This window comes from Heptranchias perlo, chromosome 10 (assembly GCF_035084215.1).
Source record: "Heptranchias perlo isolate sHepPer1 chromosome 10, sHepPer1.hap1, whole genome shotgun sequence".
Lineage (NCBI taxonomy): Eukaryota > Metazoa > Chordata > Chondrichthyes > Hexanchiformes > Hexanchidae > Heptranchias > Heptranchias perlo.
In genome coordinates, this window is record NC_090334.1 from 48,432,828 (window position 1) to 48,577,006 (window position 144,179).

A 144,179-nucleotide genomic window follows, 5' to 3' on the forward strand; every position below is an offset into this window, starting at 1 on the left:
CTTCCAGGGTGCAGCCGGCTACACCGCCGATGTCTCTCAGTCGTCTGCGCGGAAGAGCCCTGCAAATACACCTGCACCTACTCTGCAGTAACACGATGGGTGGCATCAGTGGTGGGTCCTCATAGTGATACCCAGGAGCGGGCATTATTGGACACAACAGACAGGATTCGCGGAGACATGGCAGTGGTGGTGCCAATATAATGTGTGCTGTTTGTTGCTCTGAAATTCAATATAGGTAACACCCATGGCAAACCCTCCGACACCCTTGTGCACCCCCTTCATGCTCACGAAACATTTGCCTTATGCTGCCTACTGCACATATGTGATGCATGCCCTGTGGCTACAGCACAGGTGGTGGCAGGTTGAGTGAGGCTGGCCGTGAGGGAGATGCACGAGAGGGTGAGCATGGGATAGAGCCATGAGATTGTATGAGGATTGGGTCGCGTGTTAGTGGCAGGATGAGTACTGGCGAGGTGAGTAGGTGGAGGTAAGATGAGGATGGGGTTTGAGTGGGTATGAGGGGTGATGTGACAGAGTAGTGTTGGCGGTGCCGAAGGAGATGTGGGGTTGGGGCAGTGTTGTGGCAGATGGAGTGTAGGGGAAAGACTTTGTGTTCTCACTGTGGCTGACCTACTGCGGTCATTGGAGCGCCTCCTGCACTGTATGCAGGTGGGCGATATGTTGGTTGTGCAGGTGACCCCCTCTGCCACCTCGAGCCAGGCCTTCTTGGTGGCAGAGGCTGGCCGCTTCCTCCCGCCCACCGGGTGCAAGATCTCTGTCTTCGCCCTCCTCCTCACCCCATCTGATGATACCTGGGGTGAGGCATCATTAAACTGGGAGCAGCCTTCCCCCTGGGCTGCTCCATGCTGTAATTTGTTCCATTGGTTGCAGCATCTGTCAGTGGAGGACTGCCCCTTTAAATAGAGCGCCTCCAGCTGACAGATCGTACTGCGCATGCGCAGCCCGCCCGACGCGCAGACCAGCATCGTGGACCCCAGAGGAGCAGGTAATTGATTCCTATTAGTGTGTTGCCTGCTACGATCGCGCGGGCAACCCACTAATTTCACCGAGCGTGTTGACCACGCTCCCGAAACCCAACCCGCCGGAATCCCGCAGGCCTGGTAAAATCGAGCCCATTGTGTTCATTCCAGGTACCATACTTATGAGTTAAATATAAAATAGAGATACTGGAAAGGATTCAAAGAAAGGCAACAAAGATGCCTCCTGGCTTTGGATCATTAATCTATGAAGAGAAACTAAGGGAATTTGATTAATTTTCCTAGGTGTGAATATGATTAAAAGATAAAATGGTCCAAATTTTTAAAATAGTTTATCTCCGATCGCATTGTAGACAAAAAATAAAAATTGCATCTCTCGCTGTAATTATGTCCCACTCTCAATCTTTCTGTCTTTCTGTTTGTCTTCCATGTTTTCTCTCACACTTTTATGTTGCCATCTCTATATTCCTGACAGGTGTTAGCTTGGATCAGTTGGTAGCATTCTCAACTCTGAGTCATAGATTGCTTGGCTCAGTTACTAGCATGGCCTAGTTGGTATCATTCTTATTTCTGAGTCAGAAAATTCAAACCTCACTGGATTTCAGCACATAATCTAAACTGATGCTTCCGTGCAGTGCTGTGGAAGTGCTGTACTGTCAGAGGTGCCATCTTTTGGATGAGGTGTTAGACTTTGGCACTATTGTCTACACTGGTGGATGTAATAGATCGAATGCCGCAATTTTAAGAAGAGCAGGGAGTTTTCCCAGTGTCTTGGCCAACACTCCTCCCTCAGCCAACACCAGCAAATAAAGCTGAAATTGACTTTAAATGTATGATGGCAATACACATTGGATAATCATAAGTACCAGAGTGTTACCATATAGGTCCCGAGCCATCATGTAATCAGCACTTAGTTGTTTCTGTACATTTTTGTTGCCACATCTGTATTTTTCTGACTAAGACACAATGTACATCGTTATGTGAGACTCCTAGTGGCCTACAAGGTTCCTTGGGTTTTGTTGAATCTTGTTGCATTGTTCATTGTGGCTCATGAACTGGGAGTGGGAAAAAATGCTGCCTAAATGTAACATTTGCAGAGGTGATAGAACAAACCTTATAGAAGTTTCACAGAAGTGATTCAGCAGCAGTGATTATGCTTTGAATTGACTAGTTGCTTAATTGCATATCAAATCAAGGATGTTTACTATATCAGTGCCACAAATCAAATATTAAATAATAGCAACTGACAATAGGAGCTAATAATAAATTTACATGAACAAAAGTTACACTCTAACTATAGCTGTGTAGTCCTGCTGACTGCGCTTTCCCCACTTCCTTGATCTTGTCTATTCTGATAACCACTCCCAGTTGCAGTGGTAAGATGTGAGTGACCTTATGTACTAGTTAAATGTGGAGGAAGTCTCCTTGGTTCACTGTGCCCTGCTTAGACTGGCCAGACTCAGTACACTGCCCTGGCCAGATTGCAATAGCCTGTGTCCTACCCACAGACCACAATTCCACACAAACAGGAAAATAAAATCCATGATCATTTTACAGGAATACATAGACAGCTCACATACACTCTCTTCGTGTCTTGTTTGGTCATTCACACACTCTTCCTGTTTCTCTGCTCACTCAATCACAGCGTCATTTGTGCATTCGGAGAAAAACAGAGAAAGAGAGGGACACTTAAAGCCCCAATTTTGATTCGGAGAAGGGGTTGGGGGGGGATTTGTGCAGGCGGGGCCAGAGGCGGGAGGCAAACTGTCCCAACCTTGGCAGCTTGAGGCCTGGGAGATTTTAACTCCCTTGCCTCATCTCCATAGAATTAGCCAGTCTCCCACTTGTAAGCGGAATGTCAGGCAGCAGGAGGCCACTGTCAGGGACTGAGGGAACGGTCCTCAGCACTCAGGCAAGTCGTGATGGTGGGTGGGCGGTGGGTTCGGGATCAATGTGGGGGGGGAGAGGTGAAGCATATGGCAGAGGAGGCCTAAACTTTCCTTGTGGGGCCTGAAGGTGTACTTTCATTTTATTTTTATTTTTATCCTGTCATATTGGTTATTTTTGTTTTTTGTGTCACTTTTTGGGGGTTAATTTTGACTTTTGGCGATAGTGTAAATTGCCTGATATCAGCTCAGTCGCCCGTTAAATACCTCTCCGTTTCCATTTCCATTGAAGTCAATGTTTAATGGACGGCCGAGTCGATAACACACGTTTTATACTATCGGCAAAAGTCAAAATCACCCCCTTTATCTTAAAGCTCTTTTTTTATTCAATATCTGTCTTCACTTTTGATGTCCTTGTACTGGGTGCAGAAAAAAGAGAAAAGCACAAAATACATTTTTTTAAAGTTTATGTTCTCCTTCCCACTGAATGGGATCCGCCCACACTGAAAAATAAGAATAGATTATTTTCTGTTGGTTGGTATGACTCATATTTCAAATATCTAAATTTACCACTAGCAGGAATAAAGTGCTGGACACATAAAATTAGGGTTCTCACCAGTGGTGATGACTGGTACGGACATCTAGCCCAGGGCAGGGTCTATTTAAAATAAACCTTGCACCTAATTAAGAGACAAATGAATGACTGGGCCCCTGTCACACCAGAGTGCCATTAAAATCAATCCCAAATCTATCAGAACACTTTTCCATTAATTTGTCCTGGAACTCAGGAACAAGTGGTGATTGCCACCAACCTGTCTGGATTTATCTGAAATGCCCATAGGAACATTAATCCTTGTCCGCATTCAGAATTGGCATTTGGGCAGTGGCCTGTTTCTGTTAAGCTCATCGCCACTCCAAGTGTAGACCTCTATTTTTTAACTTTTTTAAAGCAAGGAGGTAAGATAGACACCATTGCTGCCCAATGTTATCACTGACTTGTGATTATTTGCAGTAGCAACAGGAGCTGATACTTGGGAACCTACACATGGGGGGGGGGGCAGGTGACTAACCAGCTCTCCAGGGGCGGGTCCATAGTTTAAATATTTTAATGAGGCTGCGTGCCTCACATTTTAGCAGGCTTTTAGATTTAACGCCTGTGAAACTACTGAATTGCAGCATCCATGGAAATCAAGAATCTAAAGTCTTCAAAAACACACAGAGCATTTTAGTTTATTTGGTGATTTGATATCTGCAATGCCTGGTTAAATCCAAGGCTACATAACTAGACTTTCAAGGTTTTGCTCTGACCCATGACTAGATAAGCAGAGATCACACCCATACTCCAACCGCTCGCTGTCAGTGACTTGTATGCATAACAAGCATCATGAATCAAATGCCTACTTGGTCACCAAATTGTTAAAACATTCCTAAAATAACTGCTGGAAATCATGTGCTATTTCCCAGGATAAAAGCAAAGAAAAAGTGGGATTGGAGATAAACTGCATTGCAAGACTACCAGCGATAAGAAGCATATAACAAGATAACAAGACTAAAACCAGAATTGCCTTACCTCCCAGCAACAGTACCAGCAATGAAAAAAAATCATAGAGTCATAGAGTTATACAGCACGGATAGAGGCCCTTCGGCCCATCGTGTCCGCGCCGGCCATCAAGCCCAGTCTAATCTAATCCCATATTCCAGCAGTTGGTCCGTAGCCTTGTATGCTATGGCATTTCAAGTGCTCATCCAAATGCTTCTTGAATGTTGTGAGGGTTCCTGCCTCCACAACCCTCTCAGGCAGTGAGTTCCAGACTCCAACCACCCTCTGGGTGAAAAAGTTCTTTCTCAAATCCCCTCTAAACCTCCCGCCTTTTACCTTGAATCTATGCCCCCTTGTTATAGAACCCTCAACGAAGGGAAAAAGCTCCTTAGTATCCATCCTATCTATGCCCCTCATAATTTTGTACACCTCAATCATGTCCCCCCTCAGCCTCCTCTGCTCCAAGGAAAACAAACCCAATCTTCCCAGTCTCTCTTCATAGCTGAAGCGCTCCAGCCCTGGTAACATCCTGGTGAATCTCCTCTGCACCCTCTCCAAAGCGATCACATCCTTCCTGTAGTGCGGCGACCAAAACTGCACACAGTACTCCAGCTGTGGCCTAACCAGTGTTTTATACAGCTCCATCATAACCTCCTTGCTCTTATATTCTATGCCTTGGCTAATAAAGGCAAGTATCCCATATGCCTTCTTTACCACCTTATCTACCTGTTCCGCCGCCTTCAGGGATCTGTGAACTTGCACACCAAGATCCCTCTGACCCTCTGTCTTGCCTAGGGTCTTCCCATTCATTGTGTATTCCCTTGCCTTGTTAGTCCCTCCAAAGTGCATCACCTCGCACTTTTCCGGGTTAAATTCCATTTGCCACTGTTCCGCCCATCTGACCAACCCATCTATATCGTCCTGCAGACTGAGGCTATCCTCCTCGCTATTTACCACCCTACCAATTTTTGTATCATCAGCGAACTTACTGATCATACCTTTTACATTCATATCCAAGTCGTTAATGTAGACCACAAACAGCAAGGGCCCCAGCACAGATCCCTGTGGTACCCCACTGGCCACAGGCTTCCAGTCACAAAAACAACCTTCGACCATCACCCTCTGCCTTCTGCCACTAAGCCAGTTTTGTATCCAAAGTGCCAAGGCACGCTGGACTCCATGGGCTCGTACCTTCTTGACCAGTCTCCTGTGTGGGACTTTATCGAAGGCCTTACTGAAATCCATGTATACCACATCCACTGCGTTACCCTCATCCACACGCCTAGTCACCCCCTCAAAAAATTCAATCAAATTAGTCAGACATGATCTTCCCTTGACAAAGCCATGTTGACTATCCCTGATTAATCCTTGCTTCTCCAAGTGGAGACTAATTTTGTCCTTCAGAATTTTTTCCAATAATTTTCCTACCACTGATGTTAGGCTCACTGGCCTGTAGTTCCCCGGTTTTTCCCTACTCCCCTTCTTGAATAATGGTACTACATTAGCGGTTCTCCAGTCCTCTGGCACATCCCCTGTGGCCAGAGAGGTTCTGAATATATGTGTTAGAGCCCCCGCAATCTCCTCCTTTGCCTCACACAGTAGCCTGGGATACATTTCGTCCGGGCCTGGGGATTTATCCATTTTTAGGCCTGCTAAAACCGCCAATACCTCCTCCCGCTCGATGTTAATATGTTCGAGTATATCACAGTCCCCCTGTCGTATTTCTATGTCTACGTCGTCCTTCTCCATAGTGAAAACAGATGCAAAAAATTAATTTAGAACCCCTCCTACATCTTCCGGCTCCACACACAGATTGCCATTTTTGTCCCTAATGGGCCCTATTTTTTCCCTAGTTATCCTCTTACCCTTAATATACTTATAAAACATCTTAGGATTTTCCTTTATTTTGCTCGCCAGTGTTTTTTCATGGCCCCTCCTTGATCTCCTAATTTCCTTTTTAAGTATCCCCCTGCACTTTTTGTACTCCTCTAGGGCTTCCTCCGTCCTTAGCCTTTTGTATCTGCCAAAAGCCCTCCTTTTTTTCCTAATCCATTCTCGTATATCCCCTGACATCCAAGGTTCCCTGGAGTTCTTGGAACCACCCTTGACCTTTACGGGAACATGTTGCCATTGTATGGTCTCAATCTCCCTTCTGAAAGACTCCCATTGCTCCGATGCGGATTTTCCTACAAGCAGCTGATCCCAGTCCGTTTTGGCCAGATCCTGCCTTATCCTATTAAAATCGGCCTTCCCCCAATTTAGAACCTTTATTTCTGGCCCCTCCCTGTCCTTTTCCATGACCACCTTAAATCTCACTGAATTATGGTCACTGTCACCAAAGTGCTCACCTACGAGCACTTCTTCCACTTGGCCGGCCACATTCCCTAGAATTAGGTCCAGTACCGCCCCCTCTCTTGTAGGACTTTCTGCATGCTGGCTCAAAAAGCTCTCCTGGATGCACGTTAAGAATTTTGTACCCTCTAAGCATTTTACACTCTGAGTATCCCAGTTAATATTGGGGAAGTTGAAATCCCCCACTATTATTACCCTATTATTTGCACAATTTTCTGAGATTTGCCTACATATTTGTTCCTCTATCTCCCCCTGTCTGTTTGGGGGTCTATAGTACACTCCCATCAAAGTGCTTGCCCCCTTTTTGTTTTTAAGCTCCACCCATATGGCCTCATTTGAGGAACCTGCTAATATATCATCCCTCCTTATGGCAGTAATTGATTCTTTAATTAATATTGCGACCCCCCCCTCCTCTTATACCTCCCCCTCTGTCTCGCCTGAAGATTCTGTACCCCGGAATATTGAGCTGCCAGTCTTGCCCCTCCCTCAACCATGTCTCTGTGACAGCAACAATATCATACTCCCATGTGTTTATCAACACCTTCAGTTCATCCACCTTATTTGCAAGACTCCTTGCATTAAAATAGATGCCATCCAGCCTTGCTCTTACATATTTGCCCTGTCTTCCAAGCTGACTTGTTTTTTTCTCAATATTTGGCTGCACATCACCCCCTATTGTAGCTCCACTCTGTATCCCATCCCCCTGCCAAGTTAGTTTAAACCCCCCCCAACAGTGCTAGCAAACCTCCCCGCAAGGATATTTGTCCCGCTCTGGTTCAGATGCAACCCGTCCGACTTGTACAAGTCCCACCTTCTCCAGAAGCAGGCCCAGTGATCCAGGAAACTGAAACCCTCCCTCCTGCACCAACTCTTTAGCCACGCATTCATCTGTTCTATCCTCCTATTTCTATACTCACTAGCCCGTGGCACTGGGAGTAATCCAGAGATTACAACCTTTGAGGTCCTGCTCTTTAATCTGCTACCTTGCTCCCTAAATTCTTGATGCAGGACCTCATCTCCCTTCCTACCTATGTCGTTGGTCCCAATGTGGACCACGACCTTTGCCTGCTCACCCTCCCCCTTGAGAATGCCCTGAAGCCGCTCAGTGACATTCATAACCCTGGCACCAGGGAGGCAACAAACCATCCTGAAGTCACGTTTACGGCCACAGAAACACCTGTCTGTTCTCCTTACGATAGAATCCCCTACCACTATAGCTCTTCCACTCTTTTTCCTCCCAGCCTGTGCAGCAGAGCTACCCCTGGTGCCAGGAAGTTGGCTGCTGCTGCCTTCCCCTGATAAGTCATCCCCCTCAACAATATCCAAAGCGGTATATTTGTTTGAGAGGGGGATGGCCACAGAGGACCCCTGCACTGCCTGCCTGCTCCTCTTACTCTGCCTGGAGGTCACCCACTTACTTCCTGCCTGTACAACCTTTACCTGCGGTGTGACCATCTCACTAAACGTGCTATCCACGACGTTTTCAGCATCGCGAATGCTCCATAATGAATTCATCCGCCGCTCCAGTGCCGCAATGCGGATTGTCAGTCGCTGCAGCTGGATACATTTCCCGCACACGTGGTCGTCAGGGACACCGGAAGGGTCCCTGATTTCCCACATAGAGCAGGAAGAGCATAACACGAGGCTGGGCTGTCCTGACATGACTTACCCTTTAACTAATTAATTCAAATTAAATGAATCCCACCAATTTTTGTGCTTTGTGCTTTGGCACCAGCCATGAATCATAACTACTGCCCTTAACATTGTTGGAAAATAATGATAAAACATTGAATATGATGATACACAAATGGATTTTGTCCCCTACACTTGGGTGTCTATGATAATATAAAGAAGATCCATTTGTGCAAGAGGGATATTTTTATCTTGCTTCACATCTGTAATAGCATTTTTTTTTCTTAAAAGAATATGGACACCCAAAACGTGTAGTGGTCCACATTTGATATTTGGTTATGAACCAAAATGCCTTAATTAGGGTCACAAATTCAGTTTGATGCTCATTCCTATTTGATAGTTTAGAATTCTTAATAAATAACTGGTACAACATGATGATCTATCTCAAAGAAGATATACTGAGACTATTTAGTGGAGTATATGTTGACTTAGGCTTAAGTAACATCACAAAAGTTTTAATTTAAGGCTGCATTTTTTCCCCCAGAGGATTGGGAGATGCAGTAGGTTGCCTCTTACATTTCATACCTGGATTCAAATTCAGCCCACACTGGTGAACTCAAACTATCCAGAATATAATAAGGGCTTGTATTTATATAGCTCCTTATCACAGTCTCTCAGAAATGCCTCAAAGTGCTTCAGATAGAATGAATGTAAATGAAAATTTTACTATTTGCTAGATCCCACAAACAGCAGTGAGATGAATGATTAGTTAATCTATGAGGAAGAAATGTTGGCCCCTATGAGAACATCCTACTCTTTGAATAGTGTTGCAGAATATTTAATGTCCATCTTAACCACTGTAAACAATTTTACAACACCAAGTTATAGTCCAACAATTTTATTTGAAATTCACAAGCTTTCGGAGGCTTCCTCCTTCCTCAGGTGAATGTTGTGGAACCTGAGGAAGGAGGAAGCCTCCGAAAGCTTGTGAATTTCAAATAAAATTGTTGGACTATAACTTGGTGTTGTAAAATTGTTTACAATTGTCAACCCCAGTCCATCACCGGCATCTCCACATCATCTTAACCACTAGAAGAGGCAGACAGGGTCTCAGCTTAACACCTCAGTTGAAGGACTGCACCCCTGAAAAAATTTAGCAGCACTTTGTACTTTAACGGAAACATCAGCCTAGATTATGTGCTCAAATCCTGGAATGGGGCTTGAAATCACAGCTTTCTGGCAGGCAGATGTGCTATTAACTGAGCCAAGCTGACACATATACCATAATTAGACAATAAAATGCCATAATTAGACAATAATATGCCATAATTAGTCAATAATATGCCATAATTAGACAATGTTACTCAGAAAGACAAGGAGATGAAAATTATTCTGTCATGATACAGTAAGTTCTACATATCTGCTGTGACTGGTTTTAAGGCATAGAGATAATTTAATTTAGGGTACACTCACCACTGCATCTGCCCACATTGTACATTGCTTTTGGAGTGCATGATATTGGCACTAGATGCAAAAAATCCTCTATTCCCAGGTATTGTTATTCCTAAATGTTGACCAGTACAAATATTTTGTGTAAAATAATTTAAAGCTTGGTGGAATGAGGGAGATGGAAAAATTTGTTTAGGTTTTTTTTGTATTTTATAATGTTTAGGTAAGATATAAGGCTCTGATATTCGATTGATAGCTATTTTGAAAACTTGTTTCAAATCAGTCTTACAAGCTAATTGGCATGTCACATTTAATTTTATTCAGCGTTATCTCTAAAATGACATGCATGTGGATTGCAAAAGAAGCAGAGGGACATGATATCCCTGTGTGTGTGGCAGAAGCTATTTTGAGCCTGCTGTCATGAGTTTCTAACCAGGCTGGTATTTGGTGAGTCAGCAGCTGACTTCAGTAGCTGCAGCCACACCAACAAAGATTTTATTTTCTGTAAAATATTTTAATTGTGTCTTTTTAATTTTAATATTCGCTGTCCTGAGTTTTTAAAAAAAGATTCATTCTTGGGATGTGGGTGTAACTGGTAAGGCCGGCATTTATTGCCCATCCCTAAAAGCAGCTTGATACAACTGAGTGGCTTGCTAGGCCACTTCAGAGGGCAGTTAAGAGTTAACCACTTTGGTGTGGGACTGGAGTAACATATTGGCCAAGCCGGGTAAGGACGGCAGGTTTCCTTCCCTAAAGGCTAGTTGAGTTTTTACCAGCAGCTTCATGGTGACTTTTACAGATACCAGCTTTTAATTTAAATTGAATTCAAATTCTCAAATGGTCATAGTGGGATTTGAACTCACATTCTCGTTTCCAATGGGCTGAATAAGTGTCTCTTCCTTATAAAAAGGAAGCATTGTCTTATAATTCCCTGGTGATTTGTAGGGGAGAGCATTCCTAATGCAGTATATGTTTGGTTTGGTGACACAGTATGCCTCCATGCTCGTTGCCAGTCTGAGTGGAAGTGGTAAATATGCATCTAATTTCTAGTAGTGTAATGGTGGGCATAGCTTCATTCTTTCATTTTCATTAGTGGTCTTGCCATTATAGTTGGAGTGGTGGGGTTAGCTTTATTTAAGATTTGTGGTCATTTTCAAATTTTAGGGTCTTCAAAATTAAAACACTGGAGAAAATGCTGAAAGCTGCAGTTATTATTGGATGATTAAGGTTAATTAAACTATGCCTCTATTATCATTCTTTTTTTTAATGTTTGTTCTTTTGTCCTGAGTCTGTAGGCAGAGCAAATATACAATTTTGTCTGGCAGCATTACAATTTAATGACACGTGAATTCCTTCTGGTCTGTGTGACATTTGATGCCATGCACAATGTTTCAGGGTTGGGGTGGGGGGTTGGTGGTGAAGGGAAGGAATGGAATGCCCGACATAATAAGCAATTCCCCTGATGGAAGGAGAGCTGTTGGTTTTCACTTCTTATGTTCTCAGGTGATGAAAATAATTAATATTGATTACATTAATTGGCTGCATGAGAAAAAAGTATATAGTTTACCGGCATTTGTCTATCGTGAAAGGCCTACTTTGATCTGAAGGGGTAAAAGTTGCTGTGTGTTTTTGTGTGCAGAATGAGCGCCACGCTGGGAGTGCATGCCCGATCACGTGACTGCAAAGCAGACACCAAATTTGCCCCCTCATTAATTTAAATAAAATAGGTAGCCGGCCAGAGCTATTTACACTGTTTGTTGGCAGCTCGCTAGTCAGGGGCATCAATTTTGCGGGTTGCTGGCACCATTTAAAGACAGCCTGCATCTTTTAAAGGGGAGGTGCACTTTGGCTGCAGGCGACTGTCACTGAAGATTCTATACAATGGCAGGCGCAGCAGCACCTGCAAGGCCCCCCCCACCCCGCCTCACTTCCGGTTTTCTGATGCTTCATTGATTTGTTTTGGTGAAGGAGGTTAGCAGGAGGAGAGACATCATCAATCCACCAGGAGCAGGAAAATATCCAGGCAAGCTGCCCAGGCATGGGTGGCAGAGTGGATGACAGCCAGAAGTAGCATGATTGCAATGCCAAAAAAGTATAATGGCCTCATAAGCATAGCTAAAATAAGCTCCCTAACTCACCTCTCATTACCCCCTGCACTACCTATTGCCCCTGCACTCACAACCCTTCCTTTGATTACCAGCGCTCTCGTCCAATCGCTGCAGCACACTTCACTCCACCTCTTTCTGTTCCTACTGCAGCACTCTGCACCTGCTACTCTCCTCACTGACTTCCGTCACCTCCTCACACCTCTGCCACCTTTTGCACACCAGCAACACTATTCTACCCTGACATGCATGTCTTCAAAAATTCTCACTACTCTTAACACTGACACACTCCCTTCTTACTTGCAGGCCAAGCTCGCACACAGTAACAAGGTGCAGGCAGCCACAAGAGGAGGGACACCATTCATCCATGTGCTGTCCTCACTTGAAGAGCAGGTGATGGACATCAGAGGCAGGGGGCATGTCAGGGGTGTGGGGTCTGGCGAAACTGGAGGTCTCCATCCTTCCCTTCCCACTTAAATTTCACCAGTACACGTGATGCATGTCGAATTGCTGCTGCATTCAGAAGCCAATCACCTGTCTCTACTCACCCATGCCACTAAATGCTAACTCTTGTTCCTTTCTTCTGTTCAGGTCCAGAAGCTCCTCACACCGCTCAGGGAGCAGAAGAAGAAGTAGAAGCGGGCAGCTCGTAGGATTAAAAGGATTAAATTATGAGGAAAGGTTGCATAAACCTGGGTTTAGAGTTGAACTAATTGAGGTGTTTAAAATAATAAAAAGGATTCAGTAGAATAGATACAAAGAAGCTATTTCCTCTGGTTGGGGAATCCAGAAGAAGGGAGCACAATCTGTGGATGCTGGGTCTATTGAAATTTTCAAGACTGAGGTCGACAGATTTTTATTAGGTAAGTATATCAAGGGACATGGATCAAGGGCTGGTAAAAGGAATTGATGTACAATTCCAGCCATGATCTGATAGAATGGTGGTACAGGCTTGAGGGGCTGAATGGTCTACTCCTGCTCCTTTGCAGAACAGGAGCCATCTCTACACCCTACACTTGCAGACACCAGCTCAGAAACTAGCACCACGTGTAGTTCAGACGGTAGGCTAGAGGTGTCAGCACATGGAGATGCACCCAGCACGAGTGTGCAGGAACAAAGGCAGGGGGATAGGATGGCCCAGGAAGCAGTTCACATCCCAGCCCTGCTGCACAGGGTACAGAGGGCCCGCCATGCATAAGAAAACTGATGGTAATCTGCATGGAACTTCTAAGTGCCCTGGGCTGCCTGCCAATGAGCTTGTGCACAACGTCGGAGAGCTTGGAGGAGTCCAGCTCCAACTTGTGTGCTGTCTTAGCGCATGGCATCAAGATCATGCTGTCAAATTTGGAGTGAGTGGTCAGCTCTATGAGCACTGCAGGGGGCCCCACAGTGGCGGGGCCTCTGGTAACATCTCTGACTGCTGCCATCTTGACTCTGGGGTCCAGCATCTCCTCTAGTTTACAAAGCCTGAAGGAGACTGTGAATAGGGACTCCAAGAGTCTCCCAACATGCCTGCATTCGGTTTTTGTGCAGAGTAGTGGTGAGGCTGAGCCCCCTGAGAGTGGCATTGGCTCCATTAGCGAGGCACTTGCTGTCCTCTTTCAGAATGACAGCACACCTGCTCCCCTGCCAGCCTCTCTCCTTAATAAATTGCTGCCTAACAACTCTGGGAGCTTGCTGCACCCTTGGGTGGCAAGATTGTGGAGCATGCAGCAAATAATGGCAAATCTTGAGATTCACTCTGGGTTATACTGAAGGATCCTTCCCTTGTCCCCTAGCAGCCAACCAACCACCCAATGGTTTGGGTGGAACAGAGTGGGGTATTGAGGACTAGTGCAGTAAGAAAGCATCGTGACCATTGCCAAGAAACTGGGCACAGACCTGCATGACTCGCTGTCTGTGGTCACAAACAAGTTACACATTGAGCGAATGGAAGCTCTTCCTGTTGAGAAACAGAAGTGGTTCCTGATGGGGAGCACGCAAGGTTAAATGCGTGCAGTCTATGATGCCTTGCACCTGCAGCAATTCAGCAATGTGGGCATATCCCAGTGCTCTTTCTTTCTGCTTGTCAGCCTCCATGGGGAAGCTAATGAACTGTTGAAGCAAACAGTGCATCAATAACCTGCCGGATGGCCATGTGCAGAGCGAACTGACTGATGTTGCTGAGGTCACCAGAAGCAGATTAAAAGGAGCCAGAGGCATAAAAGTTTAGGGCCACGGTGACCTTCACTGCCACAGGAAGTTCAGGGCATGCCCTGGTGTGGGGTTCCAATTCTCACTCCAACAGGTGGCACAGGAAAGTGACTGTCTTGAAACACAGCCCATCTCTTGCACACTTGTTCGTGATTCCTCTCAGAAACAACACATTGGATGAGAACCTTTAACCAGATGATGAAGATGACACAGATGACATTGAGGATGGTGAAGAAGCAGGACAGCACAAACATCGGCCTGCAACAAGAGCTCCTTTAAGAGGTGCAGGCTGGCTTTAAGAAGTCAGGCCCACTAGATTTCCTGCCCCCGCAAACGGCGAGCTACCTATAAGCAGCGCAATTAGCACAAGCAGCTCGTCAATCAAATTCAAATGAAGTCTGATCACGATAATCCACACACTGACATCACTGAGTGGGTGGAGTGAATGCTCGACCAATATGCACCTCAATAAAATTGACCAGTTTGTGTTCTTCACAGGTGCGTTCTGCAAATTCAAAAATATAATTTTTAACAGTCTTGTTGCAACATTTCATTAACACAAATGGACACAGCAATGAGAGATACTGTGACGGATGTGACTGGGAACCTTAGTTCAGCTAGCTTTTTTGATAAGACGACAGTACGGTTTTGAACTCTTCCTATCGTGAAATAAAGCCATTTTGAAAACTCCTTGCAATTATCTCCCTTGTGCTGACTTCAGATGTTCTTTGTAGATAGGAGCACTCCTGATATAGGTTTGAATGTAATCAAATAATGTATTGGAATTGGTGCTATCCAGTTGCTATAGATCAAGTATCACACAATATTTTCCCCAGAAATGTAGAAAGAAATTGGCCTATTTTACTTTTGGCAGAATATGTGAAGGCAAAGAGTTTGCTAACTTAACCAATTAGTAACAGAGAGGGTTGATGAGGGCAATATGGTCGATGTGGTGTATATGGACTTCCAAAAGGCATTTGATAAAGTGCCACATAATAGGCTTGTCAGCAAAATTGAAGCCCATGGAATAAAAGGGGCAGTGGCAGCATGGATACGAAATTGACTAAGTGACAGGAAACAGAGTGGTGAACAGTTGTTTTTTGGACTGGAGGAAGGTGTGCAGTGGTGCTCCCCAGGGGTCGGTGCTGGGACCACTGCTTTTCTTGATATATATTAACGACTTGGACTTGGGTGTACAGGGCACAATTTCAAAATTTGCAGATGACACAAAACTTGGAAGTGTAGTGAACAGTGAGGAGGATAGTGATAGACTTCAAGAGGACATAGACAGGCTGGTGGAATGGGCAGACATGTGGCAGATGGAATTTAACACAGAGAAGTGCAAAGTGACACATTTTGGTAGGAAGAACGAGGAGAGGCAATATAAACTAAAAGATACAATTCTAAAGGGGGTGCAGGAACAGAGACCTGAGGGTATATGTGCTCAAATCGTTGAAGGTGGCAGGACTAAGAAAGTGGTTAAAAAAACATACGGGATCCTGGGCTTTATAAACACAGGCATAGAGTACAAAAGCAAGGAGGTTATGATGAACCTTTATAAAACACTGCTTTGGCCACAACTGGAGTATTGTGTCTAATTCTGGGCACTGCACTTTAGGAAGGATGTGAAGGCCTTAGAGAGGGTGCAGAAAAGATTTACTAGAATGGTTGAGGGATGAAGGACTTCAGTTACGTGGATAGACTGAAGAAGCTGGGGTTGATCTCCTTAGAGCAGAGAAGATGGAGAGGAGATTTGATAGAGGTGTTCAAAATCATGAGGGGTCTACACAGAGTAGATAGAGAGAAGCTGTTCCCATTAGTGGAAGGGTTGAGAACCAGAGGACACAGATTTAAGGTGATTGGCAAAAGAACCAAAGGCAACAGGAGGAAAAACCATTTTACGCAGCGAGTGGTTATGATCTGGAATGCACTGCCTGAAAGGGTGGTGGAGGCAGATTCAATCGTGGCTTTCAAAAGGGAATTGGATAAGTGCTCGAAGGGAAAAAATTTGCAGGGCTACACGAAAGGGCGGGGGAGTGGGATTAGCTGGATTGCTCTTGCAGAGAGCCGGCATGGGCTCGATGGGCCAAATGGCCTCCTGTGCTGTAACCATTTTATTATTCTACGATTCTATTAACTTTAGTTTGCAATGCAAATTAACAAGTATTTTGAATGTGCCTATCTAAATATTTGCACTGGCTAAAGCAGTTGATTACAAATAACCTCAAGAACTACAAAGATGAATAATAGCTTTCTTTCCCTTCTACCCAGAAGGCACTGGCGTTAGCTGGGGTTCAGCAGCTGTTTGGTCCTTCGTTCAAATGACTATTCGTCATTTATGACTCTAAACAGACTAGTCAACTATGAAAGACATCATAACTGAGCCTTATCTTGCCCTTACTCATCATCCATTTTTGAACACTTTCCAGCACAGGTCATTGAAGTAATCGGATGGGGGAACCCTGGATGATTTTTCTTCTCCCTATCCAAGATTGCTGAGAAAAGTTAAGGCAGCCCAATTGCTGCCTCAGTTGAGATTGGCTAACTCAGCAAAGACCAGTAATCAAACCTGGAGCCGTCTGATCTGTATGGCTTAGTTATACACTGGGCTATTGACCATTGGGGAAGCCAGAAGAGTAGGTTTATCACATTTCTGATAAGATTGACTGATCTTCCTTGACATTACTTATGGGTAGTTTGAGTTTTGGAGCACAGATGTGATTGCCCACAGATGTGTTTAATCTAGCCTGTTCTTTTAAGGCCACTACTCAGATACATCCTGTGGGGAAATGGTTTAAACCCGAAGATCAATTAAAGATTAATTGCTGAGGGAAGTTTCTGTACATTGGCACCTGCTTGTAAATCTTGGCGAGAGGCCAGATTATTAAGGTCAGAAAAAACAGTAAGAAATGATTGGCTTTTTTTTAAAAAAGTGTTAAATTTGACACACGAGGTGTTTTGGATGCATGATACATTATACTTATATTGCATAATTAAGGATATAAGAAAACAAATAGGTTTATTTTGTTCTCTTCATTTCCCCACTAATAAGCAAGTTACTCAGCATCGCACCATCTCTCACAATGAGAGAGGTGGGTGTCTGCGGACTTCTGATTAATTGGTATTAAAGCTCCATAAGAATTCAAATAGTGTCAGTGGCAGATAATGGCAAACTATATCTCCGTTCTTCGCCGTCCTGAGCTACAGCATGACACTACTGCACAGTGTTTCATCTAATGGGTTGGCTGAGAGCTAATAAACTCAACTAATTGAGGCATGCAAGTTTGAGTCACAGGCAACCTGCAGCTTAAAGTCACAAACTTCACAGATATCAGGTAAACTTGAAAATGAACTGTTCTCAAATTAACATACAAACAAGGTCTCATTCACAATGATAAATGTGACATGGTACTGCTGCTGTGTCTTTAAAGATGCAGACATTGAACTCAGTGTATACAATGAGGTAATAATCACTGATAAAACTTGCTCAAGTGCAATCACAAAAATTGTGCTGTTGTGAAGTCAAAGTAACACCAAAGAATTCTCCACTTATTAAAAATGGTAAGAGTCGACCACAATTCAATTCCATTCAGTTTGTCTGATGCTCTTGCAGGAAACACGGAGGCTGCCTCTTTCTTTGCCAGCTGCCATTTTTATGATTCTTGGTTAGTATCTGTGGTAAGCCTGTACTTCCTCAGACAGGAACACATTTGTTCAGCAACACTTCTAATTTCCTCTTCAACCTTTCGTAAGTTTTAGTTGCCTCTGAAATTTCTGGTAGTTTATTTTATTTTAAATATTGACATTTCAATTATTCTCATAAAATAAAAATCTTTAATTTCTATTACCATTTTCTGTACTATATACATAAGTCAGATTTAATGTAGAAAATCTTGATAAACATACAAAACTGTGGATGGGTGGTGCATATTGTTGCTACTCGATTTTCTTGTAACCAACAGAAGGGGGGAGCAAATTTCTCAGTGCCTACAACACTAACTGCTTTTTGTACTTGACAGCGTGTATACGAAGATGGCGGAAGACAACTTTGCGGCAAGATCATTAATTGAATTCGCACTGTTCCTAGCTAGGACTACACTTGGAGTTCCACAGGCTATTTCTTCAAGGAGACATGTTTAACCCCAGATATGCTCTGCGCTAGAATACAACTACTTAATTGTAAGAACCTTTGCATTGGTCAGAAAGCCACAGGAATGTGAATTTTATATGTTAGCATAGTTTTTAGTTTTGTTTGATTCTCAAGCCTATGGGGCAGGTTTACCATATTTTCTTTACATACATTTTTAAATATAAGGATTAGCTTAATATTTGCACCATGTGTACAATGAATTATTTAGTTTTCCCTTGTAAGACATTTTTGTACTACTTGCCAGTTTGGCTCAATTGGTAACACTCTTGTCTCTGAACCAGATGGTTGAGAATTCAGATCCCACCACAGTACTTGAGTCCACAATCTAGGCTGACACTCCAGTGTGGCACTGAGGGAGTGTTGCCTTGTTGAGGATGGAGTCCTTCAGATAAAATATTATGCTGATGCCCTCTTTACTGATTCAATGCATGAGCTCTCTGTTTCCTGACCAACATTCCTTCCTCAACCAAATAGAGATTAACTGGTCATAGTCATAATCAGAAATGGCTGTTGCATTTGCCCCACATAAAAGCAATCACTACAATTCAAAATATTGTGTTTGACATTTCTGGAAGATGTGATAAGGTGTGATAGAAATGCATGTCCTTTCTTATTTTATGCTATTTCACAGTGAGTTGTGAATTTGATAGAAATGAGAAATTGTCCTGATACAAATTATCAAATATTTTCATGTTATATATTTTTATTTAAATTGTACTGTGGACACGGAATTGGGATTTTTTTTAAATGGAGGCCATGGCTGCTGTTTCTGTTAAGTTATTTTTGTCCTTTTAGCTTGAAAGCCTGGAAGCAATGCAATGGAGGTTGGGGTGGGGAGAGGGGTGTGTAAGAGGCTCTGTCAAGAGTTTTGGTGCTAGCTTTAGAGGATGGTCTGTCTATTTATATCAATGACTTGCAGGCATATGTTTATCAAGTCAAAATTGGTTTAATTAATTCCTCAGACAATGTATGCAAGTTTGCCACAGCGAGAAAGAGACTGCCATTGGGGGTGAAATTGGTCACCACCAGTGGTACAAAACAGGCTGATAATGAATCGATAGCCAGTTTTACACCGCCCTCAATTTTCTTTTCCATGTGTAACATGGGCTGCCGATTCACTAACAGCCTGATTTGCACCATTGGCGGTGACCAGTTTCACACCCATTATGTGTAATGGTTGTTCCTTTATTTGTATCCTGTTAGGGAAGCCATTGTTGTCTCAAAATTAGCACTTGTGATATGTTCCATTCTCCCAGTTTCTCCGTCTCCATCACGTCTGCTCTGACGATGCCACCTTCCACACCAATGCTTCCGATACGTCTTCCTTTTTCCTCGACAGAGGATTCCCCTCCACTGTAGTTGACAGGGCCCATGACCGTGTCCATCCTATTCCCCGCACTTCTGCCCTCACCCCTTCCCCTCCCTCCCAGAACCACGATAGGGTCTCCCTTGTCCTCACCTTCCACCCCACCAGCCTCCACATTCAACGTATCATCCTTTGCCATTTCTGCCACCTCCAGCGTGATGCCACCAAACACATCTTCCCCTCCCCTCTCGTGTCAGCATTCCGAAGGGACCGTTCCCTCCGAGACACTCTGGCCCACCCTTCTATCACCCCCAACACCCACTCTCCTTCCCACGGCACCTTCCCATGCGAGTGCAGGAGTTGCAACACCTGCCCTTTCACCTCCTCCCTCCCACCGTCCAGGGCCCCAAACACTCCTTCCAGGTGAAACAGCAATTTACTTGTACATCTTTCAATTTAGTATACTGTACTCGTTGCTCACAATGCGGTCTCCCCTATATTGGGGAGACCAAACACAGATTGGATGATGGCTTTGCTAAACACCTCCACTCAGTCCGCAAGTATAACCCTGACCTTCTGGTCGCTTGCCATTTTAATTCTCCATCCCACTCAATGGAAGCTCGAGGAACAGCACCTCATCTTTCGTTTAGGCACTTTACAACCTTCCGGACTCAACATTGAGTTCAATAACTTCAAATCATAACCACTGCTCTCATTTTTTCGGACAGCAGGTGCTGGTAATGGTTCTGTTGTTGCCATTTCCAGCTCCTCTAGACCCATCTTTTGTTTCTTTACTTGTCCCATTAGCATTCTCCTTGCCTTGCACCATCATCCATTTTGTCCTTAATCACTCTTTTCCCCCAACCTATCATAGACCTTCCCTTTTGTTCTTTCCTCCCCTCCCCTCCCCTCCCCCCTTCCCTGGCTCTGTACTTGCTTAAAAACTATTAAATCTTCTACTTCTTCCAGTTCTGACGAAAGGTCATCGACCTGAAACGTTAACTCTGTTTGTTTTTCCACAGATGCTGCCTGACTTGCTGAGTATTTCCAGCATTTTCTGTTTTTATTTGTGATATGAAAGGTTTCTTTTTAGCATAAAAGCCTTACGATCTCTTCTCATCTTTAGTTCACTCAGTCCCATGTGTTTCCAAGATACTTTGATGAGGCAAACCTCTGAGGCAAAGGTGTGTATTTAAATTTCAAAAACTCATCAAAAGACTTCATTTAAAGGACTCTGAGAATTTGAAATGCTTTGTTATTTTGGTCACAGAAAATGGTTTAAAATATCAGGAACGTATAAGCACTGGATTGCTATTTTATTTGCTGCTTTATTTTGCTTTGGTATAAGTTTGAGTCTTGCAATAAGTTTGATGAGTAGTTTTACCTTAAACGATATGATTTGTTAGCAAGGTGTTTTTCTGTCTATTGGGAGATCAGGGTATGTATGTTGGGCATTCCATATGACTTCTAGAATACAGGAGTATAGGCAGCAAATGTAAATTGTACACAGCCCTTCCAAATCGAGATTCCCCCCCACCCAGATGACCACAGTACATACTATTATGGATATTCCTGGGTGGGAGAGGGGGAGGGAAATCAGGCAGCATTCCCTCCAGAAAATGATTGAATTTTATATTAAAAATAATGGCTCCAAAAGTCCATGGCTATTCTGAGTGGACTCTTGCCCTAAAGTTTGGCAGAACTCCACTGGAATGGCTGCAAACTTCCATCAATTTTTAATGCGGGAATTTATCGCTCTTTACTGTGAGACAACATTTTTTTTAAATCATTTTTAGTGACTAGTTCCAGCATTAGGCAATTACTGAGTACCATGTGGTCTGCATGCATCTGGCACATGCCATTTCTGACAACATGCCATTTATATTTGGTGTATTTTTTGCAGTAAAAATATGGTACATCACTGGCATCTCCCACGCAGAACAGCCATTTTTATAATTCTTCAAAGTGGCCTTTCCCCAGCATCACTGCATCTTGTACACATCATGCTAAACTATTGTAATTTTGTGCCTATAATGTACAAAATTTTTTTTGGATTATAGAATTTAGAGATTTTCTGCTACAAAATTCTACCTTGTGCATCCATAAAGTTTATTCAGAGATTGTACTACCACTTGCACTAAATGTATGTTAAGCAGTAAGTTCATGAGTTTGCATACATTGGCCTAGACATTGGATTAAGCCAGAATTGGACTGCGATCCAGGTGCTGCACACGTTGCCTAATGAGGCCGGCAACAGCACCACGGCAAATTGGTCATCTGGCCTCATTTATTTAGCACGAGCAGCCCCCTCACCTACTGTCTTCTAACAGGCCCATCTGCTGCTTATCCTGGTTCTAGAAGCTGCTGCTGCTCCTCTTCCTCCACCCAAAGCAATGAAGAAGAAATGGCACTCATGAGACGCTTTGAGAGCTTAATCAGTGTGAGTAAAGCAACAAAAAAACACAGAAACAGGCAATTTCCAAACTCAAAAATCCCTTGGAAATCCGCTAGGCACAATAGTACACAAATCACTATAATGCTGAGTGCGTTTTTAAATAGGGCTCTCAGCCAGTCAGTCAGTGCTGAAGCCAGTCCCATGAGGTTTTACTCAGCAGTCGAGACTTCCGTCCCATCCAGTTAAAATCGTATCAGGGTCCTAAATACATCATAGGACCCCGATTTGAATGTATTCATGAGGCACCCGCCTGCTTCCAGCAGGCACTTCAGCCACCTAAATGAAATCAGGAGTTAAAATGGGTGCCAGTGGGATTATAGCTGGAATGGGGCGGTAAGTCAAACTGATTGATTTTAGTGGGCCCACTGCCCTGTTTCTGCAGAGTGGGTTTAAATCAACCCCACCAATTTGACCCTAGTGATGATTGATTCCAGTGTCTGCTGAACTTCCTGTGTATTTGTTGGATTCCTTTCAAACCTATAAGGAACAATCTTTTTTACTTCCTTATGCTGTCAACTATAATCAATTACAGGGCATCATAAGTAAACCTGGGCTTTCTGCACCTTGCTTATTCCACAGCTGTAGTTTACTCACTGTAACCCCTACATACCAAATGTGCTGGTTAAAGAGTGATTAAACTTCACAGCAAGTGTAATTTTGTTAGCTTCTCTGTTCTGCATTAGTACTAATGCATCAGATCTTAAAGATATTGCACTGAGTCAAGCTTTGTGGAAATGATGGTGCACCAAAAAAATAGGAATTATAGTTAACTCACATTTGACTCACCTGCAGTGCACTAATATTAACTAGATGCTTATAGGTGCTTATCGAGTCATGAATATTTCACTTAAAATTGTAAATGTTTTTAAAATGGAATATACCATCTTGCAAGACAGCTCTTTGGCATTCTGTAATCCCTGTGTCATTTTGGAGACATATCAGATGAATCAGAAAGTGGAAGATGCTGGCAAGTGTACAGCACAGCAGAGAGTCTGCAAAACAATATGGAACTGCTTTACTTGCTGCAAGATGAACTTCTCTTCACTAGGAAGTACGGCAGCCTATCAGCACAGGCTGATATCTCAAGGCAAGATAACCCATTAAATAAACAAAAGCAAGGTTATTCCCCCAAATTTAATAGCCTCTCTCCAAACAGTTTCCCTCTATATATGTCAGTTTACGCCCATAAGTATTGCAACTACACTCTTTCCCTTGAGGATGATATAAATATATATTTTCATATAACCTCATGACTAAAACCCCTTTATGCATACAACCGTTACAGGAAATAAGAACTGCATGACTTAACAGTGGAGCGGAGTCTATCTGATAGAGGATGTGGTGAATCTGTACACATTGCTCTTATTATTCAGGCCTTGCATGATGAACTACTAGTCACTGATCACATACAGAGTTTGCTGTGTTCAATGAGTATGCAAAGTTATAAAAAGTCATTGTGCTTATCATGAAATCTAAGGTTTACTGCTATGATGCGTAGAAGCCTGAAAGAGTATTTCACACAATGACAAATTTACATCAATGTAGACAATAAAACTCAGTTAGATTTTAGAGTTATCAGTCAGCCTATCTCAATCATCAGTAAAGTGATGGAAGGAGTCGTCAACAGTGCAATCAAGCAACATTTACTCACCAATAACTACCTCACTGATGCTCAGTTGGGTTCAGCCAGGACCACTCTGCTTCATTACAACCCTGGTCCAAACACAGACACAAGACCTGGTATTCCAGAGTTGAGGTGAGAGTGTCCACCCTCGACATCAAGGCAATATTCGACCTGAGTGAGGTACTCAGGAGCCCTAATGAAACTGGAGTCAACGGGGATCAGGGGGAAAACTATCCAGTGTCTTAAGTCACTCTTGGCACAAAGGAAGATTGGACTTGTAGTGTTTCTGATCCGTATGCAACTTTGCGTTCTGTCCCTTAGAGACCTAGGCTGTGTTCTGCTCTATAGTGCAATGCAAAGGTTTAAAATGACAAGATCATGGTAAGTCTTTTTGTTTGGCTCACGCATAGTTTATCTATGGCAATGTAGGATGTTTATCCCACTTTGTGTGATCTATCAGCCCACATTATTTGTAAGTGTTACTGCGTTCCTCCCTGCCCGATTGTGATGGCTCTTGACCATCCTGACAGACCTTCTTTCGTGCAAGAATCTTCCAGCAAAGCAGCTAGTCAGCCATTTATATCTTGTAGTGATGCCACAGGAGTCTGCTGGCATAGCCTCCTTGGGGATGTGGAGTCTCCACCAGCAGAACTTGATGCTCAACCCCCGATTCTGTGGGAGAAGTTTTTTCAAGCTTTCGATGCCACGCCGCAAGTGTATGCTGGCTTCAGCCTCAGCCCCAGCCCCAATGATGTGAGTTCATTATAATTGATCCTGCGATGAAGTCCCCTGGTCTGCTGCAGCACAGCTCATCATTCGCCGAGGCCTCCACCGCTTAAAGCTAGGTTCCCAAATTGTTGAAACTACATTTTTCCTGCAGTTTCTGAGGTGCTAAACATATTTTTGTACTTCACGGCTCGTGCATTTATTTTTTCCCTTCTGCTTGCTGGTGTTTTACAGCAATTCAGCTCTCCTTTGGTGCAGAGCTCGAAAAGCAGCATTTCTGCTGTCTCCAGTTGCCAACTGAAGCTGCAAGCACAATGATCAGCATGGGCATTCCATTGGGCCTGCCAATGGCCGCCCTTGATAGGAGGAGTAGTTCCTGAGGAGAAAGAAAGGTGCCCCTTACCAACATAATGGCCTAAATGCCCCTCTCTTCATTACAATCCCTATACATTAGCCCCCAAAACATCAATGTCTTCTGCCAAAATATATCATCCTCAAACATGGTGCAACCATTTTATTATTACTTCACGTGTCCCTCTGTTAATATATTCTTCCACCATGCTTGCCCTCAGTGGCATGTAGGATGTGAGTCCCTGATCTCCTACTCCTTCCAAGTGCCATCTCAGTGGGAGCAGCAAGTGTGATGGTGCGAGGCCTGTCATCAAGGTCCTCCTAAACCAATCCCCAATAGTTATAGACCAGAAGTCACATCCTCAGTAAATTGGAGCCCAAGGTCTCAATAGTGGCAGACACAGTGTTGCCCAGCAAAACTGCTTATGAGTTTGAGCCCTGTGTCCTCAGAGAGTTCTCCACAGGAACCTATGGAATTGCCACTTGCTCCATGGTATGGCGCAGGTCCCCGAAGCGCTCCCACATGCCTTCAGTGATGTCAGAGCAGCCCTTTGAGAGCTGCTGCTCTTTGGATCACCTCCTCCCCACACCTCGCCGCAGGTTCAGCAACACTCCCTGCAGATGTGAAAAACATGAAAGGAGCGTATTTAAATTATTTAAATGACTCAATGCCACGGACTCCAGTGGGTTCAGGCTGCCATGCAACCAATGCGCTGAGAATGCGACTATTTTTATTAACCACAAACGGAAGACTAGCCCAATTATTCCATACTTTTCTTTTATTCGTTCACGGGATGTGGGCGTCGCTGGCGAGGCCAGCATTTATTGCCCATCCCTAATTGCCCTCGAGAAGGTGGTGGTGAGCCACCTTCTTGAACCACTGTAGTTCGTGTGGTGAAGGTTCTCCCACAGTGCTGTTAGGAAGGGAGTTCCAGGATTTTGACCCAGCGACAATGAAGGAACGGCGATATATTTCCAAGTCGGGATGGTGTGTGACTTGGAGGGGAACGTGCAGGTGGTGTTGTTCCCATGTGCCTGCTGCTCTTGTCCTTCTAGGTGGTAGAGGTCGCGGGTTTGGGAGGTGCTGTCGAAGAAGCCTTGGCGAGTTGCTGCAGTGCATCCTGTGGATGGTACACACTGCAGCCACAGTGCGCCGGTGGTGAAGGGAGTGAATGTTTAGGGTGGTGGATGGGGTGCCAATCAAGCGGGCTGCTTTATCTTGGATGGTGTCGAGCTTCTTGAGTGTTGTTGGAGCTGCACTCATCCAAGCAAGTGGAGAGTATTCCATCACACTCCTGACTTGTGCCTTGTAGATGGTGGAAAGGCTTTGGGGAGTCAGGAGGTGAGTCACTCGCCGCAGAATACCCAGCCTCTGACCTGCTCTCGTAGCCACTGTATTTATATGGCTGGTCCAGTTAAGTTTCTGGTCAATGGCGACCCCCAGGATGTTGATGGTGGGGGATTCGGCGATGGTAATGCCGTTGAATGTCAGGGGGAGGTGGTCATTGCCTGGCACTTATCTTGCGTGAATGTTACTTGCCACTTATGAGCCCAAGCCTGGATGTTGTCCAGGTCTTGCTGCATGCGGGCTCGGACTGCTTCATTATTTGAGGGGTTGCGAATGGAACTGAACACTGTGCAGTCATCAGCGAACATCCCCATTTCTGACCTTATGATGGAGGGAAGGTCATTGCTGAAGCAGCTGAAGATGGTTGGGCCTAGGACACTGCCCTGAGGAACTCCTGCAGCAATGTCCTGGGGCTGAAATGATTGGCCTCCAACAACCAATACCATCTTCCTTTGTGCTAGGTATGACTCCAGCCACTGGAGAGTTTTCCCCCTGATTCCCATTGACTTCAATTTTATTAGGGCTCCTTGGTGCCACACTCGGTCAAATGCTGCCTTGATGTCAAGGGCAGTCACTCTCACCTCACCTCTGGAATTCAGCTCTTTTGTCCATGTTTGGACCAAGGCTGTAATGAGGTCTGGAGCCGAGTGGTCCTGGCGGAACCCAAACTGAGCATCGGTGAGCAGGTTATTGGTCAGTAAGTGCCGCTTGATAGCACTGTCGATGACACCTTCCATCACTTTGCTGATGATTGAGAGTAGACTGATGGGGCGGTAATTGGCTGGATTGGATTTGTCCTGCGTTTTGTGGACAGGACATACCTGGGCAATTTTCCACATTGTCGGGTAGATGCCAGTGTTGTAGCTGTACTGGAACAGCTTGGCTAGAGGCGCAGCTAGTTCTGGAGCACAAGACTTCAGCACTACAGCTGGGATGTTGTCGGGGCCCATAGCCTTTGCTGTATCCAGTGCACTCAGCCGTTTCTTGATATCACGTGGAGTGAATCGAATTGGCCGAAGACTGGCTTCCGTGATGGTGGGGATATCGGGAGGAGGCTGAGATGGATCATCCACTCAGCACTTCTGGCTGAAGATGGTTGCAAACGCTTCAGCCTTGTCTTTTGCAATTACGTGCTGGACTCCGCCATCATTGAGGATGGGGATGTTTGCAGAGCATCCTCCTCCCGTTAGTTGTTTAATTGTCCACCACCATTCACGACTGGATGTGGCAGGACTGCAGAGCTTTGATCTGATCCGTTGGTTGTGGAATCGCTTAGCTCTGTCTATAGCATGTTGCTTCCGCTGTTTAGCATGCATGTAGTCCTGAGTTGTAGCTTCACCAGGTTGGCACCTCATTTTTAGGTACGCCTGGTGCTGCTCCTGGCATGCTCTTCTGCACTCCTCATTGAACCAGGGTTGATCCCCTGGCTTGTTGGTAATGGTAGAGTGAGCAATATGCCAGCCCATGAGGTTACCGATTGTGCTGGAATACAATTCTGCTGCTGCTGATGGCCCACAGCGCCTCATGGATGCCCAGTTTCAATTTATATTCATAGCGAATTAAACGTCCTGATAGGATTTAGTCCAACCATTCCTGGTTGAACCAAAATAAATCCACTTTCATGAACTAATTAGAATTTGAATTCCACTTTTTAAATATTGATTGAAGATTGTCTCTGGGGAACTTCCTTTATGAGACACTGTCAAATTCTGACTTTTACAAAATCACTGTAATTCAGTAACTGGAACAATGATTCATCGGATTAACCAATCACATTGTCATGGTAACCTTTGCACTCCCCTTTGCACACTTGCTGTAACAATATTGTTAGTATCAGCACATACAACACGGAAAGTGAATAGTAACTGAAGAAACAAAACCAGATCTAATGAGAAAAAGGTGCTTTGAAAATACAGCTTATGTGTTCTGTAGTTAAGGTTAGACATTAAAACCATGAAAGGTTAAATGCAGGGATTCTGTTAAATGAGGGAAAAAGTTGTAGTAAATTACTGACTATCAACAGCCAAATGAAACAATGGCCACATTCTCTTTGTAGAGAGCCGAGTGCTAATGACATTTGAGATGAGGCCAAAAAGACTGGAAGCAGACTCCTCCATGCTTTCAGCCATTGAGCGGAAACTCCCTGGTAGGACTTCCAATACCTGTTATAACTGCTTGTGAGGCAAGCAGTTTTCTCTTCATGCTGGGCCCCTGAATTCCTCATCTCTTTCCTCCTCCGCAGAGCTTGGAGAGGACCTTGCCCTCTAGCAAGCTGTCTCCTGGGCTGTCCCTGCCACCAGTACCTGAAGCTGCTCACTCGTGCTGGGTAGTTCACTGCCTAACCCGAGCGGAGTTCCAATGCTGGGCTGGTGCTTGGGAGGGATGGAGCGTGTGGTGGTGCATTCTCAGGAGGATTGTCCTTCTCCGAGGTGTCTTCTTCAGCTCTTGCTGCTGAGAAGGACCTAGAGGAAAGAAAAGAGAACAAGTATTAGGATGGCACTGAGAGACATTAGTAAGTCCTCTTAGAGGTCTTGAGAATGCAGATTGAAGTTGTGAAGCTAGCTGAATATCTGCTGATGTGAAAGGTTACAAGTAATATGCAGGCAACCTGCTCAGAGAAGCTGGCAGCCTCGCTTTCCCCGATGCTCATGGCTTCGCCCAGGCAACTAATCTCCAAGGCTTCGTCTTCCGCTTGGCTGATGTCTACAATGTTAGGTGCTTATTCCCCAGTCTCTGTCCTCTCCCTCGCATTATGTGCTGTCTTGTCCTGCAGAAAGAAAGGAGGAGGGTTAATGAGTGGGTGTTGAAAAGATAAGTGGAGATGTGTAGGACTTGTGCATATCGTGCATGTGCTGAGAGCTGGAGAAGAGCCAAAATAGAATGAGGATGGACAGGTGATGAATGTAACGCCAAGGGTGTTGAATGTGAATGTGAAGTGCTTGGAAGAGAGGCTGGTTGTTCAAGTGCTAGGATGTGAGAAGAGAATGCTGTTAGTGTCTGGTGTGAAGAGAGCAAAGGAAGAGGTGAGTGTGTTTGGAATGAGAAAGAGAGGTGTTGCAGTGTGCCCATGTGATTGTACACTAAAGGATGTGATGAGGGGAGGGAATTATTAAGAGTTGTGTGGGAAAGGATGAAAGGAGTGTTGGCAGGTGTTGTTGAGAGAGGTGGAGAAATGAAGAGCTGTACTCACCCTTGCTTCTCTTGTCAGGTCATTGAACGTCTTCCTACACTGAACCCAGGTCCTGGGGGTGATGCTGCTGACACTGACCCTGTCAGCCACTTCTGTCCAGGCCTGCTGGATACTGGCCCTAGCAATGCCCTGCAGGTGCTGGTGAACAGTACCTCCCCCCTTGCCCTGATCTTCTCTATGAGGACTTCCAGGGAACCACCTGAAAACTTGGGACTCATCATTGTGAAGATAATTCTTTACACACAGTGTCAGAGAATACAGCCTTACTTTAAGAGGTGCATTCTCACGTTAAGCCTTGGGAGGCCTGCTGGAAATTGCGCTGCAAAAATCGGCAAGCTGCCCATTTCCCAACGCGATCCTGATGGATGGACAGCCTGTCAATCATATTAAAATGAGGTCCAGGAGTTAAAATCGGCCAGCCCTCACACTGGCGATGTCATAGATTCATTACAGCACAGAAGGAGGCCATTCGGCCCGTGCTGGCGCTTTGTAAGAGCAATCCAGTTAGTCCCATTCCCCCGCTCTTTCCCTGTAGCCTTGCAAATTTTTTCCCTTCAAGTATTTATCCAATTCCTTTTTGAAAGCCACGATTGAATCTGCTTCTACCACCCTTTCAGGCAGCGCATTCCAGATTATAACTACTTGCTGTGTATCAAAGTTTTTCCTCATGTCGCCTTTGATTCTTTTGCCAATCACCTTAAATCTGTGTCCTCTGGTTCTCGACCCTTCCACCAATGGGAACAGTTTCTCTCTATTTACTTGATCTAAACCCTTCATGAGTTTGAACACTTCTATCAAATCTCCTCTCAATCTTCTCTGCTCTGAGGAGAACGCCCCAGCTTCTCCAGTCTATCCACGTAACTGAAGTCCTTCATCCCTGGAACCATTCTAGGAAATCTTTTCTGCACCCTCTCTAAGGCCTTCATATCCTTCCTAAAGTGCGGTGCCCAGAATTGGACACAATACTCCAGTTGTGGCCGAGCCAGTGTTTTATAAGTATTCAACATAACTTCCTTGCTTTTGTACTCTATGCCTCTATTATAAAGCCCAGGATCCCATATGCTTTTTTAACCACTTTCTCAACCTGCCCTGTCACCTTTAAAGATTTGTGCACGTATACCCCCAGGTTACTCTGTTCCTGCACCCCCTATAGAATTGTACCATTTAGTTTATATTGTCTCTCCTCGTTCTTCCTGCCAAATTTATCACTTTGCACTTCCCCGTGTTAAATTTCATCTGCCATGTGTCCGGCCATTCCACCAGTCTGTCTATGTCCTGTTGAAGTCTATGACTATCCTCCTCATTGTTTGCTACACTTCCAAGTTTTGTGGCATCTGCAAATTTTGAAACTGTGCCCTGTACACCCAAGTCCATGACATTAATTTATATCAAAAAAAGCAATGGTCCTAGTACTGACCCCTGGGAACACCACTGTAAATCTCCCTCCAGTCCAAAAAACAACCATTCACCACTACTCTCTGCTTCCTGTCAATTAGCCAATTTTGTATCCATGCTGCCACTGCCCCTTTTATTCCATGGGCTTCATGGGGGCTTCTCGCTCACTCCGCGCCCCACCCACCCGATTTCCCCCACCCGATTTCCCAACCCCGAGCTAAAACTGGGGCGACAGTTTTAGGATGAGAAGAAGTTTACTTTGTTCCATCTAGAAACCCTATAAAATATCAAATGTTTCGATGACTAGAAGAGAATCTATTCATTTTTAATGTGTGTGCTGTAAGGTTTTATTCTGATTTATATTTGTGGCTTTTGTTATTGTGAAACATACAACCACTTGTGTATAATGTTTTCCTGTGCTACATTTGCTGAGCCTTTTCTTCTTTTAGTCTTGCCTCACTTTACATTCAGTCACCATGGTGCTCGATCCATTGTTTCTAACGTCAATAACAAGGCTCAGCTGGAAGGGTGCACATTTTAATGGAATAAGGCAGATGGAATGTTAGTTCTTTCAACATTGTAAGTGTGCCGCAGCTGGGCACAGTGGGCTCCTCACTTATATGCAGATTAATGGTTTATACTGTTGACTATGACTAGATTTTATAAATAGTGGCCGTTGGTTGTGGCTGGTGTGAGGCCCGACCCATTTTGATGCCTGGGCCTCATTTACACGCTGCCTATAAACTGCAGGTGCCAAGCGGCCATACCCACTGCAGCTCGCCATTGGTGGGAGTGTGGGAAATTGGCTGGGTCCCATGCTGAGTTTCTTGGCAGTTTGCATCTGGGCGGAGATGAGGTAATCCGGGGTGAAGGCGGGAATGGGGGTGGGGAAGGATCTCAAACAGGCCAGCAAAGGATCTGGTCCCTTTAATTCTTTTTTTAATGAAATGTTCTCTGGGCTATCACACAAACGGTCTCCAGCAGTCCCTTTAAGGACCACTGGTTAGGTTGCTTAATGCCTGGTGTAAACTAGGTGGAGTGTGCATGGGCATGCTCATTTGTACCTCAAAATTGTAATTGAGATCATTCAACTGGCATTGGACCCTGATTTGCATATTTAAGTAGTCTCCTGGCTATTTCAGGTAGGCGGGCTGCTCGCCCATTTACAGACCCACCTTAAAATTGCATCAGGTGGGCCTTGGACGTCAATGGGATGGCCAATGTGCCTGCCAATTTTCAATTCCTGCCCACTCATTTTTCAGGCAAGAAACAGGCAGTTGAAAATTGCCCCCATAGATTACAAAAGTGAAGAAGTAATAATAAAGTTGTACGGGTGCTCCTTATACAAAGTTCATTAAAGCCATAGAGATCGTATGACATAGATTCATCAGGACGCCATCAAGGATAAGAGACTAGAGATGCTGCGGGGGCAAAATTGGACCTTGCTTCACCCGTTTTTCCAGCGCAAAACAGGTCCAAAACCTACTAAACTGTTCCCGATTGCACTTGGTCGAAACATATAGGGTGTGCAGCGGTCGGCATATTGATTAGGGCATTCGTTAGTCATCCTGGGGGCCTGCCTGATAAGAGTGTTCAGCCCATTGCCTATGCAAATGGAGGGCCCTACCATCCATTTCAGACCCCTTTGTTAAATTGCATCGCGTCTGACTGCACACGCACGGCCCATGTTGCGATCAGTTTTCTCAGGCCTTGACACGGCCAAACCAGCAGTCCTTAAAGGAGCCACTGGAGTCTACTACCAAAAAAATAAGTAAAAATTGTTTTACTTACCTGAACGTGGAGCTAGAAGGACCAGGAGTACGCCTCCTTGCTGTACACTGAATTTGCAGGCTGCAGTCTGCCTCTTCTTGCTCCCCCCCTCCCACCTTCCGCACTTACCATGGGCCAATCTTCATCTTCATCAGGAACGGTGCATTGCCTCTTGGGGCGTGACTAGCACACCTAGTATGCTGGTCGCGTCCTCATGATGCAAGAGGACTGATTTGGCATTGTTCTCTTGTATCATGAGTTTCGGTGCAGCGGTGTCACAATCTCTACCCCAGGGACTATTTCGAATGGAGCAGTGAAGGCTGGGAGGATATTTAATAGAGATTTTTTAAATTGCAAAGGATTGTGATTGGATGAATAGAGACAAATTATTTTCTCTGGTTGGGGGAGGGGTCAGTGATGAGGGTTCATCGATTTAAAATGTCATTAAGAAAGTGAGAAGAGAGATTAGGAGAAGTTTCTTTACACAGAGTTGATAGAGCATGGAATGCTTTGCTATCGAGAATGGTTAAGGCAGAGACCATTGCATCTTTTAAGGGAAGAATAGGACAATATAAGGCTATGAGGAGAGAGCAAAGGCAGTGGGATTAGTCTTGGATTGCTCTTGAAAGAAAAAAGTTGTCAGTTAGGGGATGAAATCTAAGGTAGGACAGGAATGGTTCTTATTAATTCTATATATAGGGCACAAGCTTAATTATTTTTAGAAGTGCCATTTGATCTATATTTTTGTGTCAAATCTGTTTGAACATGCACACTAGAATTTACAATCTTTTAATGTACAGCTTCAGAGACACCTTGTTATTAAAATAAATCCTAGATTCTAAACTCAGAGTTAAAGTATGCTTTACAATGCTCACAAAGAAGCAAAAAGATAAGACAGGCCAAAACAGAGCTGAAGTGTGTTCAGTCAGACAAAACTTAAACCAATTGATGATTTAAAAAAACCCTCTGGAATTAACCCCAAAAAATTGGTTAAGCTTGAGGATCATACAAAGGGGAATTTTAAACATTTAAGAGCTTTGGTTCAGTCAGAATTAACTTTATACTGCCCTAAAATTACTTGATTCAAACTATTTACTTGTTTCTTTTTGCTCATCATAAATCTTTGAGTATATTTATGCATCTTTTTTCACTTTAAAAAAATATCCAAAATTGGGAGTGTGTGTATTATACACAGAGTGTTAAAATGAAAGCCATTTTTGCAAAGGTCCCAGAAACAGAATGCTCTCCTTTTCTTTCCTGAATCTCACCAAAAGTCACACTTAAGCTTCGATCACCTAGAACATTTCCCCAGCAGCTCCATTGACCACACAGCTCATTGTAATCAACTATCTTAAGCTTTTCTGCTGTGCTGTAGCTTTTGCATGGGCACACGGCCAAATACTTCATGTGACAGTTCGAAAGCCAAAAGCAATGTGGGGGTGGGGTGGAGAGAACATATTACACATCGATATTATGTTTTTCCTACAATTCACAGCTTTGTCATCAAAGATTTACAGTAAGGATTCAGAGTTTTAAAAAAACATTTCAAGAAAAAAAATCAGTCTTTCTGAAAAATATATTTCGGTTCAGTTTTTTAAAAATGAATGCTTTCATGTATGAAAGATTGTTAAAGGGACTCCTCCCCACCCCAGCCTGCCTGGCTGTAGTTCAACAAAACAGCAAATCAAATCCATACATCACTTGATTTTACTGACCTAGAGATTTCATGATACATTCCATGTGGCTATTTAAATCTATTTAAATCTATTTTCAATGAGCCATTAAAAACCACCTTTTTGAATTTTGTACAATCCTGAAATGTTCTCAGCTAGAAATTTATTTTAAAAACCCTTGAACTTTGAAAAACATTTGTAGAAAGCTTGAAACATCAAGGGGATGAAATTGGTCTTGGCGGTAGTGCAAAATAGGCAATAGCGCATTGGCAGCTCGTTTTAAACCCCGCCCATTTTACACCCCGTCCGATTTACACTCCAACTGAAATAGATTTTTCAGAAATACTGATTCTTTTTCTTGGAATTTTTTTTTTAGAAAATTCTGACTCCTTACTGTAAATCTTTGATGACAATACTCCCCGTATATAACACACACTCACACTTTGGACTGTGAATTGTAGGAAAAACATAATATCCACTTGTAATATGTTCTCTCCACTCTAACTAAAGGAAAGTTAAAAATAACTGAGTTTCTTGCCTTTCACACTTTTTGCTGTTCAGGATGCTCCACCAGCTGTACAAACAGAACAGTCAAAACCACTGGTTTCTCCAGAACTGCTGTTAATGATACTGCAAAGGGACTGAGTAAGGAATATTGGGGGTTGATTTTCTGCAGAGGTTTTCCTTCTTGTATGTTATAACTTAGTTTTTCCAGCGTTTCCGTCTCTCTTCTGCCAAAGTTATGATGGAGGAGCTAAAGAATCTTAGCAGAGATTCACCCCTAGTGAGTTACAACACTATCCTTTGGGACATGCACTGAAATCTATCCCAGATGTGCTAAAAGACTTCTCTCTGACAGATCTTATGGGCCTTAAATGAAAGTAACTTAGACATTATCAACTCATTCCTCATGGACACAAGGACACACACAAAAACCGTCCAATATTTCACATTAATTGGCAGGATGTTTTGTATGAAAAATGGAAAATCACACTTATGTAGAACAGGACATTGTTCTTAGTTGAAGGTTGATGCACATTGTTAAAGCAGGCTAGATGATGCCGTGAACTGCATCTAACCCGGGACTCATTAAATCTGGCAGTGTTTGCTACAGACAGTGGATGCGAAATGTGGAAAATATTACCTTCAGCAGCATTGCCATCCTTCATCCTGACAAGCAAAAAAAATTAATGTCATTTTTATATTGTTCCGTGATTAACTGGCAGTATATACAATAAAAAGGACAGTAAATGTCTGTTATCCCCGAGGTGAAACACCTTGTATCTACTTCATACTCTAACAGGAGGTTTGGTGAGAAGTGATGAAATTCACTCCACTGAGTCAAACGAATTGTAATGACTAGGACAGGACTTCACAATCAAGATTTATGGAGGTGAGTTTCCATGTGGGTTGTCCCACTCATCAGCTATATCTTCAGTGGAAGATACCCGGGAAAAGCAGCATAAACGGTGTTGATGCTGTTTTTCTGGGGAATCTGTGGCTCTTCCACTGAAGTTATGGAAGACGAGTGGGAGAACCCCCTCGTAAATTCACCCCACCCAAATATTTGGCCACTTAGTTACTCAGCTAACTTGACACTACTTGTGCCTGTGGACCTGTTGGGATTTCAGAGTGGCTTCTTACTGTTCCATGAGCGGAGGAAGGTGCAGGCCAATCTGGTTGAAGTCAGTGTAAGGCCAGAAATAACCTCAAAGGTTCTTCCTTACTGGTCAGCTTGTCTCCAAATGGCAATCGACCTCTCTAGGAACAATTGTCTTTTGGAAATGGCATCGTGGGGCCCACATATGGTCCTGCTTCATGCAGATGTACTTACCACTGGCTGTACAGCAGATATAACTGGCTGGATTGCTCTCAGACATGCCCCCAAAATTGACATTGGACTGGAGGGGATGCGTGTGGAAGTGGTGCCTCACTCTTTGGAATGAGTAAGGGCAGAAACAGATTTGACCCTTGCGCTCCCAATCTGCTGGATTTCTGGCCCAGAAGTATCAGAATTTCTAGGCCTATTTTTTTAAATTAAGTATTTGGGTAATTTCCTCCTGTTTTTAATTTTATTTGTTTTCCTTGCCTGATGCCTGAAAGTATGGGGAAACGATTTGCTCTCCATTATTGCCTCCATATTTGGCAGCCACGAAATGTCAGAGATTACTCAAGCGTAACTCCCGTCCAATTTCCCCTCCCATTCAGCTGGGAGATGCTGCAGCTTCAATCAACATCTGTCTGCTGTACGTGTCCCAGACTAGTAATTTGGTGGAGTAGATCTCGACCCTGTTACTGTTTTTTAAAAAGTATCCGACCTGTGTGGACTAGCAAAGAGGGCAAACAATTATGTAAATTTTGACAACGTTTAAAAGAAAAATGCTCTTTCTCCTGATCCCTATGAGCGGATCAAGCTTCTAACTCTGGATTTGCAGGTGGAACAATCAAACATGCTGACTATGGTCTTGATGTCTGTGTTGCTTCAGGAAACATAAACTGAACTGAGGCCCGATAAAGCCAGGAATTTGCTAAGGCAAAAAGCAAAATTCTAATGGAAAAATAATTATACATTTTATAATTGTAATACATTGTTATATAATTAGATACAGAGACGAAAATGACAGATTGAACATGGTTCAGACGAAACAGATTTTAGCAATAAAGCAGGTTGGAATGCAAGGTTGCAGAAAAACATTTATTGCACACTTTTGAAAGTTATCTCCCATTTTCATCTCCTTCCTTGTTATGAACATAAGATACCTCATGTGTACGTGTTCCTACAACAGCTGAATTATATCTGGTTCAGGGTGAAATAGTTGGAGGATTGCAATAAACACTACTTTAAAAATAAATGAACATTTATAAATGAAAATTATGTTGGAGGTTTTAGAAAATTGTAAAAATTCTTCAGTTAGTTAAAGTATTATACCAGAAATGTAATTTGAATTACATGTTATTTCTGGTGAAGTTAGTTTATATCTTTATTATTTCACTACCTGAAAGAATGAACAAGTTACCTTCCCTCAGGCCTCTGCAGCTCTAATCTATAACCTACTACATGCTACCTGCTGGCGTATGCAAGTGTCTAGCCTCCACTTGGCACTTCTCCCAACGGCAGCATTACCCAGCCGAGAGGGAGGGAAAATTAGAAGGGATTTATGCTTGAGCAATTTCTGGGGCCTTCTGGCTGCCAAATATAGAGGCAGTGATGGCGGTCTTGGAGCAGATCGTGTCCCTATAGATTGCAATGTGGGGAACAGCAGGCATGAACCTGTATCCTACATGGTGCAGCACAATAGTTTTTCTGGTGAGCTCTGAAAGCATAGTTGGGGTAACCATTGGAGTGAGTGTGGGAAGTTGTGGGAGTTTTTGGGAAGGGTTATGTCCTCTTCAACTCCCTGATCCCTGGTGTCTTCTCTCCACCCCAAAACATACACAAACCATTTACTTGCAGTTGCAGTCCTGGCTGAAACTACACCAGAGCTCTCCCCGTGTTTTCTGATTCTGGTAATAGGCAAATAAAATCAACAATTATATAACTGACATTTTTTTTCCCTGTATTAACAGTGTAATAACAAGAAATAATAAAATGATGACACCGTGATCTTACTAAAAAATAAAATAATGGTCTATTATCTACTCAGCAACAAGGAATAATCCAGTACATATAGGACAGGGTTACACAAGGGATTAGTTCAAATCCAGCCCAAACTCGATTAAAAAAGCTCCTTTCTCTGCCAATCACAAGCATGCTAAGTGAAATGCATTTGAGCAGTCTCTCTAACTCTGCTGTAGTTACAGCTTTGGTTTATGTACAAAATGGGGAAACCTTCTATTCCTTGCACTAACACGATCAACTGGATAAGCTTAAAAATTCACCAAAATAAAATGATTATGCTTATTAATGATCCAGCTGACATAACCAGTTTAGCAAAAGGACATACAATAGAATACATCAATCAGCAATGTATTTCTTATTCTCAACCTCTATGGATATACAAATCTTATGTTATAGGTCACATCCATGGGGAATAAGACCAAAAAGGTTTTACTTAGATTTTTCTGACTGTCAGTGCCTCAGGAGGCTACATTTCCACTACTCTCACCTCCCATCCCCAAGGTTATTGGGAAAATATGTCAACTGCTAGCTGAAGACTTGCAGCTCACCAGGAGAACTGTAATTCCTTGAATTTCTTTGCTCCTGCATCCTTCCAGGCAGCAGCAAGTGATATTTGCCACATTAGTCAGGCAGTTGATCATCATTGCATCAAGAAGGTCACTGGTATTCAGGAGGGTTGTGCATGTCATATCCTTCCCAATGGAAGCAGATAGAGAGATTTCCAGTTCTACAGACTGGCAGGTTCCCACTAGTGTAAGGAGACATTGATGGAACGCATGAGTCACTCAAATCCCCATATGACAACACCATTTATCTTATGAATAGGATAGACTTTCATTCTATTAATGTCCAGCTAATGTTTGATGCCAATCACCTTATCCTGCACGTAAATGGCAGTTAGCCAGGAAGCTGGTATCATGCTTTCATCATATAGCAATCTACCACTCCAGCCCTCATGACTTACAGCCATGTATCCTAATGGTTGATTGGTGATCAGAGCTTTCCCTTGTAGTGATGTTTCTACAAACAGAGAGGGACAACAGATAAAATAAGGTCAATGTCACTACAAGAAATGTCATTGAACAAACTGGATCAGTCACATAAATGCCATGGCTACTAGAGCGTGTCAGAGGCTGGGTATTCTGCGGCAAGTGGCTCACCTCCTGATTCCCCAAAGCCGCTCCACAAGTGGAATACTCTCCACTTGCCTGGATGGGTGCAGCTGCAACAACACTCAAGATGCTCGACACCATCCAGGACAGAGCAGTCCGCTTGATCGACAGCTCATCCACCACCTTACATATCCACTCCCTCCACCACTGGCGCACCGTGACTGCAGTGTGTGTCATCTACAGGATGCACTGCTGCAACTCCCAAACCCGTGACCTCCACCACCTAGAAGGACAAGGGCAGCAGGAGCATGAGAACACCACCACCCCCAAGTTCCCCTCCAAGTCATACACCCATCCCAACTTGGACATATTTCGCCGTTCCTTCATCATTGCTAGGTCAAAATCCTGGAACTCCCTATCTAACAGCACTGTGGGAGTACCTTCACCACGTGGACTGCAGCGGTTCAAGGAGAAAGCTCACCGCCTTCTCAAGGACGTGGAACAGGACAGCCTGCAGCCAGGGACAAGAGGCAACTGATAGCATCGTGCTTTCAATAAATAAAGGTTCAATCACCAAAAAAAGGTCACTTCAAACCTGCCTGTTCACCACCCACCCACCCCCCAGCCAACTGTTACAAAGTCCCTCACTGATAAAGACTACTGCCAAGTTCCTTCATAAGACAGAAGTTTATATTCCCGCTGCCATCATCCTGACGATCAAAAGCTGAAAGTATACTCAGAAATAAACTAAAAACTGCACAAGCTGTGTTTGCTCTACACAAAAAAAAAATTTAAAACTTACCTCTTTGGGCCTCCTTTGATCCCGGATCCTCTTCCCACTACGTTCACCTGGCAGGAAAGCCACAGTGCTTTCCGCTCAAGCCACCAGTTAAAATTGCAGTCAGGGCCTGATGATGTCATCGGACCCCAATCTGCATATTTAAAGAATTTAAAGAAGCCCTGCCAGCTTCAGGCGAGCATCCTTGCCGCCTGCTGGTTCAAATAGAAGACAGTGGGATTGGTGTGGGATGTCAGCGGGTAAATCCCCCAGACGATTTTAACTGCCCGCTCAGTTTCCGCCGGTGAGTAGTGTTAAAATCTTCCTTTTAGTTTTTGGCTGTCACTCGCTTTCCAAACCAGAAATACCTCCTGACCATTTGCATTTCAATAGTTTCAAAGGCATTTCACGCAGACAGTATAATCAGTTATTAAAGTTTGGTGATGGACCAGTAAGACTAAAAGATCAAAGCAATCAATTCAAAGGACTTGTCTCCTAATCCAACCAAGTCAAATTGTTGCAGTTTAGATTATGTCAATATTCCTTTTGGCTAGATGAACACTCTTTTCTTTTGCATATAGCAGAATCGTTTTGTTAATATATTACTACTTTTAGTCAAATTAGATGTCAAAAGGTGTTTTATCTGTAGGCCTACAAAACATTACACTATGGGAAACAGAACTTTAACAGATGGTTGAATTTTATGCACATACAGCTCCCTAGACATTGCCATGAGTGGATTGGATAAGCTGACATAAAGAAAAACTGGTTCTTTTAATTCTAAAATTCTGGATTAATTTGGACTTGTCATATTGGAAGAATGAATTTATTTGGGGGCAGAGAATTCCTGAACACACTTATCTTAACCTCACGTTTATTTTCAAGTTTCCACTGTAAGGGACTAAATTTTGTATTCTGATGTGGTAGTCTACATTGAAAGTAGCAAAGAGACTGAACTAAATTGATTTCTTATACTTCTGCTGAAAGGAAGCCTTTCTCTTCACTGCAGTTTTGTTCAGATACATTTAAAGAGGCAGACAGCTGCTTGGTAAAGCTGACAGAAATGGCATTATATAAGGCAGTCCACTGGAACTGAATACATCAGGTTACGTGCACTAGTAAGAGACTTCAGTGTGTTTAGTAGTGTAACAGTAAATTCCATTCAAGCAGTATCATAATATGGTACAGCACAGGAGGCGGCCTTTTGCCATCGTGCCTGTGCCAGTAGTTTGGGGGCATTTAACCAAATATATTTCAGTTATTCAAAATCTATAGTGATATGGGCATATACAGTGTACTAGTCTAGCCTGATATAACTATTATTTTCCTTACGAAAATCTCTGGAATTAAATCGAGTATGCACTACTACTTTATATCTTTTTATAATTAATAATTTATGCACAATGAACAGTCTGTTATGCAGCAGAGGTAATTTAATTGACCACCTGTGATGACCCAGTTCTTATAGACCCAAATGCTGGGTACAGTAGCCTTGAGGTTCAATTTTTTAAAAAAAATCTAGTAATTGCAGGCTGGCATCAGGAAAAAATTACCATAAAAGTTGCCAGCTTGTCATTAAAACTCAATTGATATCCCTACCCGGTCTAGCCTACGTGTGACTCCAGTGCTAACTACATGGTTGACTCAATGCCCTCAGGGCAACTGGGGATGAGCAATAAATGCTGCCTTGTCAGTGTCACCTACATCTCAAGAACAAATTTTTAAAATGCTTAAGGGTAGAGAGGAATCGCAATTGAAATTAATTAACCTTTGGTTCAGTCTGTGGAAGAATAGAAAAATAAATGTGTATACTAATAGGCTAAGTTGGGAACAGACATCAGATTCCAACAGTTTAGCTCCTTTATGGAATAATAATATTGAAATTGGAAGAACAGAAAATGATGAAGGAAAACTAAGAGTTTGTGGGTTTGATCACATTAAATGTGAATCTGATGGAAGTAGTTTTCTAATATAGTACAAGTATTTGCTTATATGAATGCAAAAAACAGTAGAGATTCCACGGACTGGAAGAGATATAAAGAACAACGAAGGGATACTAAGAAAGTAGTAAGAGCTGCAAAAAAGGAATATGAGAAAAAACCTGCAAGGGATATCAAGGACAACACTAAAGGATTTTACAAGTATATTAAGAGAACAAGGGTGGCTAAGTGCCATGTGAGCTCCTTAAAGACAGATGCAAGTGATGTTGTAATTGAAAATCAGGAAATGGCAGACTTGCTAAATACTTTATTTGTATCGATCTTCATAGTAGAGGATGAAGTACCAGAGATACGCGGAAAAACAAAAATAAATCAAGGGGAGGAACTTACTGGATTTAATATAAGTAAAAAAATGATAACGGAGAAAAAAATGTGACTAAAGATAGACAAATATCCAGGACCTGATGGTTTTCACCCCAGGATATTAAAAGAAGTAGGTGAGGATATTGTAGATGCTCCTGTCATGATCTTCCAAAACACTCTGGATTCAGAAATTGTCCCCTTAGATTGGAAAATTGCCAATGTCACTTCACTATTTAAGAAAGGCAAGAAAGATAAACTAGGAAATTATAGGCCTATTAGTCTAACGTCTGTTGTGGGGAAGTTACTAGAATCTATTATTAAGGACAGAGTGACTCAGCACTTGGACAAACATGTACTGATCAGAGAGAGCCAGCATGGATTTGTAAAGGGTAAGAAGTCAAGTCTAACAAACCTAGTTGAATTGTTTGAGGAGGTAACTAACGTGGTAGATAAGGGAGTATCTATGGATGTTATTTATACGGACTTCCAGAAGGCACTCGATAAAGTTCCACATAAGAGACTGCTAACAAAAATAAGAGCACACAGAATTGAAGACAACCTATTGACATGGGTAGGAAATTGGTTAGGAGGTAGGAGACAGAGAGTAGGGATAATGGGTATGTACTCAAATTGACAGGATGTGACTATTGGTGTCGCCCAAGGATCTGTACTGGGGTCTCAGCTTTTGACTATATTTATAAACAACTTAGATGAAGGAATGGAGAGCCGTATATCCAAGTTTGCTGATGACACCAAATTAGGTGGCACAGTAAATAGTGTAGATGGGAACAGAAAGTTGCAAAGGGACATTGATAGACTAAGTGAGTGGACAAAACTGTGGCAGATGGAGTTCAATGTAGGGAAATGTGAGGTCATCCACTTTGGACCCAAGAAGGATAGATCAGAGTATTTTCTAAATGGCAAGAAACTAAGAATTGTGGAAGAGCAGAGAAATTTAGGGGTCCAAGTACAAAAAGCATTAAAAGCTAGTGGACAGGCACAAAAAATAATTTAAGAGGCTAATGGAATGTTCATCTTTATCTCAAGGGGGCTGGAATACAAAGGGGTGGAAGTTATGTTAAAGTTATATAAAGCTCTGGTTAGATCCCATTTAGAGTACTGTGTTCAGTTCTGGGGACCGTGCCTCAGGAAGGATATATTGGTCTTGGAGGGGGTGCAGTGCAGATTCACCAGAATGATACCAGGGCTAAAAGGGTTAAATTATGATGACAGGTTGCATAGACATGCTTGTATTCCCTTGAATATAGAAGATTAAGGGGTGATCTAATTGAGGTGATTAAGATGATTAAAGGATTTGATAGGGTAGATGGAGAGAAACTCTTTCCTCTGGTGGGGGAGTCCAGACCAAGGGGGCATAACTTTAAAATTAGAGCTAGGCCGTTCAGGAGTGATATCAGGAAGCACTTCTTCACACAAAGGGTAGTGGAAATCTGGAACTCTCTCTCCCAAAAAGCTGATGAGGCTAGATCAATTGAAAATTTCAAAACTGAGATTTATAGATTTTTGTCAGGCAAGGGTATTAAGGATCACGGAACCACGGCGGGTAGATGGAGTTAAGATACAGATCAGCCATGGTCTAATTGAATGGCGGAATAGGTTCAAGGGGCTGAATGGCCTACTTCTATTTCTAAGTTCCTATGTAAGTATAAATCTGCATTTCAGGCTCTGAAATTCCGGAGTTCAGCTTTTGGCCATCCACGGAGATGGTTGCAGATCCTATGCCACATTGTGGGAATGGATTCTCTAACATAATCAGGAAAGGGGCAAACCTGTAAGGGTGCTTCAGAGGTACCCACCATGATGGCAGCCAGGAAAATAGGACCAGTGCCATGCATGTCCAATAGGAGAACAGAGTCCTGTAATGGACCAAATGAAACAATTGTAAGGGAGCAAGTGGGCCTTTTTTGAAGGGAATCAATCCCCTCTGGCATTAGCAACCTCTATTGTGGGCAGTCTTAGGGCCTTAGCAAGGCACTCAATGGAACTCACACCAGCTCTCAGCGCGTAGAATCTTGGGGCCTCAGTTTTTATTTTATTTTTAATCCTGGAATTAATTATTTTTGACATTTCGAAAACTGGTAAAATATCAGTAAGAATGATATAAAGGAGAAAAATAAGGTGGAGATCAGAGAGAAAAATGATGCTCTATTACTACTTACGTTGACAGGAGCTAATTACAGTTATAAGTACCTGGTCCCATTTCCTGGTCCAGTTTTTGGTTTCTTGCACAGTTCCAAATTCTGTTGGTTCTCATTAATAAAATGTGTCATGTTCGAACATGTTCTTCCCATGGTTGTCAAGTGACTGTGTGAGTTAGCTAAACCGCCTGTGCTTCAGAAGACAGAATTTTCCAGGGCATGAGAAGAAAATGCAGGTTTTTAACTTGTTAGTAAAAAAAATGCAATATAAAAGAATGTGTTTCGAAATGAGGAAGGAAAATTAATATTATGAAGAAAGAAATGGTAATGTAGATAAGAAAACTGATTAAAAGCCAACAACAATGAGCCTTAATTTTCCACGTAGGCAAAAACCCAAGGAGTATGGTACTATTGTCACTAACTGCCCTGGCTACTGCCTATCCCTGCCCTCGTGCTGTACGTCTCTCCCTCCTAAGCAGTGCCACCCTTCTCTGTCTTATTTTGTGAAGAATAACTGCTTCCTGGATGAACAGGGGACTCTTAGCCTCCTGCAGACCATACAGAAGAAAAATAAATTGAAATTATATTGCCAAAAGAATTCCTTAATACCCTTACCTAACACAAATCTATCGATCCCAGTCTTGAAAATTTTAATTGACCCAGCATCCACAGGCTTTTGAGGAAACGAGTTCCAGATTTCCACTATCTTTTGTGTGAAATATGTTCCATTGTTCTGGACTCCCCGCCAGAGGAAGTAGTTTCTCTGTAACTAACCTATCGAATCCCTTTATCATTTTAAGTACCTCGATTAGATTACCCCTCAACTTTCTAAATTCAAGGGAATACAAATCAAGTTTATGCAACCTGTTCTCATAATTTAACCTTTTAGGCACTGGTATCATTCTGGTAAATCTGCACTGTACCTCATCCAAGGCCAATATATCTTTCCTGAGGTTCTGTGCTTAAAACTGAATGCAATATTCCACATGGGGTCTGACCAAGGCTTTGTACAACTGAAGCATAACTTCTGTACTTTTATATTCCAACTCCCTTGAGATAAAGACCAAATTTCCATGTACCCTTTTGCTTGAATTTTATACCTGTGCACTAGCTTTTAGTGATTTGAGTACATAGACACCCAAATCCCTTTGATTCTCCACTGTTACTAGTCTCTCACCATTAAGAAAATATTCTAATTTGCCCTTCTCGGTGGATGACCTCACATTTGCCTCAATTGAATTCCATCTGCCACAGTTTTGCCCACTCACTTAGTTTCTCTGTGTTCCTATGTAACTTTCTCCTCCCATCTACACAACTAACTGTGCCCCAATTTAGTGTCATCTGCAACTCTATAGTCCTTCATTTAAGTCATTAGTATGTATGGTAAAAAGCTGAGGCCCCAATACAGAGCCCTGGAGAACATCACTTGTCACATCCTGCCTATCAGAGAATGTTCCCTTTATCTTTACCGTCTCCTACCTCCCAATTAATTACCGACCCATTTCACAAGGTTACCTCCAATTCCGTGCGCTTCAATTTTTGCTAATAATCTCTTGTGCAAAATCATATCAAATGTCTTCTTGAAGTCCATATAGACAACATCCACAGACACTCTCCTACTAGTGATCTCCTTAAAAAATTCAACTAGAATAGTCAGGCATGACCTAGCCTTCTCAAATCCATGCTGAGTCTCTTTGATCAGCTCATACGTGTCCAAGTGCTCAATCACTCTGACCCTGATGATAGATTTTAGTAACTTCTCCACAGTTGATGTTAAATTGACAGGTTTGTAGTTACCTGGCTTCTCCCTCCCGCCCTAATGGAGTGACATTTGCAATTTTCCAATCCAAAAGGTATAATTACTGAATCTAGAGAACATTGGAAAATTATGACTAATGCATCTGCAATTTCTTCACTTATTTCTTTTAAAACCTGGGGTGGAAACCATCAGGTCCTGGAGATTTGTCTATCTTAAGTCCCATTATTTTCTCTATTACTATTTTTTTAAACTTATATTAAATTCACTGCGGTAGAAATTGTTCCTTGTTACACCTATTTTCACAGGGGAAAACTAGGGCAAAAAGTACCAATTTTGCAGGGCTATGTCCCAAGCCCCAAGTATTCCTGAGATATGTTCAACCCCATAGTGGGTCAGGAAATTTTTCAGTTGTCCAACATGGCCACCTAAAACAGGCATTAGGCCCCTTGAATATGTTGATGAGTGGTCTAGTGCCTGTTTTAGGATCCCTCTGCCAAGTTGGGTTGGGTTGCTCTGCAGGCAGAGAGAATATTCCAAGAACTTTGTATTCCTCCAATTCTGGCCTTTTGTGGATTCTCCACTCTCCCACCCTTGGTGGCTGTGTCTTCAGCCTTCTAGGCCATAGGTTCTGGAATTCCCTCCCTAAATCTCTCCACCTCCCTCTCCTCCTTGAAGACCTCCTTAAAATCCACCTCTTTGACCAAGTTTTTTGACACCCCTCCTAATATCTCCTTCTTTGGCTTGATACCAATTTTTGTCTCATCCGGTGGGGCATAGACTGATGTGGGCTTGCAGCAGCATATTAAAAGGGAAGGGCTGAAAAGATTGGGAACGGGTGTCAATGGAATAGCAGATGTAAGTGGCAGGGAAATGTAAAGAGCACACCAAGCAGGCAGGAGTTAATCCTAAGGGAGCCTTTCAGGTTTAAAAGTCCCAAAATGAAAGAAGAAAAAGTCTTTGTCAGGACTGTTTCCAGCTTTACCCAGCTGCAGCTTATGATCCCTTTAAATAGAACTGAAAATGGCTGCCTCCTGACCTGTACTGCCCATGGTTTGTGGAAGGGTTGATGAAGCAACGGTGACGGTTATCATTGACACCAAAATTGCATTGGGGTTCTAACTGCATCATCTGACCCTCATTTAAATACATTAATGAGGTCCACGCCTGTATCCAGCGAGACGCTGACCGCCTAAATGAAGGTCTGCCCGAATATTGGAACAGGTGGACCTCCGGCAGTAAGTCAGCGATTTTATTTTGTGTGATTTTCATTCCTCTACCTCCCCATTCATGTCAAAAATGGGGTGGTAGTAAGATGAAAATCAGCCGTAGTAGGTCCTCTTTAGGATGGGTGGAGTGATGTAGACAAGATGGGAGCCTCACAGCAAAGGATACAAAAGTAGATGATAAAGCAATTGTCAGCTGCAAAAAAAACCCCATAACAATCAGTTAGTTGAGAAATAAACTTTTATGACTCTGTAAATTACCTGCTGCGCCTTTTCAATCAATTTCTGCCTTTTCATCACTACCTAGCAATGCTGGATGTTTGTTTTATATGAACATGATTGTCCCTGAGCGTAAATGGAGTGCTAATGGTGCAAAGTGGATTGTATGATGTCACTATCTCATTCAAATATGTCCATCCATTTTAGAGTGGGAAGTGAAAGCAGAAAATTGGGTGGACCGATAACTGATCCCCGGCCACTGGAATACCACCCGAAAACCCAGGCTATCGCGTTCTCAGTATAAATACATTTCTACAAATTCATAATTAAGGTATAAAAAGATGTAAATCTGTTTATAAGCAACTTTGCTCCTCTGTGCTGATCTGTGTGAAACAGGAGTCATTGTATTCACATATGACTAAAGCCAGCTATGTATAAGTGCATGGTATTCCCAAACGTTCTTAATTGCTAGTTAATAATATATATTCTGAAAGTTCACTTGGTAGTCCTTGTAATATTCTATTTTTGAATTTCAGACTGGATTTGGTTTGAGGACATTGTCACATTCAAAAGCATGTTCATCAGACTGCTGGATGACCCAAATTAATCTAATGTAAAGAATATTGCGCAGCAACTTCAGAATTTCTCAAAACTTACAACTGTAAAGTAACGGGTTGTACAAGATGATACAATTCACAGATACTATAATACACATTGGGGGGCAAGAAGAACCTTTAGTTTAAGAATAAGAACACAGCACAGCTCTCATTTCAACACACCTCACCTCCACATTCAAGCTCTCTTGGTTTGGATCTGAACAGACAGGAAATGTCAGTTATTTATATTTCCTCTTTGCTAAACGAAAGACAGTAAGTGCTGACTGGATCAGTGTCAACTTGCAGCACAGAGATAACAGCTGAAACAAACATGTTCAACAGGCTTGAATGCGTCTCTGGCACCTGTTAAAAGATGTAGAATCACAGGCAGCTGAACGGTGCGACATTTTCACCAAGTTAATGATCATATTGGGAGTTAACCCATGAGGCTCAAAGTAACCTAGTATTTGTTTTTAAATTTTTACAGCAAAGTTGAAAATAGAGAAGTTTAGAATATAATTATATATATTACAACTATTTAGTCGATTAAATATCCAAACTTGCCCACTTTAAAACACTTGGTGGTGGGAACAGACCCACATTTTGGTGTGGGTTTTTCTGCTTTATAATCTGTTATGATAATGCAGTTCTAATTAGAGAAATTAGATTACCAGTCAAGGCTTAGATAATCGACCCAAAATTCCTCGGGACACAACCCTCTGCACATATGCCCCATGCATTCGGATGCTCCACCGCCTGTCCGCCATTGGGGGGAGGGGTCGGGAAGGAAGAGAGGGTTGCCACAGCCCACACCAGACTCCAGCCATGTCCTCGTGGGGCCCCCCGTGTAACAGAACCGATCTACTATTTACATTAAAATCTGCCATTTCTTCAGGAACCAGACTACTTTGCTGGATTGAACCTCACTGGACGAGCCCAACTTCACCCATGTGGAGGCTGATATGCTTCAACTCACTCAGTGTACCTGTCTCCAGAGATACGCCAGGTCCCGGCTGAACCAGGCTAGTGAGAACACACGGGGTAGAGAAATCCTCTGCCCCTGGCTCAGCCTCCTGATATTTGCTTTGTAAAGGATGGGTGGAGGTTCTGCCCCTTTTAGGGAACTGGTGCAACCAGATCTCTGCTGCTTTCCAGGGGTTCCATCAGTCTCTTACCGGAGTAACATCAGAATTTCGGCCCCAGTAGCTTCAACTCATTAATTTCCTCAAAGCATTCATTAAAATTAACTTTTTACTGACTAATTTCTGCTCAATAGGAAGGTCTCCAAACTCTATTGCATTACTTACAGTGAGTAAAATTTAAAGTGTGGCATTTATGACCAGTTAGAGATCCAGATTACATTTAAACAATTTTAAATCAAATTGATTGACATTTGGGAGGTCTGGGGTTGATTTTCTGAAGGTGTGAATTAGGGCTTCAGCAGCAGGTAGCAGCGCAAGTGGTGTTCCAGGGGTACAAGAGTTCAGTCTTGGTGATGGGAAAGTACTACTCAGCTCAAATTTGAACAGAATGCCAATGTTGTGTACCACTGCATTTAGCAGACCAGGCAGCCAGGGAGGTTGATGGAGTCAGAAGCACAACCATACAGGTGCTGGTGGGAGCGGAAAAAAATTATTTTGGTTTTATTGATAGGGTTCTGACGAGAATTGTGAGCCATTCAGGGCATGATATTGAATGGATAGAGAGATAGTCTTGGAGTTGGTGGTGGTGGCAGAGAGTCAGAGTTGGAAGTGGTTGGAAAGCTGACTCCTTGTTTACACACAGTGTCACTGAAGAATGTAAGGGGTACATTGGTGGTGATCATTCAGGCACATGAGGAGAAACCATTGGAGGATATGAAGTTGCTGCACCAGGTCAGATAGAAGATGAACCAGGAGAGTGTAGCCATGGTGATGGATGGCAATGGAGAAGAATGGAGTAGTTGACTTAGTTGAAGGTGGCAGAGAGGTTGAAGAGAATGAGGGGCAACAGCAAGCCACAGCCTCAGTTACACAGGATGTCATTGGTGACATTGACAAGATATTATATACATGTAATGACTGAACCCAAGTAAAAAATCCAGCCATATTGGGTAAACTATGAGAAAAATCATCATACTCATTAACCATAATGTCACCATTCACTTGAACAAAGACTATTACAATTACAGAATGTTAGTTGCTTGTTGCATAGCAACTAGAAAAAAAGGCACAACATTATGTCACAAAGATATAACTAATAAAGTATGTCATACAGTGCTGTATGGTAATTATCTTGATAAGGACTGAAAAGAATGCATGAACTCTATTAATGGAGCTTGTCAAAGTTTCAAGACACAATTTGATCATATATCTTGACGCTTGGAATAAATTATAACCGGTGAACTGACTTTGCTACTTACCATGCACCTGCAATGGCTGTTGTTCCTGCACTAACATAACCATGTGGCAGGGCAAAAGCCTGTGTTAAACAACTTGGCACCAGGTGAACGAGACACCAGCACAAAATTGGGGCCTGCCTCCCTTTCACTCTAATCTATGATTGTCAACCCATCCAGTCTGTCTTTTACATGCATAGTCACTGACTGCAGTGTAATTATACTGATGTGACATTAGATTTGTCCTGTTATTGTACATACCATGTTGTAAAATCTAAGTATCAAATATGTAATAAAAAAAATCTCTAAAAATTGAGCACGATTGACATAACACCAGCATAACAACTTTTTGAGGGGACACACATACTTTTACTCTTTCAGTGCATACCACACCTGCTATTGTTGATGAGATGAATAATAAATCCACACACTGACACACGCATTTAATTTATGGGCTCATTGTGTAAAGCTTTAGTGTATTGCCCTGGAGTTATGTTTGAAGTTCATTGTTTAACTCTCATATGACTATTCACCAAATGTCACACAGAAGACTAGAAGATTGCAGACAGATCAAACTAAAATATGGGTTAATATTATTCAAACTCATACTGACGTTTACACCTCAGGGTAAGGTAGGAGCAGTTTTAGTTCTATCCATGTTCAATCATGTTCAAACATCCAATGGACAGTTGAGATTTTAAAATGGAAGCTGTTGAAAGGATTGAAGCCTTTGAAGTATTAATTTTCTACCAGTAGATTTAACAAACCAATTCAATGCTTCATATCATATTTACAATGCGTTCTAAAGACACCTAGGAACCATAACACTAACATTTCCTCCATGTGGACAAAAAACATTAACATAGGACATAGGAACAGGAGTAGGCCATTTAGCCCTGTCGAAAACTTAACACTATACCAATGCACTAACACACTCAGACCAGTATCACAAAGGGAAAATTTTTACTTTAATTGACTTGTATACAAGGGAAGCTGTACTCTGAATAACCTCTTCACTGAACAAAGGACACAGTTCACATTTATACAGTTTAATTAGCAATGCCACCTGTCATAGAATATGGGTGTACATGTACATTCTTTACTGGTTCAGGTAGTTGGTCAATCAAGTAGTGAGCCTGCCTCCTCTGGACATCCATAGCTCATTCCTGTTTTGGCACGTAGGCCTCGTAGGCCTGAGAACACTACCCTCCTTAAATTCTAAAGCTGGCTTATCAGTAGGGCTGAAGTCAGTCTCAAGGCCACATGGCCTCTCAAGAAACTGTATTCTCATTATATTTTATAGTCAGCAATATCCTTATCTGCTCGGTAGGGGGGGGGGGGCAGACAGTACCAAGCACCTGGACAGCCAACTTAATTATCAACATACCAAGGCTTAAACGTAATTACACAATTGTGTCTTTCTGTGTGTTTGTGCTGTAGCTACCCCATTATGTGAGCCAAGGAGTTAACATTGGTCAAATATCCATCATGCATTTCTTCTTTACTATGGTCAAGTAACTGTTCATGCATTTCTACATTAACATGGTCAAGTAACTCTTTATGCATTTCTACAGCCCCTTGAATCTATTCCGCCATTCAATTAGATCATGGCTGATCTGTGACCTAACTCCATATACCCGCCTTAGCCCCACATCCCTTAATACCTTTGGTTAACAAAAATCTATCAGTCTAAGATTTAAAACTAACAATTTGCAGAAGAGAGGACCAAACTTCTACCACCCTTTGCATGTAGAAGTGTTTCCTAACTTCACTCCTGAAAGTCCTGGCTCCAATTTTTAGGCTATGTCCCCAGTCCTAGACTCCCCAATCAGTGGAAATAGTTTCTCTCCATCTACCCTATCAGTTCCCCTTAATATCTTGAAAACTTCGATCAAATCACCCCTTAATCTTCTAAATTCCAGGGAATACAACCCTAGTTTGTGTAATCTCTCCTTGTAATTTAACTCTTGGAGTCTAGGTATCATTCTAGTAAATCTACACTGCACTCCCACCAAGGCCAACATATCCTTCCTAAAGTGCGGTGCCCAAAACTGAACACAGTACTCCAGGTGTGGTCTAACCATGGTTTTGTATAGCTATAGCATAACTTCTATCCCCTTGTATTCTAGTCCTCTAGATATAAAGGCCAGCATTCCATTAGCCTTTTTGATTATTTTCTGTACTGTCCATGACATTTTAATAATCTATGTATATGCACCCCTAAGTCTCTTTGGACCTCCACTATTTTGAGCTTTTCACCATTTAGAAAGTACTCTGATCTATCGTTTTTAGATCCAAAGTGGATGACCTCACACTTGCCTACACTGAATTTCATTTGCCACAGTTTTCCCAGTCACTTAATTTATTAATATCTCTCTGTAATTTTATGCTTCCATCACCACTGCTTACAATGCTGCCTATCTTTGTGTCATTGGCAAACTTGGATATGTGGCTCTCTAACTCATCATCTAGGTCATTAATCAATGCAGTGAATAGTTGAGGTCCCAGCACAGATCCCCGTGGGACACCACTAGTCGCATCCTACCAATTTGAGTACCTGCTGATTATCCCTACTCTCTGCCTCCTGCCACTCAGCCAATTTGCTAACCAGGTCAATAATTTGCCCTCAATTACATGAGCTTCAGCTTTAGCTAACAATCTCTTATGAGGGACTTTATCGAATGCCTTCTGAAAGTCCATGTAAACAACATCCATAGACATTTCCCTGTCCACTATTTTAGTCACCTCTTCAAAAAATTCAATCAGGTTCGTCAGGCATGACCTTCCCTTTACAAATCCATGCTGGCTCTCTCTGATCAGCTGAAAATTTTCAAGGTGTTCAGTCATTCTATCCTTAATCATAGACTCTAGTAATTTCCCGACAACAAATGTTAGGCTAACTGGTCTGTAACTCTTTGGTTTCCCTCTCTCACCTTTTTTAAATAACGGGGTGACATGTGCAATTTTCCAATCTAAAGGAATGGTTCCTGAATCGAGAGAACTTTGGAAGTTTATAGTTAGGGCATCTGCAGTGTTCTCACCTACTTCCTTTAAAACCCTGGGATGGAAACCATCTGGTCCTGGGGATTTGTCACTCTTTAGTGCCATTATTTTCTTCATTACTGTTAATCTGCTTATGTTAATTATGGTGAGTCTTAACAGTAAGAAATTCCTTCACTACTATAACATTAAGAGGGCAAGCAAAGAAGTAAAGCAAAACAGAGCACAACCTGAAGCGAACATAAAATAGTTAATATATTAAATGATTCTTCTAAGTACAGTATTCACCAGTGAAAAACACAAGTAACATGCAATCTATAACTGGCGATAACCAAAGTTGGTTTGGCAATTTTGACATTAATGAAACAGAAGTAGATTGGCTTAAAAAGGCTCAAAATTCCTGCAATGGATAGTATTTATTCTAGGGTACTAAGTTTGCTGTGATGGGATAAATGGCTTTCCTCATCTGTATCTATCTTGTGATTGACATGGGTTGAGATTTGAGAGGTACGGACTGTCATTATGAGAAAGCCAATGAATACATGGGAGATCCTACTAGACTAGGATCAAGCTAATGTGGCATCCCTTATCGAAAAAGGTGACAAAACAAACCAAGGCAATTGCAGGCCCATCAATCTCAGTGTCAATATTGAGTAAAATAATGGAACCGATCAAGAATAACTTGAGGATTACTTGGATGCTAATAACCTAGCAATCAATACAGATTTAGAAACGGCAGACACAGTGGGATGAAAATTCCGTTTTCTGGCCTGAAATAGGTGACAAGCACTGAGCCCATGCCCTAACAAGAAGGCCAGCCCGAAATTGGGTTCAGGCCTCATTAACATTATTTGGGTGAGCTATTGTCGCCTGTCAAGCAGCAGCTTGAAGGTAAGTCCGGGATGAGGGGGAGGGGGGGGGAGAAAGAGAGCAGGATGGGAGAGCAGCCAATCGTGCACCGGCAGCAGCTCTCGGGAGTGCTGTAGATTCCTCCCGGCTCCACATCAAACTTTTAAAAAAATCTTACCTTTTTGGTGGCAGCCGCTTGCTAGCCCGCATCCAGGTCTGGCAACCCTGCTCCACTCTCAGCAGCTCAATTTTGCTGAAGGGTTCTAAAACAAGAAAGGCTGAACAAGCTGGGCTCTTTTCTCTAGAAAAGAGAAGGCCTGATAGAGGTCTTCAAGATAATGAAAGGGTAGACGTAGAGAAAATGTTTCCACTTGTTGGGGAGTCCAAAACTAGAGGTCATAAATATAAAAAGTTACTAATGAATCTGATAGGGAATTCAGGAGAAACTTCTTCACCCAGAGACTGGTAAGAATGTGGAATGCGCTACCACAAGGAGTAATTGAGGCAAATAACATAGATGCATTTTAGGAGAAGCACATGAGGGAGAAAGGAATAGAAGGGTTCCTGATAGGGTTAGATGAAGTAGGGAGGGAGGAGGCTCGTGTGGAGCATAAACACCGGCATAGACCAGTTGGGCCGAATGGCCTGTTTTTGTGCTGTAGTTTCAATGTAACTCGATGCAAACAGGCATTAGGCCCCTCATTAGCATATGCGAGGGGCCTAATTCCCGTTTAAGGCGGCTGCCCGAACGCCTGAAAAAATGGTCCGACTCAGCGGGTCAGCCATCTTTTCACTGTCCTTGGGGAGCAGAACGTTGTTCCTTGAAATTGGCCGTGATTGCCCCTTTCTACTGGGGTTAAATGGGAGTAACAAGGCACAATTTCTACCCCAGTGTATTTGCACTTTCAAAATCTCTGACAAATTTCCACATAAAAGGCTTATGCTTATGCTTAAAGTGGGATTAAAGGTAAAACTTGGGAATGGATAAGAAATTGGCTGAATGGTAGAAAGCAACGACTACTTTTTAAAGGAAATATCAGGGTGGGGAGAAGTGCTGAGTGGAGTGCCTAGGGATCAGTGCTGACAACTCTACTGTTTCTGAATTACATTAATGATTTGGATTCAAAAGCTTAGTGCAAATTGGTCAAATTCACAGATGATATGAAACTTAGGATAGGAGAACTCCTGAGTCTGAGGAGGCAGCCAGGGAGCTACAAAATATGTAAATGAGCAGAATAACAGCAGATGGAATTTAATATGGATAAGTGCAAGAAATTTCACATATGGGAGGAAATAAGCAACACACACATTCCATGAAGGGTGAATTTGAAAAAGATTGAGGAGCAATCAACATGCAAATGGAACGTTGAACTATTTAGGCAAGACAGTAGAGAACAAGTCAGAAGTCATGCTCAAACTGTATTCCATTCTGGTTAGAACACACCTTGAGTAGTTCTAATCACTAAGACACACAGAAGACATTCACATACTGGAGACACTGTAGAGAAGAGCCATAAGTATGATTCCTAGCATCAGAGAACTGAGTTATGAGGAAAGACTGGAGAGACTTGGAATTTGAAATTAGGCTTTTTTAATAATAGGAAAGGAACCCTTAGCACCTTGAAAATAAATGTGTTAACACCTCTGCTAAAATAGCGGATAAAGGAATTTCATATGATTGTGTTAAACATTTGTACACTAATATTCAAATAGCTTAACTTCAAGTTGTTAAGCTTTTCTGTCTTGGAAGGAGGCAAGTGAAAGGGGGCCTCACAGAGGTTATAATATAGTAAATGGCATATGAAAAGGTAAAACAAATTAAGCCATGACAGTAGGACAGGCATGAGCTGAGCACTCTGATATACACATCAACCCTTGCCTACTGTCTACATAAAAAGCAAACTATTGCTAACGTTGGAAATTGGAATGAAAACGGAGAAAGCTGGAAACATTCAGTAGGCCTCCTGAAGTGTTCGAGCCCAAATGCTTGATTGTGCATTCTCTCCACAAATGCTGATTGACCTGCTGTGTGTTTCCAGCTTTTTCTGTTCAAGCTCCATCCAGCCTGGCCAGTACTTTACTCTCTAACTCCATTCATCTATTTTACCATTCCCTGGTGCACAGAACAACACCTGCTGCTGACTGAGCTGACTAGGCAGCACTAACTTTCATGTGCTTGCTTTCTTCTGCACGGGAATGACTGAATTCAGCATTTTTCTTCCATCTTGGTAAACAAACACATGGAATCATTATTCCCATGATATATTTGTAATGTATTAGGTTTTGTGTGGTCAACTTGATACCTATTCTCCCAATCACACTTTTACACACACTGTAGCAAATTTTGTAGATGTTGTAGAAAGTCAAAGCTTTATTTTAAACCAGAAAGACAACAGCTGACATAGGACCAGCTCAACATTCTGCATAAACACAAAAAGTCTACACAAAACTGCTGGCAGCAAAGGTTTCCACATTGCTTCCCCTATCTCTGGAGTACTCTGTGTTATCTTGAATCCTGCCCCCGTTTGCAAAAAATCCAAACTCAAAGCTGACCAACACTTGCAACAGGGCGACTGATGTTTGTATTAGACTTAGGCACTAAGACACATTACGGACAAAAGCAAACTAAAAGAAAATTTTGCATATAATTTGTATAGCTGGCATAATGTAGATTTTAATGGGCCTTCAGATTCAGGCATTTCTTGGAGGACAACTGAAGCTCGGTCCTGACGAAGTCTCATCTCTCACATCTAGGGATCATAAAATAGGATTCACTGCTTGACTTTTCTTGACAAATCTTTTCTAGGCTTTGGCAAACTCCTAACTAGATTAGGGTAACGGGGTTCAAATTTGTATATATGTCGCCATTGGAAGTGTCATAGTAGAGCACTTTTAATTTTATCGACAGTAGCACCACTATAGCTCATTTTGAGCCTGCTCCATCTGGTTAACTCTAGGGTATGAACTGGTAAAGGTACTTCAAATATATCTATTCCTTTCATTATATTAAAAGGTCTGTATCATGTCTCTCATCGGTGTTCATTTCTTCAGTAAAAAATAAGTTCAGTCTCTTGAGCCTTTCATCACAACTCAGTCCCCAAAAAGTGGGAATCAACTTAATCACTCTATAAAGATCACAAAGCTGCCTAGCAGTGACTACTCAGTTATAGTTATAGCAAACAAACCACACTAATAGCTTTAGTTTCAGCCAGAATGTGCTGCTACTAACCAGTGCAGAGAGGTTTTATACTAAACGCACTATTGCACAATCAATATTATAAAGGCATCCCCTAGTTATTTTAACCTTCCCATAGTACATGACCTATAAAATTGGCAATATATGATTTTCAGGCATTTAATAGGAATCATATGTTGAAGGCCCACAATGTGTTCAACAATATCCAAAATTAAATGAACGCAATTGCATTTCTTGGCAGTGGAAACTCCAATCTTCAATTAAAGGGCAACTTTCGGAAAGTATAATTTCCAGTGATTGTGGTAATAGAAGAATACCCAGAGCAAAGTAATTTGTAGAAGACTGGAATACCACTGCTCACAGGAAACCCACCTTTCCTACAGTATTTCTAGATCCTTGGCTTTTATGAACATTAGGGCTGAGGGCAGATCACCGACATTAATGGATGACCATACTGCATGAGTCAATTGAACTCCTTCAGAGGCAGCAACACATCATTTTTTTCCGTTCGTATAATTTTCTTTTAAAAGTATCTTACTATTAAAAAATAGAGTGAGTTATCTTTTTAAAAAACGCTGATACCAACCACAGCAACAAAAATGAAGTGACTAACAGGATGAAATTCTCCCCTGTCTGCTTGCTGGGAAGGTACTATGTGAAATGAGTTTGGGCAGTCTCAAATCCAGATCCTAGAGTGTGTCCTTAACTGTCCTTAATTCAGAACTAATTGTCAACATCCAGAGACAGGCTATAGAACAGTTGGTATAGGAAATATGGCACACTGGTGCAGTAGGGGATGCTTTTTGGAGGTTGGGGCTGAAGCATGTCATTGGAAGGGGTTTTACTTTGCATCAGGCTGTATCATACCTGACTGGGAGTGCTCGATACATAGAAACATAGAAAATAGGAGCAAGAGTAGGTCATTTGGTCCTTCGGGCCTGCTCCGCCATTCAAAATGATCATGGCTGATCATCTAACTCAGTACCCTGTTCCCGCTTTTTCCCCATATCCCTTGATCCCTTTAGCATTAGATACTGACACTGGCTGCCTGAAATGAAAATGTTCCATTACCCACCACCAAACATCCTTCACCTGATTAATAAGCACAAAGAAAAGAATATATATTTTTTAAATGAACTGCAGATGTAACTAATTGTCCAATAAATAAACATCTATTAATTTCTTAAAACTCTGAAAAGTACTATCAGGTATAGAACCCACAATAGATTGAGGAAGTGAATTCTACAATACCACAGCTTAAAGAAGAAAAAATGAATCATAGTGGTCAGTTGCTGCCGTTGTTACACATTTTTTGCTGAGGAACCACAAATGCACGACCTGCTTTTGACTGGGAGCCTTTGGTGTGATGCACAGGTGCTGGTGGTTTTACAGGATTGAATACTTGGACCAGCATGGGTGCAGAATTAAGTTGGGTTTGGTAGAGAAACCCCAAAGTATATATCATGCACCTATTTGACAATAATTGAACCTGACATCTACAAAAAGCTGTACTTGCATCACTGTTAATTATAAGTAGTACACTCTTTTTAAGTGTCAAATAAAGACGGGTGTTGTTTGGAAGCACAGTTCCTGCACAGACGGAGCCTGGTGCTATTAAAATGACCTGAACCTGAAATATATCAGGCTGGGTACATTAAGTGTGTTCTCTGCCTGATTTTTGTTCGGGGGTGGAGGGGAAAAGGAAAGAGGAAAATCATCATTTCAATTGCAAGTCAAATTTACTTGCTGCTTGGACTACCAGATTGCTTATCCTTATGTCTCCAGAATATCTCACCAGTGCGTCACTGGTGAGATATTCTCCCTGGCATTCTCCCTGGCACAAGATCAGCAGAACTCACTTTGCTTACAGCACTCATGAGTTATGGGTCTTTCATACTGATGAAAAAAATTGCCATAACTCAGTGTCATTGGTCTGATATCCTTGACTTACTAAGCAGAATAGCCCTTCACAAGCAAATAGTAGTAAATTACTTTGCAGGAACTTAAAGCTCTACTCCCCGACAATAGGTAAATTCATAATTTGAACGAGTTGTGTGAGTGCACCCCTCAGCTCTGTTGAGGACTGCCAACAGGATGTAGCTCCAGTTTTCTTCTTTTCCTCTTGGGACACCATAGGTGCGACTTACAGAAACTCTGATTCTGCAGGACCTCAAAGCTAATAGGCATCAATCTGTCAGAAATAATCACATGGTGGAACATCATTTTCTTACAAAAGGGCCACTTATCTTTCTACTCATTGTGCCTCTTATTTCACAGCTAAAGATAGCAAACATACATCAATTTATCCAGAGGTAGCAGGGGAACAATAAACAGAATTAGTTACCTGAAATTCTGTCAGAATATGTGTAAGGATAGGATCTAGCCCAATAAATAAAACCCACAGAAAGGAAAATGCTCCTAATCCCAACTGAAATGTTTCATTGGACATATAACCAGTCTTGTTAAATTATGCTATAGAACAAGCAATTTTAATGCATCAATGAAGAGATGTTAACCGTTAACATGCCATGGTGGTTGTTATGCAAGCTCCCTAGCTATTCAGCAGAGTAAGGTTTGACAACCTTATGAAAAATGTACATAAGCATTATAGGGGATATTTTCCTGGATCTGTACTCAAGAACATTGAATCATTTGTGCGCATCAAAAAGCGGAAAATCAGGCGGGTTCCTTTACATGTGTACACTATGACCCACCCCAAATGTTCAATATTTGCTGCACCCAGGTAATCCAACGAGCCAGGGTTACAAACCCAGAAACATCTCCCCCTTATGTTTTCTATTGTCTAAAATTTCTGGTTGTGTCGGCACCATTATTCGAGGTATAAAGTTTTAAAAAGCCAAAGGTTTGGACGTATTACAGTGCCTCAGAGAACAAAGAGAAACACAAATGATAAATGAAGGGTATTGCCAAGCAAAAAAGTTGCTGAACAAGTCACTTTCAGGCTCTGAGCCAACATTTTCCAGGTGCTGAATTAACTTTCTATCAGAGACTCTGCTCATTTCTGCAGCAGAAATACATTTCAGAGCACACACCTGCCTCAAGCTGATACAGCATTAGAAACAGTCTCACTAATCTTAAAAACTCTCAGGGGTTTTAGACAAGTAATAACCATCAGTTGGTAAAACATTTTATCCACGATACAGTGCACTAAAGTATCCAAGTAGTAAGAGTCCATAAAAAAGTGTGACAATATTCAAACCCAGGAATGCTCCTCTATACACAACATTCATGGAAATATAAAGATTGTAATAGTAAGAACAGATGGTAAGAGGTTCATTTTACATTGTAGGATACTGCAAAAAAGACTTTTAAAATCTTTTCCAAATTAACCTATCAAAATTGGTCTATACTTGATAAACTAATTTAAAGGTATTTATCACATATTGTATTGCTATAATGGTAAGATATAAATCAATATATACTTCCTGTTCAGTTTAGTGGACTTACAATAAGAAATAATTTAGTGCAGAAAAGCCAATCCAATGAACAAAATTCAGTACAAACAAATGAAAAACTAAACACCCTGAAAGAGCCAAAGGCATTGTATTCATGCTTTAATTTAATCATATAGGAAATGAAGAGGCGTGACTGAATATATACATAGCAATATATAACAATAAATTGCATATGTAGTATCTTTAACATAGAAAAACATTCAGAGCACCATTCCCTGTAAGCTGCGCGCGTGCGTGACTGCGCAGCACTCCGTTGTGTGCCGCGCACTTTGGTACTCCGTCCGCGCACACGCACCAAACCTGGGCCAGGACTCCCAGGAGCTGGATCATCATATCTAGCAGGTGCACGTGCTGGGGTTTCGCAGGCCCTGGTCGTTCTCGTGGTACTGCCTGTGTTTGGTATCGGATCCGGCTCTGTGCGCACCAGGGAACATCAGTTCGAGGTCGGGGCAGGGGTCGGGGGCACGCGATGTAATAATTAATCATGGGCAGCATGGAGTGGTACAGCTGGGTGTTCTCAGCAAACATATGGAAGTTATTCCCATGATTAGATATATAATTGTAAACAATTTTACAACACCAAGTTATAGTCCAGCAATTTTATTTTAAATTCACAAGCTTTCGGAGGCTTCCTCCTTCGTCAGGTGAACGATGTGAAAATGAAATCCTCGAAATGAAATCGCATTTATAATTCACAGAACAATGCTTGGTGAGTACAGACAGTTTTTTCAACTGCCCGTTGAAAAAACTGCCCGGGCAGTTGAAAAAACTGTCTGTACTCACCAAGCATTGTTCTGTGAATTATAAATGCGATTTCATTTCGAGGATTTCATTTTCACATCGTTCACCTGACGAAGGAGGAAGCCTCCGAAAGCTTGTGAATTTAAAATAAAATTGCTGGACTATAACTTGGTGTTGTAAAATTGTTTGCAATTGTCAACCCCAGTCCATCACCGGCATCTCCACATCATGACTACCATAGATATATAATGGCACCGATTGCCAGCAAAAGAGGGATAAGAAATGGCCAACGACGAAACCGCGGGGGGAAAGGGGGCCACTGCAGGGTATATGTGGTGTGAACTGTAGCCGTTGCCGAAGTTACACAGGCTACGACAAGGCTCGCAGAAGACAAATCCAATACATAAAGTTCACTGACGAGAATATGTTGTGGAGGGGGTCTGTGCAGTGAACTATGTCAAACCCTATTGTACTCTATCCCTCTACTTAGAAAGCCAAGGATCCCGTAGGCTTTTTAAACAGTTTTTCAACTTGTTCTGCCACCTTCAAAGATTTGTGTACATGAGCCGCCAGGACCCTCTGTTCCTGCACCCCCTTTAAAATGTTGCCATTTAGTTTATACTGGGGAGTTGGGGCGGAGGTCGGGCCTCTTTGTGGCTGGGCTGAGTTTTGCCCTTTGGTGTACTTAAGATGGTGATTCTTACTGTGGTATGGTTTCACGTGTGTAAGCTAAATCGTTGGGGGCACTGGTGGCTGGGCTGAGTGTTGGGGCACGAATATCGATGATACATTGCTTGTGTGTGTCCTCCAGGAACTACAGCTAACAAAGCCCCCTTCCCAACAGTGTTTATCTTTTATATATATATAAAAAAAAGCATAATAGGTATTTGATTCATGATTATCTAAATATCACTCTTGTAACTACAATCACTCCTGATTTACTCTTGTAGATTACAGCATTGTCTGAATTCTGAGGTATATTATTGGCATGCAATCAACTTGGCGTTCCATTATTATTTTAGATTTTGTAATTTTAGGATTACCCATAGTGAAGTGTGTGCTGATGGTGTTTATGGGTATATGATTGCTTTTACCCTTTGCTGTACTTAAGATGCTGATTCTTGCTGCGGTGTGGTTTCATGTGTGTAAGCCTAATCATTGGGGGCACTGGTGGCTGGGCTGAGTTGGATTGGGGCCACTGGCTGGGCTAAGTTTAGCTGGGGGCACTGGCTGGGCTGTGTTGGATTGGGGCCACTGACTGGGGTGAGTTTTGTTGGGGGCACTGGCTGGGCTGAGTTTTGTTGGGGGCACTGGCTGGGCTGAGTTTTGTTGGGACCACTGGCTGGGCTGAGTTTTGTTGGGGGCACTGGCTGGGCTGAGTTTTGTTGGGGGCACTGGCTGGGCTGAGTTTTGTTGGGGCCATTGGCTGGGCTGAGTTTTGTTGGGGGCACTGGCTGGGCTGAGTTTTGTTGGGGGCACTGGCTGAGCTGAGTTTTGTTGGGGGCACTGGCTGGGCTGAGTTGGGTTGGGCCCCTATGTAAGGCAGGGAGCGGTTTGGTGCACAGTGTGCATGACCAAACTGCTCCCTGCCTTACATAGAGGCAGCCAAAACTAATGAGACCTGCAAGATATGCAATAGTAATGCAATAATTTTTTAAAACCCTGCTGAGGATTCAATGTTGGGGCTGGGGGGGTGGGGGTGCGGGAGGGAGCTTTAATTAAACTGTTCCCTATCCCCAAATTCATACTGACTGATTTGACAGCTGTTTTGTATTTCTGATTCAATTTAAAAATTCTGATTGCACACGATTTATTTCGTTTTGAATCAGAGTCATTCGGCTGATTCAACAAAAAGCTCAGGAGTTGTGAGTCACTGCAACACCACACCGTCATACCCATGTTTAAGCGGAAGGCAATAGCATCAGCGATGATTAGCTCCAACAATGGAGCCAGTGCTAAGAAGAAATCCTGTCTCGCATTCAAAGAACCGTAGCTGGATGAAATTTTAGAGGCGGAATCTCATGAATCAAGAAGCAAGATCCGTGTACAACTGAGGGAGATATTCCAATATAGTGCAGATGTGGGCTTGATCTGCAAAATGTGTGCTGGAGCAAAAATATCAGGTGATTTCTCCACTGGCAAGAAATGGGAAGACGGATGGAAGTTAGACTATATGAAGAGGCATTTATCAAGCAAATCACATGAATCTGCTGTGGTTGTTCTTAGAAACAGAAATTCTCGCCCACTGGGATTCGAGTTGCAGAAAATGTTAACAGAAACTGCTGCTGACAGAGAAAATAGAATGGACCTGACGACGAGACAGTGATCGAAGCCAGATGAAATAAAGACTCTCTTAGACAATGTACTGCTTGGAGTAAAAATGAACAACTCCATGCACTCTGTGCAACATATACACGACCACATGGCTAAATATCTCCAGGTACCAGCGAGCTGGGGTAGCAAAAACTATGCCATTGAATTTTTGGAATCAATCAACAGTGTCGTCAATGCAGAAATTATGTCGGAGATGCGACAATCCTTATTTCATCCACTAATTATTGATGAGACCATGGATATTTCAGTCAGCAAGGTTCTTATCATTTATTTCAAATTCAGGGAAGTGGCTTCTGCAGTGCACAAGACAGTGTTCGGTGGAATTGTTAAGTTATCTTCTTGCAATGCACTGGCTATTACAACGGCTATCAAAGACTTCTACACTCTGAATCAGCAGGACATGATGAAAATGGTGATTTTCACTTCAGATGGTGCTTCTTTCATGTTGGGAAAAAACAACAGCATTGCCACATGGCTTAAGCAGTCCATTCCACATTAAGTAGAGCAACACTGTGGCCCATTGAAAAGATTTGGGAACAGATGATGCCTGGAACAAAGTACCAATGATAAAGGAAATAGAGACACTGCTGAGAACCATTTATACAGACTTCTGCAGATCTTCAGTTCGAAAAGGATAATTTGAGAAAATTGCAAATGTCACAGAATGCGAAGCTGTGTCCTTTTGACCTCCAAATGAAGTGAGATGGCTATCAAGACATTTTGCTGCTAGTGCTCTGATGTGCAATTACGATGCTCTTCTTCAATACTTTGAGCATGAGAAAACAGAAAACAATGGCCCAGTTGCCAAGTATTGCCTGAAGAAACTCTCAGACTCTACTTACCGTATCATCATAGAGGCATTGCATGATATTCTGTGCGAGCTAGCAGAATTGTGCAAATGCTTTCAGAAGAGCTGTTTAACAACAATTGAAGCTAAACTGTTAACGAGGGCCAAGATCCGCAGGATCAGTGGACAGTATCTACCAGTTTCTACAACCAGTTTTGTTTAATTAAAAATCCTCGACAGCTCGCCTTGTTACAATTATCCATTATTTTGTACATTTGTTCTGTTTGTTATACACCCTGAAAAGTGTTTTCTAAAAAGATGTTCTATTCAAAGTTGTGATTTTTTTTTATGGTGGCTCACACAGCCTTTATATCGGTGCACAAACCCAAATTCATTCTGCACATGGCTGAAAAAAATTGAGGGAACATTGATCCACAGAGGTGTAAAAAAAATTGGATGCTGAGCCAAAGATGGAAATATTAGGAGGGGTGACGAAAAGCTTGATCAAAGAGGTGGGCTGTAAGAAGATTCTTAAAGGAGGAGGGGGAGGTGGAGAGGCAGTGGGATAGAAAGGGAATTTCATAGCATGTGGCGTAGGCAGCGGAAAGTGCAGCCACCAATAGTGGAGTGAAAAGAGGCTGCATTCAGAGGAATGGAGAGTTCAGTCGGGGAAGGGGGTTGGAAGAGGTTACTGAGATAAGGAAGGAAGAGGCCATGGAGGATTTAAATGGGGAAATTAGAATTTTAAATTTTGGACATTGTGGAACCAGGAGTAAATGTAGTAAAGTGAGGACAAGGGTAATGGAAGAGTAACCTGGTGCAGGATAAGATACAGTCAGCAGAGTTTTAGAAGAGTTGAAGTTTACGGAGAGTGGGAGGCTAGCCAGGATAGCATTGGAATTGTTGAATCTCAAGATGACAAAGGCATGGATGAGGGTATCAGCAGCAGATGGGCTGAGGTAAGGAGAGAAGCAGGCGATGTTACAGAGATGGAAGTAGGCCGTCTTTGTGATGGAGAGGATATGGGGTTGGAAGCTGGTTTTACGGTCGAGTGGGAGGCCAAGATTACAAGCAGTCTGGTTCAGCCTGAGCAGGTGGCCAGGGATGGGGATGGACTCAGTGGTAAGGGTACGGAGTTTGTGGCAGGGGCCGAAGATGATGACTTTAGTGTTCCCAACTTTTAGCTTCAGAAAATTGTGGTTCATTCAAGACTGGATGTCGGACTAGCAGTCTGACAACATAGAGGCAGTGGAGGGGTCAAGAGAGCTGTTGGAGAAGTAGATCTGGTGGAACCTGACCCCATACCTGCAGATGATATTGTCTAGGTGCAGCATGCAAATAGGAAGAACTCTCAAAGTGATGGTGCCAAGGATATGAAGAGAAGCTATTGCTAAAGAACCTCTGGCTATGATCATATAGGCAAGAGAGGAACCCAGCGAGGTCACTCCCACTGTGACTACTTCCTGTATCACTGCAACTCAGCACCCCAAATGAAAGCAAAAGGTGTTTCAAACAATGATCCACTTTGCTGCTGAGAATTAATATATCCCTTCCTTTGGGATCCAGGTTTAAACCTGGGTTGCAGTTTAAATAAATATTTTATGATGCACTTCGGAATTGTCAATTTGATCACAGTATGAATAAAAGCAATTTCATTCTCACATTAAGCGAATAAACTTTAAATTTAGGCCATTTTGAAGTACATTCCTAACATATTTACTTTCATTTCCTTTTGTCTTGTGCATTGCATAATGACAGGTTCTTTGGCTTCAATGAACTAGGCACTCTTATCTGTTTTCTGTTGCTGAAATTTCCCAGTGACTTAATGGAGAAATGTACCAACGAACACTAAGCAATCTTTGTAATTAGTGCATTGAAGATATGCATGAGTGTTTCCATTTGTACAAAATCAGCATGCCTTCCATCATGAAAGGATGTTTGATGTGTAATGGATTATGCAGACAAATTTGACTGTGGGAGTTAGGAATCACAAATTAAACAAGTATGTAAGATACGTACATGACAGGAGGAGTTTGTACTCTTGAATACTGGTTCAGAAGGTTGAGGTCAGAATCAGGTTACTCCACACATTGTTAACATTCCTGGTGTCACAAAGATCCAAGATTATTCCAAATTTGAGTTCCAAAGACTGCCACAAATGTACATAGCATTTGTCCTTAAACAGGTGTCGCCTCCTAGATCCAAGTCCACCTCTCCTGTATATCCCTGTTTGAAACCCTCCAACCAGGTTTCCATCCTTCCCAGAACAATGAAATGGCCCTAACCGAAGTAACAAATTACATTATCTCTGTCTGTGATCACGGTACATTTTCTCTCCTCAACCACACTGGAGCCTTTGACACATTTGACCACACCATCTTCAACTTCTTTCTTCTGTTGTCCAGCTCTGTAGGACTTCCCTTGTATGGTTCCACTCTTACCTGTCCATTTGTGGCTGGAGCATCTCAACCAATGACTTCTCTTCCCAACCGGAGGCTTAGAATACTTGTTTATTAGTTATAAAAATATTGGAGATGGGAAAAAAAAGGCTGTTTGAATGGGCAGAGCGGTTGGAGGTGAGAGGTCATGTGATGAAATCTCCAGGAATACGCCCAGTGTTGGCAACCCTAATGTGCTCATACCTCATAGTACAAAAAACAGAGAAAATGACAGCAAACTCTCACAACTGCTGCCATTTTTGATATATCCCTATTACATCTCACAAGCCAGTAATTCCCGATGACAATGCCTCCAAGTGGCACACTAAATTCCCAAAATTTGGTGGATTGGGATTTGGGTTAATTAATAGGCCTTTAGTGGAGTTGGATATTAACTTATAGTTGACTTACACAGAAAAAGACAACTGTCTTCCAATCTTTCTCCAATGAAAACATTCACTGCTGTTGTGGGTTTCTTGTTCTGTTTGTGTTCTATCCACATAACTATTAAATCTTTTGTTCCTTTCACAGGTGGTGTATAACCTCACCCCAAATAAAAACAGCAGCATAGCCCACCTGTGTGTGTATCACCTTGTTTACACAGCACTTTTTACACTTCAAATGAATCAATTCTCATGTGGAAAGCTTTGTGTAAATACTTTGGAAAGTGAGTTAAGCTCTTTTCTACCACAGTATTTAATTAGCATTAAAGATGCAGTTCCCGTAATCTGTCATTAGGACAAAAGTAGTTCACCTTTGAAAAAAAATAACATTTAAGAAATGGCATCCACTCAAAGTAGATTTCTTGTGTAATATCAGTGATGAATTGGGGATTATGTCTTATTCCTATCACAAAGAAAGATAGGAGTAAGTAGAAACCCATATCATAGCTTATATACACATATGGACACTCACAAAGATATATATTGAGCTCCTATTTGCATATATTTATCAGTGGAGCAGACTAAATAATGCATGAGCAACAAAGTCATGAGTATTATTCAGTAGGATTTGGTTCATTGGATAAATGCACATTTATAAAAACAGGCTGTGGTATTTCATGAGGAAGGATTATGGTGATGCACAGAACCACAGAGGACACATTCTAATGATGCAGTATGCTCATTTAGTTTCTCATCTTAACAGTTTCCAATTCTTAAAGGTGTATCTCTTCTGTGCCTGATGGCACGAGGCAGACCATTTCTCCCACTGCTTTACATGCAGCACATCTAACTTTGGGTTGCTTCCCAGTTTACGTGGACAGGTTGTTAGTCTGGCTCACATCTCCCTACCAGGAGAACCGGCTAGATGCAATGGACAGTTGCCACACCACTCCCAACGGACGCAAGTACCACTGGATGTCAACCCAGTATTCAGAGGCTAGAGCTCTGGGCACCAGCACGCCGAGGCTATAGGTGTATATGCAGGGATTATTATTCAAGAGAGGCATTGAAAATTGGTTCTGCACAACTAGTTACAGAATGTTTGAAAAAGGGGGAATATTAAAGGCAAAATGTTAAAAGGGGAGTGAATTTCTATAGGGATTCTCCTGCTCGTCCACTGTAACTTTGGTGGAAAAGCTGTGGAAACCCTGGGAAAATGGGGTAAATGCTGTTTATGCTATTTTTCTGGGGTTCCACAGCTCTTTTTGTGAATTTGCAAACTACTATACCAGTTGTTGTTTTAACAGCCCTGTGTTTGGTGTTATTTAACACCAGATCTCAGTAGTTTTTGATACTTCTAGAGATTCTGCCTGCAGGACCACTGAAGCGTTAGAGTTTTACTTTCTTTTAACCCCTTTTCTCTTTTGAGTTTTAAAGTTTTTTTTAAAACCATGTTATTCCCCCCCATCCCCCACTTTTCCAACCATTGGGTAACTACGGATGTATATGGCACATTTTATATTTCTTGAAAGATAACCCCTGCCAAGAATTAGAAATAATTAGTATGAAAAAAAATGAGAACAGTGCACCATCAGAATATGCATTGGTCCTTTGACCTTTTTTCCAAACATTCTAGGCCCAATTTTAACTCGGGACGGGAATCAGGTAGGCGGCAGACCACCCCAACCTCTGCAGTGAGGGGCCCAGGAGATTTTAACTGCCGGGCCTCATCTGCTTAGTTTGTCAGGTTTCAGCCAGAAAGCAATCGGCTAGTGGCACTGGCCGGCATTCAGGTAAGTCACGGGGAGGGGGTTTCTTGGGTGCCTCGTGATCTGGCAGTTGTGGGGGGGGGGGGGGGCGGGCACCTGTGGCAAGGGAGGCCTAAACTTTTCTTGTGGGCTTGGAGAAATACTACTGGCCCCACAAGTAAAAAGGAAATCAGAAGACTTACCTTTTTGTGACTCTTCTGCCAAACTCCCGTTCCCGCTAGGTTGGCCAGGCAGGAAACATAGAAACATAGAAAATAGGAGCAAGAGTAGGCCATTCGGCCCTTCGGGCCTGTTCCGCCATTCAAAATGATCATGGCTGATCGTCTAACTCAGTACCCTGTTCCCGCTTTTTCCCCATATCCCTTGATCACTTTAGCATTAAGAAATATATCTATCTCCTTCTTGAATACATCTAATGACTTGGCCTCCACTGCCTTCTGTGGTAGAGAATTCCACAGGTTCACCACCCTGAGTGAAGAAATTTCTCCTCATCTCGGTTCTAAATGGCATACCCCGTATCCTGAGACTGTGACCCCTGGTTCTGGACTCCCCAACCATCGGGAACATCCTCCCTGCACCTAGTCCTGTTAGAATTTTATGTTTCAATGAGTTCACTTCTCATTCTTCTAAAGTCTAGTGAATATAGGCCTAGTTGACCCAATCTCTCATACGTCAGTCCTGCTATCCCAGGAATCAGTCTGGTAAACCTTCGTTGCACTCCCTCCATGGCAAGGACATCCTTCCTCAGATAAGGAGATGCAAACTGCAAACAATACTCCAGATGTGGTCCCACCAAGGCCCTGTATAACTGCAGTAAGACATCCCTGCTCCTGCACTCAAATCCTCTTGCAATGAAGGCCAACATACCATTTGCCTTCCTAACTGCTTGCTGCACCTGAATGTTTGCTTTCAGCGACTGGTGTACAAGAACACCCAGGTCTCGTTGCACCTCCCTTTTTCCCAATCTATCACCATTCAGATAATAATCTGCCTTTCTGTTTTTATAACCAAAGCGTATAACCTCACATTTATCCACGTTATACTGCATCTGCCATGTTCTTGCCCACTCACCCAACTTGTCTAAATCACATTGGAGCCTCTTTGCATCCTCCTCACAGCTCACATTCCACCCCAGCTTTGTGTCATCTGCAAACTTGGAAATGTTACATTTAGTTCCCTCATCCAAATCATTGATATATATTGTGAATAGCTGGGGCCTGAGCACTGATCCCTGCAGTACCCCTCTAGCCACTGCCTGCCACCCGGACAAAGACCCGTTTATTCCTACTCTCTGTTTCCTGTCTGTCAACCAATTCTCAATCTATGCTAGTATATTCCCCCCAATCCCATGTGCTTTAATTTTGCACACTAACCTCGTGTGGGACCTTATCAAAAGCCTTCTGAAAATCCAAGTACATCACATCCACTGGTTCTCCCCCATCTATTCTACTAGTTACATCCTCAAAAAACTCCAGTAGATTTGTTAAGCATGATTTCCCTTTCATAAACCTATGCTGACTTTGTCCAATCCTGTTAATGCCTTCCAAGTGTTCTGTTATCACATCTTTTATAATAGACTCTAGCATTTTCCCCACTACTCACGTTAGGCTAACTGGTCTGTAATTCCCTGTTTCTTTTCTCCCTCCTTTTTTAAATAGTGGGGTTACATTTGCCACCCTCCAATCTGTAGGAACTGTTCCAGAGTCTATAGAATTTTGGATGATCACCAATGCATCCACTATTTTCAGGGCCACTTCCTTTAGTACTCTGGGATGTAGATTATCAGGCCCTGGGGATTTGTCAGCCTTTAGCCTCATTAATTTCACTAGCACTATTTTTTTTTACTAATATCGGTTTCCTTCAGTTCCTTCCTCTCACTAGACCCTTGGTTCCCTAACATTTCTGGGAGGTTATTTGTGTCCTCCTTTGTGAAGACAGAACCAAAGTGTGTGTTTAATTGTTCTGCTATTTCTTTGATCCCCATTATAATTTCCCCCATTTCTGACTCAGTCCTAAAGGAAGAAAGCCACAACAGCTTCCTCCTTTAGGCCTCTGGATAAAATAGCAGTCGACCCTGATGAAGTCTGCATATTTAAAGAAGGGGGTTTCTGGTGGGTGTCCTTCTCGTCTACTCAGAGCAGGTTAGAATCGTAGCCTGCAGGATTGGTGGGGGATGTCAGTGAGCGAGGCCCACAGGTTTCCACTGGGCGGGTAGGGCTAAAATCACCCCTAATATTACTGATAATGTATAACCCATTTTTGGTGTGTCTCAAGCTAATTGTTTGATTGTGCTGCTTTGGTTGTTTTTAGAGAAAGTATTGAGTAATGGTGCCTTATGGAAATAGTCATGAACTTCGATATCATATTGAAAATGGTCTCGAGAGGATGAATGCATAAATAGCACTAATGATTACTGTATGCAACAGGTTGTCTCATGGGCCTTCACCCTGATTCCAAAGCAGAGTTAGGGGCTAGGAGCAAGAAGTGAGGTTGAGAACTGTAGGTTTACAAAAAGCTTTTATTTCTTGATCTCCATTCAAAAATAGCCATTTTTAAAAATAAAAACAGTAAGGAAAGAAGATAGAAACTGCAGGAAATATACAGCAGACTAACCTGTCCTTCCTCTTGTGCATCTCCAATAATTTTTTGATTTTATTTCAGGATTTCCAGCATAATATGGCATTTCTAATTGTGTGGTGACTTGGACACAATGTCACATTTCCTACAACTGATCAGTGAATAAGAGACAAACAAGAGATTGTAGGACACATAGGAAGCAATTTTCATTTTGAGCATACATAGAATCATAGAAAGGTTACAGCATGGAAGGAGGCCCTTCGGCCCATCGAGTGCATGCTGGCTCCATGCGAAAGCAATCCAGCTAGTCCACTCCCCCGCCCTATCCTTGTAGACATGCAAATTTTTTTCCTTTCAAGTTCCAGTTCCCTTTTGAAGGCCATGATTGAATCTGCTTCCATCATCCCCTCAGGCAGTGCATTCCAGATCCTAATCACTCACTGTGTAAAAAAGTTTATCCTCATGTCACCTTTGATTCTTTTGCCAATCACCTTAAATCTATGTCCTCCAGTTCTTGACGCTTCCACCAATGGGAACAGTTTCTCTCTATCCACTCTGTCTCGACCCTTCATGATTTTGAATACCTCTGTCAAATCTCCTCTCAATCTTCTCTGTTCCAAGGAGAACAACCCCAGCTTCTCCAGTCTATCAACGTAACTAAAGTCCCTCATCCCTGGAATCATTCTAGTAAATCTCTTCTGCACCCTCTCTCAGGCCTTCACATCTTTCCTAAAGTGCAGTCCCCAGAACTGAACACAATACTCCAGTTGTGGCCAAACCAGTGTTTTATAAAAGTTCATCATGACTTCCATACTTTTGTACTCTATGCCTCTATTTACAAAGCCCAGGATCCCATATGCTTTTTTAAAACCACTTTCTCAACCTGCCCTGCCACCTTCAACGATTTGTGCATATATACCCTCAGATCTCTGTTCCTGTACCCCTTTTAGAGTTGTGCCCTCTAGTTTATATTGCCTCTCCTCATTCTTCCTACTGAAATCATCAAGTGGGCAGAGTGAGCACACTACCCGCCCCATGTCACCCGCAGGAGGCCCAATCAATTTTGACAATCAGGTCTAATTCAATAATATCGGAGAGCTGCCCCTGCCAAACGACTGCTAACAGGCAGCTCAACATTTGGGTGTTGTGGGAAATCCAGTTGCTCATCCTTGTTCAGCTGGCAGGGAGACCTTAAAGGAGCGGGTGCAGGCACTAGCGGGCAAAATGAGTTTTGTGGAGCTATGTTCCTCCTGACTAAAAGAAAATCGGTTAAAAATAAAACTCTTAAAAAAAAACTTAGTTATGTTTTCTGAGCAGCCTGCAGTGGTCCCTTTAAATACTGCTAGTTTGGCCGTTCGACATTCAGATCCATTAGACTATTAATTATTGAAGCAAATCCTTTAAATACTCTACATTTGGCTACATTTAACCAAATTACTAAACATTGTAAAATCAGATGGCACAAATTAAAAATGTCAAGAATATGTTTAAGTTGATCTTCATGCTGTCCCTGAAGAAACTATTAATAAGGTGTAGTATAAGATTGAATGTGCACTTTAATAGTATTGATTCCCCCTAATTCCTCTATTCAGACAAGTCATTTAAGCTGATCTACTGCCATACCCAGGACATATAAACATTATTCTTCTGAAGCGATGGATATGAAGCAGAAGTGGAAATTGTGAGAGTCATTTGGCTTCTATTATGGATGCTCAGTAAGTAAATCAGTGATTACAATAATCAAAAAGTGAAGGTTAATAAAATTCATAGAACGTTGTTGAAACCACTTTACACCTTATTGGGTGGGAGGAGATACTATTTTTAAAAAGTCAATTTTGATGATTTTCATTTTCTAAATGGAAACATGAGGTTGTATTTCTCTTTATTTTGCACATATGTTAGGTGCGTCTAAAAAGAAAGTCCTCTAGCTGTTGGTACCATTATATAATGGGGTGATGGCTGTTAGCTTCTTTTATACTGCAGTTTTCAGACTTTAAATGGGTGCTTAATGCACAATGTGTATTCAGCTATTCTGCTACATAAACAAACAGACAAGTGCCTTATTTGATTTTCTATATTGATAACCATGCAGAATCAGTTGCAGATCCAATCCACAGGGGGATTACTGAATAATAAAATTAACACTAGGGAGCTTGTATTTACAAGAGGTCATAGAGACATTTACATACATGGCTTAAAAAAGTTGTGTTATTAAAAGTATCGGAACATTGCCATTGTAATGTTCCGATACTTTGGCGACATGGACATGTTGGGCCGAAGGGCCTGTTTCCATGTTGTAACTTCTATGATTCTATGATGCATTAGGCCATGTCATAAAGCTCTTACCCAAAACTAAGATTAGCACAAATTCTTAGCCAATCATCTTTAATTTACAGTAGCTGATATTTTGAAGGGGATAACAAGCTAGGGTTTTATAAATAATTAGTCTATTAAGTATGTGATATTCGAAAGGTAATGTTTGCTGTGGTGTATTTCTGAATTTATGGTGAAATTTTTTTCTAACTTAGTCAAATATAATCAAAGCATTACAAAGCTTGGAAATCAGGATAATCAAGTTTGAGCAACACGTTCTTGTATATCTTATGATTGCATAGGTTACCCTATTGGACATTTTGAATCCTAGCAACCGACTGTTAAATTCTAAACATGCTGGCATTTCACTTTCTCGAATGAAACTTGTGCATTTAGGACTTTAAAATCCAACTGAACCGGCCTTAGTTTTGTACGTTTATAGTACAGTTATTGAATCTATTTTAATCTGGCTTAATGAAGATTAGCTTAATCTTTGTGTGCACAGATCATATTGACTTGTAAATGCCACGATTGGCATGTTTCAAACTGGACATGTTTATTTGGTGCCTACTATCCTCTTAGTTTATTCCTGATTTTCCTCCTCTGTTGATGCTTGTGTGCTAGGTCTTTGGTGCTGACTCTTCCATCACCATCCCTGGGTATGTCCTGTCCCACCGGCAGGACAGACTGACCAGAGGTGGCGGTACAGTGATATACAGTCAGTAGGGAGTGGCCCTGGGAGCCCTCAACATTGACTCTGGACCCCATGAAATCTCATGGCATCAGGTCAAACATGGGCAAGGAAACCTCCTGCTGATTACCACCTACCGTCCTCCCTCAGCTGATGAATCAGTCCTCCTCCATGTTGAACACCACCTGGAGGAAGCACTGAGGGTAGCAAGGGCACAGAATGTACTCTGGGTGGGGGACTTCAATGTCCATCACCAAGGGTAGCTCAGTAGCACCACTACTGACCAAGCTGGCCGAGTCCTAAAGGACACAGCTGCAAGACTGGGCCTGCGGCAGGTGGTGAGCGAACCAACACGAGGGAAAAGCTTACTTGACCTCGTCCTCACCAATCTACCTGTCGCAAATGCATGTGTCCATGACAGTATTGGTAGGAGTGACCACCGCACAGTCCTCGTGGAGACCAAGTCCCGTCTTCGCACTGAGGACACCATCCAACGTGTTGTGTGGCACTACCACAGTGCTAAATAGGATAGATTCAGAACAGATCTAGCAGCTCAAAACTGGGCATCCATGAGGCGCTGTGAGCCATCAGCAGCAGCAGAATTGTACTCCAGCACAATCTGTAACCTCATGGCCCGGCATATTCTTCACTACCATTACCAACAAGCCAGGGGATTAACCCTGGTTCAATGAGGAGTGTAGAAGAGCATGCCAGGAGCAGCACCAGGCGTACCGAAAAATGAGGTGCCAACCCGTTGAAGCTACAACTCAGGACTACATGCATGCTAAACAGCGGAAGCAACATGCTATAGACAGAGCTAAGCGATTCCACAACCAACGCATCAGATCAAAGCTCTGCAGTCCTGCCACATCCAGTCGTGAATGGTGGTGGACAATTAAACAACTAACGGGAGGAGGATGCTCTGTAAACATCCCCATCCTCAATGATGGCGTCCAGCATGTGAGTGCAAAAGACAAGGCTGAAGCGTTTGCAACCATGTTCAGCCAGAAGTGCCGAGTGGATGATCCATCTCGGCCTCCTCCCGCTATCCCCACCATCACAGAAGCCAGTCTTCAGCCAATTCGATTCACTCCACATCATATCAAGAAACGGCTGAGTGCACTGGATACAGCAAAGGCTATGGGCCCAGACAACATCCCGGCTGTAGTGCCGAAGACTTGTGCTCCAGAACTAGCTGCGCCTCTAGCCAAGCTGTTCCAGTACAGTTACAACACTGGCATCTACCCGACAATGTGGAAAATTGCCCAGGTATGTCCTGTCCACAAAAAGCAGGACAAATCCAATCCGGCCAATTACCGCCCCATCAGTCTACTCTCAATCATCAGCAAAGTGATGGAAGGTGTCGTCGATAGTGCTATCAAGCGGCACTTACTCACCAATAACCTGCTCACCGATGCACAGTTTGGGTTCCGCCAGGACCACTCGGCTCCAGACCTCATTACAGCCTTGGTCCAAACATGGACAAAAGGGCTGAATTCCAGAGGTGAGGTGAGAGTGACTGCCCTTGACATCAAGGCAGCATTTGACTGAGTGTGGCACCAAGGAGCCCTAGTAAAATTGAAGTCAATGGGAATCAAGGGGGAAATTCTCCAGTGGCTGGAGTCATACCTAGCACAAAGGAAGATGGCAGTGGTTGTTGGAGGCCAATCATCTCAGCCCCAGGACATTGCTGCAGGAGTTCCTCAAGGCAGTGTCCTAGACCCAACCATCTTCAGCTGCTTCATCAATGACCTTCCCTCCATCGTAAGGTCAGAAATGGGGATGATTGCTGATGTTTGCAGAGTGTTCAGTTCCATTCGCAACCCCTCAGATAATGAAGCAGTCTGAGCCCGCATGCAGCAAGACCTGGACAACATCCACGCTTGGGCTCATAAGTGGCAAGTAACATTCGTGCCAGACAACTGCCAGGCAATGACCATCTCCGAGAGTCTAACCACCTCCCCTTGACATTCAATGGCATTACCATCGCCGAATCCCCCACCATCAACATCCTGGGGGTCACCATTGACCAGAAACTTAACTGGACCAGCCATATAAATACTGTGGCTACAAGAGCAGGTCAGAGGCTGGGTATTCTGCGGCGAGTGACTCACCTCCTGACTCCCCAAAGCCTTTCCACCATCTACAAGGCACAAGTCAGGAGTATGATGGAATACTCTCCACTTTCCTGGATGAGTGCAACTCCAACAACACTCAAGAAGCTCGACACCATCCAGGCAAAGCAGCCCGCTTGATTGGCATCCCATCCACCACCCTAAACATTCATTCCCTTCACCACCGGCGCACTGTGGCTGCAGTGTGTACCATCCACAGGATGCACTGCAGCAACTCGCCAAGGCTTCTTAGACAGCACCTCCCAAACCCGCGACCTCTACCATCTAGAAGGACAAGAGCAGCAGGTACATGGGAACACCACCACCTGCACATTCCCCTCCAAGTCACACACCATCCCGACTTGGAAATATATCGTCGTTCCTTCATCGTCGCTGGGTCAAGATTCTGGAACTCCCTTCCTAACAGCACTGTGGGAGAACCTTCACCACACGGACTGCAGCGGTTCAAGAAGGCAGCTCACCACCACCTTCTCAAGGGCAATTAGGGATGGGCAATAAATGCTGGCCTCGCCAGTGACGCCCACATCCCACGAACTAATAAAAAAAAAAGGATGACCTGCTCTCAAGCCTCTGCTAAAATTTCAAGGTGTTTGCTTGGAGGAACTCCAGCAATGACTCTTCCTCTAAATTTCCCTCCATTTATAGCTAAGGTTGTAAACTCTAGCAGAGGGAGGGGTTAAACCAGAATCTCAATTGTAATGCACTGTTTCATTATGTTATAAAGGAGCAAGCATAATGTTCAATCCAGGAAGTACTATACTGGTCAACCTGACGAGGACTACTTCATATTTTACTAAGTTATGTAGAGAATAACAAACACCTGGAAGTGGTTATCAGGGGGTAATCTCACCAAAGGGCTCAGATGACACAGAAGCTGAGAAAATTAAGTTGAAGCTGCTGAAAAAAAACTGTCCCTAAAATCAAGCTAATGTCTTCAAATTACTGTCATGTATCAATGTAATAAATTAATTTTATATATAATTGTGCCAGCTATGTTTCATGCCAGGTATTAATGGCCAGGCCATCCACATTGCAGGTTTATCCACTGATATTCTACATTATTTTCAGAAAATAACAGTCAACATATTATGGAAGAATATAAACTAGAAACTAACAAACACATCCTGGGACTATTATAGAATTTGAAAGTTGAATAATTGAAAGTTAAAATCTTCAGATGCCAGACCCAAAAAGCTCAATATTTTGTTGGTTTATTAAGTGACAGAGTCTTAAGACGCAACATCAATACTGTTTCATATGGAATCAGGACTACTGCTCATGTGGAGGTTAAATATCAACAGGGACTGGTTGGGCTTAATGGCCAGTTTCCATGTTGTTGTAATTTCTATGTTTAAATGTAAGATGTTTTAAAGGTGACTAAGTCAAATTATGTTTTTATTACATGGTATTTTGGCATTTTCATCACTGTTTGAGTGATCAAATTCTGCGACTTTCCATTATCTATGAAAACCGTATATGAGTGGCCTCGGTTATTTTCGGTTTATTTCCTTGTTATTTAATTTTTATCTTTTATATTTTACAAAACCATGGATACACAGGAAGATGGGAGGCAACATATGAATTGGAATAGATATGTGGAGTTTGGCATTAGTGGTGGGGGGAGGGGGGTTGTGGTGTCTAGAGGCAGTTATGGGGGTGGGTGGCACTATGCTTCTGTAATATCAGGAAGGGGTTTTGAAACCTGGAGTTTGGTAACATTGGAGGTGGAACGTGTGGTTTAGTTAACTGGGTGATTCCTGGGGTTTAGCAGTAGCGAGAGGGTGCCTTGATTTGGCACAATAGAGAGGGCACAGTCCCGTTTGGGAGCACTGTGGGGAGATACGGGGGTCTGTCAGCACTGGGAGCCGAAGGTCCCAGGATGTGGTAGTATCAGAGAGGATGCTAGGGTTTGCAGCACTGAGGGTGGTCCGAGGGTGTGTCAGAACTAGTTGGCAGGGGATGAGTGGTCCTGGTAGTATTGGGATGTGGTATCCAAGTTTTTCTATTTTCTAAAGAAGTTTTCAAAATGTATTCATTTCATATGTGACCAGATCCCAATCTACGCTGAGCACCCATTCCTTTTCCTGGAGAAAACTATTATATTGAAAATAAATATTGTTGAGCATTTATTATAAATAACATTTCCTCACTGCTGGGGAAACCCTTTCAACAAATGCCCCATTTCCTGTCATGGCCCAACCTCAAGCACTATGGCCTCAAAACTAGTAATGGTTCAGAAAGGAGCTTTTGGCAAGGCAGGGGAAGAGGGGGGAAACATTAGGTCTTGAGGTTGTGGTAGAGGAGGGTATGCAGTTGCAGAGAGGGAATCTGCAGCAGTGTCTGAAGATCAGGTTGGGGGTCAGAGTGAAGAGGGTTTGGTTGTAGGGAGGGGAAGGATGGGGGCAGGCAGCTTTAGGGGGCTAGGTTTTAGTATTCAAGAGATTCGGTGCTATTTTCGAGGTGCTGGAATGTCTTGGAGGTAAGTAGGCAACAACACCACCTACCTTGGAGGCCAAGCTCGGAGAACAATACAAGTAAAACAAAAGTGTTATTTGACAGGAAATGCATGCATATGCAGAACTTAATACATAGATCTGCATCCTGTAAAATTAGTTTTGGTCTATGCTAAATTCACACTGCCCAAATTGCTGAAATGTTTGACTTCCATTGAAACAGTATCTAATCTAAATAATCTGCATATATATTTTTTAAACAGTGTTCAGGAGAACCCATTTAGGAACAGATTTTATCCACAATAAAATGAAACCAATTAAAATGCAAAGTTCGCAAAAGGCAGACTTCAAAAAGATGAGGAATGATGCAATCCTTTATAAATGCCAAAACCACTGTAGAACCTTTTATCTCACAGAACACTTCTAGTTACAATGTAACATAGGTCAGAGCACCCTGGAGATTTGAAACTACTATACACAGACGCAGGCATCTACACACACCTCTACTTAAACAAGAAGATTTTTTAAGAACAGTTTCATTGTCCTACAATGGTTGAATTAGAAAAAAAAATGATTTTTTATCTTTTAGACATTTGAAATATGTCATTAAGGTGAAGGATACCTGTTGACTCAAGACAAGTTTAAACCTGAGCCAAATGGAATTGTGATCCAAACGTAGAATTCCAGTCTGGGTCGCACTCAATCCCATTGTGTGAAGCTCTGATCCAGACATAAAACAAATCTATAATCTTGAGTCAAGCTCATAACTGTGCCCAGTTATTAAAGGGCATTCTGAAGCAACATTTTTGCAGAGAAGTAACTTATAAAAGAAACCCTGTATAGTCAAGAAAAGGTATTTTCATTTATACTAAATTGAAGCATAAACTATTTTAAATAGACCAAGATAAAAATTAGAGATTTTTCTTTTTCTTACGTTAGCAGTTTGTTCCAGCATTTAGTGTTTTGATCATAAAGTAATTATACATTCATTGAGATTCTGCAGAAATCGGCATCAAGATTCGTTTTGTTAACACTCCATGTAATCAGCAGCCATCTTACAACATTTGTGCATTTAAATGCTGTACAGTGAAACCTTTATAAACAGACATTCAAAAAAGAGACTCCTGCAAACAGCAGAAACTTAGAGACCCAAATAACGAACGTATTTCAAAAGCAGTCCCAGCATGCGCATCTTTTGTTAAAAAAGTAAGCAGTAGAAATAGGTCACAAGCAGGTGAGCACAAACCATGTTTCCAATAAGATTCAGAGTTACAATATAATTTACAGTACCAGCCATCTAATTGGGTTGAACAGGTGACTTTTAGGTTTCAACGTTGCGGTTAAATTAAAACTTTTACCTTTTTATAGCTAAGTCCAACTGTGGTAAATATTGTTTTTGTAAATTGTATAGATACAAATTGCATTATATATCAGTGGTGCCCCCCCCCACCCCACCACCCCCACCCAAGGTCTTGGAAGAATCCACCCTTTCCTAATTAACTTACTTCTTTCTCAATTAAATTATGTAAATAATGAAAAAAAATTGTCACCCCCCCCCACCCAGCTCATGCAACAGTTGTGGATAAATCTTATTCACTGATATCAAGGCAGCATTTGACCGAGTGTGGCACCAAGGAGCCCTAGTAAAATTGAAGTCAGTGGGAATCAGGGGGAAAACTCTCCAGTGGCTGGAGTCAAACCTAGCACAAAGGAAGATGGTAGTGGTTGTTGGTGGCCAATCATCTCAGCCCCAAGGCATTGCTGCAGGAGTTCCTCAAGGCAGTGTCCTAGGCCCAACCATCTTCAGCTGCTTCATCAATGACCTTCCCTCCATCAGGTCAGAAATGGGGATGTTCGCTGATGATTGCACAGTGTTCAGTTCCATTCGCAACCCCTCAGATAATGACGCAGTCCACGCCGGCATGCAGCAAGACCTGGACAACATCCAGGCTTGGGCTCATAAGTGGCAAGTAACATTCGCGCCAGACAAGTGCCAGGCAATGACCATCTCCAACAAGAGAGTCTCTAACCACCTCCCCTTGACATTCAACGGCATTATCATCGCCGAATACCCACCATCAACATCCTGGGGGTCACCATTGACCAGAAACTTAACTGGACCAACCATCTAAATACTGTGGCTACAAGAGCAGGTCAGAGGCTGGGTATTCTGCGGCGAGTGACTCACCTCCTGACTCCCCAAAGCCTTTCCACCATCTACAAGGCACAAGTCAGGAGTGCGATGGAATACTCTCCACTTGCCTGGATGAGTGTAGCTCCAACAACACTCAAGAAGCTCGACACCATCCAGGACAAAGCACCCCGCTTGATTGGCACCCCATCCACCACCCTAAACATTCACTCCCTTCACCACCGACGCACAGTGGCTGCAGTGTATACCGTCCACAGGATGCACTGTAGCAACTCGCCAAGGCTTCTTCGACAGCACCTCCCAAACCCACGACCTCTACCACCTAGGACAAAAGCAGCAGGCACATGGGAACACCACCACCTGCACGTTCCCCTCCAAGTCACACACCATCCCGACTTGTAAATATATCGCCGTTCCTTCATTGTCGCTGGGTCAAAATCCAGGAACTCCCTTCCTAACAGCACTGTGGGAGAAGCTTCACCACACGGACTGCTGCGGTTCAAGAAGGCGGCTCACCACCACCTTCTCGAGGGCAATAAATGCTAGCTTTGCCAGCGATGCCCACATCCCATGAATGAATAAAAAAAAACAACCATTTTCTGGATCTATTGTAGCTCATTATTGTTAAAATATATATTTAACAATCTGGATGAATGATTATAAGGAAACAATTTTGCTTTTTTTAAAAAAACTGACTGATTGCATCTGCTGCTGTGCTGTGCACTTGAAATGTGAAGTCATTTTCACTTGGGGATCCAATTTGATCACTGCCACAAACAGATTTAAAGCACCTTGAATCAAACCACTCAGTTTCTGTGCACTTTATAAGTACTAAATAGGTGGATTTAAAGTGTTGTGACCTGCCTTTCTCTAGAGAGCAAAACATTTGTAAAATAAGACCAGAATTGAAGAACTTAAGTAATTTAACAGGGAAAATAATTATTTGAAGGAAATAATGGATAGAATTTTTGTAATTATAATAGGTGGAAATATCAGTGAACTTCTAGCAGTAAATGCATTGCTGCAGGAGTCAGTGCCACCATTTGAAAATGTAAATCATTATTTGCATTAAAGTGCTGTGAACTTTTGAATTCCACAAGTTAACACAATAAGTTTGCGACTATGGTCAGCTTAAGGAACATGACTTCAATCTCCACATAGCAAAATGGTACTGAGTATCGGCAGTGATGCTCAGTGCCATGGAGCAGGTACAGATGGAGATTTGTGCTTGACTATGCTGAGTTCTTCATCTAAGCTATGTCGATCAGGAAGGGAATCAGGGGGAAAACTCTCCAGTGGCTGGAGTCATACCTAGCACAAAGGAAGATGGTAGCGGTTGTTGGAGGCCAATCATCTCAGCCCCAGGACATTGCTGCAGGAGTTCCTCAAGGCAGTGTCCTAGGCCCAACCATCTTCAGCTGCTTCATCAATGACCTTCCCTCCATCATAAGGTCAGAAATGGGGATGTTCGCTGATGATTGCACAGTGTTCAGTTCCATTCGCAACCCCTCAGATAATGAAGCAGTCCAAGCCCGCATGCAGCAAGACCTGGACAACATCCAGGCTTGGGCTCATAAGTGGCAAGTAACATTCATGCCAGACAATGACCATCTCCAACGAGAGAGAGTTTAACCACCTGCCCTTGACATTCAACGGCATTACCAACACCGAATACCCCACCAACATCCTGGGGGTCACCATTGACCAGAAACTTAACTGGACCAACCATCTAAATACTGTGGCTACAAGAGCAGGTCAGAGGCTGGGTATTCTGCGGCGAGTGACTCACCTCCTGACTCCCCAAAGCCTTTCCACCATCTACAAGGCACAAGTCAGGAGTGTGATGGAATACTCTCCACTTGCCTGGGTGAGTGTAGCTCCAACAACACTCAAGAAGCTCGACACCATCCAGGACAAAGCACCCCGCTTGATTGGCACCCCATCCACCACCGGCGCACCGTGGCTGCAGTGTGTACCATCCACAGGATGCACTGCAGCAACTCGCCAAGGCTTCTTCGACAGCACCTCCCAAACCCGCGACCTCTAACACCTAGAAGAACAAGAGCAGCAGGCACATGGGAACAACACCACCTGCACGTTGCCGTCCAAGTCACACACCATCCCGACTTGGAAATATATCGCCGTTCCTTCATTGTCGCTGGGACAAAATCCTGGAACTCCCTTCCTAACAGCACCGTGGGAGAACCGTCACCACACGGACTGCAGCGGTTCAAGAAGGCGGCTCACCACCACCTTCTCGAGGGCAATTAGGGATGGGCAATAAATGCCGGCCTCACCAGCGATGCCCACATCCCGTGAACGAATTTTAAAAAAGGCACTGAGTGGAAGCTGACATCTCCTTACTGTGGAGGTGGCAGGGGAAATCTGGGGAGAAAGTCACACTTCAGTGATTCCTATGCTGCTCCAATCCAGCTCAATCCAAAATTCAGGGAAAATCTTATCTTTTTCCTGCAACCCTCTTACCAACCTCAGACTTTGGCTGTCTTTCCCCATTTTCCTCCCAATTTCTCACATTCTACTTTTTTCAGGGAGCAGTTTGCTCTTTCTAATGTCTTTTCCCAGCCTCACAGACGAGTATTACACTTCATTCAGTACTTGGCAAAATTCCACTCTCCCCCCAAGTCACTTGTAATTTTAAGTTGCCAACTGCCTAGCCTTTGACTTTCCATTTGCTACAACACGTCTGCTGCTGTTGATCTGCTCAAATACTCCCTCTCCTCCACCTTTGATGTGCCCTTGCCCCCATTAAAATCTTTACTCTGTCCCATACTGGTCGTTTCCTCTGGTATGGCTTCCATCTTACCCTGCTCAAGTCCAAAAGACACCGACTTGTGCGAATCATGTGCACAATTGGCTTAGCCTTCCATCACCAGATCTGACTGGACGACATCAAGCACTATCAGGCCTCACTCTCCTCTGCCAAACCGCTCACTACTCCAAGATCATCTTGGAGAGCAAAAATACTTTTCGGCTTCTTTTCTCCAATATCAACTGCCTCTTTAAACCCCTCTGGCCTGCCCCCTCACCAACAAGTGCAAGGAACACATTGACTTTTGTCACTACAACAACAAATTACACAAATTAATCTAACCTCAGTTAGGGGTAAACTTCTAGAGTCCATAACACTGCATTACATTAGTGAACATTTAGAAAGGCATGATCTAATTAGGGACTCATCATGGGTTTGAAAGAACAAGTTGCGCTTGACTAATTGAATTGATTTGAGGAAATACAGTGAATGCTGCATATATGGATTTTCAGAAGGTGTTTCATGAGATGCCACATAAGAGATTTGTTACAAAAGACACAACTGCTATATTGCAGAGTATTAAATGGGACATAGCCACATGGATGGAGAGATTGCTCAGAGCAGAAAGCAATAAAGTTGGGGTAAATGGATTTGCAGATCATGTGTAATAGTGTGCCCTAGGGATCGGCACTGGGACCTTTTGTTTTCTGTTTAGCAAAATAATATAGATGTAGATATAAGACTGATGACATTGAAGTTTATGATAAAATTAGGTAGCATGGCAAATTGCAATGAAGAATTCAGAAAGACCGATCAGTTAGTGGAGTGGGCAGATAGGTGGTAGATGCAGTTCAATGGAAAGTAATGTGATATACTGCGTTTTGGGAGAAAAGTATACTCCAAATCGTATCAGTGTGGAAGAACAAAAATATTCTATTGGTACAGATACATAGATCTTTAAAGGGGAGAGTACAAAAGAAAGGCTTGCATTTATATAGTGCCTTTCATGACCTCAGGATGCCCCAAAGCACTTTACAACCAATTAAGTACTTTTGACGTGTAGACACTGTTGTAATGTAGGCAACGTGGCAGCCAATTAAAATGCTAACTGCTTAAGTTTAGTAACATTTGTTTATTTAATATCTGGTAATTTTTCTTTCAGTTTAAGCATTAGCATTTAGTGTAAGTATGCTTACACTAGGAGAATGCAACTACTGAAAGAGCCAGCTTGCATTAAATAGTGTTTTTCATGACCTCAGGAGGTCCTAAAGTGCTTTACAGTCAATGAATTACTTTTGTAGGGTAGTCACTGATTTAGTGTAGGAAACGTGCACAGCAAGGGCCCACAATCAGCAATGTGATGATGATCAGATTATCTGTTTGTAATGTTGGTTGAGGATAAATATTGGCCGGACACTGGAGTGAACTTGCCAGCTCCTCTTTGAATAGTGTCATGGGATCTTTTATGTCCACCTGAGCAGGCAGATGGGGCCTCAGTATAATGTCTCATCCGAAAGACAGCATCTTCAGCAGTGCAGCACTCCCTCAGCACCAGGTTTTGGGTTCAAGTCTCATGAGAGGGACTTGAATGCACAACCTTCTAACTCAGAGGCAAGAGTGCTACCACTGAACCGTGGCTGACACATAGCTGAGTATGGGCAAAAAAGGCCATAAAAAGGTAAATGCAATTCTGGAATATAAAGCAAGGAAATGGTGTTGGATTTGGACATACTTTGGTTAAACCATAGTTGTACTGTATGTAGCTCTAGGCAACCCATTATACAAGATACATTAAAGTCATTCTAAGGCTACAACAAAGATTCAGCAGAATGCCAAGAATGAGAGTTTATAGTTATAAAGGAAGGCTTGAAATAATGCAACTTTTTGGACTGGAGGAGAGGTGGTTAAGGGGGGGGGGGGGGGGGGGGAGAAAGAGGGGGGAGGGTCCGATCACGGTTTTTTTTTATAAATTATGAAAAGTTTTGAGGAGTAAATGGTGAGATTGTACCATTGGTGGATGAATCAGCAACAAGGAAGCAAAGAGCCAGGATCATCACTAGAAGAACAAAGGGGAAGGAGACTTTTGAAGGCAGGGCCACAAGAGGTGGAGCAGAGAATATGGACTGGTGTCAGGAGTGGAGATGTACAGATAAAGAAAATTGCTGAGGTAGAATGAGGTGAGACCATGAAGCAGTTTGAAATAGAGAATGAGGATCTTAAAAGTCGATTATCTAGGACATGGTGAAGTGGCCAGTAGAACTTGGCTAGGACAGAGGTGATAGAAGCATAGGACTTTCAGCGGGCGAGGACGTGGGCCGTGGCATTCTGAATGAGTTGTAATTTGTTGAAAGTGGAGGATTTGGGAAGTCCAGGCTCAAGATGATAAAGGTGGGAATTATGGTTTTGGCAGTAATGGACTGGGGTAGGAGCAGAGGCAGGCAATGTTAGAGGTAGAAATAACAACAGTCTTAACAACAGAACAGATGGGCAGTATATTCAACAGGAAACTGTGAGATAAGCTGATGACGAAGACCTTTATGAGTTGACATTCTTTACTCATGAAATAAATTCTGTATCCTATGTTCTCCAGTGAGAATGGAGACAAGTAACTGTGAATGCAGTCATGATTTTCCAGCTCCATCACTGAAAGTTAGCAAGATTGTGTTAATTACAGAACATTACTTTCTCACAGTAAGCAGATATTAATAGAATCTTGCAATTAGCTCCCACGGGATACAATTCCACTTCAGTACACAAACTCAGCAAGGTCAAAAATGCAAGAAAAGCAGATAAGCACCCTGCCGAATTACAGAAGAACTTCAAGTAAGTGGACTTCTTTCACAGTTTTGATTCAAACCTACAATTATTAATGCACCCAATTACTACACCAGATACTAACAATTGTTAAAAAGATCTTTACTGGATTATACACCACTGGGAAAGTTCTACAGTTGTAATCTTATGTTCTACTGAAACATGATAGCTCATTCTCACCTTTTACAAACAGGCTAGGAACAAGTTTCCTTTAAAAAAAAACTGTCTACAGATTACGAGGGGAAGATTAATTGTACACGGAACAAGTTGGCTGCAAGGTCACCTTCAAATCGCTGAGATGCACAGATTGGAGGAAACTTGTTCATAAGCAAAACGTTGAATTCGAGAATAAACTAAAACAAGATTTGAAGAATCCATTATTTTTCAGGAAAAAATAGAATGAATAAACTTAACTCAGGCATAAAATTATTCCTAATTTCAATATTTTTCAAAAGAACTTAAAGACAGCAATTTAGAAGTCTGATTTATCGAGTATTGGTTGTCATCTTCCAAAATTCTACAGATTCTGGAATGGTTCCTGCAGATTGGAAGGTAGCAAATGTAACCCCACTATTTAAGAAAGGAGAGAGAAAACAGCGAACTACAGACCTGCTAGCCTAGAATCTATTATAAAGGATGTGATAACAGGACACTTAGAAAATAGTAATAGGATTTGGCAGAGACAACATGGATTTATGAAAGGGAAATCATGTTTGACAAACCTATTGGAGTTCTTTGAGGATGTAACTAGTAGAATAGATAAGGGGGAAACAGCGGATGTGGTGTATTTGGATTTTCAAGCGGCTTTCGATAATGTCCCACACAGGTCGGTGAACAAAGTTAGAGCACATGGAATTGGGGGTAATATATTGGCATGGATTGAGAATTGGTTAACAGTCAGAAAATAGAGTGTAGGAATAAACTGGTCTTTTTCAGGTTGGCAGACTGTGACTAGTGGGTACCGCAGGGATCGGTGCTTGGGCCCCAGCTATTCACAATCTACATCAATAATTTGGATGAGGGGGCCAAATATAGCATTTCCAAGTTTACTGATGACAAAACTAGGTGGGAATGTGAGTTGTGAAGAGGATACAAAGAGGCTTCAAGGGGATATAGACAAGCTAAGTGAGTGGGCAAGAACATTGCAGATGGAATATAATGTGGAAAAACGTGAAGTTATCCACTTTGGTAGGAAAAACAGAAATGCAGAGTATTTTTTAAAATGGTGGGAGATTGGGAAATGTTGATGTTCAAAGGGACCTGGGTATCCTTGTACATGAGTCACTGAAAGCTAACGTGCAGGTGCAGCAAGCAATTAGGAAGGCAAATGGTATGTTGGCCTTTAATACAAGAGGATTTGAGTACAGGAGTAAAGATGTCTTACTGCAATTATATAGGACCTTGGTGAGACCGCACCTGGAGTATTGTGTACAATTTTGATCTCCATACCCAAGAAAGGATATACTTGCCATAGAGGGAGTGCAAAGAAGGTTCACCAGACTGATTCCTGGGATGGCAGGATTGTTGTATGAGGAGAGATTGAGTAGACAAAGCCTGTATTCTCTAGAGTTTAGAAGAATGAGAGGTGATCCCATTGAAACATACAAAATTCTTACAGGGCTCGACAGGGTAGATGCAAGGAGGATGTTTCCCCTGGCTGGGGAATCTAGAACCAGGGGTCACAGTCTCAGAATAAAAGGTAGGCCATTTAGGATTGGAATGGAGAAATTTCTTCACTCAGGGTGGTGAATCTTTGGAATTCTCTACCCTAGAGGGCTGTGGAGGCTCAGTCATTGAGTACATTCAAAACAGAGATGGAAAGATTTCTAGATATTAAAGGCATCAAGGGGTATGGGGATAGTGCAGGAAAATGGCGTTGAGGTAGAAGATCAGCCATGATCTTGTTGAATGGCAGAGCAGGCTCGAGTGGCCGGATGGCCTACTCCTGCTCCTATTTTATGTTCTTATGCATTAAAATGTTGGAAATTATTTCTCAAAAGTAAAATGTTAGTGCTTTATTTTTAAAATGAAAGGTTACTCCGAGGAAAACCAAGAACAAGCTACTTACCAGTTCTTAAGTTTAAAAATTAACATCTATTTGAATTTCCGGACTATGGAATGCCACTTAACATATGCGGGTGATTGTGGATTCATGTGCATCTGCAAAGCATTATGTTGCTCAAAAATGACAAGATAATGAGAGAATGCTCGACGTTGAGTCTGAATTTAATGCTGTCTGAAAATTTCTAACAGTATATTAGATCTGTTACATCTGCATGAGAAGTTCAGGCTAGTTTGTTAATGTAAACTTACTTGACCTCGTCCTCACCAACCTACCTGTCGCAAATGCATCTGTCCATGACAGTATTGGTAGGAGTGACCACCGCACAGTCCTCATGGAGATGAAGTCCCGTCTTCGCACTGAGGACACCATCCAATGTGTTGTGTGGCACTACCACCATGCTAAATGGGATAGATTCAGAACAGATCGAGCAGCTCAAAACTGGGCATCCATGAGGCGCTGTGGGCCATCAGCAGCAGCAGAATTGTATTCCAGCACAATCTGTAACCTCATGGCCCGGCATATTCCTCACTCTACCATTACCAACAAGCCAGGGGATCAACCCTGGTTCAATGAGGAGTGTAGAAGAGCATGCCAGGAGCAACACCAGGTGTATCTATAAATGAGGTTCCAACCTGGTGAAGCTACAACATGCATGCTAAACTGCGGAAGCAATATGCTATAGACAGAGCTAAGCGATACCACAACCAACGGATCAGATCAAAGCTCTGCAGTCCTGCCACATCCAGTCGTGAATGGTGGTGGACAATTAAACAACTAACGGGAGGAAGAGGCTCTGCAAACATCCCCATCCTCAATGATGGTGGAGTCCAGCACATGAGTGCAAAAGACAAGGCTGAAGCGTTTGCAAACATCTTCAGCCAGAAGTGCCGAGTAGATGATCCATCTCAGCCTCCTCCCGATATCCCCACCATCACAGAAGCCAGTCTTCAGCCAATTCGATTCACTCCACGTGATATCAAGAAACGGCTGAGTGCACTGGATACAGCAAAGGCTATGGGCCCCGTCAACATCGCAGCTGTAGTGCTGAAGACTTGTGCTCCAGAACTAGCTGCGCCTCTAGCCAAGCTGTTCCAGTACAGCTACAACACTGGCATCTACCCGACAATGTGGAAAATTGCCCAGGTATGTCCTGTCCACAAAAAGCAGGACAAATTCAATCCGGCCAATTACCGCCCCATCAGTCTACTCTCAATCAGTAAAGTGATGGAAGGTGTCGTCAATAGTGCTATCAAGCGGCACATACTCACCAATAACCTGCTCACCGATGCTCAATTTGGGTTCCGCCAGGACCACTCGGCTCCAGACCTCATTACAGCCTTGGTCCAAACGTGGACAAAAGAGCTGAATTCCAGAGGTGAGGTGAGAGTGACTGCCCTTGACATGAAGGCAGCATTTGACCGAGTGTGGCATCAAGGAGCCAGAGTAAAATTGAAGTCAATGGGAATCAGGGGGAAAACTCCTGTGACTGGAGTCATACCTAGCACAAAGGAAGATGGTAGCGGTTGTTGGAGGCCAATCATCTCAGCCCCAGAGCATTGCTGCAGGAGTTCCTCAGGGCAGTATCCTCAGCTGCTTCATCAATGACCTTCCCTCCATAAGGTCAGAAACGGGGATGATCGCTGATGATTGCACAGTGTTCAGTTCCATTCGCAACCCCTCAGATAATGAAGCAGTCCGAGCCCGCATGCAGCAAGACCTGGACAACATCCAGGCTTGGGCTGATAAGTGGCAAGTAACATTCGTGCCAGACAAGTGCCAGGCCATGACCATCTCCAAGAGAGGGTCTAACCACCTCCCCTTGACATTCAATGGCATTACCATCGCCGAATCCCCCATCAACATCCTGGGGGTCACCATTGACCAGAAACTTAACTGGACCAGCCATATAAATACTGTGGCTACAAGAGCAGGTCAGAGGCTGGGTATTCTGCGGTGAGTGACTCACCTCCTGACTCCCCAAAGCCTTTCCACCATCTACAAGGCACAAGTCAGGACTGCGATGGAATACTCTCCACTTGCCTGGATGAGTGCAGCTCCAACAACACTCAAGAAGCTCGACACCATCCAGGACAAAGCAGCCCGCTTGATTGGCACCCCATCCACCACCCTAAACATTCACTCCCTTCACCACCAGCGCACTGTGGCTGCAGTGTTTACCATCCACAGGATGCACTGCAGCAAAGGCTTCTTCGACAGCACCTCCCAAACCTGCGACCTCTACCACCTAGAAGGACAAGAGCAGCAGGCACATGGGAACAACACCACCTGCACGTTCCCCTCCAAGTCACACATCACCCCGACTTGGAAATATATCGCCGTTCCTTCATCGTCGCTGGGTCAAAATCCTGGAACTCCCTTCCTAACAGCACTGTAGGAGAACCTTCACCACAAGGACTGCAGCGGTTCAAGAAGGTGGCTCACCACCACCTCCTCAAGGGCAATAAATGCCGGCCTTGCCAGCGACGCCCACATCCCATGAACGAATAAAAAAAACGTAGCAAACTTTTTAATAACTGCCATTTCCCCATAGGCTTTTACAATTAACTGGATTCAAGATAGATCAAATTTTGAACTCAAGGGGAAAACAATGAACAGTGTAATGAGGAAATTGAGACAATTGCTAAGACAAATCTTTAAGGTGAGTGGGGGTGGGGATCATCATTGTGGTATCAGCATATAATTTGAGGTGCCAGTTTGTTTCCCCAAGTCTCAGTGATTACATGAAAAGTCATGTCAGAAGCTATAAATTTTTTTAAAAACCTACATACAACTCAGAAGTAGTTAGAAGCACTATCATGCTAGTAATCATCAACTGATTCAATCAAATTCATTTTGAAAAATGAACAGGCGAATGCATTTTTTCCCACACTAAATCGTATTTAGGGAGTTAACCAACCACAAAACAGAATATGAATCTCGAGCAATTTATGAGTCTTCTGAACCCCAAGATGAGGCAACAGCCTTTGATCACTGTGGTGTATTTATTATATAAGTAGTTCATGGAAACGTGTCAGAGACGATCACGGTGGACGCTGATGGACAATGCATTCTGTGATAATATCTGTACTAAAGAATTGGCTTGCAAGCACATAGGAAAATCTGCAGTTCTCTGCTGGGAAGTATTAAGTACATACAGTACCATCCATGCAATTTAATAATGGGTACTAGAGCTTCAGATCTGGAGTTGCCATCATAGCTTGAAACAAAGAAAAAAATCCATATTCACCAACATACAGGGTTGCACTATTGTTTTAAAAAGAAAAAGTCCTGGTTATGAAATTAATGGAGTCAGTTTGGCAAATTTAAAAATGCTTTACAATGGCTCAGTGAATAGCTCAGCTTTGCAGGAAGGCACTAGATTCATCCCTTCGTCTATGCCCAGGGGAGTAATAGAAATTCTACAATTAGCTTCAGTGCCCTTGGAATAGCCGAGACATAGAATATAACAGGGAGGTTATGCTGGAACTGTATAAAACACTAGTTAGGCCACGGCTTGAGTATTGTGTACATTCTGGTCACCACATTACAGGAAGGGTGTAATTGCACTAGAGAGGGTTCAGAGGAGATTCACGAGGATGTTAGCAGGACTGGAGAATTTTAGCTATGAGAACAGAATGGATAGGCTGGGGTGACTGAGGGATGATTTAATTGAGGTATACAAAAGTATGAGGGGCCTAGATAGAGTGGATAGGAAGGACCTTAGCAGAGGGGTCAATAACCAGGGGGCATAGATTTAAAAGTGATTGGTAGAAGGATTAGTGGGGAGCTGAGGAAATATTTTTTTACCCAGAGGGTGGTGGGGGTCTGGAACTCACTGCCTGAAAGGGTGGTAGAGGCAGAAACCTTCAATTCATTTAAAAAGTACCTGGGTATGTACCTGAAGTGCCGTGACCTACAAGGCTACAGGACCTAGTGCTGGAAAGTGGGATTAAGCTGGGTGGCTCATTTTCGACCGGCGCGGACAAGGGCCGAATGGCCTCCTTCTGTGCAGTAAATTTTCTATGATTTGATGGTTCTTTTTTGAGACGGTCAGGGGTGGGGGAAAACAAAAGCCAACCCAGGTTACTGCTCTCAATCTCTATCAAGCACATGGAAGTGCACATGGCTGATAAGGATAGAATTATGCTTAGCTGAGATGCTCTGCACTCCCAATTCCATGATACCTGTTGACACTCACCAACTAGGCTATGAAAAATGACCACTTAGAAAGGTAGTAGAGGGCCATCTGTGCTTGTGAAACCATATCCCAGCAAAGACTCACGGTCCTTGACGAGGAGAGACAATTGGCAAGAAAAATGTTCAATTCACGATAAGTGTAAAATTGCCAGAACCAAGCAAAATGGATCCATTGCTACTTTACTGTGTTTTGGGCCTTCATAAATGATAGAGGTACATAGAAAATAGGAGCAGGAGTAGGCCCTTCGAGCCTGCTCCGCCATTCAATATGATCATGGCTGATCCTCTATCTCAATACCATATTCCCGCTCTCTCCCCATATCCCTTGATGCCTTTTGTGTCTAGAAATCTATCTAGCTCCTCCTTAAATATATTCAGTGACTTGGCGTCCACTAGCCTTTTGTGGTTCAGAATTCCACAGGTTCACCGAGTGAAGAAATTTCTCCTCATCTCAGTCCTAAATATCCTACCCCGTATCCTGAGACTGTGACCCCTCGTTCTGGACCCCCCAGCCAGGGGAAACATTCTCCCTGCATCCAGTCTGTCCAGCCCTGTCAGAATTTTATATGTTTCAATGAGATCCCCTCTCATTCTTCTAAACCAGAGTGAATACAGGCCGAGTCGACCCAATCTCTCCTCATGACAGTCCTGCCATCTCAGGGATCAGTCTGGTGAACCTATGCTGCACTCCCTCTATGGCAAGTATATCCTTTCTTAGGTAAGGAGACCAAAACTGAACCCTCCAGATGTGGTCTCACCAAGGCCCTGTATAACTGCAGTAAGACATCCTTGCTCCTATACTCAAATCCTCTTGCAAGGAAGGCCAACATACCATTTGCCTTCACAACTGCTTGCTGCACCTGCATGTTTGCTTTCAGTGAGTGGTGTACAAGGACACCCAGGTCCCTTTGTACATCAACAATCCCCAATCTATCTCTATTTAAATAATACTCGGCCTTTCTGTTTTTCCTTCCGAAGTGGCTAACTTCACATTTATCCACATTATACTGCATCTGCCATGTATTTGCCCACTCACTCAACTTGTCTAAATTGCCTTTGCATCCTCCTCACAACTCACGATCTCACCTAGTTTTGTATCTTCAGCAAACTTGGAAATATTACATTTGGTTCCCTCATCCAAATTATTGATATATAGTGAATAGCTGGGGCCCAAGCACTGATCCTTGAGGTACCCCACTAGTCACTGCCTGCCACCCTGAAAAAGACCCATTTACTCCTACTCTCTGTTTCCTATCTGTTAACCAATTTTCAATCCATGCCAGTATATTACCCCCAATCGCATGTGCTTTAATTTTGCACACTAACCTCTTATGTGGGACTTTATCAAATGCCTTCTGAAAATCCAAATAAACCACATCCACTGGTGCTCCCTTATCTATTCTACCAGTTACATCCTCAAAACTCCAGTAGGTTTGTCAAACATGATTTCCCTTTCATAAATCCATGTTGACTTTGTCTAATCCCATTGATATTTTCTAAAGTATCCTGTTATCACATCCTTTATAATAGACACTGGCATTTTTCCCACTACTGATGTTAGGCTAACTGGTCTGTAGTTCCCTGTTTTCTCTCTCCCTCCTTTTTTAAATAGTGGGGTTACATTTGCCACCCTCCAATCTGCAGGAACTGTTCCATAATCTATAGAATTTTGGATAACGACAACCAATGCCATGGCTACCTCTTTTAGTACTCTGGGATGCAGATTATCAGGCCCTGGGGATTTATCAGCTTTCAGTCCCTGGGGATTTATCAGCTTTCAGTCCCATTAATTTCTCCAGCACTTTTTTTTTTAAACAAATACTAATTTCCTTTAATTCCTCCTTCTCACTAGCCCCTTGGTTCCCTAGCATTTCTGGGAGGTTATTTGTGTCCTCTTCCATGAAGACAGAACCAAAGTATTTGTTTAATTGCTCTGCCATTTCCCTGTTCCCCATTATAAATTCGCCCGTTTCTGACTGTAAGGGACCTACATTTGTCTTCACTAATCTTTTTCTTTTTACAGTCCACTTATGTTCCTTGCAAGTTTACTCTCACTCTATTTTTCCCCTCTTAACCAATCAATCTCTTGGTCCTTTTTTGCTGAATTCTAAACTGCTCCCAATCCTCAGGCTTGCTACTTTTTCTGGCAACTTTATATGACTCCTCTTTGGATCTAATACTATCCTTAATTTCTTTTGTTAGCCATGGTTGGGCCGCATTTCCTTTTGTTTTTGCGCCAGAAAGGAATGTATAATTGTTGCAATTCATGCATTTGTTCCTTAAATGTTAACCATTGCCTATCCACCGTCATGCCTTTCAATGAAGCTTCCCAATCTATCATAGCCAACTCACGCCTCATATCTTCGTAGTTTCTTTTGTTTCGATTTCGGACCCTAGTTTCGGATTTGACTACTTCACTTTCCATCTTAAATGAAGAATTCTATCATGTTATGGTCATTCTTCCCTAAAGGACCCCGCACAAGATTAATTAACCCCTTCTAGGAACATAGGATCAGGAGTAGGCCATTCAGCTCCTCGTGCCTGCTCTGCCATTTGATAAGATCATGGCTGATCTGTGATCTAACTCTATATACCTGCCTTTGGCCCATATCCCTTAATACCTTTGATTGCCAAAAAGCTATCTATCTGAGATTTAAATTTAGCAATTGAGCTAGCATCAATTGTCGTTTGCGGAAGAGTGTTCCAAACTTTTACCACCCTTTGTGTAGACATGTTTTCTAATCTCGCTCCTGAAAGGTCTGGCTCTAATTTTTAGACACTGCTCCCTACTCCTAGAATCCCCAACCAGCGGAAATAGTTTCTCTCTATCCACCCTATCCGTTCCCCTTAATATCTTATAAACTTCGCTCAGATCACCCCTTAACCTTCGAAACTCTAGAGAATACAACCCCAATTTGTGTAATCTCTCCTCATAACTTAACCCTTGAAGTCCGGGTATCATTCTAGTAAACCTATGCTGCACTCCCTCCAAAGCCAATATGTCCTTCCGAAGGTGCGGTGCCCAGAACTGCTCACAGTACTCCAGGTGTGGTCTAACCAGGGTTTTGTATAGCTGCAGCATAACTTCTGCCCCCTTGTACTCTAGATATAAAGGCCAGCATTCCATTAGCCTTGATTATTTTCTGCACCTGTTCATGACACTTCAATGATCTATGCACCTGAACCCCTAAGTCCCTTTGCACATCCACTGTTTTTAACTCTACCATTTAGAAAGTACCCTATTCTATCCTTTTTTGATCCAAAGTGAATGACCTCACATTTGTCTACATTGAATTCCATTTGTCACAGTTTTGCCCATTCACCTAATCAATATCGCTTTGTAATTTTATGTTTTCATCTACACTGCTTACAATGCCACCAATCTTTGTGTCATCGGCAAACTTAGATATGAGACTTTCTATGCCTTTGTCTAAGTCGTTAATAAATATTGTGAATAATTGAGGCCCCAAGACAGATCCCCGTGGGACTCCACTAGTCACATCCTGCCAATGTGAGTACCTACCCATTATCCCGACTGTCGCCTTTCGCTCAGCCAACTTCCTAACCAAGTCCGTACTTTTCCCTCGATTCCATGGCTTCTATCTTAGCTAACAGTCTCATTGCACAATATCCAATCTAGGAGAGCCTATTCTCTGGTTGGCTCAACATACTGGTCTAAAAAACCATCTCGTACACACTCCAGGAATTCATCCTCCACAGTATTATTGCTAATTTGGTTTGGCCAGACTATATGCAGATTAAAATCACCCATGATTACTGTAATACCCTTGTTACATGCATCTCTAATTTCCTGTTTGATCCCATCCCCTACATTACCACTACTGTTTGGAGGCCTATAGACAACTCCCACCAGTGTTTTCCGCCCCTCGGTGCTTATCTCCACCCAGACTGATTCTACATCTTGATTTTCTGAGCCAATATCCTCTCTCACTATTGCTCTGATTTCATCCTTTACTAACAATGCCACCCCACCTCCTTTTCCTTTTTGCCTGTCCTTCCTAAATATTGAATACCCTTGGATATTCAGCTATTCAGCTCCCAGCCTTGGTCACCCTGCAGCCATGTCTCTGTAATTGCTATTATAACATATCCATTTACATCTATTTGCACTGTTAATTCATCTACCTTATTACGAATGCTTCGTGCATTCAGATACAGTGCATTTAGATTTGTCTTAACATTTTTAGACATCTTAACTTTTTTTGTACTATGGCCCTATTTGTCTTATCATTTTTTCTTCCCAGACCCTAGTTGTTGTCTTTTGTTTGTACACTCTGTCCCTTCCAGACACAATCTGGTTATCCTTACCCCAATCACTTTCTTGCACAGCTTCTTTTTTTCTATTTTTTTTAAGCATTCTAGACCTCTTGCCACCTGGACCCTCCCTCCCCCCCCCTGCCCTTATTTAGTTTAAAGCCCTATCTACATCCCTAGTTATTCGATTCGCTCGAACTCTAGTCCCAGCATGGTTCAGGTGTAGTCCATCCCAACGGAACAGCTCTCTTCCCCAGTACTGGTGCCAGTGCCCCACGAATCGAAACCCACTTCTCTCCCACACCAATCTTTGAGCCACGCATTCATCTCCCAGATCCTATTGACCCTATGCCAATTTGCTTGCGGCTCAGGTAGGGATTATTATTTTTGTGGTTCTGCTTTTTATTGATACAAAGTGGAAGAATTATCTAGTGAATTAATTTCTGTACTTTTGTTTATAATTGACAAAACTGATACAGTATTTAAATGATATTCAATTTGCAAAATGTTGTGTAAATTAGATCTAAAAGGAATATTCTTGTCCAGCGCTACTAAAAAAACAAACATAACCCCCTTCAGGGTTGTGAAAAACTCTAAATGAAGCTGTCTTTAAAAAAAAAAGGTACTGCATCCTTCATAAATAAGTGGTTGATACACAATACTCCACAAGCACTGTGCCAGAAACACATCAAGTTTAAAGTTCACAATCACTGTTCCTAAGCTACAGTACTCAAAATAGACTTGCCAATGTGGCAACAACTATGTTTGTAATGAGTGACAGTGCTGGAAAAGGCTTGAGAATTTACTTTCAATTTGCTATGAGAGATGCTAGACCCCAAGACCCTATTGGTGAAGAAATAGGTTTATAAAATTACTAGCAGCTCTTCCATGGCCTTGCTTAGGGCAAGTCAGAGGGTATGCTGTTTTGGCAGGATAGAAACATATACAATGCTGCGAAGAGACAACTATGTATAATCTAAGGTCAGTTAGAAGGTAATTTATGTTGCTGGGAAAGTATCTTTGTAGACTGGAAATGTAATTTTTCCTACCTTTTTAAATTGGAGCACAAAAGTTTTCATGTGCAACACCTGAAGTAGACTGATGCAGCAATAGCTTTTATAGATTACATTGGCATAAAGATACGAAAACTGGTTAGAAAACAAGATCACTTACCACCGAACAATACTTCATTTAGTGTTGAAGCTTACTGCTTCACTAGCAGCCGCTGTATAGCAACTGTCGTTTAATACTTGTGATGGCCCACTCCAAAAATGTACTTTTTAATCCAATACACAAGCATGGCACCTTCCAAAGACCCTTCAATTCTGTAATCTGAATCAAGTTCAATGAGTGCTGCCAGTTACCTTATTTGATGCCACAATGCGAGAAAAAGTCTAAGTGTATGGTAAACAGGTGCCAGATAAATACTACGCAGTGCATCTTAATGTCATGGCCTCTTTCTCTGTAGAGTGCAAATTAAGCACATCATATGGGAGTTGTCTGCACAATGTGTGAATTGAAGTTCTTCTCTCAAGACAGTGACAATTTTCCAATATTGGTTTAACGTTCCCAACATCAAAACACCCTGAAATTCAATGCATAGTAGAGATCCCAATACTTGTCCAAGTGTCATTTCAGCAGATAATATAACTGGTATATCAAATGTAGCCTACTATGCTTGGTAAAAATTTGCAATTACTCATCTATGAGTAAGAACAAATGGATTACAAAATTACCCCTAAAGTACTGAACATGGATATAAAGAAATAGTGGTGTTAGTTCAAAGGTTACGATTTGCATCGTCTTGACCCCATCAGGTTTTTATAGGGTCCAAGACCAGTGACTTAATCCTTTCCTGCATACGTGCACATTACAACTGTCTGAAAATAATTATGTTGTAGTAAACAGAAAAACTGCCAATATACAACAGGTTAAAAAAACAGTACATTGTAACTTAATTTTTTCTCAGTTATCCTTTAGAACTACAAAATTGAAGTGCACTGCTTAGAATCTCCCACTTGACTGAATCCCATTTTCTATCAGGCTGTACAATGATCATTTTATTTTGAAGCTTAGATTACTTCAGTTGACTAATTTTCTTTAACATCTATTATATAATAAACATATTTTACCAAAACCACACTTTTATCTTTACTATGGCAGGTTTATATGATCAGCTGCATGTTTGTTAGGCACCAGTCTTGTTGGTTATTCATCTGCAAAACTTGTCTACACAAATTTAGAAGTTATTGTTAATAATGCTAAATGTAGGAATGGAGAGGTCTAAGCAGAAGTCAAGGCAATACTGACAGGATTTCCCCATTTCAAAAAGTAAAATCTATAGTTTTAGTAAGTTAACCAACCAACAAAGTACTAATAGTATCAGTTTAAAGTCAAACCTTTAACTTTTCTTTGCAATGGAGTGAACTCTAAATGAAGCATTTATAAATACTCATTGTAATCTGTATGCCTAGAGATTCAATTTGCACCTAACAGCTAGTGTGTCACACTTATAGTTTTCATACATTTTCTCTTTCAGGGTCAATCTATTCTCACTCACTGTAAAGCGATATTATGGATTAACAATAGGAAAAGAACTGCTATTACATTTTTGGGTCTCTTCTAAGCTCCCTACTCCAGATCATTTCAGCTTTTATCTTGGATCACTCTCATGGGCGAGTCCCTGTACCTTCAGAAGTGTCAATCCTCACTTTCAATTCTAGGTAAGTTTTCATTACCCTGTCTGGCAAACGAACAGCAAAACTTGCCTAGCAATTGCCAGACGTTACTGGACTTCTCATGCCTCCAAAAGATCTCACACTAGTCTAGTGGCACAGCACCACATCAGACCCTTAAGTTTAAAATATAAACAAATTTTGAGATTGAACAAGCACATAAAGTCATGATAACTATATATTTACAGCAGACATCTAACTAGTGGACAAAATGATAAAGATCGCAACTCTAGGAACTAAGCTAATCATTTATAAATAACGCAGTGCGTGCCACCACCACCCCCCCCACGAATTTCTTACCACTATGGACGCGTAATTAAACTAAACTGTTTTGTGGGAATTCAAACTGACTTTTCTTTCAGGAGTTTCAAACTCATCTGAGATGTTCAAAGAGGCTCCAATTTAATCCGAGTAGCCCTTTTTATACCCTAGAAAAGTTCTGGGACTTCCTGAATTTTGAAAATCTGACCATTCAAGTTTAAAAAGGAGCTGCTATATACAAATAACCATTGCATTTTTGAGCTTGAATTATTCCTCTTGCCAGCCTATAACTGAAAACTTGTAACACTGCATCAAATTAAGTTTGATATGAGTATGAACTGCAGGTTTTTAAAAAAATAACTGCTTATGTACTGTGACTGGATTTAGAGACAACTATCAAACGAAAACTAGGCACAAATAATTCATTTTTGTCACAATTTCCAATTCTACTTGAAAGCATTACCAAAATCAAGAGGGGACAGCATTTTCAGAGTAACAATTAAGAAAATCAAAAACTGAAGTTACTAACAAAGTTTAAACATACCAAAGCTTGAAATCCTTCTGCAATGGTATTTTCCTCTAATAGTCAGCTTTTAATTGTATTGTGTTATTGGAAAACTGATTTCCTACAATGATGGCAGGCAACCTTCATAGAGTAACAGAAAGAATCTACACTGTGCACCTCGACCAAGAGGTAGCTAAATGCTACTTCATGGCTCTCGACAGGTCACACCATATCTTCCTAGCCTATATTTAAGGCAGCTCCAATTCAGGGGGAAAAAATATTTTTAATTTGAGCTAGGCATGAGATCCCAATGGGGGATACTGTACAATACTGTAAAGAATGTACAAAGTAACTATTAATTTAGCAATTCGGCAGTGTGTGAGATGTTGAGGGAGTACACTTGTGATGGGAATATATTGCATCCTCGAGTGTTTTTAACGAGAATCGTTGAAGTTAAATTCCTATCCAAAGTCCACTGCCGAATTGCTAAATAGTAGCTAGTGCGTTCTGTAGATTGGAGGCGACACAGTCCCAGCTCATGTAAATGGTAGCAATTCAATTTCATGAATGGGCTTGAAGCCAAAAAATTCAAGGTTCAGCAGCTCTCAAAAGCATTTTATTCATTTTAGGCAGATATCAAAGTATTACTCCTAATGTTAGTAGTGGAATATTTGAAAAGGTAAAAAATGTTAAAAGATACAGATTACACTTTAAAGGCAACCATTAGCCATACAAGTGCCTTAATTCTGATACTGGTAGCTGAATGAGTAGCTTGATACAGAGAAGTGACCTTTAATAAATAACTGAAAAGTTTGTCCTTTTGTAAGTTCTTGACAAAGCTCCACATACCAGTACAGGAAGTTGCAACACGTGTAATATTGTACCTCTTATCTCAAACAAGCTGCAGAATTGGCAAGAACTTATCAGGGTAAGCCAGTACATTTTAACCTTAGTCTCATTTGGAATAGCAATACACTAGTTCAGACTTTACAAAGCTTCAAGTTTCCCATAGTCCCCAATAACCAGCTATTTTACTCATTATGAATAGTAAACTTCATAACCAAAATGGCACCAAGGTAAGGTTTGCTAGGTGATTGACATGCCCACATCAAGATTTTATTACTTTTGCTCTGTTTACCATGCCAACCACCTCCTCCCTTCTCACTGTCCAGGGCCCCAAACAATCCTTCCAGGTGAAACAGCGATTTACTTCTACTTCTTTCAATTTATTATACTACATTCGCTGCTCATAATGCGGTCTCCTCTACATTGGGCGATTGCTTTGCTGAACACCTCCACTCAGTCCGCAAGCGTGTCCCTGACCTTCCGGTCGCTTGCCATTTTAATTCCCCGTCCCACTCTGAACTCGGGCTCTTACACTGTTCCAATGAAGTTCAACGGAAGCTCGAGGAACAGCACCTCATCTTTTGATTAGGCACTTTACAACCTTCAGGACTCAACATTTATTTCAATAACTTCAGATCATAACCACTGCTCCCATTTTTTTCGGACAGCAAGCGCTGGTAATGTTCTGATGTTGCCATTCACAGCTCCTCCAGACCCATCTTTTGTTTCTTGACTTGTCCCATTAACACCCTCCTTGCCTTATCGTCCCTTAATCACTAATGCCCTACACACTATCAGAGGCCTTCCCTTTTGTTCTTTCCTGCAGTCCCCTCTCCTTTCCCTGGCTCTGTACTTGCTTAAAAACTGTTTATTCTTCAACTTCTTCCAGTTCTGACAAAAGGTCATCGACCTGAAACATTAAATGTTTCTTTCCCCACAGATGCTGCCTGACTTGCTGAGTATTTCCAGCATTTTCTGTTTTTATTTCAGATTTCTAGCATCCACAGTATTTTGCCTTTGAGTCACAGACAGGTGGTTGACTCAATCAGAAGTAAGGTATGATGGTAACTACTTATCAGGAGACTATGGCACGTTAGCTGATTTTATCTTTGGTAATTATCCCAAATTATAAAAGAAGTTTCTGCCAGATCTAGGATGGCATCTAAACAGAAGTCTTGAAATACGGGTATGGTAACATAGTGGTTATGTTACTGGACTATTACTCCTGAGGCCTGGACTAACAATCCGGAGTCATGAGTTCAAATCCCACCACAGCAGCAGGGGAATTTAAATTCAATTAATTAAATAAAATCTGGAATTAAAATACTATCAGTAATCGTGGCCATAAATCTACCAGACTGTGGTAAAAACCCATCTGGTTCACTAATGCCCTTCAGGGAAGGAAACCTGCTGTCCTTACCTGGTCTGGCCTATATGTGACTCCAGACCCACAGCCATGTGGTTGATTCTTAATTGTCCTCTGAAATGGCCTAGCAAGCCACTCAGTTGTAAAATCTTGCTTAAAAAAAGTCTTAAGAATAAAACCGGACGGACGACTAGGCACCAGACACGACAAAGGCAAACCAAGCCCAGTGGAACCCGCAAAGTCCTCCTCACTAACATCTGGGAACTTGTGCCAAAATTGGGAGAGCTGTCCCACAGACTAGTCAAGCAACAGCCTGACATAGCCACACACTCAGAATCATACCTTTCAGCCAACATCCGAGACTCTTCCATCACCATCCCTGGCTATGTCCTGTCCCACCAGCAGGACAGATCGACCAGAGGTGGCGGTACAGTGATATACAGTCAGGAGGGAGTGGCCCTGGGAGTCCTCAACATTGACTCAGGACCCCATGAAATCTCATGGCATCAGGTCAAACATGGGCAAGGAAACCTCCTGCTGATTACCACCTACCGCCCTCCCTCAGCTGATGAATCAGTCCTCCTCCATGTTGAACACCACTTGGAGGAAGCACTGAGGGTAGCAAGGGCACAGAATGTACTCTGGGTGGGGGACTTCAATGTCCATCACCAAGAGTGGCTCGGTAGCACCACTACTGACCGAGCTGGCCGAGCCCTGAAGGACATAGCTGCCAGACTGGGCCTGCGGCAGGTGGTGAGCGAACCAACACAAGGGAAAAACTTACTAGACCTCGTCCTCACCAATCTACCTGTCGCAAATGCATCTGTCCATGACAGTATTGGTAGGACTGACCACCTCACAGTCCTCGTGGAGATGAAGTCCCGTCTTCATTCTGAGGACACCATCCAACGTGTTGTGTGGCACTACCACCGTGCTAAATGGGATAGATTCAGAACAGATCTAGCAGCTCAAAACTGGGCATCCATGAGGCGTTGTAGGCCATCAGCAGCAGAATTGTATTCCAGCACAATCTGTAACCTCATGGCCCGGCATATTCCTCACTCTACCATTACCAACAAGCCAGGGGATCAACCCTGGTTCAACGAGGAGTGTAGAAGAGCATGCCGGGAGCAGCACCAGGCGTATCTAAAAATGAGGTGCCAACCTGGTGAAGCTACAACTCAGGACTACATGCATGCTAAACAGCGGAAGCAACATGCTATAGAGAGCTAAGCGATTCCACAACCAACGGATCAGATCAAAGCTCTGCAGTCCTGCCACATCCAGTCGTGAATGGTGGTGGACAATTAAACAACTAACGGGAGGAGGAGGCTCTGCAAACATCCTCATCCTCAATGATTGCGTCCAGCACGTGAGTGCAAAAGACAAGGCTTAAGCGTTTGCAACCATTTTCAGCCAGAAGTGCCGAGTAGATGATCCATCTCGGCCTCCTCCAGATATCCCATTGTGCTCCAGAACTAGCTGCACCTCTAGCCAAATTGTTCCAGTACAGCTACAACACTGGCATCTACCCAACAATGTGGAAAATTGCCCAGGTATGTCCTGTCCACATAAATCCAATCCGGCCAACTACCGCCCCATCAGTCTACTTTCAATCATCAGCAAAGTGATGGAAGGTGTCATCGACAGTGCTATCAAGCGGCACTTGCTCACCGATGCTCAGTTTGGGTTCCACCAGGACCACTCGGCTCCAGACCTCATTACAGCCTTGGTCCAAACATGGACAAAAGAACTGAATTCCAGAGGTGTGGTGAGATGAGGGTGACTGCCCTTGACATGAAGGCAGCATTTGACCGAGTGTGGCATCAAGGAGCCCGAGTAAAATTGAAGTCAATGGGAATCAGGGGGAAAACTCTCCAGTGGCTGGAGTCATACCTATCACAAAGGAAGATTTGAGTGGTTATTGGAGGCCAATCATCTCAGCCACAGGGCATTGCTGCTGGAGTTCCTCAGGGCAGTGTCCTAGGCCCAACCATCTTCAGCTGCTTCATCAATGACCTTCCCTCCATCATAAGGTCAGAAATGGGGATGTTCACTGATGATTGCAGTGTTCAGTTCCATTCGCAACCCCTCAAATAATGAAGTAGTCCGAGCCCGCATGCAGCAAGACCTGGACAACATCCAGGCTTGGGCTCTTAAGTGGCAAGTAACATTCGCGCCAGACAAGTGCCAGGCAATGACCACAATGGCACAAGTCAGGAGTGTGATGGAATACTCTCCACTTGCTTGGATGAGTGCAGCTCCAACAACACTCAAGAAGCTCAACACCATCCAGGACAAAGCAGCCCGCTTGATTGGTACCCCATCCACCACCCTAAACATTCACTCCCTTCACCACCAGCACACTGTGGCTGCAGTGTGTACCATCCACAGGATGCACTGCAGCAACTCGCCAAGGCTTCTTTGACAGCACCTCCCAAACCCGCGACCTCTACCACCTAGAAGGGCAAGAGCAGCAGGCACATGGGAACACCACCTGCACATTCCCTCCATGTCACACACCATCCAGACTTGGAAATATATCGCCGTTCCTTCATCGTCGCTGGGTCAAAATCCTGGAACTCCCTTCCTAACGGCACTGTGGGAGAACCTTCACCACACGGACTGCAGCGGTGGCTCACCACCACCTTCTCAAAGGCAATTAGGGATGGGCAATAAATGCCAGCCTCGCCAGCAATGCCCACATCCCATGAACGAATTTTTAAAAAAGCACAAATTAAAATCTATAAAAAAACTTGCATTTATACAGTCTTTCACAGCCTCAGGATATCCCAAAGCACTTCACAACCAATGAAGTATTTTTGAAGTACAGTCAGATATTATATTGGATAAATGCAGCCAATTTGCATACAGCAATAATCAGTTTTTGTTTTATTGGTCGAGTAATAAATATGGACCAGGACACCTCCTCTGCTCTTCTGCCAATAACGCCATGGAATCTTATGTGCAGCTGAAAAGGTCAAATGGGGCCTTGGTTTAATGTCTGATCCGAAACAAAAGAGGACTGGAGAATTGCAAATGTTACACCCTTTTTTTGAACAAGGGTGTAAGAATAAACCCAGCAACTACAGGACAGTCAGTTTAACCTTGGTGGTGGGGAAACAAACGATAATCCGGGACAGGATTACCAATCACTTGGACAAGTATGGATTGATTATGGAAAGCTAGTATGGATTTGTTGAAGGCAAATCGTGTTTAACTAACTTGATAGTGTTTTTTGATGAGGTAACAGAGGGTAGACGAGGGCAATGCAGATGACATGGTGTATATGGACTTTCAAAAGGCGTTTGATAAAGTGCCGCATAATAGGCTTGTCATCAAGGTTGAAGCCCATGGAATAAAGAGGACAGTTGCAGCATGGATACAGAATTGGCTAAGTAACAGGAAACAGAGTAGTGTGAAGTTTTTCGGATTGGAGGGAGGTGTACAGTGGTGTTCCCCAGGGGTCGGTACTACCACTGCTTTCCTTGATATGTATTAATGACTTGGGCTTGGGTGTACAGGGCACAATTTCCAAATTTGCAGATGACAAAACTTGGAAGGGTAGTGAAGAGTGAGCAGGATAGTGATACACTTCAAGAAGATGGTGGTGGAATGGGTGGACACATGGCAGATGAAATTTAACACAAAAAAATGCGAAGTGATACACTGATAGGAAGATCGAGAAGCAATATAAATTAGAGCGCACAATTTTAAAAGGGGTACAGGAACAGAGACCTGGGGGAATATGTGCACAAATCGTCGAGTGGCAGGGCAGGTTGAGAAAGCGGTTAAAAAAGCATACAGGATCCTGGGCTTTATAAATAGAGGCATAGTGTACAAAAGCAAGGAAGTCATGAAGAACCTTTATAAAACTCTGGTTTGACCACAGCTGGAGTATTATGTCCAGTTCTGTGCACTGCACTTTAGGAAAGACGTGAAGGCCTTAGAAAGGGTGAATAAGAGATTTACAAGAGTGATTCCAGGGATGAGGGACTTTAGTTACACAGAGACCGGAGAAGCTGGGATTGTTTTCCTTGGAACAGAGAAGGTTGAGAGGAGATTTGATCGAGGTGTTCAAAATCACAGAGGGTCTAGACAGAGTAGATAGAGAGAAACTGTTCCCATTGGCAGAAGGGTCAAGAACCAGAGGACACTTAGATTTAAGGTGATTGTCAAAAGAACCAAAGATGACACAAGGAAAAACTTTTTTATATATATAAATGCAGCGAGTGGTTAGAATCTGGAATGCCAGGTAGGGTGATGGGAGGCAGATTCAATCGTGGCTTTCATAAGGGAACTGGATAAGTACTTGAAAGGAAAAAATCTGAGGGACTACGGGGATAGGGCGGGGGAGTGGGACTAGTTGCATTGCTCTTGCATAGTGCCGGCATGGACTCGATGGGTCGAATGGCCTCCTTCCGTGCTGTAATCTTTCTATGATTTTAAAGAATGCACTCGAGTGTCAGCCTAGATTATGCACTTAAGTCTCTGGACTGTGGCTTGAATCCACAACCTTCTGATTTAGAGGTGACAGTGCTACTACTGAGCCATGGCTGATACCCATGTAGTACTTATCCTCCGAGGGACTTCAAATAAAGAAGACCTTTGCTTGAATTACCCTTTAGTGAAAATTGGACTTTGTGTAATGTCACAAACTGCTTCTCCTGAACCGATGCACTACGTTTAAAGCCAAGGACAGCTGAAGTTTAATACCTTCATGTTTTGCCTTTGAACATACAGGAGTTTGCGTAGCAACACACCAGAAATTATATTCACTTCTTTCAAAGAGCTATAGTATCAAATGTTTTTTTAATTTTGTGGTTCCATGTGTGCTGGCAGCCCGCCAATATTCTGCCAGTTGGTTTAATAGATCTGTCATGAATTAATGAAGGCTCAACCAATGCCCAACACCTCGTATGTACACTAGGTTTGAAAGCCCAGTGATCTAATCTTCATTGTCTTTAAAGTGGCTTTCATACAAGATCACCTATACCACTTTAAATGGCATTAGTATGGTCACTATGATTTCAGTAAAGCACAACAGAACACATGAAATTTTCATATGTCCATTTGAACTTTACAATTATGTTTTGTCATTCCAAGCACTGGTTGTGTCTGGAATGCCAGGGTGAAATACTAATGGCTACAGGTCTGCCACAGGTAGGATAATTTGAGGTGATGAATTAAGAGCACCATACAGAAAGAAGCCTGTTGGCTTAGTGCAGTTTGGCTTACAGCAGATTTACCAATACATTAAATAAGTATTGTGACAAACACTGCTCATGGCAAATTGTACAAGGATGTTAACTTTTAGGTAAAAGGGACTGGACATTCTCGGGTCAGGTTAATGGTCACCTTAAACTAAGTCCATTATTTTTGTCTCAGAATTCTCAATCCTGTTAAATATTGAACTAAACTACTCACAGCATAGTTTAAGGCACCTGTATTCGAGTTTTATAGCAAGCAGTAACATTTTAACAGGAAATATAAATTCATGAAGATAAAACAGGCACAAGAAAAAATACAGCAACATCTTATGGAAAACTAAGACTTTTCAAAGGAGCACACGTTGCAGAATTACAGTAATCGAAAAACTTTACAAGCTTACATTTCGACACTAGCAGCTGCTGCACACTAACTGCAGATTATCACTACTCTTCAAACAGAACTGTAACCTTTGGACAAGGAGTACTTGGCTGGCCTACTAAGCACTGCTGGTTCTATGGAAAAAAAGGATATTTTGCAGATAAACGGAACACTTGTCTGCTGTAACAATATGGATAACATGCTTTTTCTTAAGATACTTCTACACAAACTAATATAGGGTACCAGACTTCCCTCACTGTTTATTCCTTGGTTAGGGAATCAACAGCTCCAAGTCTTGTAATTAACATTGAAAAATGCAGGCTTTGGGAGCTTATATTGAAGTGACTGGTCAAAGCTGCTTTTAAAAAAATAAGTGAAGCATAATATTGCTACTTCCCTATTTTTCTCACTTTAACATCCCCACCCAACACTTAATTCGGTGGTTAAGGAGGGGAGGCAAACATTTGAGGTGTACTGCAGTGTTGGGTTGACAAAGTACACTTTTTGCCCGTTTGGGAAGCACCTAGGATTCCATTTAGACTGCTCCAGATGGCAAAGCCGAGATTGGGAAGCAAGGGGGGAAAAGACATTCTTCTCACCACACAATAATACAACGTTGCTACTTATTCCTAAGGAAGGGCAGTACTTGACAAGAAAATACTTTGGACATTTAGTTTAGTTTAATAAAGCTAGTAATACCACATTTTCAAATGCCAAAGCAATGCTGTCACATTCATAGGATCTTTAACCAGTGCATGCAATAAAATATCTGTCAAGTGTGAAATTGTTGAGGAAAAATGCACATCGACCAGGACACCCTTTGCAACTGTAACAGAAGAGTTTTCTAATTCTGGCAAGTGAACCACATTGATTGATGCCAAATAAATGTAAATTAGGCATCAAAACCCCAAGACATGCAGTTTTCCAAAAGGCTCAAGTGCTATTTATGCTAGCTCTGCATTGGATAGCTTTGCCATAGATGTAACTTGCATTTAAATACAGCTGAACTGTTACACTACAAATTATCTTTACCAGGGAAACAATGGGCAATTTGGGCACTGTCCATTATTTTGAATAGATAACCATGTATCACTGTACACAAAAGACTGTTATCACAATGGCTTACAGTATTTACACTGTACAGTATTAAATTCCAGAGTCTATTTTATAGAACCATTCAGGATTATTATGCCTGTGACTTTTTCTCCCAATTGTTTGAATTTCAAAGACACTGCTGTTCGATAACATACATTTTAAACTATGTGGTATGAGGCACTTTAAACATATTTTCATAAATTCAAAATCCAACAACTTGCTTAACATAGGCTTTTGCATGCCTTTCAGGTAACCCAAGTCATCAGCCATGAAAACAGTAGCTGCTTTTAATGAAAGTTAAATTATTTCTAAAACACACCCGAGATTTCATTAGAAGTCTGTATGTGTGGGGGAAAATTTGTCAATGCCTTTCTTTCCACAAAGGCTTCCAACTATCAATTCTAATTGCCAAGTGTACGACTTCTGGTTTGAACTCAGTGAATAGCTCCATTTTGAAAGAATGGAAGAACTAAGTTGTAAACTACATTGAAAAAAAATCATAGTTCTTTACAATACAACATGTAAAGTGTTAACCACAAGATGCTGTCCTAACTCATTTTAACACAATTTTATTTTCTAATATGACTTTATTGTAATAAACTGGATGGCCAGGTGAAGGATAGAAGAGGCCTGGTCTTCAGTTGCTTCCAGGTCTTTACCCCACCATATCCTAGATAAGCTCTCATAAATGGATACAAGAGTGTCCCCAATTGATACACTACCTGAATACAATTAACACTAATTGATAAATCATATGGATACAATTAACACTGATTAAATTACTAAACAATCCAAGAAAGTCAAATGCATTAGGAAAACTGAGTTAGAGATTTTTTTTTCTAACAGGTGGGGAAAAAGACATGGGCACAATTAGTCAGATTGGCTATTAAGAGGCACATGAACAATTATCTTGCTTCTCAGCAAGTCATCACACATAAAAAAGTTAAAAATCTTATTCCCCTCAAGAAACTAGAAAGTGCAATGGCTTCTATTGACAACATATTCCAAAATAAATTGCTTCAAGACAAATTACCTATATTTAAAGTGTATCTTAAAATTAACTGGTCAAGAATTTCTAGTATTTATACATTAGATCTATAATACAGTAAGTTTAGATCAGAATGGTCTGCAGAGGCATTTCCACTGATGCTCAACACCTTTTTAAACAAATATTCTAAAGAAAGTACCAATTATACAAAAAGTTGGTCCATTAAACATTATAGTGTAGTGGTTATAGTACTGGATGAAGAGGTCTCGAGTTCAAATCCCACCATGGCAAGTTGTGAAAGTGAATTCAATAAATCTGCTAATTTGTGGGCTAGCACTAAGAAAAATGAAAGCTACTGGATTGTTGTAAAAACCCAATTGGTTCATTATTATCCTACAAGGAAGGGAATTTGCCAACCTTACTCAGTCTGGCTTTTATGTGATTCTTGTCCACACAATGTGGTTGACTCAATGCCCTTAGGGCAACAAGCGATGGGCAATAAATGCTGCCTTGCCTGCGTCGTACACACCCCAATAGCAAATTAAAAAATTCTATTAAGACTGGGAATTCTGTATAAAAAAAGCTGAATGCAATTTAAACCAGCTTCCAAAGAGGAAATTAGAACTCAGGATAGTTTATATTGAGTTGTAAATAACAGAATACATATTTTGAGCTTTTAAGACATGGCCAGAAATACTGAAACACCTACATATGCAACCGACATTTAGGAGAATCAAGCTTTTTTTAAAAAAAAAACTACCTTTCTATAAGTAAATTTTGGCTCTCCAGTGCTACAAAGTCCAATCAATTGTTTTGAGCCAGAGAATGGTAATCAATTTAACACAAGTAAATTTTTCAATGATAATTTCAACATTAACAAAATTGCAATAGAATTGTGTCTATCTATATCAGCGCATAACCCCTCCCCCACCTACCATCAGTCTTCACTACATACATGTAAAAGTTTCTCTTTCAAAACACATCAGCAGAACTTATTTTTGGGCAGTGGATTCTGTGTTCACCCATTTTCCACATCAGCCTGAGACTGCAAATTGATTTCAACTTATGGTCACTGTGTGCTGTGAACCAGCCTCCAATTGGAAATACATGACCATTGTACAATTCACTTAGAATCGTGGCAGCCTGAAAGAGGACACTTCCACTGCAGTGGTCAGATCTTGGAGATAAAAAGACAGTGCTTTACGTCATTATTCCAGCCCTCAATAGCAATTTGACATTTCATAAATTTGCAATAATTTCCCCCATCCTAGCTGCACACTGTATAAAGTTAGCATAACAGAACATTTTAGTTGTACCTACTTTTTCAAACAAATAAAGTATTTTTCCCAATGGATCATTTAGCACCCCATAACTAACCAAACGCCAACAGGAAGTTTGCCAAATTTTTAGGAGACTTAGCCAACACATACTGGTTTTAGTGGTTTACTGTAGCAAACCATTACAATTTGAGTAACTATTCAGGCAGAAGACTTGTCCACATTGAGGGCAAGTTACTTGCAGTCCGAATCATGCTTGGTCGATTCAACCACAACTTCATTTATCGACTCACCATTCAATTGAAGAGTTATTTTAATACAACATAATTATAAATCTCATTACTAATTTGATGAACCAATTAAACTACCCCCCCCCACCCAAAACTTAAAATATTCAACCAGCACTAAAATAGCCATTAGCTCAATTACAATTTAATGCAAATGAAATGAACCAGCTACCCTAAATCACCTAAAAACTCCCAGCCAGTATTTAGGGAGTGTACATGAAGCTTCTTTTCCAAATAGACACTTCAATATACATTCTACATAGCAAAGCATGTGTCAATAATAGATTTAAGAAGCCAGTGTGAATTTTAAAATTAGCACTTGTAATTCCAGAACTGTAAAAAGGTACAAATACATCTTACCAAAAACTAGCACAATTCTGGGCAATGGTATTTCAAGAGCAGAAATGATTTAATGTCTGGGGATTTTACTTTTTTGAAATATTGAACCATCAAAATCCATGCTTTAATGTCATTTCATTTTTCATTAGCATTCCATGTGCAACTATTTTATACCAGATATAAAACTGGCCTTACCACTCCAAGACCTTTATTCTCTATTCTGCGGAAAGCCACAGACACAGGAAGTCACATCTGACTGCACTCAAAAATGCTAAGAACATATCAACTGAACTATTACAGTTTTATATAACTGAAAAGATTGCCTTTACTAAACTGAATACAAACATGCTAAATTCTCACAAAAGTAAGCAAGGATGTATTAAATATCTGTTTTGGCATGCAAGACCACCATCCCTAAATACGCGTTTAGAATTTCAGTGTTTTTCCATGCTACCCGATGTCTGGCATATTGCTTCTTTTTAATATACAACATTGCTCGTCCTGCAGGCATTCGACCGTGCTCCAAATTAATTCTGTTTGGCATCAGGAGCCATTGTAATTTTTTTTTGAGGATGAAAATCACTAAATTGGATTCTGAACCTTATAGAAACACACAGAAGTTACAAACAGAAATAGATCGTTTGGCTCAACCAATCCATGTCGGTGTTTACCCCTCCACATGAGTAAATAGTCCAATTCACATTTACCCACCCTTCATCAAGGAAATAATGCAATACACCCAAAATTAATTTGCATTAACTTAGTCAACAGACAACACGTGTACTCACAAAAAGACAGCATGAATATTAAAGCTTGTGTGGTAGAGCATTTATAGGGCCTATACATAAGTTGATTACACAACTATTTGGCAAATGTTTTTTTCTATTGTACATGGATACTGATTTGTAAACATTTTCTCAATACTTTTGACTTAGTTGTACTTAAAGTTGTTGGACTGAAGCTCAGCAGTGAGGGGAAAAATACAGGCAACACCATACGTTTGATATGATCACACCCTACACAGAATCAAAATGAAACATTTCAACCGATTTCTCTTGGAACCCCAAATTCAAGTTTAGAAATGACAGGACTCCCATATATATTGCTTGTGATCTGAGTCAAAAAAAGACAAATAATTATACAGTGACTAAATTTGTTCAAATAAACTTTCAAGTTTACTAATTGAAATATAGACCTGACATCATACTTTTCCATGAATGTAAAATCAGCGATCTACAGCAAGCCGTTAAAAGCAAGAACTCGAAACTGAGTTTAAAGTGTTGAAAACCCCAAATCGAATCATAATACAGAAAGAGGAAGTTATTCAAATAATGGCAAATGTTTTAAAGTAAGACCTTTCAAAATACTTATCATTAAGTTCTCAAGATTAATTCAGCGCATTTATATGAAACTTTCTAAAAGCAAAGCCAAACTAAATGCCAAAGAAATGCAAACAAAGATGATTAGTAAAGGGCCAGGGTTACTTCTCTCAGTATATATTCTTCTGAGAGGCAATTGTTTTTTTTGGTCTAAAACAGTTTTATATACTCATTTAGATTTGTAATTGGACGTTAGCCACGTAAGACCTTCAAACAGTCCATCTCCTGAAGTGGCACAGGACGGCTGCACATACCAATTTCTATCCCGGATGCGGGTTAAACCCAATTTCTCTTGAATTTCGTGCGGCTTCATGGCATCGGGTAAATCTTGCTTATTTGCAAATATCAGAATGATGGCTTCTCTCATCTCCCGGTCGTTGATGATGCGTAAGAGCTCTTGCCTGGCCTCGTCTATCCGATCTCTGTCGGCACAGTCTACCACAAATATTAATCCCTGGGTTCCGGTGTAGTAGTGCCGCCACAGAGGCCTGATTTTATCCTGACCACCCACGTCCCAAACATTGAATTTCACGTTCTTGTAAGTCACTGTCTCCACGTTGAAGCCCACAGTGGGGATGGTGGTGACAGACTGACCCAGTTTTAATTTGTAGAGGATCGTGGTCTTACCGGCGGCGTCAAGTCCAAGCATCAATATACGCATCTCCTTGTTCCCGAATATCTTCGACAAAACCTTTCCCATCTTCTAGAAAGTACATAAAGAGACTACGGCAGCGAGGGGCGGTTAAACGTGACCGAGACAGAGGGCTTGGGGTGGAGGAAAGAAAGGCAAAAGGGCCTCAAGTCCGCGCGAAGGCTTCCTGCCGCCCGCTCTCGGCTTGGCAGTTTCTTGCAGCAGCTGTCGGTGAATGTCTGAACCCCGCCCGCCTGCCTCGTAACTACAGCACCGGCACCACACTCCCAGCAAAGGTCATTGATTCAGGCTTCCTCCCTCTGCAACGGGTCACAAGAACACAGTTTACATTCAATGCAGCAGCGCTTGCTAACGGTCGCTACGCGCCTGTTTGTGAGTTTTTTAAAACGGTGTTTTTTGTCACTTGTTACCTGAGGAATCAGGCCCGGCCCGTCCCTGCCGCCGCGCCGCTCCGCTCCGCTCCAGCCCGGTCTCAGCCAGCACCGGAAAAGGCGCGGAACGACCCACCACTTCCCGTCCTCACTACGCATGCGGCGAGCCGTGACTTCACGACTTCGCGGAGTGGCCACGCGACGTACGGACACGTCACAAAGTGAACCGCGGTCCCCAGGATGTGATTGACGGGCGGGGGGGGCGCGCGCTCTCACTCTCACTGCTTCAGCAATCTGCTGATGGTGTGCAGCTTATTTGCAAACGCTGATTTAAGTTCAGCCCTATACTTTCCCGCAGTACAGCACTTGTACGAGATGTGTAACAAAAAATAGTCTCGAGTTGCCTCACTTTGATTTTAGAATATAAACCGTCTGATAAACATAGCCCGAAATGTTTTTTTTTGCAATCTCTCGCTCTTTTGTGACCATAAACCTCGTTGCAACCATTTGGTGTGGAAATGATTTCTGTTATAAACAAGGTACGTTAATCTGTGTGAAGGGTTTGAATAGCCGGAAGTTCACTATGAACAGTTGAACCTATTGAATGACCCACACAAATATAAGGTAGCAATGGCCTTGATATGCTTCTTATTTGTGTCCGATTTTTAGGCATAACTGGGAGGGAAATGGTGGTGAGCTTCAATGCCCAATTTACACCTATAAACTCAAAAGTTTCTCGTGACCTCCAATTTTCAATGCCGGAAACAGGTGTTTCTAATTGTATCCCAACCGTGGTAAAATGACCTCATAGCCAACGCTCAATTTACATTCGTCTTAAGTCATGTGTAACTTACCACTATAAAAGCTGCCTCTGGAATTTAGCAGAGGATTTCACGGTCTCCTCTTGTAATTTCAGGTTGGCAGTCTGTTACTTTTTTTGTAGCAATTTCGAACTTTTTTTTGTGTTTAGGCCCCTTTTATAAGGAGGGGGGGTTTAGAGTGTAACTTTTTAAATAAAAAAACAAGTCAAAATCAAATAATAGAGTCAAATAATAATTTTATTATACTGGTCAAGGATGCACTCCAGTCCCTGCGGTGCCCACTGGTTGCGGAAAGCCTCAAGCGTACCGGCGGACACCGCTGCCTCGCTCTCTAGGGCCACCTGGGCTTGGAGAATGCCGCGGAAGAGAGGCAGACAGTCGGAGTGACCGACCCCACGGGCTATGTCTAGCCTGGACTTGTAGATGGCCACTTTGGACAGACCTAGGAGTAGACCCACAAGGATCTCCTCTGACTTGCCCCCCCCAGGTGGCCAAAGATCAGGAGCGTGGGACTGAAGTGCAACCAAAACTCAAGGAACAGCCCCCTTAGATAACATAACGGGCTGCAACCTCGCAGCTGTTACTAGTGGGCTGGTGTAAGGATCAGTGCTGGGGCCTCAGCTATTTACAATCTATATTAATGACTTAGATGAAGGGACCTAGTGTAACGAATCCAAGTTTGCTGATGATACAAAGCTAGGTGGGAAAGCAAGTTGTGAGGAGGACACAGTCTGTAAAGGGATATTGGCAGGTTAAGTGAATGGATAAGAAGGTGGCAGATGGAGTATAATGTGGGGAAATGTGAGGTTTTTCACTTTGTTAGGAAGAATAGAAAAACAGAATTTTTAAATGGTGAGAAACTATTAAATGCTGGTGTTCAGAGGGATTTGGGTGTTCTTGCACACAAAGCACAGAAAGTTAACGTGCAGGTACAACAAGCAATAAGGAAGGCAAATTGTTTGCTGGCCTTTATTGCAAGGGGGTTGGAGCATAAGAGTAAGGAAGTCTTGCTGCAATTGTACAGGGCTTTGGTGAAACCACACCTGGAGTACTGTGTACAGTTTTGGTCTCCTTATCTAAGGAAAGATATACTCGCCTTGGAGGCGGTGCAACGAAGGTTCACTGGTTTGATTCCTGGGATGAGTGGGTTGTCCTATGAGGAGAGATTGAGTAGAATGGGCCTATACTCTGGGAGTTTAGAAGAATGAGAGGTGATTGCATTGAAACATATAAGATTCTGAGAGGGCTTGACAGGGTAGATGCTGAGGCTGTTTCCCTGGCTAAAGAACCTAGAACTAGGGGGCATAGTCTCAGGATAAGGGGTCACTGAGGGTTGTGAATCTTTTGAATTCTCTACCCCAGAGGGCTGTGGATGCTCAGTTGTTGAATATATTCAAGGCTGAGATAGATAGATAGATAGATAGATAGATAGATTTTTGGACTCTAGGGGAAACAAGGGATATGGGGATTGGGCGAGAAAGTGGAGTTGAGGTCGAAGATCAGCCATGATCTTATTGAATGGCAGAGCAGGCTCGAGGGGCCGTATGGCCTACTCATGCTCCTATTTCTTATGTTCTTCTAAGTCTGGCGGGGGTCAAGTTGAACACCTGTGGAATGCGTACGGCAGCATAGTGGTTATGTGCCTAGACTAGTAATCCAGAGGCCTAGACTAGTAATCCAGAGATATGAGTTCAAATCCCACCACAGCAGCTGGGGAATTTAATTTCAGTTAAATAAAATCTGAAATAAAAAGCTAGTATCAGTAATGATGATCATGAAACTACTGGATTGTCGTAAATACCCATCTAGTTCACTAATGTTCTTTAGGGAAGGAAACCCGCTGTCCTTACCCGGTCTGGCCTACATGTGACTCCAGACCCACAGCAATGTGGTTGAATCTTAACTGCCCTCTGAAAAGGCATAGCAAGCCACTCAGTTGTACAATTCCACTACACAAAGACATAAGAATAAAACCGGATGGACCACCGGACATGACAAAGGCAAAGGCGACAGGTAGATTGGTGAGGACGATGTCAAGTAGGTTTTTGCCTCGTGTTGGTTCTCTCACCACCTGCCGCAGGCCCAGTCTGGCAGCTATGTCCTTCAGGGCTCGGCCCGCTCAGTCAGTAGTGGTGCTACCGAGCCACTTTTGGTGATGGACGTTGAAGTCCCCCACCCAGAGTACATTCCGTGCCCTTGCTACCCTCAGTGCTTCCTCCAAGTGGTGCTCAACATGGAGCAGTACTGATTCATCAGCTGAGGGAGGGCGGTAGGTGGCAAGGGCAGTTACTCTCAGCTCACCTCTGGATTTCAGCTCGTGTCCATGTTTCGACCAAGGCTGTAATGAGATCTGGAGCTAAGTGGTCCTGACAGAACCCAAATTGAGCATCGGTGAGTAAGTGTCACTTCATAGCACTGTTGATGACTCCATCACTTTGCTAATGATAGAGAGTAGCTGAAAGGGTGGTAATTGGCCCGGTTAGATTTGTCCTGCTATTTGTGGACAGAACATACCTGGGTAATTTTCCACATTGTCGGGTAGATGTGTTTTAGCTGTACTGGGACAGCTTGGTTAGAGGCACGGCTAGTTCTGGCGGACAGGTCTTCAGCACTACAGCCAGAATGGTATCGGGGCCCATAGCCTTTGCTGTGCTCGGTGCAATTAGCCATTTCATGATATCACATGGAATTGGATGAAGACTAACGTGTGATGGTGGGGACCTCAGGAGATGGTCAAGAAGGATCATCCACTCGGCACTTCTGGCTGAAAATGGTTGCAAACGCTTCAGCCTTGTCTTTTGCACTCACATGCTGGGCTCTGCCATCATTGGGGATGTTCTTGGAGCCTCCTACTCCTGTTACTTGCTTAATTGTCCACCATCATTCACGACTGGATGTGGCAGGACTGCAGAGCATTGACCTGACCTGTTGGTTGTGGGATCGCATAGCACTGTCTATAGCATGCTGCTTCTGCTGTTTAGCATGCATGTACTCCTGTGTTGTAGTTTCATCAGGTTGGCATCTCATTTTCAGGTACACCTGGTGCTGCTCTTCCACACTCCTCATTGAACCAGGTTTAGTCATTTGGCTTAATAGTGATGGTAGAGTGAGGGATATGCTGTGCCATGAAGTTACAGATTGTGGAGGAATACAATTCTGTTGTTGCTAATTGCCCACTGTGCCCCATGGATGCCCAGTTTTGACTTGCTAGATCTGTTAATCTATCCCACTTAGTACAGTGGTAGCGCAACATGACACAATGGAGGGTATCCTCAGTGTAAAGACAGGACTTGATCTCCACAAGGACTGTGCAGTGGTCACTCCTACCAATGCTGTCCTCCATCTGTGACAGGTAGATTGGTGAAGATAAGGTCAAGTCGGTTATTTGCTCATGTTGGTTCTCTCACCATCTACCGCAAGCCCGTTCTGGCAGCTATGTCCTTCAGGACTTGGCCAGCTCGGTCAGTGGTGGTACTACCAAGCCAGTCTTGGTGATGGACAATGAAGTAAGTCCCCCACCCAGAGTATATTCTGTGCCCTTGCTAACCCTCAGTGCTTCCTCCAAGCATAGCTCAACATAGGGGAGTACTGATTCATTAGTTGAGGTGGGAGGTGGTAGGTGGTAATCAGCAGGTGTTTTCATTAGCCATGTTTGACCTGAAGCTAAGAGACTTCATGGGGTCCGGAATCAATTTTGATGACTCCCAGGGCCACTCCCTCACCTCTGGTGGGTCTGCCCTGCCAGTGGGACAGGACAAATCCAGGGATGATGATGGAGGAGTCTGGAACATTGGCTGATCGGTATGATTCTGTGAGTATGACTGTCAGACTGTTGCTTGACTAGTCTGTGGGACAGCTCTCTCAACTTTGGCACCAGTTCCCAATTGTTAATGAGGAGGAATGGGCTGGGTGTGTACATCATTGTGTCCTAATTTGATGCTTAGATCACAGCCGACTGGTCCGTTTCTTCATATTCTTTGTAGCGGTTTGATACCACTAAGTGGCTTGCTAAGCTGCTTCAGAGGCCAGTTAAGAGTCAACCATGTTGGTGTGGGATTGGAGTCATGTATAAGCCAGACCGGGTAAGGACAGCAGGTTTCCTTCCCTAAAGGAGATTAGGAAAGGAAATATGTATATGCCTTGCTGATGTCGCAGATGTGATACGTGTGCATCACTGGACTAAATTTTTGTCAGGAAAAAAAAAACAGGCTGTGCAATTCAGATTTTTTAAGGGACCTGGATTTTCTTTAAATATTGCTGAGATATCTTGATCCTTTATAGTGCAGCAATAAACTGTCTTTTACTCCTGGTAAGGTATAGAGTAAGGACAGTAATGTACTGACACTATTACCACATTTAATAGTCTCCTGAAGAACAATGTCATCAATCAAAGACTGACTTAGGTCACAAACGAAAGCATTGTTTACTGAAAGCAAGATCCCAACTGCACCATTGTGCATAATTTCTAACCATTTTTATTATCCCACCAGGGAAATGAGAGGAGCCACACCAATAAACATGGGTTCTTCCATTTTCTTTATATTTAAAAAAACTACCTAGGGGTTAAGTGGTGCTGGTGAACTGTGTAAATAATTGTAGGTTGTCATTTTGCTTGACTTTGTCTTTTTTTCAGTTCCTTGCTTTTCTTGAGTGCTCATTCAAAACAAAAACTGATTTTTACTGATTTTCCTCTCAATTTACCCAAGTTTTCTAGTATTTTTCCTCTCTGATTTTCTCCCATTTTTAATACTAGAAATAAACCCTGATAAAACAATTTGGGAATTTTAACCTCGGTGAGAATGTGAAACTCATTACCACATGGAATGGTTGAGGTGATTAGCATAGATACATTTAAGGGGAAACTAGATAAGTACATATGTTAATAGGGTGAAATGAAGTAAGGTGGGAGGAGGCTCGTGTGGAGCATAAACACCGGCATTGACCTGTTGGGCCGAATAGCCTGCTTGTGCTGTAAATTTAATGTAGATCTACGTAGGTTCAATCCTAGCTTTGTGTTGAGTTAGTCGATCTCAGCTGGGCATTGCTAAGTGTACCACAGTTCAACTCAACAACTCTGGGTTAGGGAGAAGCAAACTGGCTAGGATTCCTGCTCCTGAGGATATCCAGTGACCGCTCCATGATATGAGCACTGGATTGGACTGGCTCTGATGCCACAGCAGTGGAATAGACTGCCAACACACATGTCAAGGCTCATGTGAATAATGGGACAGGTAACAAAGGGTGATCAGTGGGTGAAAATTGGCAAAAAGAAATATGTTTACATTGTAGGACCCTTTTCACAGTCATTCCAATAAAGGGAAGTACACTACAGCTCATTTACGAAACTTACATCATGGTAAGATTTCAAAATTCCTGTACCATTCACTGGGATATTTTGGAACAACTTGGCATCAGCCTTGTTGCTATTGGCAACATATCTTTTTGATTATAGTACTATAAACATAGGAACTACCACAAACACTGCAGATGAATCATGATGGGTGTGTAGTGAGCCACTCCTAATTGATCACTGATGCTTTATTCTTTAGTTTGATCCGATAGGTATAGATTAAAAGAATGCGAGTGGCTTACTGACTTCTGATCATTTTTTTGAATTCTCATGTATGAAAAAAAACTGCAATGTTTCAAACCCACATCATGGAAAACTCCATTTTATCTGTTTCTCGGTATATCCAATGTTTATATTTTCAGTCTGATGATATCACAACACTAATAGCACATAGGAGCTACAAATAATGGCGTGCTTATAGTGTGCACAGCACAGGAATGTTGTTTGAGTCATTTGCACCTTGTGGGTGGAGTTTAGAAGTTGCAAAAATTTCAGTCAGCTTTATTTTACAATTTTATTTTAATTTGCTTTAAAAGCATCAAAATCTACTTTCACTAATGGTGATTTTATAGTAGAAATAGTAAAATCAGATATTATGATGGTTGCCATCTGAATGTAGATTGTGGCATAATCAGTCTTGAAGATGCACTTCCTAATCAAAGCATCTTTCTTTGGAATTATTTGATTATGAAGTAAACCTATTTTCTACATCCAGCATTACTTTTTTTTTATTTGTTCATGGGATGTGGGCATCGCTGGCAAGGCCAGCATTTATTGCCCATCCCTAATTGCCCTTGAGAAGGTGGTGGTGAGCCGCCGCCTTGAAGTGCTACAGTCCGTGTGGTGAAGGTTCTCCCACAGTACTGTTAGGTAGGGAGTTCCAGGATTTTGACCAAGCGATGATGAAGGAATGGCGATATATTTCCGATATTTATCTGAATGTATTCTAATCAGATTCTGAAGTGCCGTCTGGTTTGCTTGTGTTGCTCCTGTAAGAATGTGGAATGGCCCATACTGTTTCTAATGGTCATGTGTGAAGCACAGTGCTCCAAGGCAAGTGTGCACATGTGGTAGTTAATGGGACAATCTTAAACTCAGGACAGGTAGCAGCATTTAAGGTTTTTTTTTTACTGTTGTCAATATTAACAGGTGACATAAAGATTTATAATGCCAAATAGTAGAAGTTTGTAAATCCGAAATTGCTAATAAATAACTTTGGCTACTTGAATGCTCACACGGTATAGCAACCATTGGAATAATCCCTGTAGTTTGTCTTTTTAGTGATCTGCACGTAGACTAGTAAAAGTATTCTGAATCATCCAACCAATGCTCTTTGTTTTCAGAAGGAAAAGAAAATCCTGAAGTATGTGATTCTTGGTTGGAAATACATCTGTTTTGCGAAGATAAATTACTTTTAGGGTGTCATTCTTGGCTAAATAGTAGCACTCTTGCCTCTGAGTCAGAAGGTTAAGGGTTCAAGCCTAACTCCAGGATTTGAGCACATAATCTTAGCTGACACTCCAGTGTAGTACTGACGGAATGCTGCATTGTTAGAGTTGCTGTCTTCTGGATGAGATGTTAAACCGAGGTCTCACCAACCCTCTCAAGTGGACGTAAAAGATCCTCCGGCACTAATCGTAGAAGAGCAGGGGAGTTTTCCTGATATCCGGGCCATATTTCATCACTCAACCAACACCACCGAAATAGTTTAATTGGTCCTTTATTTCATTATTGATTGTGGGACTATGCTGTGTGCAAATTGGCTGCAACATTTCCTTACCATAAGAGATAGGCCATAAGCCTATCATTATAATAGTTACCATACTTCAAAAGAAAGTAATTAATTGGCTGTGAAGTGCTTTAAGATGTTCTAGGGTTGTGAAAAGTGCTATATAAATACAAGCTCCTTCTTAAAAGCAGAACTATTTAATAAATGGAACAGTGCACAAGAAACTGTCATTTAAAAGTCAAAACTTCATTGAACAGCAGACTCTTGCAATTGGTATTCATTTCCACCTCTTCTTCCAAGCTAAACTATTACTGCTTGCTGGCAGAAATAAATTTCAGTGTAAGATATTGCTGGCCCTTTAAATGATTTCACATTGGAGCAAGATCGTCTTATGATGGGGTAGGCTACTGGTGTCACATAGACGTTACCAAATATACTGATTAAATAATACTACCCAATTGCCTGTTGTGATAAGTGGAAGACTGGAAGACATGGCATCATGATCAGCTCCCTTGCTGACCTCTTCCTTCATGGCAGATGGAGTATAATGTGGGGAAATGTAAAATTATCCACTTTGGTAGGAAGAATACAAAAGCAGAATATTTTTTAAAAGTTGAGACTAAGAAATGTTGGTAGTCAGGGATTTGGGTGTCCTTGTGCAACAATCACAGAAAGTTAACATGCAGGTACAGCAAGCAATTAGGAAGGCAGATGGTATGTTAGCCTTTATTGGAAGGGGATTGGAGTATAAGAGTAAGGAGGTCTTGCTGCAATTATATAGGGCTCTGGTGAGACCACACCCGGAGGACTGTGTACAGTTTTGGTCTCCTTACCTAAGGAAGCATATACTTGCCTTAGAGGTGGTGCAATGAAGGTTCAATAGATTGATTCCTGGGATGTGAGGGTTGTCCTATGAGGAGAGATTGAGTAGCATAGGCTTATATTCTCTGGAGTTTAGAAGAATGAGAGGTGATAAATGCATAAAATCCTTAGAGGGCTTGACAGGGTAGATGCTGAGAGGCTGTTTCCTCTGGCTGGAGAGTCTAGAACCAGGGGTCATAGTGTCAAGATAAGGGGTCAGCTATTTAGGACCAACATGAGGAAAAGTTTGTTCACTGAAAGCGTTGTGAATCTTTGGAATTCTCTACCCCAGAGGGCTGCGAATGCTCAATTGTTGGGTATATTCAAGAATGAGATAGATGGATGTTTGGACACAAAGGGAATCAAGGGATATGGGGATAGGATGGGAAAGTGGAGTTGAGATTGAAGATTAGCCATGATCTTATTGAATGGTGGAGCAGGCTCAAGGGGCCATATGGCCTACTCCTTCTCCTATTTCTTATGACTGTATTGCGACTTTCTGCTCTCACTGAACGACATTTAATTAACTATACTTCCATCTCCCATCTTTACATGGCCGATCACTGGCCCTTCCTGGACTTTTTTCTCTCCATCTCTGCCGATGGGCTTTCCATCATCTTAGCAATTTGCACATTCTGTTCTTTTCAAATCCTTTTCAAGAGCTATCCAACGTTTTGGAGCTGGGGCCAATACACGTCAAAACCAGTGATTTAACTGCATAAGGTTCACTGTATTGTGAGCTCCCATTCACAAAAATGTGAGACCCTAATATACAAAAAATGCAAGACTCCCTGGTGACATTTCTGGTTTTTCAAGCTTGGTATCATTTATAAAAAAAAATGTGACTTTAAGTTAGTTTGTTTTCGAGGAGCTCAGCTCACAGGACAACTACATACCGTGCAAGCAGATCAGAAGTCAGGTTAAGTGTCTGTCCAGGTGGCTTTGAACAATGGAAATTAAGTTTTAAAATATCCAGTAAACATTCACACCTTTGGGATTGGAATGTCTTATCTCTCCAGGCTTTTCAGTAGCCTGTTTTCATGGGGCTTAAATCCAGGGGCCAGTAGCAGTCTAGCTCTACTAGCTGATTCACGGACTGGGAAGGAATTGGCACCAAACGGCATACTTCCTTTCCCAGGAGGCCACAAGAAAGATCAAAGACACATATTTGAGGGTCAGTTGGTAAGATCTGCTGCAGGAATGAGGCCAGGGCCTAAACTGGAAAGTAAAAACAGCCAGTCAGATTTCAGCTAGAGGCTGACCCAAAAGAAAAACAAAATAGATCATTTACAACAACAGCTTGCATTTATATAGTGCCTCTATCATAGTAAAATGTCCCAAGGCACTTCATAGGAGCGTTATCAAACAAAATTTGATACCGAGCCACATAGAGATTTTAGGACAGGTGACCAAAAGCTTGGTCAAACAGGTAGGTTTTAAGGAGCATCTTAAAGGATGAGAAAGAGGTAGAGAAGCGGAGAGGTTTAGGGAGGGAATGCCAGAGCTTAGGGCCTAGGCAGCTGAAGGCACGGCCACCAATGGTGGAGCAATTAAAATCAGGGATGCGCAAGAGGCCAGAATTGGAGGAGTAAGTAAATCTTGGAGGGTTAGGGCTGAAGGAGGGTACAGTGATAGGGAGAGGCAAGGCCATGGAGGGATTTGAAAACAAGGATAAGAATTTTAAAATAGAGGCGCTGCTGGACCGGGAGCCAATATAGATCAGTGAGCACAGGGATAGCAACATAGGAACAGGAGTAGGCCATTCAGCCCCTCGTGCCTACTCCGCCATTTGATAAGATCATGGCTGATCTGTAATCTAACTCCATAGGATGATGGGTGTACGGGAGATAGGATATGGGCAGCAGAGTTTTGAATGAGCTCAAGTTTATGGAGTGTGGAGGTTGGCCAGGAGAGCATTGGAATCGTCAAATCTAGAGGTAACAAAGGCATGGATGAGGGTTTCAGCAGCATATGAGCTGAGGAAGGGAAGGAGACGGGCGATGTTACGGAGGTGGAAGTAGGCGGTCTTGGTGAAGGAACGGATATGGGGTCGGAAGCTCATCTCAGGGTCAAATTGGAGGCCAAGGTTGCGAACAGTCTGGTTCAGCCCCAGACAGTGGCCAGGGAGAGGGATGGAGTTGGTGGCTAGGGAACGGAGTTTATGGCGGGGACCGAAGACAATGGCTTAGGTCTTCCCAATATTTAGTTGGAGGAAATTTCTGCTCTTCCAGTATTGGATGTTGAACAAGCAAAAAGACAAATCAAAGGCAATCGAGAGAGGTGGTGATGAGGTAGAGCTGGGTGTCGTCAGCGTACATGTGGAACCTGACGTTGTGTTTTCAGATGATGTCGCCAAAGGGCAACATGTAGATGAGAAATAGGGGGTATTGATGGCAGATTTGAAGGGTAGGGGGACAGTACCTGAGGAGAGAAACCGTTAACAATATCAGCTAATATAGGTGCTAGGAAGAAAAGTTGGGTGGTCAGCAGTTTGGTGGGACCAGGGTCGAGGGAGCAGGAGATGGGCCTCATCGACAAGATGAGGTTGGAGAGGGCATGAGGGGAGATAGGACAGAAACTAGAGAAAGATGCAAGTTCAAGCCCAGGGCAGGGGGGAGCCTTAGGGGAAGTTTGGTTTGGTGGGCTAGGCGAAGGGAGGGAAGCGGTAGAGGCAGCTGAACTGATGGACTCAATCTTAGTGACGAAGAAGTATAAAGAAATCCTTGAGCTCCTCGCACATGTTGGATGAAGGGGGCCGTGGAGAGGGGTTTAAGAAGACTGTTAGTAGTGGAGAAGCTGGGGGGTTATCTTTGCATTCCAGGATGATCCTGGAAAAGTGAGCAGTTTTGGCAGAGGAGAATAGGACCCGAAAGAACTTTATGTGGTCCAGCCAGATCTGGTAATGAATGGCTTAACTTGTTGTCCGCCATAAACATTCATGTCCATGTCTCTTGGACTAAGGGAGACGAGGGCTGTACCAGGAGGAATGACCAGGGTGAGAGAGAGTAATGGTTTTAATGGGGACAAGCCTACTGGAATAGTGTAGTGTGCTTCATTGTTTTTGAGTATTATGGGGGCATGTTATTACTGAATCTCGTGGCTATACACCACTTGTGCCTCTAATGGGAGGCATTATAAAAGAAGCGAAATATGTCTGGAATCGCTATTCTGTTCAGTTGCATATATTCGGTAAAATAAACTAATTTTCTTGATTTTTACATTGACTGCATCTCAGTAAAATGTTAATCAATGGGTCTTTTGGAAGATTGGAAAAGCACACTTGAAGGCATGTACGAGGATCACCATATCCAGCTCATATAACCAGGGGTTTCATTGTTGCACCGCCTGGGTCATGCTATTGTATTACTAGATAGAGCAAATTCCTAATGTAAAGGCATGGGTCTGCTTACAAAAGTGACCAGCACCATTGAACTTGAGAAAATATCTAAGGCAGACCTTGAAATTTAGAGCACACCGATCAACAGAAATGTTACCCTCATATGCAAAAGAAAGACCCAAAAATGAGAGCCCCAAAAGTGAGATCACCATTAAGCAGTTTGCAGGTCAATCTATTAGGAACATAGGATTCATTAACTTCTTTTCTATGATTTCAGTATGTGATGTCTTCCACCGCCTCCCCCCCCCCCCCGCCCCCCCCCCCGCCATCGACCGACTTTCCCCTTCTCTTTTTTTCTCTCTCTCCCACCCTATAAAGTGCTTTGATTAGCTTTCATTTTTTGAGTTTGGAGAAAGGATCCTTTACCTGAAACATTAACTTGTCTTTTATCTTTACAAATGCTGACTGTAATAACCTGTTTAAATCTAGCATTTTCTATTTTAATTTCAGAGTTTAGATGGTGTTTCAGGATCATTAAACTGTAAAATCATTACTTTTTTACTGTATGGAGCATGTCCTGATGTCACATTGAATTCCATCGAGTCTACAGCACAGAAACAGGCTATTTGACCCAACGATGTTTATGCTCCACGCCAGCATCCTCCCATTCCTCTTCACCTAACCCCATCAGCCTACCCTTCTAGTCCGTTCTCGTTCATGTGTTTATCTAGCTTCCCCTTAAATGCTTTTTGTGGTATATATCAATGATTTAGACTTAAATGTAGGGGGGCATGATTAAGAAGTTTGCAGATGATACTAAAATTGACCATGTCATTGATAGTGAGTTGGAAAGCTGCAGACTGCAGGACGATATCAATGGACTGGTCAGGTGGGCAGAAAGGTGGCAAATGGAATTCAATCCGGAGAAGTGTGAGGTAATGCATTTGGGGAGGGCAAACAAGGCAAAGGAGTACACAATAAATGGGAGGATACTAAGAGGTGTAGAGGAACAAAGGGACCTTGGAGTGCATGTCCACAGATCCCTGAAGATAGCAGGGCAGGTAAATAAGGTGGTTAAGAAGACATACGGGATATTTGCCTTTATTAGCCAAGGCATAGAATATAAGAGCTGGGAGGTTATGCTTGAACTGTATAAAACACTAGTTAGGCCACAGCTTGAGTACTGCGTATAGTTCTGGTCACCATATTACAGGAAAGATGTGATTGCACTAGAGAGGGTACAGAGGAGATTTACGAGGATGTTGCCAGGACTGCAGAATTTTATCTATGAAGAAAGATTGGATAGGCTGGGGTTGTTTTCTTTGGAACAGAGGAGGCTGAGGGGGGACTTAATGAGGTGTATAAAATTATGAGGGGCCTAGATAGAGTGGATAGGAAGGACCTATTTCCCTTAGCAGAGGGGTCAATAACCAAGGGGCATAGATTTAAAGTAATTGGTAGAAGGATTAGAGGGGAGCTGAGGAAATTTCTTTTCACTGAGGGCGGTGGGGGTCTGGAACCCACTGCCTGAAAGGATGGTAGAGGCTGAAACCCTCATTGCATTTAAAAGGTGCTTGGATGTGCACTTGAAGTACCGTAATCTACAAGGCAATGGACCAAGAGCTGGAAAGTGGGATTGGACTGAATAGCTCTTTTTCAGCCAGCACAGACACAATAGGCCGAATGGCCTCCTTCGGTGCTGTAAATTTCTGTGATTCTATGAAATGCATCTATGCTATTTGCTTCAACTGCTCCTTGTGGTAGCACGTTCCACATTCTTACCACTCATTGGGTAAAGAAGTTTCTCCTGAATTCCCTATTGGATTTATTAGTGACTATCTTATATTGATGATCTCTAATTTTGGACTCCCCCACAACTGGAAACATTTTCTCTACATCTGCCCTATCAAACCCTTTATCTTAACGACCTCTATCAGGTCACCCCTCAGTCTTCTCTTTTCTAGAGAAAAGAGCCCCAGCCTGTTTAGCCTTTCCTGATAAGTGTATCCTCTCAGTTCTGATATCATCCTTGTGAATCTTCTTTGCACCTTCTCCAGTGCCTCTATGTCCTTTTTATAATATGGAGATCAGAACTGTGCACAGTACTCCAAGTGTGGTCTAACCAAGGTGCTATACAAGTTTAACATAACTTTTTTGCTTTTCAATTCTATCCCTCTAGAAATGAACCCCAGTGCTTGGTTTTCCTTTCTTATAGCCTTATTAACCTGCGTCACTACTTTTAGTGATTTGTGTATCTGTACCCCAAAATCCCTTTGCTCCTCTACCCCATTTAGACTCTTGTTATCCAAGGATGTGGCCTCCTTATTATTCCTACCAAAATGCACAACTTCACACTTATCTATATTGAAATTCATTGGCCAATTAAGTGCCCATTCTTCAAGTTCATTAATGCCTCTTTGTAATTTGTCGCATTCTTCCTTTGTATTAACTACCCCCAATTTGGTGTCTTCCCAAATTTTGAAATTATACTTCCGATTCTCGAGTCCAAATCGTTGTTGTAAATTGTGGACAACAGTGGTCCCAGCACCAATCCCTGTGGAATACCACTTCCCACCTTTTGCCAGTCTGAGTTACTACACTTAATCCCTACTCTCTGTTTTCTGCTTTGTACCCAACTTGCTATCCATTCTGCTACCTGTCCCCTGACTCCACATGCTCTGACCTTAGTCATGGGTCTACAATGCGGTACCTTATCGAAGGCCTTTTGAAAATCCAAATATATTACATCTATTACATTATCCTTGTCTATTCTTTTTGTTAATTCTTCAAAGAATTCAATAAGGTTGGTTAAGCATGACATTCCCTTTTGAATTCTGTTCTGGCTACTCTTTATTATTTTTGTTTTCTAATTGTTTATTACATCTTTGAGTAAAGATTCCATTATCTTTCCTACCACTAACATTAAGCTAACTGGTCTATAGTTCCGTGGACTTGTTCTATCTCCCTTTCTAAATATAGGAATAACATTAGCTGTCTGCTAGTCCTCTGGCACTATTCCCTTTTTTAATGAATTTTAATATATATGTAATAGTGCCTCTGTTATCTCTTCTCTATCTTCTTTTAATATACCCGAAAGCAATCCATCCAGACCAGGGGTTTTATCTTCTCTAAGTTTGATTAGTTTATCAATTATCTCCCCACTTTCTGTCTTAAATGTCGTTTATATCTTTTTTGATTTCTTTTTCTAATATCGTGCCCACCTTGTTTATCTCCCTGGTAATTACTGAGGCAAAGTAACTATTCAATATTTCTGAAATTTCGCTGTCATTACCTGTGAGTTTATCTTTTGCATTCCTTAGTGGCCCTATCCCTATCCTGATTTTTCTTATTTATGTGTCTGTAGAATACTTTATTTCTTCCTATATTCCTTGATAATTTAATTTCGTAGTTCCTCTTTGCTTTCCTAATTGTTTTTTTGACTTCTTTCCTAACCTCTTCGTATTCTCTTTTGTCATTTTCTCCTTTACTGTCTATGTACTTAGTGTATGCCTTTTTCAATTTTACCCTGATCTCTTTCTTCATTCATGGTGTTTCATTATGTAGTGAATATGATATATGGTGTATACACAATTAATTTCTCTTGAGAAGCATTTGATCACTTCTTAAGTCACTAAAAAATGCCACCAAATGCTTGTCACGCAATTGCAGATTTTGTAATCTGGGATGGAACCAAAGGGAGGCTTGTTTCTTCCCTCTGGCACCTCTAGCCTTACTTTGAAATATCTTTCTGGCCTCATGGGCCACATTCAATTGGTGGCGTGTCTTTGAGTACTGCAGTGAATGACCACGCGTCAGTCCTACCAGACTGTTCTCACTGTTTGAAGTTCATTTCTGGAATTCCACTGTTTAGTCTTGTCAGCAAGCAACACTATAATAACTGTATCTGTTAAGTTCTTCTATAATTCTCCCTGTGGCCTCCATCTTTAGGTCCCAATTTTTCCTCCCTCCAGATTATGATCGTTCCTTCCCTAGTGACCTGAAGATGCCAACCCTTGAAATGTTCCTAAAGGTCATCAGCGGGTTCCAACCTTTGAGCTCTCCCCTTGGTTTCTGTTATGCTTTTTGAGTTTTTATGATGGATATACTATACTTGAATTCAGTATGAATGACCACTCCCATAAGTGGATCTTGCATCCTCTAAGAACCAGAGTGTATATTTACCTGCCCAACATCTAGGTAGCGAGACGCCAGGATTGATCAGAGATACCGTGCCTTTGTTTTCCGGCTAACTTGGATTTTATGATGTGGCATCACATAACGTCATTTTCACTAGGTGAATGAGTATACATTCTATCAGATCATACGTAGATTATATAATCAATAGACAAATTTAACACTGAACAAGTAAATGAACAGTATACAATACAGATAGTGGTCCTGAAATTCTGTGAGGGTTCTCTCAGTCTCTAGCCATAATTTTGGCAGGAGATCAGAGGATTGCCAACTCTCTCTGATTGTCCGGGTGTTTCCCAGAATTGAGGAATGATCTCCTGGACACTGGTGAGAGCAATCCGGGAGAAAAGTACTTTGCATTTGCGGTTTGCGGAACTTTGTGCCTGTGGTGCCTCTAGTTTGTACTTGCAATTCCTGCCTCCACTGTCATACCTGGTGCTCATGGGGCCCCTCTGTCTTCTCTCAGCCATTCCCTGCCTCCGATTTCAAGAAGCAGCCTGGAATTTCTTCGTAGTTGGTCCTACCCCATCACAGAAACTACGGCAAAGTTATGGCATGGAGCAGCACCAGCTATGAGGAAATTCCCTGCCTGCTTTGAGAATTTCAATTCTGTCTACCGAGCAAACTGCAACTGGTAAGTGAAAATAAACAGTAACGTGCACACACTGAGGTGACAGAAGCCAAAGGAATGCTCCTGGTATGTGTTCAGTTTGTTAGTACTGCACAATTGCTAATGCTGTACCTTTGTAACTCACAATATAGTCTACAGACATGTTAAATATAGGGTGCACTTAGTAATTTTGTAAAAAGCTACCAGCGATGTACAACATCAACAACAACTTGCATTTATATATCGCCTTTAACATAGTAAAACATCCCAAGGCGCTTCACAGGAGTGATTATCAAACAAAATTTGACTCTGAGCCACATAAGGAGATATTAGGACAGGTGATGAAAAGCTTGGACAAAGAGGTAGGTTTTAAGGAGCGTCTTAAAGGAGGAGAAAGAGGTAGAGAGGTGAAGAGGTTTAGGGAGGGAATTCCAGAGCTTAGGGCCTAGGCAGCTAAAGGCACGGCTGCCAATGGTGGAGCAATTAAAATCGGTGCAGTGCAGGAGGCAAGAATTAGAGGAGCGCAGAGGGTTGTAGGGCTGGAGGACGTTACAGAGATAGGGAGGGATGAGGCCATGGAGGGATTTGAAATCAAGGATGAGATTTTAAAATTGAGGTTTTCCTGGACTGGGAGCCAATGTAGGTCGACGAGCACAGGGCTGATGGGTGAACGTGACTTGGTGTGAGTTAGGATATGGGCAGCAGAGTTTTGGATGAGCTTATGTTTATGGAGGGTGAAGACGAGAGGCTGACCAGGAGAGCATTGGAAGTCTAGAGGTAACAAAGGCATGGATGAGGGTTTCAGCAGTAGATGAGCTGAGATGGACACTGTTATGGAGTTGGAAGTAGGTGGTCTTGGTGATGGAGCGGGTATGTGGTCGGAAGTTCATGTCAGGGTCATATAGGATGCCAGGGTTGCGAGCGGTCTGGTTCAGGCTATGACAGTGACCAGGGAGAGGGATGGAGTTGGTGGCTAGGGAACGGAGTTTGTGGCAGGGACCAAAGACAATGGCTTCAGTCTTCCCAATATTTAGTTGGAGGAAATTTTTGCTCATCCAGTACTGGATGTCAGACTAGCAGTGTGACAAATGGGAGACCATGGAGGGGGTCGAGAGAGGTGGTGGTGAGGTAGAGCTGGGAAGGTACATGTGGAACATGACGTTGTGTTTTCGGATGATGTCACCGAGGGGCAGCATGTAGATAAGAAATAGAAGGGGGCAAGGATAGATCTTTGGGGGACTCCAGAGGTAACAGTGCGGGAGCGGGAAGAGAAGCCATTGCAGGTGATTCTCTGGCTATGACTGGATTGATAAGAATGGAACCAGGTGAGTGCAGTCCCACCCAGCTGGACAACGGAGGAGAGGCGTTGGAGGAGGATGGTGTGGTCAACTGTGTCAAAGGCTGCAGACAGGTCAAGGATGAGGAGGGATAGTTTACCATGGTCACAGTCGCATAGGATGTCATTTGTGACTTTGATGAGGGCTGTTTCAGTATTGTGGCAGGGGCAGAAACCTGATTGAAGGGATTCAAACATGGAAGTTGCGTGAAAAATGGGCATGGATTTGGGAGGCGACAACATGTTCAAGGACTTGAGAATAGGAGGAATAAGGCTGCTTTCATGGTCATCTTAAAACATGATCCCTGATATGTATGATTTAGGTTTTGTTAAATTTGTTTTTTTAATTGCACTTTTGGTTACAGCTGAAAGCGTGTTACTGATGACCTAAAATTGTTATAATAATTTTAGAACAGAGCAATCATGATTATTGGACATGCCTGGGATGCCTTCGGTTGACAATCAACAAATGGATTTGATAAATTCAATGGAGAGTAATTTTTTTTTAGAGGCAGTGGTGCAGGGTAAATCTGTTGGTGATCGCAAGAAACCCAACCTTTATAAGGTAAATGCAACAACATTTGCAAACTGCAGCAAACGTAACTTGAACAAACCTTTAGGAATATGTCCAACTAGAGCAGGCAACCCTAGCAGAACCCCCAGAGAAACACCATAAACAGCTGAAAACAGACATTTGTGATTTTTCTCTGGAGGGTCCGCTGATCTCCCACCAAAACATTATGGCAGGAGACTGAGAGAATCCAAGTAGAATTTCTGGGCCAATATATTTACAGCAGTTGACAATCTTTGCGATTTTCCTCCAAATGTCAAAAACAAAAAAGAAGTTTCTCCCGCACTACCATTCAACATAAAGTTGATCTTTGAAACACGATTTATCAGTTCTTATATATTGAACACTACCATAGAGCCAGATCTAACACGGTCTCTTTGCTGGGTTTAGACTGACTGACAAGCCTAAATATAAACCTACACTTGGAAGCTCCTGGCCACAGAACTGTCCATCAAGGGGACTACAAAGTATCATTGGCCCTGACGCTCTTACAGACCCAAGGCGCATTTTAACCCCATCAACAGGTACTAATTAAAAGCACTATCTCATGCTGTCTATCATCTAAGATGTTTGTACCAACTATTTAGTAATTGCTGAAAATTAACATGTTGTCCAGCCTTCTATCAAGGGCAATATTCAACAGATTTACATCAGTGTCTTTGCATTCAACAGACATAGCATATTAAAACACATTTGTTTAACAGAAACCAGGCCTCAGGCCCATATTAATAATTTTATCCTATTTGACCGTAAAGTATATTTGTCCAATTTGGAGAAACAGCCAACAGATATTGAAATAAACATGTGTATATATTGCAGCCAGCAATAAAGAAACCTAACATAGGTGATCTAACAGACAAAAATGCCATTTCTAGGTTCCCAGCTCTTCCCAACATCCACTCTGGGTCTGGAGCTCACCTCCAGATCTTTTCCCATTCTGAGCTCTCCCCTAGGCCACCTCTATGCCCTGAGCTCTCTACCAGACTTTCTTTATGTCCTTAGCTTCCCCCTCAGCTGCCACCAGTTTTCCTCAACCCCTGCCACAGGCCTCCTCTACGTCCTGGCCTTTTCTCTTTCCCCACACCGCCTTCAAGTCCCAAACGCTTCCCCTGATTGGATGACAATGTTACAGTGGAGTGTGCATTAACAGATGGAGGTTCTAATTTACCTGGTTTGGAAAGTGCAATAGCGAGTATGTCGTTAGTGTGATTTATTGGGCACTAGTAGTGTGGTGGAACTAGTAGGACTGGTTGAACAGCAGCAGTTATTGTGACCCACACAAGTAAGGGTTGAATGCCAAGAGGTAGGATGCTTAATCTGGTGCGCAGTGATCAATATCATGAAGCATTAAATACCTATGTTCATACTGTTTTGGAGGAAAAGGAGATACCATGAGCAAGGTATGGTTGAAATTACTGTTTGCAATTTTAGTGTATGAACTCTTAACGGGAATGAAAAGTTGTAGTTATGAAGACAGGCTCAAAAAATTGGGTCTTTTTCATTGAAACATAGAATTCAACAGAGGTTTTCAAAATTAAAAAAGATTTTGAGAGGGTAAATAGTGAAAGATTTTTTTTCTCCTGGTTAATGAATCATTAACAAGACACTAATATTACAAAAATTCATTTCTGACCTCATAACATATTAAGGAATATTATAAATCATAATTTAGAGGCAGCATGTGTGGTTACTTGTTATCAGGTGAGGGCTAAAAAGCATAAACAAATAACTACAGCAAAGGCACAGCCAACTGAAATCAATATTGGCTGGACAATACAGGAGCAAAAGCCTCCAACACCCAAACATGTGATAGAGACCATGCTGCTCAGGGGCAATACTGCTGTTAATATGTTGGTAATAGGTGAGTAAAGCTCCCATGATGTTCTGTACATGTGTCAATTCTTGTCTGAACTGGTATGTGGGGATAAATAAAATAGACAACGGTCATTTAAAGAAAAGAACAAGGTGAATTTGTTTACATATCGAATTTGTTTCACCTAAAGGATGTGGGAGCAGTTGAACATTAATTCATTCTGAAATCAAAAAACAGTTTAGTGTTACAGCAGGAAACAACTTGAAACAAGCAGATTGATTTTAACCCAGTCCAACGGGTGCAAATGGGATGGTAAGAGTGTTAAAGTGGCAGTGCAGTACTTACCACCCTGTTTGCGGATGCGTGGTGTATGCTGCTATTTTGCCTCTGGTTTGGACCTTGGCAGGCCAAACGTCGCCAGTATCAGGCAGCAGCATTATTTAAATTTTTCAGTTGTACAGAACCTTGGTCAGACTCCATCTGGAATATTGTGTTCAATTTTGGACATTGCACTTCAGGAAAGATTATTGGCCTTGGAAGGGGGTACAGTGCAGATTCACCAGAATGATACCAAGATTAAATTATGAGGACAGGTTGCATAAACCAGGCTTGTATTCCCTTGAGTTTAGAAGGTTGAGGGGTAATCTAATCGAGGTGTTTAAAATGATAAAGGGATTTGATATGGTAGATACAGAGAAACTGTTTCCTCTGGTGGGGAATCCAGAACAAGGGGACGTAATCTTAAAATTAGAGCTAGGCCAGTTAGTAGTGAAATCTGGGAGCACACTTTCACACATGGGTTGTGGAAATCTGGAACTCGCTCCCCCAAAAATCTGTGGATGCTGGGTCAATTTAAATTTTCAAGACTGAGATCAATAGATTTTTGCTAGGTAAAGGTATGAAGCGATATGGAACAAAGGCGGGAAAATTAAGTTGAGGTACAGATCAGTCATGATCTAATTGAATGGCGTAATAGGCTTAAGTGCTGAATGGCCTGCTCCTGTTCCTATGTTTCTATTTAAATAGGGATCCTATCATGCAGATAGGATCCTCACTGCAATTTTAACAGGAAATACTGGGACAGCAGCTGAGTGCGTGACCTGCCCAGGAAATTGAGCATTACAGGAAGCAGACAGGCCATTTGGAGCGATATTTAAAGGGTCACTCACTTGAATTTTTCTTGGATCACTGAATCCAGCGGGAAGTAAGCTTGGCTGATTCCAGCGCACTCTATTTGACACGAGACAAGTTTTGTTGGCTTTTTTTAATCATTTGCAGGCTACTACAACCTGTGAGTCCTCCTGACAATGGGAGAAGTCCTTGCAATACCTATCAGGGGAATGTAGGAAGAAGAAAAGGAGCAGTACCAAATCAACAGTAAAGAGACCAAGAAGTTGCACGGGTGGCTGCAGGAAGACCGGCAAGGGGGTGCAAGAAAAATGCCAATATCCCCCAAACCGGGTTACACCTCAATTTCATCAAAGAACAATGTTTTAGAAGACTCCAGGTCTTCCTTGAGGCTGTCACTGCCGTGTGTCACCTGCTGCAGCCAGAACTGGAGCCTATAATGAGAGGTTGCCATACATTGCCTGTGGTCATCAAGGTCACAATGGCTCTGAACTTTTTCACCTCTGGGTTATTCCAGGCTGCAGCAGGTGACATGGCCCACATCAGCCAGTTGGCTGTGCACTTCTATATCAAGCAGGTGACAGATGCCAACTTCCAAAGGGCCAGTACATACATCAAGGTCCCCATGGACAGCAGGAGCCAACATGAACTGGTTGTTGACTTTGTAGCCATAATGAGCTTCCCTAAAGTGTAGGGAGCCATGGATTGCGCTCATGTTGCCATCAGGGTGCCTCCCCAAGAGCTGGTGGCGTTCATGAACAGGAAGGGGTTTCATTTTCTGAACATCCAGGTTGTCGCAGATCATGCATTGAGAACGATGCAGGCGTGTGCACGTTTCTGGGGAGGTGCCATGATGCTGATATAATGCGGCAGAGCAAAGTGCATCTACTTGCCCAACAGGACCAGGCAGTGCATGGATGGCTGCCTGGAGACTACTTAGCTGATGACATCACTGTGCCACCGGTGCTCTTCCGCTGTTATAACAATAGCCATGGAAGTACCAGTGTCCTCATCGAGCAGATCATTGGGATCCTGGAGCAGCGCCTCAGATGCTTAGACCAGTCAGGAGAAGCCCTACAACACAGCCCCCACAGAGTGTCGGGCACAGTGGTGGTATGCTGCACAATCCAAAATTTTGCCATTCAGTATGGACGAACCCTGGATATAGAGCAGCAGGAAGCCTTGCGGGACTCAGAAGGAGAGGAGCTGGAAGAAGAAGGGGAAGCTGCAGGCCAACAGCATCTTGCAGCTCGAGCTGTCAGGAACTAATTCATAAACCAGCAATTTGCTTGAACCCTTGCATCCCAACCCCACCAAGACTACTCTTCCCTAATATTTAGTCCAGTCCTTCCGTCCTCAAGACAATAACCATCAGTCATACAAATATCACCTGACAGTGCAGGCTCTGCAGCTAAGGTGCACACAGACAATGTTGCAAAAGTTTGCTTTCCTTTAACAAATTCAACTAATGCCACCAAACTATATATTCACCCAGGAGCTATCTGATAGTGTCTTTTTTAAGTTTATTTTTCCTAACTCTAGTGCTCTTACATTGTGCTGTCCATGTGGTTTCAGCATTGTTGGTGGAAGGCTGCTGTTCTAATGAGGGCACTGGGCATGATCGTGGTGGGTGACCTCTAGGAGTGCAATCCCAAGAGGGATCGGCTGCAGACTGACTCATCTCGGCCTCACTGCAGCTTCCACAGAGAAGACCACACGCTCCATGGTAAACTGCAGAGAAGTCATGCCGTGCACCAAAATGCTGCACCTTCTAGAGGTGGACTCCTCCATTCTCTCAGCCATGACCGGCAGCTCCTTGGCAGGTTGTCCAATGCATCCACTATTTGCTGGTGCACTTCCACTTAAAGGCTGGGGTGATGAAGTCTTCATCCCCGCCCTCTTCAGCAGTGCTTGGACCCAGGATCGCTCTCCAGTCAGCTGTGTCCTCCACTATTCTTTCCACTACCACCAACTGCTGCTCACTTGTGATGTGAATTTCACACTGTGCAGGCTCCTCTAACTCATCCCACCTGGGGTGAGTGATGCTGGTGCTTGCTGAAGAGGAAACGGGTGAGGGTGCAGGCTGGCGAGGCTGGCTTGGCTTGCCAACTTTAGAAGCCAGATCTGCAAATAGAAGAAACAATAATTAGCAAGCACTGGGCAGGTAGCCTCAGAGATGTGGAGTGGTGAGGCATCACCAGTTTGGTCAGCTCTCTTAAAGAGCTGTACGTTCTGATGGAAGAAACAACAAAAAAGCAGAGACATCTGCTTCAATTCTCCTGATTCTCCAGCCCCAATGTCTTTGTGAGGTCTGTGCCCACAATCTCCAAGACTTAGGACCTGGATGGAAGCTGTCCCTCCTCTTGTTCGCATCCAATCCTGGGTGTTGTGTGCCAACTTGTCCTGCAGAAAGGAGGGGAGCTTATTAATGTGTGGTTCCATCAAAGGCTTGTGAATTTGTGTGAGACGTGCTGATGGGTGCATGATGAGAGTGACATGTAGCAAGCAGTGCGGAGAATGGGGAGGCGCTACCAAGCAGGAAAACGACAGTAGGGTGACATTTGCTGGCAAGTACAAGAAGATTGCATAACTTTCCCTATACAACCAGGTGACAGCAATATCCTGCATGAGCAGCTGTGACAATAGCAGCTGCTGATAATGCAGCTGAAACTAGAAGGAGGACAGGCTTGGTTCCCGTTGCTAATTACAGTAGAAGGTGGAGAGAGGGATGGGAGTCCTTGGAGTGGAGGGATGGGAGTCCTTGGGGTGGTTTGTGGGGTGGGGGAGGGAAGAACTGTAGCAAGGTGTAATATAGAGAAGGAGACATCACAATGTAAGTAATTCTTACCTTGGCCAAGCATGTCATATCTTTTAACTTTTTTCGGCATCACAACTATGTCTAAGGTGCATTCACTTGATCTGAAATCTCCTTTCAGTTGCAGTGTCTGCCTCTGCATTCTAGTCCTAGTGGAGGGGAAGAAGAGGTCCCTATGCGCTCTCCCTTCCTGCAGCATGATCTCTGCGGCAGCGTCCGAATATCTGGGTGCTCTTGCCTGTGCCTTAGCAGTCCTTCAGATTCCCCTCCCAATGTACAGAACAAAAAACGATGTTCTCGCTTTAAGAGATGCAGCCCATCTTTATATTGACGATGGGCTCATCTGAAATCCCACCCTCCTCATTGGCCAGCTGCCTGTTAACGCTAGAAAACTCAAGGGCAGCTTGCCTTTCATAGGGTAATGAGGCCCAACCATCAAAATACTTTGGGCTTCCCACACATTTCATCAGGCAGATGGCCCAATCACCCCGTCAATCGGCATTCGGCACCCGAAGTTAAAATCAACCCGAAGAGTCAGGAAACTAATAGATAGTTTGCTAATAATTATCACAACATACTAAAGCCACCATCTGTTCAGTTTAGTGGATTATATTACCTCACATGAAGAATATAATGAATTCTATTCCAAACTGCACCAAATGAATTGTCAAAAATTGAAAATTTTCTGGGGTAAGCATGCTCTCCCTAGATGTATATAACACACTCATTTCTAAAATTGCCACTACACTACTTATGACAGATTAAATTCTGCTCATATCTATATTTTATTGTCTTATTTTTTGTTATTGGGTGACTGGTTCTGCTAAAGAAGATTCTTTGTGAGACCTAATAATTTTTAACTTTGTAAAATGATTGAAAAGACAGAAACTGGAACCATAAATTATTAAGAGAACACCAATTTTAAAAAATAATTTGATTTAAGTTTTGCTTTATATGTTAAAAATTCATTGCAATTTTTACTGTGCTCAATAAAGTACATTTGATCTTCAAGAGCCATGTTGTCGTCTGTGCTCTTGTTTCTCTTTGGCATTTAAGTGTGTTATCCCTCTATAAATCATTAGGAATCTCAAATCATTTTTATTGCCAGCTGCATGCATTTGAGGCACAGTTCTGTCAGTACTGCTAATGTTAACTTGTGCAGTTCTTTCACCTAAAAACTTGCATTTTCTATTGCTTTGGTGCCATCAAGTGGTGGTAAATACAACCCAACAACATTGGCCCGGATTTACTTTGCCCAAAAATAGGTGTTTTTTAATGTAGAGGCAGTCTGGCAAGTAGAAACGGGCAGAGAAGAAATGGGCTGAAACTCCACCCCTAAACGTGATCGCCACGATTTTCCTATCGTGACTCTGCTGTGATGCTGATCCACCTGTTGGAAGCACACTTTGCCACATTTAAATGAAGACCACGGCCAAGTGCTCACCCAATCTTATTTTCCTGTGCTTCCACCCACTTACTGCCACTGAAAATTACTGCCACTGTAAAGATAATGATGCTGAGCCTGCATGGTGAACCACGGAAGGTGAAAGGTCACACAGCAATTCAATGCTGTTTTGACTGGGAGTCACTCCCACTGCTTTGAAGTTGCAGTCCCTGAACATTTAAAGGTATTTTGCAAAACTTGCTAAGATTTTAAATGGACTTCTGCGTAGTGAAATAATAGGGGAGAAAGTTGACTTGAACCTAAAACAAAGTCAGCGGAGCGACCGCTCCACACACCTATGCTAACCTGAGGCCCGAGCCCAATTAAGCTTCAGGCCTCATTTAAATACTACTGGTGAGCTGCGGGTGCCAAACAGGCACTTAGTTGCAGCTCGCCGTCGAGGAAGGTAGGAGCCGGCCGGCAGTTTGGGTCTGTGGGAGGGAGGCGATCCCAGGGAGGGCCTCTTCTTTGAGCGGACTCTAGCGGTCCCTTTAAGGGCCACTGGTTAGGCTGCTCAACGCCTGGTACAACTAGGTAGAGCATGCCCATTTGTACCTGAATTTTGCAATCTGACCCAAACTTGCATATTTAAGGAGCCTACTGCCTGTTTCTGACAGAGGCCATGGAGAACTAAAAGTTGCCTGAGTCAGTATGGCATCTGGCACACTGCTGTGGTATGATTGGGCGTGACAGAAATTCGGAGGTCTAATGCCGATTTTACGCTGGAGATATTCCTCTGGGGTTTCCATTGTTCCTGCGCTTTGAGGAAGATGGCGAGGAGGAAAGGATGGAAGCCAGGAGAGTGTAATGGCATGCAGGCAATACCCTACCCGCAGGTATCTATGCCACAGGGTCAATGGACCACAGAGGATCTGGATTTTTTCTATAGTCTAAGAAGAGATGTGTCAGCTGTTAGAACCTAACTTGCAGCCTCTTTGCACTGGGGCACTGCCTTGTCTGTGGCTGTGAAGGTGACAACATCACTGAGCTTTTATATATCCAGATGCCTCCAAGTGGCCTCTGATGACCAGTCAGTCAGTATTTATTGCTGCATTAGACACACCAAGTGTGCCCTATTCAAGCACATGTCTGAGTTCATTCAGTTTCATATGGAGTCAACAAAGCAGAGAGAGAGAGACTTCAGCTTCTTCCAAGTGGCTAGGTTCCCACAAGTGCAGAGGACTATTGATGCCACCCATGTAACTGCAAAGACCCCATCTGAAAGCTCCATCAACTTCATGAACAGGAAGGGATTTCATTCCCTGACCATCCAGAGAGTGGATGATGATAGCCACTTCATTATGCATGTTGATGCTGGACACCCAGGGAGTAGCTGCGATTCGTTTATTCTCAGGTAATCCAGGATACCTGAGCTGCTCAGCCGCAGCAATGTGATAAGGTGACTGATGGGGGACTTGGCTAATATTCAAGGCACCTAATGTGTGTTTCAGGCAGGTGCCACATACACTTGGATGTCACCGACTTCCAACTTGGCAGTCGGCACATTTCCGGGGGAGATCAAACATGAAAGATTGCAACCCAAAATTTGTCCTCCCAACGGTAATTTTTCCCTCAAAAACTGGTGTGATGAGGTCCAATTTCTACCCCAATATCTCTTAATTGTCCAATCCCTCAAATGTCTATTCAATTCTCCATTAATTTTTTCCACGTTATCTGGCTCCACTATCTTCCTGGACAGTCTCTTCACAGTAAGGAAGTGGGGAACATAAGAATTTATTATGGAAAAAGCTGACACAAAAGCATGACAACAGCAGGTAAGATATTATAGACAGGATGTGTGCAGATGTAAAATTTTTAGTATATTGGATCAATGTCATCTATATATCATTAAATCTGTTTCAGACAAAATGTATAGAACACTGCAATTCATTTTGAAATACCTTGGGTTATGTAACTGGTGACTTTTTACTAAAAGTTTTGATCATTATTTAGTATCTTCCCACTGACCTGTTTGGAAATTCTATCTGCAGATGTTATACTTTGATGTTATGCACTATTACCTACTGAACATCATTCAGCTACTGGCATAAACTGCCATAATCCTGTGTAATTCAGTAATATGCTGCATATAATGAACCGCAAGTTATAAAGGACCTTTCATCTAATACAATAACATTTATTTTAGAGACCACTTGTCTATATTGACCATTAAATAATAGTTATAATAATATAGTAATGATTCAGTGTTTAACCTACAGTAACAGCCCATCTGAACTCAATGCCCAAAGTAAGAATTGTAGATTGGTTTCACTGTAAATATGGTCTTACATTTGTTTAGACTACTGAAGGGCAGAAGCACCACAGCATTTTGAAGCACTAGCAGTGTTCACTAATTTGCGCTTTCTAGTTTCTACGTGTAAATTTCTTACGGCAATGATTCTTTAAAATATGAGAACCAAGCTCCAATGAGAAAGGAAAGATATTTCTAAAATTAAACTGATTACTGCACCAGTAAGCTACATATTCAGGAACAAAGTATACATGGATTCAACAGAAAACATAAGGAAGAGGTTGTAGCAATAGGGTGAGGTGAAGCCATGGCGGGAATTGAAGACGAAGACAAGGATTTTAAGTTGAATGAATTGGAGCAAGGATGGGGATGATGGGCAAGTGGAACTTAATGTGGAACTGAATATAAAAACCTGACCAACATATTCTGTCAACAAGTGTTTTACTCTTTGAATTATTCATTTTTTGTTAGTGCAGAGCTTTGGAGTTCAATAGTGAGTAAAGATGGTTAGCCATTCCCAAAACTT

The 144,179-nt window shown here is 42.5% G+C and overlaps 1 protein-coding gene and 2 long non-coding RNA genes across 4 annotated transcripts; 1 reads left to right on the forward strand and 2 right to left on the reverse strand.

Annotated features, from left to right (window-relative positions):
* The first annotated feature begins 17,812 nt into the window (after nucleotides 1–17,812).
* LOC137326147 (uncharacterized) lies at nucleotides 17,813–67,664 on the forward strand. Of its 2 annotated transcripts, XR_010964123.1 has the most exons (4): nucleotides 17,813–17,903; nucleotides 18,175–18,334; nucleotides 20,738–20,795; nucleotides 21,942–22,126. It is a non-coding gene; the product is annotated as an uncharacterized lncRNA (long non-coding RNA). The 2 variants fall into 2 exon arrangements; XR_010964122.1 differs by lacking the exons at nucleotides 20,738–20,795; nucleotides 21,942–22,126 and adding an exon at nucleotides 63,380–67,664.
* Nucleotides 24,916–28,563, reverse strand: LOC137326146 (uncharacterized). Its single transcript, XR_010964121.1, has 2 exons — nucleotides 28,278–28,563; nucleotides 24,916–25,382 (listed from the first exon to the last, which is right to left on the reverse strand). It is a non-coding gene; the product is annotated as an uncharacterized lncRNA (long non-coding RNA).
* Nucleotides 67,665–114,143: 46,479 nt separating the features above from the next.
* arf6b (ADP-ribosylation factor 6b) lies at nucleotides 114,144–115,545 on the reverse strand. Its single transcript, XM_067991655.1, has 2 exons — nucleotides 115,433–115,545; nucleotides 114,144–115,321 (listed from the first exon to the last, which is right to left on the reverse strand). The coding sequence occupies exon 2, from the start codon at nucleotides 115,068–115,070 to the stop codon at nucleotides 114,540–114,542; it is 531 nt and encodes a 176-aa protein (XP_067847756.1). The 5' UTR covers nucleotides 115,071–115,321; nucleotides 115,433–115,545; the 3' UTR covers nucleotides 114,144–114,539.
* Between the last annotated feature and the right edge of the window lie 28,634 nt (nucleotides 115,546–144,179).

Coding starts and splice junctions, on each gene's coding strand:
- arf6b (XM_067991655.1), bottom strand. CDS start 115,070: ATGGGAAAGGTTTTGTCGAAGATATTCGGGAACAAGGAGATGCGTATA.